Genomic DNA, 144,179 nt, shown 5'->3' with positions numbered 1-144,179 from the left:
TTTAAAAATGTAATATCCAAATATTTTGCGTGGAGGTACTTTTAACCTACCAATACCTTTAAAAAGATTCCTATTTGACCGAATTCGATAATTTTCCTCTTACATAAAAGCATAGGTAGACAGGGTCAGATGTAGGGAACTTTTACAAAACACAACTGTTTTCCTTTGTCCCCATCACAACCTTCATTAGTAATCTAGATCTGACCCCGTCTTTTTATCAGGAAAACGAGCCATAAACTCTTTACAAAGATAATCAGCGAGCAGATATTCAAAGTATAAACACTCACCGCCATTGCTAAACATTTTTAAGAAAATCACATTTTAATTTGAAATTACAAAAACGAAGCACATAAGTACAAATACTTGCTAATACAATGCGCATGATCAGAAACTCCTCATATGTACATATTTAAATGTGAAGCAGACTTTCCTATGCTGCTAGGAATGCTACCTGATTTCTTATTATTTTGCAGCCTATTGAAACTTAAAATATTGTCATCAATTTTGAATACTCTATACTTTTGCATCTAAGAGCCTTCATGGCAATTGATTCTGTACCGCTTAGATTTGAATTTTGTAATACAACTCTAACTTTTTTGATCTAAAACAAAAATTTTGAGTGGGTACCATTACTTATTGAACTGCTTTGCTCTGCTAATTGATGTCTAGGGAGGTGACAACGCACAAGCCAATCTTTAGGAGAACTTAGGGCCTCATTTACAATGAAGTGGCACAGTGCTAAATTTACCAGCATCACACTTTGTCACGGCATAAATGCAGAAATGCGCCATATTTACTGCAATATGGCACACCCCTGTGTTTTCCCTAGTGCTGGTGCTAAAAGGAGCTGCCTAGCGCCAACACAGGCACCCTTGCACCATAGTGCAAGGGTGCCTGCGTGTTAGCTCTGACAGCCTTAGGGTGGTCATCCCCCCAACTTTTTGCCTGCCTCCCTCCACTTTTCTGATACTGTTTTTGCTGGTTTTAGGACTCTGTACACTTTACCACTGCTAATCAGTGCTAAACTGCATATGCTCTCTCCCTTAAACATGGCAACATTGGCTCATACCCAACTGGCACACTTAAATACTTGTAAGTCCCCAGTAAAGTGCCCTACATGTGCTGAGGTCCTGTAAATTAAATGCTACTAGTGGGCCAGCAGCACTGGTTGTGCCACCCACATAAGTAGCCACTTCACTATGTCTCAGGCCTGCCATTGCAAGGCCTGTGTGTGCAGTTTCATTACCACTTCGACTTGGCATTTAAAAGTACTTGCCAAGCCTTAAACTCCCCTTTTTCTTCATATAAGTCACTCCTAAGGTAGGCCCTAGGTAACCCATAGGGCAGGGTACTATGTAGGTAAAAGGAAGGACATGTAGATGTGTGTTTTATATGTCCTGGTAGTGTAAAACTCCTAAACTAATTTTCCACTGCTGTGAGGCCAGCTCCTCTAATAGGCTAGCATTAGGGCTACCCTCATATATTGTTTGAGTGGTAGATTCTGATCAGAAAGGGGTAACCAGGTCATATTTAGTATGGCCTCAATGGTAATACAAAATCCTGATTATTGGTGAAGTTGGATTTTATATTACTATTTTAGAAATGGCACTTTAAGAAAGTGTCTCAGCCTGTCTCCAATCCATATCTGTCTGGGCTGGTTGACAGCTCCCTTGTGCATTTCACCCAGACAACCACAAACAGAAGATACCCAGTCACACCTGCACTCATCTGCATACTGAATGGGTCTTCCTGGGCTGGGAGGGTGGAGGGTCTGATACTTACATTTCAAAGGCTAGTGGCCTGCCCTCACACAATGGGCTGCTTAACCCCCTACTGGGACTCTGGCAGACAGACCTGTATTGAAAGGGGACATTGTGCACTTCAAAACCACTCTTTGAACTCTCCCCCACTTCAAAGTCATTTTTGGGTATATAAACTGGATCGTTGACCTCACCAAACTAGACACTTCTGTACTAGATCCTGCAACTGTCAAGAGGAACTGCCTGGCTGCCCAAAGGACTCACTTGGACTGCTTTGCTGTGAAGGACTGCTGCCTTGCTGTTGCCCTGCTGCCTTGCTGGCCTCTGACTTTGCTGAGAAGAGCTCTGCAAGGGCTTGGATTGAGCTTGCCTACTGTTTTCTGAAGTCTCAGGCCCAAAAAACGGCATCTCTTCGAAACTTCTTGTGTACTGAAAATCAACGCTCAGCCTGAAAGAAATGATGTACAGCCTGCCCTGAGGCGAGAAAATCGCTGCACAGCAGACCTGGAACAACGCAGCCTGCCTTCACAAGCAAAGATCAATGCAGCACCTGCATTGCGACCTGAAATGCAACGCATGTCTCTACCGGATCAATGCACAGCTGAGCCGGAATGACGCAGCCTGACTTCCTGAGTGAAGAATTGATGCAGTGCCTGCGTGCAACAGAAAATTCGACGTATGGCCTACTGGATTGACACAACACCTGTGACTTCTTCCCGCTTGCCCAGGATTTTTTTCTGCATCGTCCCTGGGCGTCCACAGATCCCCGTATCGCAGCGCAGCGCAACGCAATGCATCAGTTGCTGGCACGCAGTGAGACTGTGCGCCAGCAATCGATGCAAAGCCCCTTGCAGCGAAGGTAGAAACAACACATCGTCTGTGCCACGTCGGAAAATCCGATGCAAACCTTATTTTTTCGTGCATCTCCTCTGCGGTCTCCATGAGTGGTAATTTGGATGCAAACCAGGTACTTTGTGCAAACATGGAACAACTGTTGATTTTTATGATCTAAGACTATTTTTAATCTTACAAAAGTGATAGCTCAACTTGCGCTTACTGAATCGTTTTGACCATAATTTAATGAGATAAATATCTTATATTTTTATAAACCTGTGTGGTGTATTTTGTTGTGTTTTCACTGTGGTGTTGCATGGTTTATTGCACAAATACTTTACACATTGCCTTCTAAGTTAAGCCTGACTGCTTACTGCCAAGCTACCAGAGGGTGGGCACAGGATAATTTGGATTGTGTGTGACTTACCCTGACTAGGATTGTGGTCCCTATTTGGACAAGAGTGTATACCTCTGCCAACTAGAGACCCCATTTCTAATACTGCGTTGCAGGGAATGATTGTTTATGTACAGGAAGGTGTCCCTACCTGCACATAAACAATCATTAATGGTGATTTACTAGTCTTATGTGTGCTGCACAATGCAGCACACATAGAAGGATCAAATCATCATTATTTAATGATTGTTTATGTGCACGAAGGGAAAACTTCCTGCACATAAACAATCATTGGTGGCGTTTTGCTCTTTCAATGTGTGCTGCAGAATGCAGGACACATAGAGAAAGTGAAAACGAGCAGAAATAAAAATATTTCTCCTCATTGCGCCATGCTACCTCCACCCCTGGGTTAGTTTTTGGCGCTGCCTTAGGTTTACGATTTCTTGTAAATCTGGGGCAGCGTCAAAATGCAATGGATGTTGCGATGAAATGCCCACAGGAATACCTATTGCACACCCCTTTCATGTTAAGTGATGCGTGTAAAGCCACAAAAAGTGGCTTAACGCCGCTTTGTAAAGATGGAGCAAGGCACTGCACCACCAGAACGTCAGAAAAAGTGTTGTTTGGTGGTGCAGTACCCTTGTAAATGAGACCCTAAATGAGGTAAAATTCCAGGGTGTTCAATTTTTGAGGCGTCTAAATTTCGGTGTAAGATTTCACTCCCACAGGGACAAGGCTGTCTTTTCCAGTCCAGGGGCAATTCCCACATTCAACTTAGACAGCTTTATGTAGTAGCTGAGTAGGATGTTCCATTTCAGTTTTGCTTCCTTGTCTCTTATTCCCACGAAAGGAATGATAAAGAACTCAGATCAACCATGTGTGGGCATCAGAAGCCCTTGACAAGTGATACTGATGGCTGGTGCCCGCCACTAGGAAGCGTTCAGAGGTGCCCAAGAATAGGAGGGCACCTGTTCATGCCCTGTGGTCACTGAACGTGGCAGAGGTTATTAAGTTCAGAGGGTTTCTAAACAACTGAAGTGCTGTGCAGTGGGCTCATGTAGTGAATAATTGAGTCTGGCAGGAGTTTTGCTTATCTCCCAGATGAGGTCCTGTTGTTTATAGCAAAAAGAACAAGTGATGAAAGGAATGATGAACAATATCAAACATTCACCCCCAGTACAGAGATCTGGGCCTAAATACATTGTTGTTTTGCTACCCATGCCATTCCAGTTTGGGCCCAGCCATAGGCAAACAAGTCTTGACCCTGCTCCCCATTGGAATAGTCCAGCCTTAATTGCCATGCCAGATCCTCCCTGGAATGGACATAAGCATCCTGGAACTGGGTTCGGGGTATCACAAAACTGGGGTGGCGTGGTGGGCAAAAAAAAAATGGATTAAACCCAGATCTTCGTGATTGGAGTGAATATTTGCATTGTTCAGCATTCCATCCATCATCTGTTCTTTTTGCTTCTGTTGTTAATGGAAAGATGCATTTTCTCATGTCTTGCAATATGTATTGTACATATCTCCAGGTGGAGACCTCATGTATTTTAGTGAGCTCTCTAGGCACAGATCTGATGTTGATGACAAAGTCTTTATAGCAGATTTAGCAAATGCATTGTCAAAGGCTAGAGACCTTTCTTATTGACTGTAATTGCTTTTACAAAGTCTCTGTTGTGCGAATTTCAAAGAGTTTGGAATATGTCAAATATGAACTGACTGCACATCTGTCTATTTAAGCGACTTTTCCCCATAAAATATCATTATAGTCTTGCTACAGACAGCTTTAACTGTATTACATAGAACGTCTTTCTCTCTGTATCTCTCTTTCTCTCTTTCTGTCTCTACGCCATGCCTCTTTCTCTCCCTCCACCTCGTTATTCTCCAATCTGTGAAAAAGTCAACTTGTGTTCTCCCCGTCTGACATCAACTGCTCTCTCCCCCTCGTCGCAAACACTGACAAAGCCAATAGCAGAGGGGGCCATCTTGGAATATTATTTTCTATGTTTGCAAGGTGGTCGCCACATTACATCTAAGCACAATGTGGTGGTGGCACTCCTGGAAGTATAGAAATTAATGTTCTTAGTTGGCCACCACAGCTGCAATTGGTTTAGCCAATACTTGTAAAATGTCATGGCAAGCATAGGAAAATCCAGTAGTGGCAGGAAGCCTTCTATACTTACAATATGGCCACCACATCAAATATGGACTCGGTGTTGTGTCCATGCTGGGCGTATAGCAAATAATGCTCTACATTTTGTATACTGCCAAGATGGACACTACACTTTGTGTTCTGTACCACAATGTGGTGGGCATCTTGGAAGAATAGAAAATAATGTTTAGCTATTTTACACATCATTTTCCTTACTTTTGAAAGGTGCAAAATTGCACCGTCTCGCAATGTGGTAGCCATCTTGAAAGTACACATAATAACAAACCCAGGCTGCCTGCTTCTATTTGCAGTGGCAATATGTGTGTTGCAAGTCTACAAACACTAATAGGCATAGAGGGGACCTACTGGATTTGCTAATGCTTGTTTTTGTTTTCTAACTAACTGTTTTGCAAGGTAAAAGCCCATACAAAGATTTCAGCAGTTCTGAGACTTCGGTCTCAGATAAGTTAAAGACTAAGAACATAGCAGAAACATTTTTTGACACCCAGTATCTAGAATTCAGGCAAAGGGTACAAGCAAGACCTCTTGAGATTGTAAAACCTCTCCTACGTTGATTTAATTCATGCAACATCCAGGGCTGTGTCCTGCTTCAGCACATCTTCAAATATATTTTGTAATATAATTTTGGACAGGCCTGTCGGAATAATGAGCCAACAAGAGACTGATAATCCTAATGGAGACACACAAATGATATTTTCGAAGTATGCCAGAAAATTATTACAACAGTGATGACACTAGATTTTGAGCACGAAAGCCTTAGTAGTTTTCTTAAATTTTTTTCTTCCACTTCTAGAAAAGTGGGGTTTGATCACCACAAATGCTGTTTTACATAGGCAGTCTGTTCTTCACCATTTGATTTTTAAGCATTTCATATTCCCCTTTACTCCCCATAGTAACTGGATCCATCTGATATAAAAGGGCTACATCTATTATTAGCTTTAAATAGGACAGCCAGAATGTAATGTTTATGACTCAGAGGCCTACTGGTAACACTAAAGTGGTTGGCTTGGTAGTTTGATAGTCTGATTTGCTTAATTTTAGACTTCGTCAAATTTGGTGATAAGTGAATGAAGTACTTCAAAAAGACATATGTTTAATTGTGTTTGTCAGCTGTTAGCTGTGTTTTATATTAGGGCCTCATCATCAGCATAAAGGAGGAGTGGCAGAGGTTTCAGGTTAACCCATTTAATACAGAGGACATGATCTCTATGTTTTCATGGGTCATCCCTTCTTGAGGCAGTGCACAGCAGAGGACTTTCCTGATTCAGGCCCCTCCATCGTGAGGGGGTGCAGAATAACTTTTGTTTCTCCAACCTGGGGCATGATTTATTTTTATCAATGAAATGCTGCAAATAAATGTGTTGACCAGTAGCAACACATCTGTATAGGCTGGGGGGCACACACCCCTCCAGCCTTCACTTTTTCACAGGAAAGAAGAGTGTCTGCCAGGAGGAACATAGGTCAGACTGACAGACACTCTTCTTGTTTAGGTCAGGCAACCAGGAGCTAGACAGGAGCTAAATGGGCATGCTCCTGGCTGCCAGACCTGAACTTTGCCCAGCTGGGGACTTCACAGACCTGTGGGCATGACCTCCTCATTCAGGCAAAAGTGCCTTGAGACCTTCCCCCTTGTGATGAAGGGGCACGCCACTCATTGCATCCGACCTGGGAGCTTCAGTTTTAAGCCATGAAGTGAACAGGGCCAAGTGTCATAAAGTGAGGTGGGATCAGCAGTATTACTGATCCCATCCCACTCTGTGACGAGTGAGGGTCTGCTCCCTTCCCTCATTGGCAGTCGCATCCCTCCTGGGACCTCTGAGGCATTCCTCTCGGAGAGCTGTACTGAAGGTAAATTCTGTGTGTTTTTTCAGTTTGGTGCATGTATGTATGAATGTATGTGGATATGTGAGTGAGTGTGTGAATGGGTGTGTGTACATGTGTGAATGTATGGGTGTGAGTGAGTGCGTATGTGTGCATATGTGGCCCGTCCTGTCCCCTGCCTGGTAAAATTACCAGTCGCCACTGGTGTTGATATCATTGCCATTGTCTGTAGAAGCAGCTGGAGCCTTTAGTCTGATGGTGATTCTTCAACACCCACAAGCCTGGATAGTTCAGAGAGAGGAAACATTGGTAGCAGTGGTACCTCTCCGTACTAGATTCATGATCAGGGACACCCCAGCAGGGTGACCTGAGCAAGGATTCACACTACTAGACATCCAGGGAAACTGAAGAACTGAAGAAGCTCCACATGATGGCCAAATACACCTCCACCTCAAGGGAACAATTAAGACTTTCTGCTCACATGGGAGGGGTATAATGTAATGGGGGCCTTATCTCCAACGTATTTATCCCAGGGAGAGTAAAAAAGCTCACTAGAAACCAGGGACTATTTGACTTTTATTACTAAGGTGGAGACCTGCCAGTTCCTGGCATTAGACTGCACTGGTCTGCACCCTGTTAACCCAAGAACTCAGAGTTATTCTGCCACCCTGGTGGCATACTGTGGTTTTCTCTCCAATGTGCTGTCCTGTGTGGGAAAGAAGGTCTACTGGAGCACCTGAAAGATGTTTTTTTTTATTTTTTATTTGAAGAAGATGGATGCCAGCCCATCATGGCATTGCATTAAACCCACCCACCCTTGGAGATCACATGGTCAATGTTCCCGCCAGGGGCACGCTTTGGGGTTTTGCCAACATACAGTGAATCTGCATCAATATAATACAAAGTTGGTCCTGTTTTTAAATGTCCAGCAGATGATTGCAAAGTAATGAACCTGAATATTTTTTATTCCTCTGAGGCACGTGCTCATTGCTATGCTATGTTATGTTATAGTCACTTGCTATCATGCACGACTCACTCGCGAAGGAGTATCATGGCACAGCAGGTTAGTAAAGAAGTTACCAGAGATTGAAAAGAAAGCAGTAAACAGACAAGTTTTAAGCAGCTTTTTGAATTTTACATGATCCTCACATTGTTGAATGGGCGGGTGAAGCTTATTCCAATAAAATGGACCCAAGTAGGAGAAAGACCTACTACCAAATCTGGCCATACAAATGCAAGTAATTTTTAGGTAGGACATGTTGGAGGATCTCAAACATCAAGATGGCTGATACAGAGTGTAGATAGATGAGCAAAGCCCTAGTGAAAGCTCTCTGTGTCAGACAACATATCTTAAACAAAATGCAATTATTTGTGGGCATCCAGTGGAGATCCATTATAATGGGAGCCAGGAAGTATGATGGAGTGAGTTGCAAATTAGCCGGGCAGCAGTATTCTTTACCACTTGGAGTTTAGATACCAAGGTATTAACTGTTCCCAAAAGTGTGTTACAATAATCCAGGTGACTGGTGACAAGAGCCGGGACTAAAGACTTTCTATATCTGGGGAGGAGCCATGGAAAGGTGTTCCTTAGAAGTCACACCTAGGCTTTCATCAATAAAGATTGATCAGTTTGACCCCAAGATCTTCTATAACCTCTCTGGGGGAGAGAGCAGGGCCAAGCTCCGATGACCATCAGATGACAATATCTCAAATGCTTTGCAAAAGAGTAAAATCTCCATTTTATCTCTGTTTAACTGGAGACAATTATTAGTCACCCATGTCGCAACTTCACGTATACAAAGGGTGAGCTGCACCTGTATTTTCCTAGGATCAGATCCAAGAGAGATAAGCAATTACGTATCATCCACCTAGGATATGATCTCAAATCCATACGATCTCACTATGTGTGCAAGTTGCACTATGCAAACATTAAATAGCATCAGACTCAAACATGAAGCATGTTGGACTCCTTTATTGACTTTTAAGGTTTTAGATCTAAAGGAGACAAAACCAATATTGTGTGTTCAGTTGTTCAAAAAATCCCTGAGCCAGAGCAAAGCATTACTGTATATGCCAGCCTCATACAGTCAATGGATAAGAATGGAATGAGAGACTGTATCAAAGGCTCCAGAAAGGTCTAGTAGGATCAGATGATATCTGATATCTATCATATGATATCTGATACTGTCATCAGGTCTGCCTCTGTACTGTGGGATACTCTAAAACCGGACCTTGAGTTGTCTAGGATTTTGTGCTCTTCAAGAAAGGACAACAATTGGGAGCTTACATAGCCTTCTAAAAGTTTGGCAAATAATTGTAACAAAGAGATGTGGCAATAGTTGGAATGAACCTCTGGGCTGGCTGAAGGTTTCTTAAGGATGGGCCAAACTTGTGCCCATTTACAGCTTTCTGGGAGCTTAGCGGTGGTTAGCAAGAGATTAAATAGCTCCCTTACCATAGGGGCAGTCACTAATTTCAGAATAGCCATGATCCTGGGGGTACAAGAGTCTAGAGGAGACAAGGATTTGGCTACTGCTAGCATCCTTTGTACTTGCTACAATGAACAAAGGTCAAAGTTGCTTAAAGTATTGGTGACATTATGAAGAGCATGATTGATTCATAATCTATTGAGTGCAATTCCGGAGCCGTTGGAAAATTCTTATGGATAAGATACATTTTTTCCTCAAAGAAATCTGCAAGCGAATCACATAATTTTTGGGAAGCAGGAATGGCTTGGGCGCATGCACAGTGGATTATAAAATTGTCAACGTTTTATATAGTTCTTTGTGGTGAGCACCGGGCATTATCAACAGCAGCCATAGGGGCAGTCATTCATTTTAGACTAGCCATGCTCCTGGGGGGGCAAGAATCTAGAGGAGACCCGGATTTGGCTAGCGCTAGCATCCTTTGCACCTGCTCCAAGGAACAAAGGTCAAAGTTGCTTAAAGTATTGGTGACATTAGGAGGAGCATGATTGATGTCATAATCTGTTGAGTGCATTTTCGGATCCATTTGAAAATTCTTATAAATAAGATAAATTTTCTCCTCAAAGAAATCTGCCAGTGAATCACATAGGTGGTCATTCCAACCCTGGCGGACGGTGTTAAAGCGGCGGTAAGACCGCCAACAGGCCGGCGGAATTTTTTTTGCAATTACGACCGTGGCGGAAACCGCCAACAAAGACAGCCACTTTAACACTCTGACCGCCATGGCGGTACAAACAAACAGCGCGGCGGTAACCGCCAACAGACAGGCGGGAGACAATGCACCGCCCACACTATTATGACAGGCCAATCCGCCACCTTTTCCAGGGCGGATTCACCACGGATAAAAACACGGCAGAAACAGGAATTTCAAAGGGAAAACGCTCACCTCATCACACTCCACGAGGAACGAGGACACCATGGAACCGGAACTCCAAATCCTACCTGCGATAGTCTTCCTGCTCCTGTACCAGGAGCACGAACGCCTGCGGTGAAGAGCACAGTGAGTACTGCACCTACGACACAGGGGAGGGGGGAGGGAAAAAACAGGGACACGCAACACCCCCACCCCCATCCTCACCCACTACAACACACACACTAATATATATCTAAACATTATAGTTACACCCCCCCCCCGGAAGAATGAAAAGACAAAAGGAAATGAGTGTAACCATTGTAATATATTAAAATGCAGTACGCAAAAATATACATATTTACACTATTAACAAAATATACACCAAGAACAGTAGTCCAGGTATTGCACCATTTATAGTCCGTAGACCACTGGGCCCAAAATGCATGGGCGAGGCCCACACTCGATACCAGATCAAAACAGAGAGAACACTGCAGGGGCATCAGATAGAAAAACAACAGGCACCTCAGGGTGAAGAGAAGGGGGGCACCTCAGCCGGATGAGTGCACAACGCCAGATCCACGAGGGGGCTCAATGCCCACTGTTCAATCCTGGGGAGTGCAAAGCCACAGTCTCTCAAGTCTATACAGTGGGTGGGTTGCCCACTGCTGCATCCTGGGGAGTGCAAAGCCACAGTCTCTCAAGTCTCTGCAGTGGGTGGTTTGCCCCCTGCAGCATCCTGGGGAGTGCAAAGCCACAGTCTCTCAAGTCTCTACAGTGGGTGGTTTGCCCACTGCTGCATCCTGGGGAGTGCAAAGGCACAATCTGTCAAGTCTATACAGTGGGTGGTTTGCACACTGCATTATCCTGGGGAGTGCAAAGCCACAGTCTCTCAAGTCTCTACAGTGGGTGGTTTGCCCACTGTTCAATCCTGGGGAGTGCAAAGCCACAGGCTCACAAGTCTCTACAGTGGGTGGTTTGCCCACTGTTCAATCCTGGGGAGTGCAAAGCCACAGTCTCACAAGTCTCTACAGTGGGTGGGTTGCCCACTGTTCCATCCTGGGGAGTGCAAAGCCACAGTCTCTCAAGTGGATAACTGTCTCCACTGGTTCTGGAGGGGGACTGGTGCCCAGAGTGCTTCATCCTGTGAAGGACAGAGGTAGTGGATGCATGTCTCCACTGAATCTGGAGGGGGACTGGTGCCCAGAGTGCTTCATCCTGTGAAGGACAGAGGTAGTGGATGCATGTCTCCACTGGTTCTGGAGGGGGACTGGTGCCCAGAGTGCATCACTCACCCCGTGACGGCCCCAGTTGCGTCAGTGCCCCTGCCGCTCATGGGCTAGCGGTGCTTGAGTTGGCGGTGCCCTGTTCAGCGGTGCTTGAGTTGGTGCTGCCCTGTTCAGCGGTGCTTGATTTGGCGGTGCCCTGTTCAGCGGTGCTTGCCCTGTTCAGCGGTGCTTGAGTTGGCGGTGCCCTGTTCAGCGGTGCTTGCTTTGGGGGTGCCCTGTTCAGCGGTGCTTGATTTGGCGGTGCCCTGTTCAGCGGTGCTTGATTTGGCGGTGCCCTGTTCAGCAGTGCTTGAGTTGGCGGTGCCTTGTTCAGCGGTGCTTGATTTGGCGGTGCCCTGTTCAGCGGTGCTTGAGTTGGCGGTGCCCTGTTCAGCTGTGCTTGAGTTGGCGGTGCCCTGTTCAGCGGTGCTTGATTTGGCGGTTCCCTGTTTAGCGGTGCTTGCCCTGTTCAGAGGTGCTTGAGTTGGCGGTCTCCTGTTCAGCGGTGCTTGATTTGGCGGTGCCCTGTTCAGCGGTGCTTGAGTTGGCGGTGCACTTTTCAGCGGTGCTTGAGTTGGTGGTGCCCTGTTCAGCGGTGCTTGATTGGCGGTGCCCTGTTCAGCGGTGCTTGTCCTGTTCAGTGGTGCTTGCCCTGTTCAGCGGTGCTTGAGTTGGCGGCCCTTCATGGGCCAGCTGGTCTTGTGCTGGCAGTCCTTCATGGCCCAGCTGGGCTGGGGCTGGCGGTGGCAGGCGGTCCTTCATGGCCCAGCTGGGCTGGGGCTGGTGGGGCCCTCCTGGGCAGCTGGGCTGGGGCTGGCGGGACCCTCCTGGGCAGCTGGGATGGGGCTGGAAGGGCCCTCCTGGGCAGCTGGGATGGGGCTGGCGGGGCCCTCCTGAGCAGCTGGGATGGGGCTGGCGGGGCCCTCTTGGGCAGCGGGGATGGGGCTGGCGGGGCCCTCTTGGGCAGCGGGGATGATGGCGGTCTTCTCCGCCGTGCTGCTCTTCCCAGACTTGCCGGGTTTCTTGTGGCCTTTCCCCACCTTGGGAGGTGTCACAGCTGACTCCACACTCCCACCGGGACCTCTGGGAGCGGCTTGGGTGGCTGGAGTCTTCCCCCTCTCCCGCCGGGCACTGGCCAACCGCTGATGCTTCACAGGGGGGGGACTGGCTGTGCTGTGGCTCCGTGCCACACTGGCTGACCTGGTGGCCGGTGCACTCCACATACCTGTGACTACAGGCACCACTGGTCCTGGAGATGTTGTGGCTGAGGTGCTCCTTGGGGCCTATAAGATAGACGGGGTGGGGGAGGTGTGGGAAAAAGGTCAAGGCTGGACCGGAAAAGTTTTTTGGACACACTGGGACGGGTAGCTGGAGGGGGTTTGGGAGTGGAGGAAGAGGTGGTGGTTGTAGGAGGTGTAAGTTTGGTGACTTTGGGTGAAGGTGCATGCGCTGGAGGCTGTTGTGGGGTGGATGGCTGTTGAGTGGGTGTGTGCCTGCGTTTGTGTAACTTGGGAGGGGGCGTCACAGACACACTGGGAGAGTACACAGGGGACGTGTGAATGGTAGTGGGGGTGGTGACTGCATGTGAGCGGGGTGTGCTGGTGGGTGTGCTGGTGAGGGACGTAGTGGCTGTAGAGGTAGTGCATGCAGGTGTGTGTGTAGACGAGACTGGGAGGGAGGAGGGAGACAACGAGGAGAGGGACACAGTGGAGGCAGTGGATGTTGGTGTGTCTGCATGCGTGTGATGCTTGTGTGAGTACCTGTGGGATGTGTGGTGCTTATGTTTGCCTGAGCTTCCCTTGTATGGTGAGGTGTGTGCAGGCTGGTCTGATGGTATGCTTCGGATAGGCAGAGGTACAGGGGATTGGGTCTGGGTGGAGGAAGTTGGAGGGGGAGGCTAGACACAGGGACAATGGCTGCCATCAGTGCTGAGGCCAGAGTTTGACAGGCTCGGAGAAGGGTCGCCTCACCAGAATGAATGCCCTCCAGGAATGCATAAATTTGTTGCAACTGCCTTTCTACACCCTGGATGGCATTAAAAAATGGTAGACTGCCCAACAGTGAGGCACCTGAGGAGGTCTATGGCCTCCTCACTGAGGGCAGCAGGGGTGACTGGGGCAGGGCCTGAGGTGCCTGGGGCGAAGGTGATGCCTACCCTCCTGGGTGAGCGGGCACGGGGCGAAGGCTGAGGGGCTGCTGGGAGGGTGGTGCTGGTAGGGGGGGTGGCGGCTGTACCTGTAGATGTGGGAGGCACAGATGTTGCCGCCACCACAAGGGATCTCCCATCAGAGGACGAGTCCGTGTCGCTGGTGTCAGCTCCTGTCCCCGCCGTGGAGCTCCCTTCGCCCTCCGTCCCACTGGTGAATTCAGAGTCCGTAGTGTGGCCCTCTATGACCATGTGGGATGCAGCTCCCTCGTGCTCTGGTGCCACTGCTCCTCCGCCTGATGATGCTAATGCACACAAGAACAGGGAAACCACAAAAAGGGGGGGGAACAGAATAAAGACAGGTTGAGTGCATGGATTACCGCTACCGTTGGCGGACAACACAGACACAGAAGCCCCCTGCACTACGCCGCGCTCTTGGGCTCCACAGTGCAATTCCTGGGAAATGGCCTACAAGGCTATGGACGACATCTGCACACATAGATGACACAGGGGCATGAATAGCTGTACTTGGCACTCTACAGAGGTGGGGTGGGGGGCCACACGGCCATGCCTTACAGAGGGGCCTAGCCTACGGAACTCGCCCTGGCCTAGGGAAACCCACAGCCCTCCTCCCCCACCCAGACAAATCCACTGCTCGCAAAGTCAGCTGAATGAGAGTGTACTCACCCCCTTGTGTCTGCTGTGATGCCCTCAAGTGCCCATCCAACTCTGGGTAGGCCACGGCCAGGATCCTGCAAATCAGGGGGGTCATGGTTCGACGGGCACCCCTCCCACGTTGGGAGGCCATCCCCAGCTGAGCCTCCGCCGTCTTCTTGCTCCAGCGACGAATGTCCTCCCATCTTTTCCGGCAGTGGGTGCTCCGTCTGTGGTAGACCACCAGGGTTCGGACGTCCTTGGTGATGGCACGCCAAATATCTTTCTTCTGGTGGGCGCTGACCTACATGAAATGTACAGCGGAAGAAGAGAAGTCATTACCAACTGCACCGTCAAAGTGATTGGCCCCATCCGTACCCTTGCACCCACCGTCTTTCATGCACGCAGAACTCTGCCCCCTTCCTTCTTACATCCAGCCCTCTCCACACAGCATAGCCCATACGACATGCTCCCTGTGTACTTACCTGTTTGTTTCGAGGACCGTAGAGTAGCGTGTACTGGGGGAGGACCCATCAACGAGCTTCTCCAACTCCTCCGATGTGAAGGCAGGGGCCCTTTCCCCAGACGCACGAGCCATTGTCTCTTCCAGACCGAGGTCACAGCAACACTTGCAGTGTAGGTCCTCTCCTGTCGAAGATCAGGTATCGAATGATTGAACAGATAGAAAATGGCGGTCACATCTGCGGCGGTCACGTCCGCGGCGGTACGTACCATCATCGCCGGCGTACATCGTCATGGGCTTCTGGGACCAATAAGGTCAAATGTTAACCAATGCAGCATTGCGCCGCGGTCTTCGACCGCCTACCGCGACGGTGTACAACGCCAGCGCAGTTACCTCACATCCCATTGTCCCACTTTAGAGGTCAGACAGCCGCCATTTCAGGGGCCCACATGGCCTAATTTCCAACTGTGTCACACATACCTAGGGCTAGTCTCAACACACATACAGGCCACCTATTGTGCATGATTGGTGTTCTGGGTAAACTGTGGGTACGTACCTCTGAGTTGTTTGACTCTGTGATCGCTGTTGTCCTTCATAGGCACCGTCCGCTGGGACATGTAAGGAGATGGCGGAATCCTCTGGTGTACCGACCGCTGTTGGACCTGTCGACAGTGGAGGAGCGACATTTGATAATCACCTACAGGTTTGACTGTGCCACAATCCAGGAACTGTGTACCCAGTTGGAGCCAGACCTGATGTCAGCAATCCGCCATCCCACAGGAATCCCCCCTCAAGTGCAGGTCCTGTCAGTGCTCCATTTCCTTGCAAGTGGGTCTTTTCAAACAACTGTGGCCATGGCATCAGGGATGTCCCAGCCTATGTTTTCCAGTGTATTGTCCAGAGTGTTGTCTGCCCTGCTGAAACACATGCGGAGCTACATCGTTTTCAGTGAAAGGTGATGTGATGGGCTTTGTTACGAGCGGATCAATCAGAGTCAAAGCAATGGTGTATTTTACTGTTTTAATTTATTCTCTGTTTAGTCACAGGTTATTTCTTTAACGATAGCGTTAAGGGTCTGAGTCTCTGGGGTTCCGGGTTCCCTTAGGGTCCTTTGTTTCTCCTAGGCTTTCCCTGGTTCCCACGTCGCCTTTGTGGTCTTCGGGAGGATGGACGTCTTTCTCTCGGATCCCAGTCAACAAAATAAAAGAAACAAATAAAGAAGCGGTGAGTATTTCTGGGGTCCTGGGTGGGGTACGGTGCTCGTGAGGATTTAAGGCAACATGCGGGTAAGTTCGTGAAGGGGTGATCGGGGTTGGGCTCTTTCAGGGTTGTGGGGTTCCAAACTGTGCCTACTTCCCTTCTCGCCCCTCCCCTTGTTCCTTGTTCACCCTCCCCGTCCCTCCTCCTACTTCCCTGGTGCCTTTCCCCTTTACCGACTTTCCCCGTGACCCTCCCATCCCTAGAAGGGACCATACCTTGTCAAGCCACGACCCTCCTGGGTCGTGGCGGCTCTCTCGTTTCTCCGGAGCTCCTTCCGTTCCCAGCTCGCGCTCGTCGGGGTTTCCTCTCTCTCCGGTCGGGATTTCTTCTCCGCTCGTCTCCACCTCAGCTCGTACTCTCGTCGCTCTTCTCTCTCTTTGCGTTCCGCTGCTCTTCCTTGTTCCGGGTCCGCCTCCCCTTTTAGTGCCCGAAGCCGGAAGTCGTCGATGCTATGTCGACGCGGCGTCTCCCCGTTGCCAGGGGAACGCCGCGCCGTTTCCGAAAACCCGGCCGAAAGATGGCGGATGCGAGGTGAGTAAGACGGGCCCTCCGGGACCCGTCTACAATCCCCTACCCTAGATCGGGGCTGTTCGAGGTCCGATGACGGAGGGAACCTGGAGAGGTAGTCGGCGGGACCTTGTAAGGAACCAGGGATATGTCGAACCTGGAATGTAAAGGGTTGTAGTTCTAAGAACCATCTCAAGATTCTGGAGTTAGAGTCTTTGTGAGCGGCAAGCCAGGTGAGAGGGGCGTGGTCAGTGAACAAAACGAAGGACCTCCCTAAGAGATAATACTGTAAGGAGTCTATGGCCCATTTAATGGCAAGACATTCTTTTTCAATCGTTGGGTAATGGGTTTCTCGTGGAAATAATTTCCTACTTAGAAAAACCACTGGGTGGTCAAAACCTTCCTTATCGGGCTGTGTAAGCACGGCTCCGAGACCTACGTCTGATGCATCCGTATACAGGTGGAAAGTGTTTGAGAAATCTGGGCATTTTAGTATTGGGTCCGTGACCAGAGACTGCTTCAAGAGATCAAAGCTATTCTGTTGGAAGTCTGTAAACGGAGCTAATCTAGTAGGGTTTAGTTTGGTCAGTAGGTCTGTCAGAGGGGCAGCTATGGTGGAATAATTGGGGATAAACCGGCGGTAGTATCCTACTAAACCCAGGAACGACCGTAGGTCTTTCTTTGTTTTAGGTTCAGACGTTTGCAATATAGCCTCAACCTTGTTTTGTTGCGGTTGTAGGGTGCCATTTCCTATACGGTACGCTAAATAGGAGATTTCAGTGTTTCCCAGTAAACACTTCTTAGGGTTGGCAGTTAAACCGGCTTCCGTTAAGGCAGAAAAGATTGTATCTAGGTGGGCTAAGTGTTCTTGCCAGGTTTCGCTAAAAATGACTATGTCATCTAGGTAGGCAGCTGAGAAATTTTGGAATGGTTTTAAGATTCGATCCATCAGACGCTGGAAAGTCGCGGGAGCGCCGTGAAGACCAAAAGGTAAAACCGTAAATTGGTAAAGGCCGGAAGGGGATGAAAAGGCTGTCTTTTCCTTGGCCTCGGGGTGGAGGGGTATCTGCCAATAACCTTTGGTTAAGTCCAGGGTGGATAAATAACGAGCCTTTCCTAATTTCTCTAGGATGTCATCCACCCTGGGAATGGGGTATGTGTCAAAAAGGGAAATCTCATTAAGTTTGCGAAAATCAATGCAGAATCTTATCGATCCGTCTGGTTTAGGAACCAGCACTACGGGGGAATTCCAAGGACTATTAGAGGGTTCAATGACCCCTAAGGCTAACATTGCTTCGATTTCGGCTTCGATGATAGGCTTCCGGGCTTCGGGAATGCGATATGGACGAAGACGAATTACTTGTCCCGGGGGGGTGTTAATGTGATGGTATGTTAATGGGGTTCTTCCCGGTGTTTTGGAGAAAAATTGGGGATGTTGCTTGATTAGGGTGTCTAGTTGGGTTTTCTTAGTGTCAGTTAGCTCTCTATTAATATTGGGGTTTTCTTCCGGAGGGATTTTTCTTCCAGGGTATAACTCTAGTTCCCGTTCTTGGGGATAGGAGACCAGACACCCAATACCCGTTTGGTCGGTAGTCTCTTCTACCGATTTCCATTGTTTTAACAAATTTATGTGGTAGATTTGTGTTTTCTTTGGGTGGGTGCTTATCTCTAATAGATAAGTGACAGGGGAGACTGGTCTAATAACCCTATAGGGTCCTTGCCATTTGGCGATCAGTTTATGGTCAGATGTAGGTCGCATAATAAGGACCTGTTCATTAGGGAGGAAAGAACGAACTTTGCTTCCCTTATCATAGTAGGACTTTTGCTGTTTTTGAGCCGTGACTAGGTGACTATGAACGTCTTCCCAGAGGGTTTGCAACTGCCCTCTGAGTTGATGGACATAATCCATCAAGGGTTTCCCTTCCTCTTGTTCTTCCTCCCATGTCTCTGCAGCCATATCCAGAAGGCTGCGAGGTTGCCTTCCGAAAACCAATTCAAAGGGGCTATGCCCCGTAGAGGACTGTTCGTGAGTCCGTATCGCATATAGAACCAAAGGAAGTTTCTGATCCCAGTTGCGACCGGATTCATCTACTGTTTTTCTCCACAGTGTCTTTATTGTGCGATTATATCGTTCTACCAGTCCATCTGTCTGGGGGTGATAGACCGAGGTTCTTAGCTGGGTAATCCCTAACAACTGGCAAATCTGCTTCATGAGTTTTGACATAAAGGGCGTGCCTTGATCGGTCAGTATTTCCTGGGGGAAACCTATGCGGGAAAATACCGTTATCATGGCTTGGGCTATTGTTTTGGTAGTCATGCTGGCGAGGGGTATGGCTTCTGGGTATCTAGTTGCATAGTCCACTATGACTAATATGTAGGTATGACCTTTAGAAGAGGGAAGGAGGGGTCCCACCAAGTCCATGCCCACCCGTTTAAAAGGGATATCAATAATGGGTAAGGGGTATAATGGCGCTTTCCTGGGCATTCCTGGCTCAGTTAATTGGCATCTAGCACATTGGGAACAGTATCTGCGTATCTGAGCATATATTCCTGGCCAATAAAATTTCCTCATCAGGTATTCTTCCGTTTTCTCTCGACCAAAATGACCTCCCCCCGGTTGATTGTGAGCTAAAAACAGTACGTGATCTCTAAATGGGCCTGGAACAACTAATTGTTGCTTGGTTTCCCCTTTTCCTGTTCTAGTTATCCGGTATAGGAGGTGTTTTTTTATAAGAAAATAGGGACCCACCTCATTAGTTATCTCTGTTCTGGCCGAATTCCAAGCATGGACAAGGGTAGGGTCCTCTCTCTGGCTCCTTGGAAAGGAGACGGGCCTGCTACTAATCTCTGCTATTAATTTAGGGACCTCCTTAGTCTTTCGGTTTTCCTGATATTGTCTTTTCCCCCGTCTTTTCTCGTTTCGCGTGAGTTTCTTTCGGTATGGAGGTACTTCTAGGGGGACATTGGAAAAAGGGGCTTCGGTCCACCACTCGGGAGTCCCAGCGGGCCTACGAACTTGGTCCAATAGGTCATAGAACCGACTATAATCGGTCCCGATGATACAGTCCTCGATTAATTGCTCCATAACCCCTATCGTAAGTATATCCCGAAAGGGGCCCCATTCTATCTTGACCGTGGTGAGGGGATAAGTTCCTTTGTCTCCATGTATACAACATATGGACACCCAGCGATTGGTGGCCGAAGAACCCAAAGGGATTATATCCTTCCTGATGACCGATTGTCCACATCCTGAGTCAATTAGAGCCGAAATGACCTGTCCATTTATGGTGACCAGGTACCTAAATTTCTCATTCCCTTTTCCTGTACACAGAACTCTACGCCGGGTGACTCCGACTTCCATAGGCTCTGGTCCTTCGGATTTCCTGGGACATATCCTGGCAATATGGCCCCACTCACCACAGTGGAAACATTGCGGGGACTGCATAGGGTGGTGTTCTACGGGTGTGGGGAACCGTGTTTCCTCAGGAACATACCTGGGAGTTAGTTTTAGGGGAGGAATGGGGTTTTTTTGGAAAGGCCTCGGGGTCACGGGTTTACTTTCCGTGGACCGATGGAAAGCACAAGCCAAATCAATAGCCACCTCAGTGTTCATGTTTGGATGTTGTCGGATCCAGTTCTTAGTATTAAGAGGTAGTGAATCCAAATACTGTTCTAAGGTAATTGTCTTAATGACATCCTCCCGAGTTGTCCCTATGGGTCCCAACCACTTTTGAGCTAGGTCTTTCACCTTAAAATAGAAGGAGCGAGGGTCCTCGTTCGCACTCCATTTTATTTTTCTGAATCGTAAACGGTAATATTCTGTATCATGCCCAACCCTCCCCAGGATACTTTTTTTTATCTCCTGATAGGAGGTCGTACCATCAGGATTGGCGGATTGGTAGGCAGACTGTAGAAATCCCGTAAGCAAGGGAGCCACATACTGCCCCCAGCGGTCCTCTGGCCATTGAGCAGATGAGGCTACCCTCTCAAAATTCGTGAAAAATGAATCTGGGTCTTCTCCTTCCTGGTATTTTTGGAGGACCGAACTGGGTACGTTTGGGTGTACCTTACTGGCCGCGATTGTATTGGTTAGCTTTTGTAATGCAGTCTCATGTACTAACTGATTATTGGCTATTACTGTAGCCTGACTTTTTAAAGCCGACTGTAAGGCCTCCCGGTCCTCCTTGGCTTCTCGTTGGTGTGCTTCCCACACCAACTGCAGATGTCTCTGTCCTTCTGCAAGTTGCTTAATTATGTCCTCTAGGGACGGGGTCTCACTCATGATGAAACGCTCGTAAGCCCACCTGAGAAGTATCCCACTTCTGACACCACTGTGATGGGCTTTGTTACGAGCGGATCAATCAGAGTCAAAGCAATGGTGTATTTTACTGTTTTAATTTATTCTCTGTTTAGTCACAGGTTATTTCTTTAACGATAGCGTTAAGGGTCTGAGTCTCTGGGGTTCCGGGTTCCCTTAGGGTCCTTTGTTTCTCCTAGGCTTTCCCTGGTTCCCACGTCGCCTTTGTGGTCTTCGGGAGGATGGACGTCTTTCTCTCGGATCCCAGTCAACAAAATAAAAGAAACAAATAAAGAAGCGGTGAGTATTTCTGGGGTCCTGGGTGGGGTACGGTGCTCGTGAGGATTTAAGGCAACATGCGGGTAAGTTCGTGAAGGGGTGATCGGGGTTGGGCTCTTTCAGGGTTGTGGGGTTCCAAACTGTGCCTACTTCCCTTCTCGCCCCTCCCCTTGTTCCTTGTTCACCCTCCCCGTCCCTCCTCCTACTTCCCTGGTGCCTTTCCCCTTTACCGACTTTCCCCGTGATCCTCCCGTCCCTAGAAGGGACCGTACCTTGTCAAGCCACGACCCTCCTGGGTCGTGGCGTCTCTCTCGTTTCTCCGGAGCTCCTTCCGTTCCCAGCTCGCGCTCGTCGGGGTTTCCTCTCTCTCCGGTCGGGATTTCTTCTCCGCTCGTCTCCACCTCAGCTCGTACTCTCGTCGCTCTCCGCTCTTCTCTCTCTTTGCGTTCCGCTGCTCTTCCTTGTTCCGGGTCCGCCTCCCCTTTTAGTGCCCGAAGCCGGAAGTCGTCGATGCTATGTCGACGCGGCGTCTCCCTGTTGCCAGGGGAACGCCGCGCCGTTTCCGAAAACCCGGCCGAAAGATGGCGGATGCGAGGTAAGTAAGACGGGCCCTCCGGGACCCGTCTACAGGTGACTTCTATGCCCTTGGACATATCCCCAACATCATAGGTGCCATTGATGGGACCCATGTGGCTTTGCCCCCCCCCCACAGGAGTGAACAGGTGTACAGAAACCGGAAGAGTTATCATCCCATTAATGTACAGATGGTATGTTTGGCAGACCAGTACATCTCCCATGTGAATGCCATGTTCCCTGGCTCAGTGCATGACGCCTACATCCTGCGGAATAGCAGCATCCCTTATGTGATGGGTCAACTCCGGAGGCACTGTGTGTGGCTATTAGGTGAGCCCCTGGAAGCAAGACAGTGGGAATAGTTGTCTGGGGTTATCCCTACAGGTTAGTGTGTGTCTAACAGTTGTCCCTCGCCATTTGCAGGTGACTCTGGGTACCCCAACCTGTCATGGTTACTGACCCCAGTGAGGAATCCCAGGACCAGGGCAGAGGAACGCTACAATGAGGCCCATTGGCGAACTAGGAGGGTGATCGAGCGGACCTTCGGCCTCCTGAAGGCCAGGTTCAGGTGCCTGCATATGACAGGTGGATCCCTATTCTACTCACCAAAGAAGGTGTGCCAGATCATCGTGGCCTGCTGTATGCTTCACAACTTGGCTTTGCGACGACAGGTGCCTTTTCTGCAGGAGGATGGTCCAGATGGCGGTGTTGTGGCAGCTGTGGAGCCTGTGGACAGTGATGAAGATGAAGCAGAGGAAGAAGACATGCAGAACAGGGACTCAGTGATCCAGCAATATTTCCAGTGAAACACAGGTGAGAATACATTCCTGCCTACTACATGTACTTTTCAACTACTACCTCTCTACTGTCTGTCGTTTTCACCCAGTGTATGGTCACTGAGTTGTCACTTTCCCTTACGGTTTCACAGATGTGGGTCCCAACGTGTGTCATCTGCTTACATTCCTCATGGACTATGTTGGACTTTTTGCCTTACGCAGGGTCATCCCCAGTCTTTTTGCCTCCTTCCTCCTGGTTTTTCTGACCTCTCGCTGTTGGCTCTAGGACTCTGAGCACTTTATCACTGCTGACCAGTGCTAAAGTGCAGGTGCTCTCCCATCTAAAGTTGGTATGATTGTCTTATACCTAATTGGCATATTTAATTTACCTATAAGTCCCTTGTACAGTGGTATCTCTATACCCAGGGCCTGCAAATTAAATACTACTAGTGGGCCTGCAGCGCTGCTTGCGCCACCCACTGAAGTAGACTTTCAAACCTGTCTCAGGCCTGCTAGCGCAGGGCCTGTGTGCACAGTTTTCTGCCACAGGGACCTGGCATCTAAACTTACTTGCCAGGCCCAGAACTCCCCTTTTACTACATGTAAGTCACCCCTAAGGTACGCCCTAGCTAGCCCTATGGGCAGGGTGCCATGTATGTAGAAAGGCAGGACATGTGCCAAGTTGCGTGGCCTGTCCTGGTAGTGACAAACAGCCTAACTGGTGTCTCACTGCTGTGAGTGCTGCCTTCTCATAGGATTGCATTAGAAATGCCCTGCCTTATGTGTAAGGGGTATTGTCTGATTTATGAGGGGTAGCGTAGGCGTGTTTGGTATGGTTGTGATGGTGATATTAAATGCTGCTTACTGGTGTGGGTGTATTTTTTATTACTATCACAGAAATGCCACTTCTAGAAAGTGCGCATTTATCTGTGCTTATGACTCTGGTGTTTTGCAGCTTGACTCCAATCCACGTCTGGGCAGAGTGACAGTTGGGGCTTTGTGCATACTTTTCAGACAGCCTGTACACAGGGAGGGTGGAGGTGTCACAGAGGTGCATCTGCACACTGAATAGTCTTCCTGGGCTGAGAGAAGGGAGAGGCGGGGCACACCTGCATTTGTAAAGACTGTGCCCTGGCCTCACACAATAGGGTCGTTAACCCCCCACTGATGTTTGGAGCCTGTGCTGAAAGGAGAGAGGGGGCACTCCCAGAACCAGTTGTAACTGGCTGGAGCCTCCTCTCCCTACCATTGTAAAACACTGTAAGAACTGACTATAAGTACAGGGGAATTTTCCCCACAATTTGGAGACTCTTGGAATCATCTTGGAACTAGACACCAAAGGCTGAAATGACTCACCAGGAACCGCCATGGACTGCTGCTGCTGTGCTGACCTGTGACCTACCTGGTCGCTGTGAAGGACTTGCCACTTGCTGCCTTTCCCTTGTGCTGGCCTGTAGCTGGGCCCTCCACCTGAGGACCTTGTCTTAATATTCTGGCCCCTGACCCCTGCATCCATTTCTTCACGAGGGGTGCTTCTCCGTGGTTGTGGCTGCCATAGCGCTGATTACAGCGCGCTTATGGAGCCTTGGGAGCTCGTAGGCTCCTTGCTGCATTGTGCCCCTTTAAATAAGATCACCGCAGCGGCCCGGGAAGCTGGAAGAACACTCGTGCACCGCATCGGGTGCAGGCGAGTGTCTGCTCGGGCCCCAGGAGGGGTCTGATCTTCTTGTGGCTTCACGGCAGGACCAGGGGAAGGCGCAGGGAGTGCCACCTTCCCCCTGGCCTCTGCGTTAGGAGCAGGACGCTCCCTTTCTGCTGTTAGGTAAAACGGGCATTATTGTGGGCCCCCGCCCTTCGTGGAAGGGCCAGTGGAGGCCCGGGGGGCCCCTAGAGATCGCGGGTCCCAGGAGGGGCCTGTCATTAAACCGGAGGGGGTGCATGGTGCCCCCCTCCTGCCCTAAGTTGTTTTTGCTGGCTTTGGCCCCCCTCGTGAGGGCCGGTTGAAGCCCTGGGGGCCCCCAGTAATCACGGTCCCCAGAGGGGCCTGTCTATTAAAGAGAGGAGGTGCATGTCGCCCTCCTCTGACCCCAGATTATAAGGGAGGCCCCCGTTTTGCGCATAGGAGCACCGGGGGCCCCATTGTTCGCCTTCTAGGCACTGGAGGTGCCTTCATCCAACCAGGTACTGTTTGAAGGACCAATATAGTTGCAATCCAAAGTTCTTTCTACAGACTTTAGTGGATTGATATATTGCCTACCTGTTTTATGATGTGTGATGATGCTTTTACATATATGTGCAAATGTTCCTTTTATGGGCATGACTTGCTAATATGTTTCCCTAACTTGCCATATGTTTTCTAATGTTCCTACTATGGGCGTTTTATGATATTCTTATGACAAGTGTTCTAATGTGATAACGTGTTTCCTGACTACTGCTTACGTTGCAGAATACTAAGTAACCTGTGTGTTATGTGTGACTACTGCTAGTTTGCAGAGTAACTAATGTGTAACGTTCTGACAACTGCTAAGGTAGCAGGATAGTACTGATATGTGATGTTTGGTCTGGAAATTTCGTTGTGTACAAGACACTATATTTTCATATAATCTGGTGTTGTTTTTCCTTTGTGGTGGGGATATTGCGTCACATGTGTGTGTGTGTTGTGCAAACGCTTTACACATTGCTCCCGGCTTAAGCCTGACTGCCCGTGCCAAGCTACCAAGCGGGTGAGAAGGGGTTATCTTGGACGTGTAACTTCCTTGCCCTGACTAGAGTGGGTAAGTTCTGCCTGGCTGAGGTGCATACCCTAGCCAACCAGAAACCCCATTTCTAACATTGGTCGTCAGCGGTGAGGATAGGACTTGCGCTTGCACAATACCATTGTGACTCATTATTTCACTACAAGGATTGCGTTTAGACCATCACATGTTTGGCTTCTCTTAACTTTCTCTCTTTGGTAATTGTTCCTGTTTTCAGTTCTCACACTTGGGTATTGTGGTTTTCACATTTGAGTTATTTGTACCTTTTCAAGATGGGGCTTACCTTTGATTTAGAGGACCTGCCGTTTTACACGCAGGAGGAATTAGAGGGGTTCTGTAGAGAGAGAGAGCTGCCTGTAGATGGGGACCTCAGGAGATCTCTGAATTTCTTTGAAAGGTGTGTGACATATACCCAGGGAGGGAATGTGCTTAGGGGGTACCCAGAGGATCCTGAGTGCAGCAAGGGTTCCCAATGGGAGGGCTCCCATACCTCATCCCTAGAGAGTGGTAGAGAGACTGATCAGGAGGGTGAGAATGACCGGGTGGGGACGCCAGTTGACAGGGAAGGCCCCAGTGATAGGGAGTCCCTTGCTGGGTCCAGTGTAAGAAGCAGGGCTACCTCTTATTCCTTGACGCCTGATGAGCTAAAAGATAGGTGGGAAGAGAGGGACCTGAAGTTACAGTTAGCACGCCTAGCTGTTGAGGAGAGAAGGGCTGAGGTAGAGAAGGCCTTAGTACAGGAGAGGATGGCAGAGGCGGAGAGGGCCTTTGCCAGAGAAAGACTCGCTCTAGAGCGCAGTCTGAAGGTTCTGGACTCACCAGCGCTGCAGGTGAAGACCAGTGGTGGCAGCAATGTACAGTGCTGTAGCAAAGATGTTCCTCACATACCCATAGATCTGGTACCTAGGTTCCAAGAGGGGGGTGACATACGTCAGTGGTTAAAGGAATATGAGAGGGCTCTGGTACAGCGCAGGATCCCTGAGAAGGATTGGGGAACTGGCTTAGGAAGCTTTATTCCTGAGGAGGGGAGGGATGCCCTACTGACTGTAGAAGAGAGTGACAGGGAGGGGTACTCCGCTGTGAAGAATGGACTGATTGTGAAGTATGGTTTTTCCCCTGAGGAATACAGAAAAAGGTTTAGGGGTGGTAAGAAACTGTCCCACCAGTCTTGGGAGGAGTTTGTGGAGGATTGCTGCATTGCACTAGATGGACGGGTGAAGGGTAGCACAGTAATCAATTTTGAAGGGCTGTTTAATCTGATTGTCAGAGAGCACCTGCTTTGTTGTTGTTTTTCAGAGTTACGCCAACACTTGTCAGTGTGTGAGCTCTCTGACCCCAGGGAGCTTGCAAAGGAGGCAGACTTCTGGTTGCATACCAGAGGGTCTGGTGTGGCATTAGGGGGTGTTCCTAATGAGAGTGGTCTAGGTGTTTCCAAACCAGGTGTGGTGGGAAATGCTTGTGTCCCAGGTAGGTCCCAGTGTATTGGGGCGGGTAAGGCACCCCCTGTCCAGTCTCAGATGAGAGGGAATGGGGTTGGGCTGAGGCCCAGAGTACCCGAGCTCCAGTCCTAGGTCCTGGAGAGTTCCATGAGTGAACGCCAGGAGGTGAGCCTAGCCTGTGCCGTAGGGCCAGCTGTTCAGAAGGATCCCATTTTGTCATTAGGACTTGGGCGGGTGGCTGGTGATAGCGTTCTGCTGGTCCTGGTGTCTGGTAGTCTCGCTCTACAGCGGAGGAGGCGGAAATCCAGGCATAGGGTTGAGAAGGGGCTGCGGGCCCCAGTGGAGAACCTGGAGGGTCAGGGGTCAGCTCTGAGAGCAGAGCCCCCGAGGAATGACCTTGGTGAGACCATTTCTGGGCTGGGGGGAATCCAGACTCTGTCAGATGGGCAGAGGTCAGGAGACCTGCGCCAGCCAGACTCTTGTGTGGCCCTTGGAGAAGGTGTTTCCCTGGTGGGGGGTAGGTGTGCCCCCCAGGAAGTCCTGGTGCGCCAGGCAGTGGTTCAACTGCAGGGTAGTGACTCTGGGTTGGATTGCCAGATTCAGTAAGCTCTGATCTTGTAGGGGGTAGGTGTGCTCCCAAGGAAGTCCTGGTGCGCCAGGCAGTGGTTCAACCGCATGGTAGTGACTCTGGGTTGGATTGCCAGATTCAGGGGGTAAGCTCTGATCTGGTAGGGGGTAGGTGTGCTCCCAAGGAAGTCCTTGTTCGCTGGGCAATGGTCCAGTCTAAGGGTGTCGTCCCTGGACTAGATAGACAGGTTCAGGGGGTAAACTCTGACCTGGTTGGGGGGGCGGTTAGTGTGCTCACCCCCATGTGAAACTTCTGGTGGCTTCTCCCGAGGTGGGGAGATGCAGGACTCTGGAAGTGGGGTTCAGGGAGGGGGAAGCCCGCCCCGGACCCCGGTGCAACCCAAGGGTGTCGTCCCTAAGTTGGGTGGTCAGTCGCCAGGTAGTGATCCTGGGCTGGCGAGAGAGTTGTGCAGGGCTGCTGTACCCAGCACCCTGGCAAGTGTGGATTCTGGTGATACCCCTCCTAGAAGAGGAGGGCGGGAACCTAGACGGAGGGGTAGAGGGAGGAGAGCCTCGCCTCTAGCCCCTGTAGAACCTATCGGTGCGGACCCTAGGTTGGTGGATCAGTGGCAGGATAGAGCCCCTGAACTGATTGGAAGTGGAGTGGAGACAGGTTGCTTTGCACCTGGGGCTACCGCCCACCACTCGTTATGGTTTCAGAGACCAGAGGCTCCTAGATGGCCTGGTTCTGGCCATTGGCAGCTAGAGAACCCCCGTGGGTTGGTCTAGGCTGCCTGGGAAGCATTGACAGAGAGATCCAAGTGGAGTCAGGAAGGCGTAGAACTAAAACATGCCCCTGCTGTTGTGGGCCTGGGTCCTTGTTCTATCGCTCCAGTCAGGGAAGTACATCAAGGTATTGATTGTTCTCCACTGGCTTTTGGCTGGTAGGGGGTTGTGTTGGACTTTTTGCCTTATGCAGGGTCATCCCCAGTCTTTTTGCCTCCTTCCTCCTGGTTTTTCTGACCTCTCGCTGTTGGCTCTAGGACTCTGAGCACTTTATCACTGCTGACCAGTGCTAAAGTGCAGGTGCTATCCCATCTAAAGTTGGTATGATTGGCTTATACCTAATTGGCATATTTAATTTACCTATAAGTCCCTTGTACAGTGGTATCTCTATACCCAGGGCCTGTAAATTAAATACTACTAGTGGGCATGCAGCGCTGCTTGCGCCACCCACTGAAGTAGACTTTCAAACCTGTCTCAGGCCTGCTAGCGCAGGGCCTGTGTGCGCAGTTTTCTGCCACAGGGACCTGGCATCTAAACTTACTTGCCAGGCCCAGAACTCCCCTTTTACTACATGTAAGTCAGCCCTAAGGTACGCCCTAGCTAGCCCTATGGGCAGGGTGCCATGTATATAGAAAGGCAGGACATGTGCCAAGTTGCGTGGCCTGTCCTGGTAGTGACAAACAGCCTAACTGGTGTCTCACTGCTGTGAGTGCTGCCTTCTCATAGGATTGCATTAGAAATGCCCTGCCTTATGTGTAAGGGGTATTGTCTGATTTATGAGCGGTAGCGTAGGCGTGTTTGGTATGGTTGTGATGGTGATAATAAATGCTGCTTACTGGTGTGGGTGTATTTTTTATTACTATCACAGAAATGCCACTTCTAGAAAGTGCGCATTTATATGTGCTTATGACTCTGGTGTTTTGCAGCTTGACTCCAATCCACGTCTGGGCAGAGTGACAGTTGGGGCTTTGTGCATACTTTTCAGACAGCCTGTACACAGGGAGGGTGGAGGTGTCACAGAGGTGCATCTGCACACTGAACAATCTTCCTGGGCTGAGAGAAGGGAGAGGCGGGCATACCTGCATTTGTAAAGACTGTGCCCTGGCCTCACACAATAGGGTCGTTAACCCCCCACTGATGTTTGGAGCCTGTGCTGAAAGGAGAGAGGGGGCACTCCCAGAACCAGTTGTAACTGGCTGGAACCTCCTCTCTCTACCATTGTAAAACACTGTAAGAACTGACTATAAGTACAGGGGAATTTTCCCCACAATTTGGAGACTCTTGGAATCATCTTGGAACTGGACACCAAAGGCTGAAAGGACTCACCAGGAACCGCCATGGACTGCTGCTGCTGTGCTGAACTGTGACCTGCATGGTCACTGTGAAGAACTTGCCACTTGCTGCCTTTCCCTTGTGCTGGCCTGTAGCTGGGCCCTCCACCTGAGGACCTTGTCTTAAGATTCTGCTCCCAGGGGCAGGGTGCTGTGGCCCCTGACCCCTGCATCCATTTCTTCACGAGGGGTGCTTCTCCGTGGTTGCGGCTGCCATAGCACTGATTGCAGCGCGCTTATGGAGCCTTGGGAGCTCGTAGGCTCCTTGCTGCATTGTGCCCCTTTAAATAAGATCACTGCAGCGGCCCGGGAAGCTGGAAGAACACTCGCGCACTGCATCGGGTGCAGGCGAGTGTCTGCTCGGGCCCCAGGAGGGGTCTGATCTTCTTGTGGCTTCACGGCAGGACCTGGGGAAAGCGCGGGGAGTGCCCCCTTCCCCCTGGCCTCTGCGTTAGGAGCAGGACGCTCCTTTTCTGCTGTTAGGTAAAACGGGCATTATTGTGGGCCCCCCTTTGGTGGAAGGGCCAGTGGAGGCCTGGGGGGCCACCGGAGGTCACGGGTCCCGGGAGGGGCCTGTCATTAAACCAGAGGGGGTGCGTGGTGCCCCCCTCCTGCCCTAAGTTGTTTTTGCTGGCTTTGGCCCCCCTCGTGAGGGCCGGTTGAGGCCCTGGGGGGCCCCCAGTAATCACGGTCCCCGGAGGGGCCTGTCTATAAAAGAGAGGAGGTGCATGTCGCCCTCCTCTGACCCCAGATTATAAGGGAGGCCCCCGTTTTGCGCATAGGAGCGCCGGGGGCCCCATTGTTCGCCTTCTAGGCACTGGAGGTGCCTTCATCCAACCAGGTACTGTTTAAAGGACCAATATAGTTGCAATCCAAAGTTCTTTCTACAGACTTTAGTGGATTGATATATTGCCTACCTGTTTTATTATGTGTGATGATGCTTTTACATATGTGTGCAAATGTTCCTTTTATGGGCATGACTTGCTAATATGTTTCCCTAACTTGATATATGTTTTCTAATGTTTCTACTATGGGCGTTTTATGATATTCTTATGACAAGTGTTCTAATGTGATAATGTGTTTCCTGACTACTGCTTGTGTTGCAGAATACTAAGTAACCTGTGTGTTATGTGTGACTACTGCTAGTTTGCAGAGTAACTAATGTGTAACGTTCTGACAACTGCTAAGGTAGCAGGAGAGTACTGATATGTGATGTTTGGTCTGGAAATTGCGTTGTGTACAAGACACTATGGGGCATATTTATACTCCGTTTGCGCCGAATTAGCGTCGTTTTTTTCAACGCAAATTCGGCGCAAAACTAACGCCATATTTATACTTTGGCGTTAGACGCGTCTAGCGCCAAAGTATGAGTAAAGAGCGTCATTTTTTTGCGTGAACGCCTTCCTTGCGTTAATGAGATGCAAGGAAGGCGTTCCCGTCTAAAAAAATGACGGCGACGCAAATGCGTCGTATTTATACTCCCGGGCAAAAATCACGCCCGGGAGTGGTCGGGTCAAAAAACCCCGCATTTGCGCCACTTTTTAACGCCTGGGTCAGGGTAGGCGTTAGGGGCCTGTGGGCTCAAAATGAGCCCACAGGTGCCCTCCCATGCCCCCAGGGACCCCCCCTGCCACCCTTGCCCACCCCAGGAGGACACCCAAGGCTGGAGGGACCCACCCCAGGGACATTCAGGTAAGTTCAGGTAAGTATAAAAAAATAATTTTTTAATATTTTTTTTGGCATAGGGGGGCCTGATTTGTGCCCCCCTACATGCCACAATGCCCAATGACCATGCCCAGGGGACATAAGTCCCCTGGGCATGGCCATTGGGCAAGGGGGCATGACTCCTGTCTTTACTAAGACAGGAGTCATGTAAATGGCGTCTGGGCGTCGTTTAAAATGGCGCAAATCGGGTTAAGACGATTTTTTAGCGTCAACCTGACTTGCGCCATTTTAAGACGCCCTAACGCCATTTTTCCCAACGCCGGCGCTGCCTGGTGTACGTGGTTTTTTTCCACGCACACCAGGCAGCGCCGGTCTGCTTGCGCCGGCTAACGCCATTCAATAAATACGACGCCCGCACGGCGCTTCAGAATGGTGTTAGCCGGCGCAAATTTTTTTGACGCTAAACTGCGTTAGCGCAGTTTAGCGTCAAAAAGTATAAATACGGGCCTATATTTTCATATAATCTGGTGTTGTTTTTCCTTTGTGGTGGGGATATTGCGTCACATGTGTGTGTGTGTTGTGCAAACGTTTTACACATTGCCTCCGGGTTAAGCCTGACTGCCCGTGCCAAGCTACCAAGCGGGTGAGCAGGGGTTATCTTGGACGTGTAACTCCCTTGCCCTGACTAGAGTGGGTAAGTTCTGCCTGGCTGAGGTGCATACCCTAGCCAACCAGAAACCCCATTTCTAACATTGGTCGTCAGCGGTGAGGATAGGACTTGCGCTTGCACAATACCATTGTGACTCATTATTTCACTACAAGGATTGCGTTTAGACCATCACATGTTTGGCTTCTCTTAACTTTCTCTCTTTGGTAATTGTTCCTGTTTTCAGTTCTCACACTTGGGTATTGTGGTTTTCACATTTGAGTTATTTGTAACTTTTCAAGATGGGGCTTACCTTTGATTTAGAGGACCTGCCGTTTTACACGCAGGAGGAATTAGAGGGGTTCTGTAGAGAGAGAGGGCTGTCTGTAGATGGGGACCTCCGGAGATCTCTGAATTTCTTTGAAAGGTTTGTGACATATACCCAGGGAGGGAATGTGCTTAGGGGGTACCCAGAGGATCCTGAGTGTAGCGAGGGTTCCCAATGGGAGGGCTCCCATACCTCATCCCTAGAGAGTGGTAGAGAGACTGATCAGGAGGGTGAGAATGACCGGGTGGGGACGCCAGTTGACAGGGAAGGCCCCAGTGATAGGGAGTCCCTTGCTGGGTGCAGTGTAAGAAGCAGGGCTACCTCTTATTCCTTGACGCCTGATGAGCTAAAAGATAGGTGGGAAGAGAGGGACCTGAAGTTACAGTTAGCACGCCTAGCTGTTGAGGAGAGAAGGGCTGAGGTAGAGAAGGCCTTAGTACAGGAGAGAATGGCAGAGGCAGAGAGGGCCTTTGCCAGAGAAAGACTCGCTCTAGAGCGCAGTCTGAAGGTTCTGGACTCACCAGCGCTGCAGGTGAAGACCAGTGGTGGCAGCAATGTACAGTGCTGTAGCAAAGATGTTCCTCACATACCCATAGATCTGGTACCTAGGTTCCAAGAGGGGGGTGACATACGTCAGTGGTTAAAGGAATATGAGAGGGCTCTGGTACAGCGCAGGATCCCTGAGAAGGATTGGGGAACTGGCCTAGGAAGCTTTATTCCTGAGGAGGGAAGGGATGCCCTACTGACTGTAGAAGAGAGTGACAGGGAGGGGTACTCCGCTGTGAAGAATGGACTGATTGTGAAGTATGGCTTTTCCCCTGAGGAATACACAAAAAGGTTTAGGGGTGGTAAGAAACTGTCCCACCAGTCTTGGGAGGAGTTTGTGGAGGATTGCTGCATTGCACTAGATGGACGGGTGAAGGGTAGCACAGTAATCAATTTTGAAGGGCTGTTTAATCTGATTGTCAGAGAGCACCTGCTTTGTTGTTGTTTTTCAGAGTTACGCCAACACTTGTCAGTGTGTGAGCTCTCTGACCCCAGGGAGCTTGCAAAGGAGGCAGACTTCTGGTTGCATACCAGAGGGTCTGGTGTGGCATTAGGGGGTGTTCCTAATGAGAGTGGTCTAGGTGTTTCCCAACCAGGTGTGGTGGGAAAGGCTTGTGTCCCAATTAGGTCCCAGTGTATTGGAGCGGGTAAGGCACCCCATGTCCAGTCTCAGATGAGAGGGAATGGGGTTGGGCTGAGGCCCAGAGTACCCGAGCTCCAGTCCCAGGTCCTGGAGAGTTCCATGAGTGAACGCCAGGAGGTGAGCCTAGCCTGTGCCGTAGGGCCAGCTGTTCAGAAGGATCCCATTTTGTCATTAGGAATTATGCGGGTGGCTGGTGATAGCGTTCCGCCGGTCCTGGTGTCTGGTAGTCTCGCTCTACAGTGGAGGAGGTGGAAATCCAGGCATAAGGTTGAGAAGGGGCTGCGGCCCCCAGTGGAGAACCTGGAGGGTCAGGGGTCAGCTCTGAGAGCAGAGCCCCACAGGAATGACCTTGGTGAGACCATTTCTGGGCTGGGGGGAATCCAGACTCTGTCAGATGGGCAGAGGTCAGGAGACCTGCGCCAGCCAGACTCTTGTGTGGCCCTTGGGGAAGGTGTTTCCCTGGTGGGGGGTAGGTGTGCCCCCCAGGAAGTCCTGGTGCGCCAGGCAGTGGTTCAACCGCAGGGTAGTGCCTCTGGGTTGGATTGCCAGATTCAGTAAGCTCTGATCTTGTAGGGGGTAGGTGTGCTCCCAAGGAAGTCCTGGTGCGCCAGGCAGTGGTTCAACCGCAGGGTAGTGACTCTGGGTTGGATTGCCAGATTCAGGGGGTAAGCTCTGATCTGGTAGGGGGTAGGTGTGCTTCCAAGGAAGTCCTTGTTCGCTGGGCAATGGTCCAGTCTAAGGGTGTCGTCCCTGGACTAGATAGACAGGTTCAGGGGGTAAACTCTGACCTGGTTGGGGGGGCGGTTAGTGTGCTCACACCCGTGTGAAACTTCTGGTGGCTTCTCCCGAGGTGGGGAGACGCAGGACTCTGGAAGTGGGGTTCAGGGAGGGGGAAGCCCGCCCCGGACCCCGGTGCAACCCAAGGGTGTCGTCCCTAAGTTGGGTGGTCAGTCGCCAGGTAGTGATCCTGGGCTGGCGAGAGAGTTGTGCAGGGCTGCTGTACCCAGCACCCTGGCAAGTGTGGATTCTGGTGATACCCCTCCTAGGAGAGGAGGGCGGGATCCTAGACGGAGGGGTAGAGGGAGGAGAGCCTCGCCTCTAGCCCCTGTAGAACCTCTCGGTGCGGACCCTAGGTTGGTGGATCAGTGGCAGGGTAGAGCCCCTGAACTGATTGGAAGTGGAGTGGAGACAGGTTGCTTTGCATCTGGGGCTACCGCCCCCCACTCGTTATGGTTTCAGAGACCAGAGGCTCCTAGATGGCCTGGGGCCTGGTTCTGGCCATTGGCAGCTAGAGAACCCCCGTGGGTTGGTCTAGGCTGCCTGGGAAGAATTGACAGAGAGATCCAAGTGGAGTCAGGAAGGCGTAGAACTAGAACATGCCCCTGCTGTTGTGGGCCTGGGTCCTTGTTCTATCGCTCCAATCAGGGAAGTACATCAAGGTATTGATTGTTCTCCCCTGGCTTTTGGCTGGTAGGGGGTTGTGTTGGACTTTTTGCCTTATGCCGGGTCATCCCCAGTCTTTTTGCCTCCTTCCTCCTGGTTTTTCTGACCTCTCGCTGTTGGCTCTAGGACTCTGAGCACTTTATCACTGTTGACCAGTGCTAAAGTGCAGGTGCTATCCCATCTAAAGTTGGTATGATTGGCTTATACCTAATTGGCATATTTAATTTACCTATAAGTCCCTTGTATAGTGATAACTCTATACCCAGGGCCTGTAAATTAAATACTACTAGTGGGCATGCAGCGCTGCTTGCGCCACCCACTGAAGTAGACTTTCAAACCTGTCTCAGGCCTGCTAGCGCAGGGCCTGTGTGCGCAGTTTTCTGCCACAGGGACCTGGCATCTAAACTTACTTGCCAGGCCCAGAACTCCCCTTTTACTACATGTAAGTCACCCCTAAGGTACGCCCTAGCTAGCCCTATGGGCAGGGTGCCATGTATGTAGAAAGGCAGGACATGTGCCAAGTTGCGTGGCCTGTCCTGGTAGTGACAAACAGCCTAACTGGTGTCTCACTGCTGTGAGTGCTGCCTTCTCATAGGATTGCATTAGAAATGCCCTGCCTTATGTGTAAGGGGTATTGTCTGATTTATGAGGGGTAGCGTAGGCGTGTTTGGTATGGTTGTGATGGTGATAATAAATGCTGCTTACTGGTGTGGGTGTATTTTTTATTACTATCACAGAAATGCCACTTCTAGAAAGTGCGCATTTATATGTGCTTATGACTCTGGTGTTTTGCAGCTTGACTCCAATCCACGTCTGGGCAGAGTGACAGTTGGGGCTTTGTGCATACTTTTCAGACAGCCTGTACACAGGGAGGGTGGAGGTGTCACAGAGGTGCATCTGCACACTGAACAGTCTTCCTGGGCTGAGAGAAGGGAGAGGCGGGGCATACCTGCATTTGTAAAGACTGTGCCCTGGCCTCACACAATAGGGTCGTTAACCCCCCACTGATGTTTGGAGCCTGTGCTGAAAGGAGAGAGGGGGCACTCCCAGAACCAGTTGTAACTGGCTGGAACCTCCTCTCCCTACCATTGTAAAACACTGTAAGAACTGACTATAAGTACAGGGGAATTTTCCCCACAATTTGGAGACTCTTGGAATCATCTTGGAACTGGACACCAAAGGCTGAAAGGACTCACCAGGAACCGCCATGGACTGCTGCTGCTGTGCTGACTTGTGACCTGCCTGGTCACTGTGAAGAACTTGCCACTTGCTGCCTTTCCCTTGTGCTGGCCTGTAGCTGGGCCCTCCACCTGAGGACCTTGTCTTAAGATTCTGCTCCCAGGGGCAGGGTGCTGTGGCCCCTGACCCCTGCATCCATTTCTTCACTAGGGGTGCTTCTCCGTGGTTGCGGCTGCCATAGCACTGATTGCAGCGCGCTTATGGAGCCTTGGGAGCTCGTAGGCTCCTTGCTGCATTGGGCCCCTTTAAATAAGATCACCGCAGCGGCCCGGGAAGCTGGAAGAACACTCGCGCACCGCATCGGGTGCAGGCGAGTGTCTGCTCGGTCCCCAGGAGGGGTCTGATCTTCTTGTGGCTTCACGGCAGGACCTGGGGAAGGCGCGGGGAGTGCCCCCTGGCCTCTGCGTTAGGAGCAGGACGCTCCTTTTCTGCTGTTAGGTAAAACGGGCATTATTGTGGGCCCCCCCTTGGTGGAAGGGCCAGTGGAGGCCCAGGGGGCCACCGGAGATCGCGGGTCCCGGGAGGGGCCTGTCATTAAACCAGAGGGGGTGCGTGGTGCCCCCCTCCTGCCCTAAGTTGTTTTTGCTGGCTTTGGCCCCCCTCGTGAGGGCCGGTTGAGGCCCTGGGGGGCCCCCAGTAATCACGGTCCCCAGAGGGGCCTGTCTATAAAAGAGAGGAGGTGCATGTCACCCTCCTCTGACCCCAGATTATAAGGGAGGCCCCCGTTTTGCGCATAGGAGCGCTGGGGGCCCCATTGTTCGCCTTCTAGGCACTGGAGGTGCCTTCATCCAACCAGGTACTGTTTAAAGGACCAATATAGTTGCAATCCAAAGTTCTTTCTACAGACTTTAGTGGATTGATATATTGCCAGACTGATCAGGAGGGTGAGATTGACTGGGTGGGGACGCCAGTTGACAGGGAAGGCCCCAGTGATAGGGAGTCCCTTGCTGGATCCAGTGTAAGAAGCAGGGCTACCTCTCATTCCTTGACGCCTGAAGAGCTAAAAGACAGGTGTGAAGAGAGGGACATGAAGTTACAGTTAGCGCGCCTAGCTGTTGAGGAGAGAAGGGCTGAGGTAGAGAAGGCCTTAGTACAGGAGAGGGCCTTTGCCAGAGAAAGACTCGCTCTAGAGCGCAGTCTGAAGGTTCTGGACTCACCAGCGCTGCAGGTGAAGTCCAGTGGTGGCAGCAATGTACAGTGCTGTAGCAAAGATGTTCCTCACATATCCATAGATCTGGTACCTAGGTTCCAAGAGGGGGGTGACATACGTCAGTGGTTAAAGGAATATGAGAGGGCTCTGGTAGAGCGCAGGATCCCTGAGAAGGATTGGGGAACTGGCTTAGGAAGCTTTATTCCTGAGGAGGGGAGGGATGCCCTACTGACTGTAGAAGAGAGTGACAGGGAGGGGTACTCCGCTGTGAAGAATGGACTGATTGTGAAGTATGGTTTTTCCCCTGAGGAATACAGAAAAAGGTTTAGGGGTGGTAAGAAACTGTCCCACCAGTCTTGGGAGGAGTTTCTGGAGGATTGCTGCATTGCACTAGATGGATGGGTGAAGGGTAGCACAGTAAAAAAAATTGAAGGGCTGTTTAATCTGATTGTCAGAGAGCAGCTGCTTTGTTGTTGTTTTTCAGAGTTACGCCAACACTTGTCAGTGTGTGAGCTCTCTGACCCCAGGGAGCTTGCAAAGGAGGCAGACTTCTGGTTCCGTACCAGAGGGTCTGGTGTGGCATTAGGGGGTGTTCCTAATGAGAGTGGTCTAGGTGTTTCCCAACCAGGTGTGGTGGGAAAGGCTTGTGTCCCAGGTAGGTCCCAGTGTATTGGGGCGGGTAAGGCACCCCATGTCCAGTATCAGATGAGAGGGAATGGGGTTGGGCTGAGGCCCAGGGTACCCGAGCTCCAGTCCCAGGTCCTGGAGAGTTCCATGAGTGAACGCCAGGAGGTGAGCCTAGCCTTTGCCGTAGGGCCAGCTGTTCTGAAGGATCCCATTTTGTCATTAGGACTTGGGCGGGTGGCTGGTGATAGCGTTCCGCCGGTCCTGGTGTCTGGTAGTCTCGCTCTACAGCGGAGGAGGCGGAAATCCAGGCATAGGGTTGAGAGGGGGCTGCGGGCCCCAGTGGAGAACCTGGAGGGTCAGGGGTCAGCTCTGAGAGCAGAGCCCCACAGGAATGACCTTGGTGAGACCATTTCCGGGCTGGGGGGAATCCAGACTCTGTAAGATGGGCAGAGGTCAGGAGACCTGCGCCAGCCAGACTCTTGTGTGGCCCTTGGGGAAGGTGTTTCCCTGGTGGGGGGTAGGTGTGCCCCCCAGGAAGTCCTGGTGCGCCAGGCAGTGGTTCAACCGCAGGGTAGTGACTCTGGGTTGGATTGCCAGATTCAGGGGGTAAGCTCTGATCTGGTAGGGGGTAGGTGTCCTCCCAAGGAAGTCCTGGTGCGCCAGGCAGTGGTTCAACCGCAGGGTAGTGACTCTGGGTTGGATTGCCAGATTCAGGTGGTAAGCTCTGATCTGGTAGGGGGTAGGTGTGCTCCCAAGGAAGTCCTGGTTCGCTGGGCAATGGTCCAGTCTAAGGGTGTCGTCCCTGGACTAGGTAGACAGGTTCAGGGGGTAAACTCTGACCTGGTTGGGGGGGCGGTTAGTGTGCTCACCCCCGTGTGAAACTTCTGGTGGCTTCTCTTGAGATGGGGAGACGCAGGACTCTGGAAGTGGGGTTCAGGGAGGGGGAAGCCCGCCCCGGACCCCGGTGCAACCCAAGGGTGTCGTCCCTAGGTTGGGTGGTCAGTCGCCAGGTAGTGATCCTGGGCTGGCGAGAGAGTTGTGCAGGGCTGCTGTACCCAGCACCCTGGCAAGTGTGGATTCTGGTGATACCCCTCCTAGGAGAGGAGGGCGGGATCCTAGGCGGAGGGGTAGAGGAAGGAGAGCCTCGTCTCTAGCCCCTGTAGAACCTATCGGTGCAGACCCTAGGTTGGTGGATCAGTGGCAGGGTAGAGCCCCTGAACTGATTGGAAGTGGAGTGGAGATAGGTTGCTTTGCACCTGGGGCTACCGCCCCCCACTCGTTATGGTTTCAGAGACCAGAGGCTCCTAGATGGCCTGGGGCCTGGTTCTGGCCATTGGCAGCTAGAGAACCCCAGTGGGTTGGTCTAGGCTGCCTGGGAAGCATTGACAGAGAGATCCAAGTGGAGTCAGGAAGGCGTAGAACTAGAACACGCCCCTGCTGTTGTGGGCCTGGGTCCTTGTTCTATCGCTCCAATCAGGGAAGTACATCAAGGTATTGATTGTTCTCCCCTGGCTTTTGGCTGGTAGGGGGTTGTGTTGGACTTTTTGCCTTATGCAGGGTCATCCCCAGTCTTTTTGCCTCCTGGTTTTTCTGACCTCTCGCTGTTGGCTCTAGGACTCTGAGCACTTTATCACTGCTGACCAGTGCTAAAGTGCAGGTGCTCTTCCATCTAAAGTTGGTATGATTGGCTTATACCTAATTGGCATATTTAATTTACCTATAAGTCCCTTGTACAGTGGTATCTCTATACCCAGGGCCTGTAAATTAAATACCACTAGTGGACCTGCAGCGCTGCTTGCGCCACCCACTGAAGTAGACTTTCAAACCTGTCTCAGGCCTGCTAGCGCAGGGCCTGTGAGCACAATTTTCTGCCACAGGGACCTGGCATCTAAACTTACTTGCCAAGCCCAGAACTCCCCTTTTACTACATGTAAGTCACCCCTAAGGTACGCCCTAGCTAGCCCTATGGGCATGGTGCCATGTATGTATAAAGGCAGGACATGTGCCAAGTTGCGTGGCCTGTCCTGGTAGTGACAAACAGCCTAACTGGTGTCTCACTGCTGTGAGTGCTGCGTTCTCATAGGATTGCATTAGAAATGCCCTGCCTTATGTGTAAGGGGTATTGTCTAATTTATGAGGGGTAGCGTAGGCGTGTTTGGTATGGTTGTGATGGTGACTGCTGCTTACTGGTGTGGTTGTATTTTTTATTACTATCACTGAAATGCCACTTCTAGAAAGTGCGCATTTATCTGTGCTTATGACTCTGGTGTTTTGCAGCTTGACTCCAATCCACGTCTGGGCAGAGTGACAGTTGGGGCTTTGTGCATACTTTTCCAACAGCCTGTACACAGGGAGGGTGGAGGTGTCACAGAGGTGCATCTGCACACTGAATAGTCTTCCTGGGCTGAGAGAAGGGAGAGGCGGGCACACCTGCATATGTAAAGACTGTGCCCTGGCCTCACACAATAGGGTCGTTAACCCCCCACTGATTTTTGGAGCCTGTGCTGAAAGGAGAGAGGGGGCACTCCCAGAACCAGTTGTAACTGGCTGGAACCTCCTCTCCCTACCATTGTAAAACACTGTAAGAACTGACTATAAGTACAGGGGAATTTTCCCCACAATTTGGAGACTCTTGGAATCATCTTGGAACTGGACACCAAAGGCTGAAAGGACTCACCAGGAACCGCCATGGACTGCTGCTGCTGTGCTGACCTGTGACCTGCCTGGTCACTGTGAAGGACTTGCCACTTGCTGCCTTTCCCTTGTGCTGGCCTGTAGCTGGGCCCTCCACCTGAGGACCTTGTCTTAAGATTCTGCTCCCAGGGGCAGGGTGCTGTGGCCCCTGACCCCTGCATCCATTTCTTCATGAGGGGTGCTTCTCCGTGGTTGCGGCTGCCATAGCGCTGATTGCAGAACGCTTATGGAGCCTTGGGAGCTCGCAGGCTCCTTGCTGCATTGTGCCCCTTTAAATAAGATCACTGCAGCGGCCCGGGAAGCTGGAAGAACACTCGCGCACTGCATCGGGTGCAGGAGAGTGTCTGCTCGGGCCCCAGGAGGGGTCTGATCTTCTTGTGGCTTCACGGCAGGACCAGGGGAAGGCGCGGGGAGTGCCCCCTTCCCCCTGGCCTCTGTGTTAGGAGCAGGACGCTCCTTTTCTGCTGTTAGGTAAAACGGGCATTATTGTGGCCCCCCCCTTGGTGGAAGGGCCAGTGGAGGCCCGGGGGGGGCCCAGAGATCGCGGGTCCCGGGAGGGGCCTGTCATTAAACCAGAGGCGGTGCGTGGTGCCCCCCTCCTGCCCTAATTTGTTTTTGCTGGCTTTGGCCCCCCTCGTGAGGGCCGGTTGAGGCCCTGGGGGGTCCCCAGTAATCACGGTCCCCGAAGGGGCCTGTCAATAAAAGAGAGGAGGTGCATGTCGCCCTCCTCTGACCCCAGATTATAAGGGAGGCCCCCGTTTTGCGCATAGGAGCGCCGGGGGCCACATTGTTCGCCTTCTAGGCACTGGAGGTGCCTTCATCCAACCAGGTACTGTTTAAAGGACCAATATAGTTGCAATCCAAAGTTCTTTCTACAGACTTTAGTGGATTGATATATTGCCTACCTGTTTTATGATGTGTGATGATGCTTTTACATATATGTGCAAATGTTCCTTTTATGGGCATGACTTGCTAATATGTTTCCCCAACTTGCCATATGTTTTCTAATGTTCCTACTATGGGCTTTTTATGATATTCTTATGACAAGTGTTCTAATGTGATAACGTGTTTCCTGACTACTGCTTGTGTTGCAGAATACTAAGTAACCTGTGTGTTATGTGTGACTACTGCTAGTTTGCCGTGTAACTAATGTGTAACGTTCTGACAACTGCTAAGGTAGCAGGATAGTACTGATATGTGATGTTTGGTCTGATAATTGCGTTGTGTGCAAGACAGTATATTTTCATATAATCTGGTGTTGTTTTTCCTTTGTGGTGGCGATATTGCGTCACATGTGTGTGTGTGTTGTGCAAACGCTTTACACATTGCCTCCGGGTTAAGCCTGACTGCTCGTGCCAAGCTACCAAGGGGGTGAGCAGGGGTTATCTTGGACGTGTAACTCCCTTGCCCTGACTAGAGTGGGTAACTTCTGCCTGGCTGAGGTGCATACCCTAGCCAACCAGAAACCCCATTTCTAACAGACTAGAGCTGTGTGACATAGGTATGTTGACATTACTCTTTCAAGAACATTTTGTCACTGTAATTGCAAATACACTGTTTCGAAATCACAGACAGACTCCAGATCATTTTGTGCTTTAGCTGTGTTTATTTAAAAGCAAAATATTGGAGGGGGAAGTTAAATGGTGAGGGATGATGGCGGAGGAGTGTCCATGGCAGAGTCCAGTCTATTAGTCTCACAGGTGCATTGCCCATATAGGCATTGGAAGTGGAGCTGGGGCAGTTTAATTATGGACAGGGTGACAAAGTGGGACAGTGGGATGACAATCAGGGTGGTCTCATTTCTTGGCGGGGGTCTTGGCATTGTGCTCTGTCTTGTTCCTGGATCTCAGGGACCGTTTGCGGGGTGGTTCTCCGTCTGCAGGGGGTGGGGTCCTGGTGTGGTGGTCCTGTGGCGGGGCATCCTGTCCACTAGCGCCGGCGGAGGTGGTGGGCAGTTCATCGTCCATGCTAGTGTCAGGGGCCCCTTGGAGTGCCACAGTGTCCCTCCTGGTGTTAAGTAGCTCCTTCAGCACCCCTACGATGGTGCCCAGGGCGGAGCTGATGGTTCTGAGTTCCTCCCTGAAGCCCGTATACTGTTCCTCCTGCATGCGCTGGGTCTCCTGAAACTTGGCCAGTACCGTTGCCATCGTCTCCTGGGAGTGGTGGTGTGCTCCCATGATGGAGGAGAGGGCCTCGTGGAGAGTGGGTTCCCTTGGCCTGTCCGCCACCTGACGCACTGCAGCCCTCCCAGTTCCCCTGTGTTCCTGTGCCTCCGTCCCCTGGACTGTGTGCCCACTGCCCCAGGTCCCTGTTGTTGTTGGGGCAGTGGGTTATCCTGGATACCCTGTAGTGGTGGAAACACAGCTGATTGACGTGTCCTGGGGACGGAGGTATGGGCCCGCTGGGTGGGTGCTGTGCTGGTGTTTCCAGAGGGGGGAAGGTCTGTGGTGGCCTGTGCCTGTGTGAGGGGAACCAACTGTCCTGAGGTCCCCGATGGTCCGGGCTGGTCATCTAGATCCAGTTGGACAGAGCTGCTGTCATCACTGTGGGCCTCTTCTGTGGGTGGAGTGGACATGTCTGGACCCTCCTTTCTGGTGACGTTGGGTAGTGGTCCTGCAGGGGTGTAAAGGCATGATTATTGCATCTGTGTGTGTCATGGTGTGCAATGGGTGGGTGACCGTGTCCCCAGTGCTAGCATTCCTGTGTGGGACCTTCTGTGATGATGGTTTAGGGGGTTGTATGGGTATGTGCAGTGGGCATGCTTTAGTGATGGGTGTCCATGCTTTGTTGTTACATGCAGGGCTTGCTGTTGGGATGGGTGGTTTGTGATATTGGTACATTTGTGAGGAGTTGGAGTGATATGGGTGAGGGCGAGGGTGGGGGTATGTGATAGCATGCAGGTAGGGTGGGGGATGTAAAAGTTAAGATTTGACTTACCAGAGTCCATTCCTCCACCAACTCCTGCGAGGCCCTCAGGATGCAGAATCGCCAAGACCTGCTCCTCCCATGTTGTTAGTTGTGGGGGAGGAGGTGGGGGTCCGCCGCCAGTCCGCTGAACCGCCAGGTAGTGTCTTAGACCACGGAACGCACCTTCCCCCGTAAGTCGTTCCACCTTTTCCTGATGTCCTCCTGATTTCTTGGGTGTTGTCCCACTGCGTTGACCCCGTCGGCTATTCTTCGCCATAGCTCCATCTTCCTTGCAATTGAGGTGTGCTGAACCTGTGATCCAAATAGCTGTGGCTCTACCCGGACGATTTCCTCCACCATGACCCTGAGCTCCTCCTCCAAGAATCTGGGGTGTCTTTGCCGTGCCATGGGGTGGTGTGGGTGATGTGTGGGGTGGTGTGTGTGGTGATAGGTGTGGTGATATGTAGTGGTGTGTTGTGTGAGGTGCGTGGAAGTTGTGTGGTTGATGGTGTTATGTGCCTGTGGATGCTGTTGTACTTGCTGGTGGTGTCTCTCTCTGTGCTTCGTTCTCAATTTTTGGTAGTAGGGGTTTGTGTGTGATGTGGGTGTGTGTTTTATACAGTATTGGGTGTGTGGGAGTGGTGTGTGTATATGTATCAGGTGTGTGTATTTTGAATTGTCCAATGTGGCTGTGTTTTGTAAGAGTGTGTGTATTTTGAGCGCAGCGGTGTGTAACGCTAATGGAATACCGCGGTTGAAAGACCGCCGCATGGATTCGTGTGTCGTGATAGTGTGGGCGTATTTCTGTTGGCGTGACGGTGGAGGTTTTGTTTTCGCCAGTTTATCACTGACCTTTGGTGTGGCGGACTTGTGTGGGTGTCTGAATTTTGGCGGATTCCGAAATGTGGGTCATAATAGCTGTGGCGGAATTCCGCAGCCGCGGCGGTGTGTTGGCGGTCTTCTGCACGGCGGTAAGCGGCTTTTACCGCCAATGTTGTAATGACCGCCATAATGTTTGGGAGGCTGGAATGGATTGGGCGCATGCACATTGGTTAAAAAAACTATTTAAGGTTTTATATTGTTCTTTTGGGTGAGGAACATGCATTATCAATAGTAGCCATAAGGTAGTTACTAAGGGATAGGGGTAGGGGTAGTTACTTAAGCTGCTTTTTATAGTTTTTTAAATCCAGTTTGAAGGTTTCTTTGCCAACCGGGGACTTAGTGGTACACCATCTGCCCTCCAGGTGTTTACACTTAGCTTTCAAATCTTGTGACTGGTTAGTGTACAAAGGAGTATGCCGTTTTGCTCCAGTAGTAAGAACCTTTTTGGTCGCAGACCTTGGAGAGGGAGCTATGATATGTTTCAACAACTTCATCGATGTCTTTCCATGAAGCAATCCAGATCGATTAATAAAGTTCAACAATGGTGTCAGGGCTGAGTGCTTTCCAAGACTTAGAGGGCTTTACTCTTGACACAACTGAACAGGGTTTCTGAGGAATTTGAAATTGTATTAGGTGATGGTCGGACCATGTAATCAGGAGAGGAGGGTTACAGGGTACATCCTGTTATTCTCAAAGTGATTATTTATGAAACATGCGTAAAGATTATAAAACAGTGTTGCCTGTGCCCGCTTTTACACAGTGGCACTAACTGAAATCTAGTTCACAGAATTGTATGTGTGCTTTTACACACTGCTTGCTTTGGTACCTTTTTCCAAGTTCACTAAAACTTGAGCAACATTTCTGCATTAAGAAGCCTTTGACATTTCTGGTCCATGTTTTTTTCTATTTTTTTAATTTCAGATAAGAAGACCTGAAAATGTAGCTTATTCCAGACACAGAAAAGCAAAATGTATACATAATCAGCAATTTATCTACATCGATACACTCCCTACTTTTTAATTTCATTCCAGATTAAGTGCAGGAACCAGTGAATAAATAATAATTAATTACATTTGGGATACATAGTTTAAACTGTTTCAAGACTTAAAAACAGTAAAAATCTCATTTGTTCCTTCAATCTGCTTACTTATCACAAATCGTTTCTAAATATTTCCTGGTTAAGTACTGATGCCAGTACATAACTAGAAGTCAACTTAGATGTTAACATAATTATCTTATGCCCCTACCACCGCTGTCTTCATTTTGCCCTTGCACACAAGTTATCTCCATTTCCAGTTGACCCTATCCACTCTGGCAGAGGGGCCCATATCGCAGCTCTGCACTTTCTAGCTTTCCGGCCCTTGCATTCATATAAACTCACCTCTAAATTGTACATTGCTAGCAATCTCGCCCTCCATTCATGCACTCTCAGAGATTCAGGCCCATATTTATACTTTTTGACGCTAAACTGCGCTAACGCAGTTTAGCGTCAAAAGATTTTGCGCCGTCTAACGCCATTATGAAGCGCCATGCGGGCGCCGTATTTATGGAATGGCGTTAGCCGGCGCAAGCGGACCGGCGCTGCCTGGTGTGCGTGGAAAAAGACCACGTAGACCAGGCAGCGCCGGCGTAGGGGGAAAATGGCGTATGGGCGTCTTAAAATGGGGCAAGTCAGGTTACGCCGAAAAAATCGTCGTAACCCGACTTGCGCCATGTTTTTTCGACGCCCATCCCCCATCAACATTACTCCTATCATTGTAAAGATAGGAGTCATGCCCCCTTGCCCAATGGCCATGCCCAGGGGACTTCTGTCCCCTGGGCATGGTCATTGGGCATAGTGGCATGTAGGGGGGCACAAATCAGGCCCCCCTATGCCACAAAAAAAAAAAAAAAAAAATACTTACCTGAACTTACCTTAATGTCCATGGGATGGGTCCCTCCGTCCTTGGGTGTCCTCCTGGGGTGGGCAAGGGTGGCAGGGGGGGTCCCTGGGGGCAGGGGAGGGCACTCTGGGCTCATTTTGAGCCCACTTGTCCCATAACGCCATGCCTGACCCAGGCGTTAAAAAGCGGCGCAAAAGCGCCGTTTTTGGCCACGCCCACTCCCGGGCGTCATTTTTGCCCGGGAGTATAAATACCACGTAAAGGCCTGGGAGTCATTTTTTAAGACGGGAACGCCTCCCTTGCATATCATTAACGCAAGGAAGGGGTTCACGCTAAAAAATGACGCACTCTCCGGGCACTTTGGCGCCTGAAGCGTCTAACGCCATAGTATAAATATGGCGTTAGTTGGCGTTAGTTTAGCGTCGAATTTGCGTCGAAAAAAACGACGCAAATTCGGCGCAAACGGAGTATAAATATGCCCCTCAGCGCTCAGCCATGCTGTTGCTATGCACATACTTGAGACTGGTGTGGTAATAAAAATAAAATATGTTTGCCTATTTGTATGCCGTACCCCACCCTCTATTCAACAACATCAACTGGGGAGAGATCTCCACATGTACCACTAGGATCATGCTGGTAAAAGTCCCTACTCCTTCAATCAACTGTCTCAAGCTCAGACATGTTAAAAAATAACATATGGCTATGTCTGCAACGCCCCTCCACAGAGACAACAGCAAGTGTTGTGTTTACTGCCCCATTTATACAGCTATCATGGTTCTTATAGAGATTGATTAAAGATTTAAAATGTTGACTTCTAAGCCCTACAGTTAATATCTCCCCTCTACCTACAATGATTCCTTGAGGTTCAACCTCTAATTTCTCAGTCTTTTCTCCATCCTTTGCTACCTGATTCTCTAGATCCTTGGGCGTAGTATCCTCTAACAGTTTGTATATTTGGCCAATTATGTCCCCATTGAGAATGGCTACAATAGTTGGGATTATACAATCGAGAGCAGATTGATGTCTAACTTCCCAATGAAATCCCTTATCTGCAGATACTTGAAGAGGTTGTCCTCCTTCATGCCAACTTTTTCTTGTAGATCCCTGAATAAGAGCAACAGCCCCTGATCTAATAAATTTCCCAACCTGATGATTTGCTTCTGCTCCCGCTTTGTACAGACATTATCATGAAATATGGAAGGGAATATGGGGGACTTCCATAATGGTATGTATCTGTTATACCTCATAGCTCTGACTTTAGCCTTCACCTACCTCCATATCCTATATGACTCTTTCACTGTCTTGAACCTAAACTTCTTATAGCAACTATGTTCAATATTTTTCAAAAAAACCTCCCTCTGCTTTGGAGCCCAATGTTAGCTCGTATATAGATGATAAGGTCTCTTTATGACTCATGGAAATCGAGATACCCATGTCCTGCAACATACAGAAGCAATAATAAAATCTTAAACTGGGGACAGCCCATCCACCCCTGAGTCTAGGAAGGATCATATACCTGGTAACTATCCTTGCCTTTCTGTACTGCCCTGAAACAGTACAGTTTTCGGTGGGATCGGGAGGGACGTGGGGGAAGGAGATAGGATGGGGTGGGGTGAGAAGGAGGGAAGGTGCAGGGGGAGAGAGGGTAGAAAATGGAACATGGGAGCCAGATGAGTTAGGCAGGCAGATAAGTGTTTAGTGAAAGATTTCTCATGGTTAAGGAGGAATCATAGGGATGGTGCACAAACAGAAAACTTTCAACAATTTTTTATTTTAAAGTCTGAGTGAGTGTCAGATAACTGGGAGCAAAATAACAGACTCCGTGTTTGTTCAGTTAATGTCTATGGCTTAAATAATAAAAGCAGTAGAGAAACTGTAGCACTTGGCCTTAGAGTAATGAGGCTTGATATTATATGTATCCAAGAAACACATGTTGCATGGGAGAGGAGAATGCTGTTGAACGATCTGGGTTATATCCATCTCGGTAGCACATCACAGGGGTCAACCAATAAGGGGGTGGCAATATTATCCATAAGGAACTGATGCTCAGTTACATGGAGATCTGTGGATAAACTAGGAAGATGGGTAACACTGGAGTGTCAAACAGGAGGGGTGTTTTACCCTTTGTTCAATCGACGGATACAATATGAATGACTGACTATTATGCATTTTCTAGACTTAGAGGTAGCATTCTGGCCAATGTACCTTGCGATGTGTGGTGATTTTAATCTTCATATAGAGTTTCGGAAGAAGCTGCTGCAGAAGGCTCCATATATGGGTAGGAATCCTTTGGTATATTTTGTGGTTTACCGCCTGATGAAGGATCATGGTTTGGTAGATGTATGGGGCAGATTGAAGACACCTGTCTCTGGATATACATTTTTTCCTTATCCTCACAAGAAGCTAGTTCGATTAGACTATTTCCTAATTTCAGCAAGCCTGTCAGGGTCAGAAACAAGTGAAAGGTTTTCAAGGGTTTTCTTTAATTATAATCCTCTAGTTCTAGAGATCCAAGTGGGGGTGGGGCAGCCCAGGAGGGAGTTGCACTTTTGAATGGAAGCTGCTTCTGGACTTTGACTACATTAAGCACATGAGAATATGGATTAGAGACTTTTGGCAGTAAACAGGGGCACAGCTTCAGGTAATATAGTCTGGGCTTCATTAAAGGTAGAAACACAGTGTGAAACCCTGAGCTTTGTACTATGGCCCTCATTCCAACTGATCTGACCGCCAGGGCGGTGGGCAGCGGAAGCACCACCAACAGGCTGGCGGTGCTTCCTGGGCTATTCTGACCGCGGCGGTAAAGCCGCGGTCAGAAAAGGGGAACCGGCGGTTTCCTGACGGTTTTCCCCTGGCCCAGGGAATCCTCCATGCTTGCAGCACCGCCATGGGGATTCCGACCCCCTTCCCGCCAGCCTGTTTCTGGCAGTTTTCACCGCCAGAACCAGGCTGGCGGGAACGGGTGTCATGGGGCCCCTGGGGGCCCCTGCACTGCCCATGCCACTGGCATTGGCAGTGCAGGGGCCCCCTAACAGGGCCCCACAAAGATTTTCACTGTCTGCTTAGCAGACAGTGAAAATCACGACGGGTGCCACTGCACTCGTCGCACCCCTGCAACTCCACCGGCTCCATTCGGAGCCGGCTTCATTGTTGCAGGGGCTTTCCCGCTGGGCCGGCAGGCGCTCTTTTGGAGGGCGCCCGCCGGCCCAGCGGGAAAGTTGGAATGGCCGCCGCGGTCTTTCGGCGGTGACCGCATGGCGAGCGGCGACCGCCGCCCGCCGCGGTCAGAATGACCGCCTATATGCTCAGAACAAAAATGGAGGGAGGTCCAGGGTCTCTTCCAAGGGTTGTCAATTCTAGAGCTGCAACATATCAAAGAGATAGAAGTGCAGGGGAGCTGACGAGGAGGTATTACAAAAGATTGCAGTAACCAAGGCTAAGATTAATGTTTAATATATTAAGGAAATATCTAAGAAACATCAAACTCGTAGAACAGATAGCTATGTGTGTAGAGGAAAAATGGGAAAACTCTTGGGTTTGTGTATAAGGCAGGAGTCAAAAAAAGGAATAGAAGCCATACTGAATGCAGGTGAGTGCCAGGTAATTTTTAGAATCAATAGGTGAGATGGTTCTAGGGGAAGAAGAACACACCTTGTTGACCAGCCTATAACCCTAGAAGAGCCGAAAGAGGCATTCAAACATTAAAACCTTTACCTCTGAGTAAAATGGCAGGGCCAGATGGGATACACCTTGAGATATCTATCTTTCCCTGGGCTAAGGCATTGGATGCAGACTGTCAATACTTTAGTTGCAGGCATGGGTAGATTGAGTGAACTGCAGGCAATGGCGGGTGATACGAGTGGTGAGGCACTGAAACCCCCCAACTCCTGACCTGGAACATCAAAGGCCTAAACAATTGTAGGAAGATGTGCAAGGTAGCAGCAAGAAAGAAGATCCCTAACCTGGGTCTGGTAAGGCTCAGGTGTAAGGTTGCAAGAAGTATCAGCAGATAAGGGAGTTAGATATGTGGTGGCATGATGTGCTAAGGAGGATTTGACGGTACTATTAGTGGGGATGTACAGCCATAATTATGACAATCCACAATTCTATCATGAGCTAAGTGCCAATCTAATCAAATAGGGGGACTTACCACAAATCTGGGATGGAGATTTTAACTGCAATAAAAAAATCCTTAAATGTGACTGGCAATGCACTCCTTACAGATTCGCAAGATATCTTGATTGTAAGCTTAAACACTGACAATAGAACATCAGTACATCAGGAATCTCAGGTCATAGAAACACTAGGTGGTGTTCTTAATAACATTGACCGTAAAGATACAATCATCTTAAGGGGCGATTTCGCTGTATGTCTGAGTCAATAATGGCTTAGAATTAACAGTAGAGGAAAAGTACATGGGAGTGTTTTCCCCTATTAATGGCTGGCTCAGCGGTTCCATTCACAACAGCAGCTATGCAATTAGTACATCTCTCTTTAGAGTGGAGTTTGAGAGCATACAATGGAAGGATTGGACCTGATAATACTAGGGGCAGTGGCTGATAGAAGATATATTATATTCTACATAATGGAACAACATGGAACAGGAGAACGACTTTCCAGATAGATAATAGAGATTATAGTGACCACCCCCGCTTATGCCTAGAGATGCCAAAGTGTCTTCCTGATCTGTGGCCACTTCACAAGTACATATTAGCAATATAATCAACTACATAGAGCAATCCCAAGCCTGCAAAGTTGCCATCCATAGTGAGGAACCTGGAGACCATGACTAATATCTATAATGCATTCTCTGAAGTATTGAAGCCATTTGTCAGTTATACTCTGTTGGAAAGTGGATTATTGGTAAGGGCAGGTAAGTACCTACACTTAGCAATAGGCCACTACCCCTACTAGGTTCAGTTCGGTCTCAAAAAATTAACTGCAGCTCAACCCTTAGTAGCTTAGCAACGAGCGACAAGGCTTAACTTCGGAGACAAAGTGCAAAGCACTCAAGAATTACAAACCAGTAAAAAAAAAAAAAACACAGGAAACAGTTTAAAAATCCAAAACCAATTTAAAACAACAGCACCATGGTGGTAGCCGCCTACAGCCAGGCGGAAGACAAAGTTCCGCCCACCATATTAAGACCCTGCAAACCGCCACCTTTTCCGGGGCGGTAGCAACGCCAACAAAAGCCTAGTGGAAATAGAGCACAAAAGTGAAAGGACTCACCATTGGAGACAAAGGGAAGAACCACGCTGCCATGGAACCAGAACTGAAAGGTTTTCCAATACTCTTCTACGTTATGCTCCACCTGGAACACCAAAGCCGACGAAGACAACGACAGTGAGTACAGCCACCTAGCACACAAGGGAGGGGGAGAAGAAAAAGAGAGTGACACACACACACACACGCACAACACACACCCAATGCACACACACACCACACACACAACCAGCTGCACTACAAAAATAATTTGACCCCGAAAATCTGCAGAATAATGCAAGGACAACAGGAATTGACGAAAGTGATTGCAATCAGTTCAACATCAAAATTAATAAGTCAATTTGACCATGAAACAGATATGTAAACTTGGATAAAAAAGGGACACTGCTGAGTCCAAAGTTCAAAGGGCCCACATGGCCACAGGGCACAGTTGAAGGCCCAACTTGAATACTGAGCACATCTGGGTAGAACACTGCAGGGGCATTAGTTTTCAAATAGGCAGGCACCTCAGGGAGAGGGGGTGGGCGGGCACCTCAGCCAGATGTGGGAACAACCCCACTGGTTCTGGAGGGGGCAACATGCCCATATCTTTGTCCTGGGGAGTTCAAGGCCACAGTCTCGCGAGTAGTTGACTTGCCCACTGGTTCTGGAGGGGGCAACATGCCCATTGCTCTTTGTCCTGGGGAGTGCAAAGCCTCAGTCCATCGAGTGGGTGACTACCCCCTGGTTCTGGAGGGGGGAACATACCCCTTGCTCTTTGTCCTGGGGAGTGCAAGGCCACAGTCTCTCGAGTGGATGACTTGCCCACTGGTTCTGACGGAGGCAACATGCCCATTGCTTTGTCCTGGGGAGTGCAAGGCCACAGTCTCTGGAGTGGGTGACTTGCTCACTGGTTCTTGAGGGGGCAACATGCCCATTGCTCTTTGTCCTGGGGAGTGCAAAGCCACAGTCTCTTGAGTGGATGACTTGCCCACTGGTTCTGGAGGGGGCAACATGCCCATTGCTTTGTCCTGGGGAGTGCAAGGCCACAGTCTCTCAAGTGGGTGACTTGCCCACTGGCTCTAGAGGGGGCAACATGCCCATTGCTCTTTGTCCTGGGGAGTGCAAGGCCACAGTCTCTGGAGTGGATGACTTGCCCACTGGTTCGGGAGGGGGCAACATGCCCATTGCTCTTTGTCCTGGGGAGTGCAAGGCCACAGTCTCTCAAGTGGGTGACTTGCCCACTGGCTCTGGAGGGGGCAACATGCCCATTGCTCTTTGTCCTGGGGAGTGCAAGGCCACAGTCTCTTCAGTGGGCAGCCCACACAGTTTCCCCTGGAGGGTGGACTACATGGCGTCCGGCGGTGGAGATGACTACATGCTGGTGGTGGTTGTGTGAGGCTCCTGGACAGCCCCTGCATTCTGTTATTGCTGCATGCTGGTGGTGGTTGTGGGAGGCTCCTGGACAGCCCCTGCACTCTGTGATGGCTGCATGCTGGTGGTGGTTGGGGGAGGCTCCTGGACAGCCCGTCCACTCTGTGATGGCAGCACATCCACGGCTGACGGTGGGGGCCCTGTGACAGCTGCTGGTGGTGACGGTTTTTGTCTGTCAGCGTCCGCTGGCGTAGGGTGCCTCTTGTCCTCCTGATCATGGGTTTGGTTATCCCTTACCCTTCCTGGCAGGGGTGGATGGACTCTTCCCCTTTGTGCCTGGTGGTGCAGGATCCTTTCCCTTCCTCACAGCTTATGCAGGCTCCTTCCCCTTCTTAACAGCTGGTACAGACTACTTCCCCTTCTTCACAGCTGGTGCAGGCTCCTTCCCCTTCCTTTAAGTTGGTGTCGGACTTTTTCCTTTCATCCCAGGTTGTGCTGCCTCCTTCCCCTTCAGTGTTGTTGATCTGGTATCCCTACCACCACGAGTAGGTGATGCTACCACTGTCCCCGTGGACTATTTGGCTGAGGAGCTGGGCTGTGTCCTTGCTACCCTGCCCAAACATACAGGACGGGGGAGGGGTAGGGAAGAGGTCAATCTGGGAAAGGAAAAGCTTTTTAGGGGCGTTGGGGTGGGAGGAGGGAGGAGTGATTGGAGTGGAGGATGAGGGAGTGGTCATCGGAGGTGTATGTCTGCTGGATTTGGGTGCAGCTCATGGGCTGTATGCTGTAGTGAGGTGGATGGCTGTTGGGTGTCTGAGTGCTTGCATTTGTGTCCTTTGGGGTGGGACAGACACGGTAGGGGAGGAAACAGGGGATGCGTGCATGGATGTTGTGGAGGTGTCTGCCAGTGAGGTGTGTGTTCTGCGTGGTGATGATGCTGGTAGTGGATATTGATGTAGTGCACGCAGCTGTGAGTGTGGACATAACTGGGTGGGAAGTGAAGGAGGAGGGGGTAGACAGTGGAGGCAGTGGATGTTGTTGTGTCTGCAACTGTATGGTGTTTGTGTGAGTGCCTGCGGGATGAAGTGTGGTTCTTGTGTTTGTCTATGCCACTCTTGTGTGTTGTCTTGTGTGCATGCTCATCTGCCTGTGTGCTTGGGATGGGTTGGGGTTGAGGAGAATGTGATTGGGAAGTGGTAGTTGGAGGGCGGACGGTAGAAACAGGGACAATGGCTGCCATCAGAGAGGAGGCCAGAACCTGAATCGATCTCTGTTGGGCCACCAATCCACTGTGAATGCCCTCCAGGAATGCATTGCATTGTCTCATCTGGGATGCCAGCCCATGGATGGGATTCACAATGGTTGATTGCCCTACAGATATGGATCTCAGGAGGTCAATAGCCTCCTCAATCAGGGCAGCAGGGCCCACTGGGGCATGGCCTGAGCTGGCGAAGGAGATGCCCACCCTCCAGGGTGAGCGGGCACGGGCAACTCGCTGAGGTGCTGCTGGGAGGGTGGTACTGGTACTGGGGTGGTGGCTGTAGCTACAACTGGGGTGGTCACAGTGGTGTCCGCCACCACCAGGGAGCTCCCATTGGAGGAGGTATCAGAGTCTGTGTTGTCCCCTCTCCCTCCATCCTACTGGTGCCCTCAGCGTCGGTGGACTCCTGGGTCCTCTGGGATGCAGCTCCATCTGTCGCCGTTGCCTCTGCTCCTCCACCAGATGATGCTAATGCACATAAGGACAGGATGACAAAACAAGAAATGGGGGAGAGAGACGAAGGATTCACTGGGTCAGAGACTGCACCAACACCACTGTTGGTGTACACAGCACCCACACACACAGGGAACAGGCTTACGCACTATGCATTGCACTACCAGGCAAATGGCTAGACACCAAGGCATGAGGAGGGACACACACCGCCAACTGCAGCACACCTGGGATCCACGCAGCCCTGCCCAGAAGTTGATACTAACAAGGTAGGTAAGCAGTATTTTCCATTCAAACCCTTAGCCTCCAGATGACCTACGCTGCTATGTCTGGCCTGGCATAGGGGCACCCAAGGGCACACAACCACCACCTGGACACCACCCCACCAGCCGTAAGTTGTAAAGATAACCAATGTACTCACCCCTTTGTGGCTGCTCTGATGCCCTCAAGCACAATCCAGTTCAGGGTAGACCACTATCAGTATGCGGCCCATCAGGAGGGTCACGGTCCGACGGGCACCCCTTCCTCGTTGGGAGGCCATCCCAAGCTGGGCCTCCGCGGTCTTCAGTGCCCAGCGTCTTCAGTGCTCAGGTCCTCCGACTGTTTCTGACAGTGGGTGCTCCACCTGCCAGAGACCCCCAGGGTCCACACTTCCTTGGTGATGGCACGCCATATTCCCTTCTTTTGATGGGCGCTGACCTGCAGAGGCAATACAGACAGGAGAACACCATTAGACAAACAGTCCAGCCTGTCACACAAATGGCCCATCATACCTGTTTGCATCACCATTGGTACACACATAGCCCAGCGCACATGTACACTGCCAGGAGGACATCCACCCACTCCCCTTACACTATGCCTCCACACACAACTCCATGCATTCATGCCACATGCATCGCGCCCACAGTGTACTCACCTGTTGGTCTGTAGGCCCATACAGCAGTCTGTGGATGGGGTAGGACCCCATCCACCAGGTGCTCCAACTCCTCCGAAGTAAAAGCTGGGGCCCTCTCCCCAGTCACACGGCCATGGTAGATTCCAGACACAGGTCACAGCAGCTCATGCAGTGTAGGTCCTCTCCTATGGAAGGTCAGATAACAAATGAGGAATGTGAAATAAAATGGCGGTCATGTCCGTGGCAGTGCATACCGTCACCGCTGGCATAGATCCCCATTGACCACTCTACCCTATAGGGCTCAATATAAACCAATGAGGAATTGCACGGTCGTTCGCGACCGCCTAACCCCACGACGGACAACGTTGCTGGCATTACCTCACTTCCACCTGTCCCTCCACACAGGACAGGCAGTCGCCATTTCAGGGGAGTGGAGACAGGCCTATCAATTATTCCTACGTCACAGGATATATAGGCACATACTTTTCATTAACAATCACTCAAAACATGATTGCACAATGTGGATTGCTGTTGTGGTATAGTTGTTCACAATGTGACAGCCTACTCACTCTTGTGTCCCTAAGATACCTACTACTGCAGATGAATAGGAGAAGGAGACATACCCCTGTGTGCAGACCCCTGGTGGACTTGGATACACTGGACGACAGGCACATTATAGTCACCTATAGAGTGGATGGGGCCACAATCACAGAGCTGTGTGACCAGTTGGAACCTGAACAGATCTCAGCTATGCATCATCCCACTGGGATCCTCCCTCTTGCGCAAGTTCTATCAGTGCTCCATTTCCTGGCAACAGGTTATTTCCAAGTGACAGTGGGCTTGGCAGCAGGAATGTCACATCCAATGTTCTCAATAGTGCTGGCATGAGTATTGTCTGCTCTGCTAAAACACATGTGCAGCTACAATGTTTTCCCCCAGATGCAGGATTTGGCCACTATGAAGGCAGGGATTTATGCAATGGAACATAAACCCAATATAATTGGGGTGATTGACGGAACACATATTACATTTGTTCCTCCCCCCCCAGCAAAATGAACAGATGTTCAGGAATCGTGCCTTGCGGACCAGTACATCTCCCACGTCAATGCTAAGTATCCTGGTCAGTGCATGATGCCTTTGTCCTTAGGAATAGTAGCATCCCAAATGTGATGTCCCAACTACAGAGGCACAGGGTGTGGCTAATAAGTGAGCCTTGGTTCCCACCCAGTATATGTTCGTGTATGGCTATGCTGCTGGCCATATAGGATAGTGTGTGGCTAAATGTTGTCCCTCAATATTTGCAGGTGACTCTGGTTACCCAAACCTATCATGGCTGCTGACCCCTCTGAGGAATGCCAGGACAAGGGCAGAAGAACGTTATAATGAGGCACATGGGCGAACCAGAAGGATCATTGAAAGGACCTTTGGCCTCCTGAAGGCCAGGTTCAGGTGCCTCCATCTGACAGGTAGATCCCTGTGTTACTCACCCAAGAAGGTCTGCCAGATAATAGTGGCAATGTACCTTTTCTGTAGAAGGATGAGACTGGAGATGACCCTGTGGCAGCAGTGGACACTGAGGACAGTGAGGATGAGGAGTCAGAGGATGAGGATATGGACAACAGAACACTGGTGACACGTCAGTAGTTTCAATGACAAACAGGTGAGACAGTGCAACTTCACATTTCTATGACTATTGGTGTATTCTATGTGGCATTGGCATGCTGGCATTACCCACTTATTTCCTCTACTTACAGTTATCTATGGATATTTATTTTACAGATGTTGGTGATATGATCACAATGTCTTGATGTGATCACACCAGCCAGCAACAGGTCATTAATTCTATGCTCACACTATGTACAGTTCATTTGCAATGGCTGTAGCTGTTTCAATCAATACAAATTAGCAAAACATGAAATACTAGTAGTCGAGTTTTATCCAAGGGTGTTTATTGTCGTGCTAGAGGGTAAAGTGCAATGGAATGGGGTGATGATGGAGGAAAGTCCAGGGTATTGTTCCAGTCTGTTTGTAGCACAGGTACAGTGTCCGTGGGGACATAGTAAGGGGAGCAATGGCAGTTCAAGGTGGACAAGGTGACAGAGTGGGGCCCAAGGGGGACAATCAGGAGAGTCTCATTTCTTGGCGGTGGTCTTGGCAAGTATCTCTGGCTTCTGTCTGGTTCGCAGGGAACATTTGCGGGGTGGTTCACCTTCTGCAGGGGGAGAGGTGCTGGTGGCCTGTGGGTCCTGTGGTGGGGCGTCCTTGCCACTAGAGGCAGCGGAAGTGGAGGGCTGTTCAGATGACTGGCTAGTGGTAGGGGCGCACTGATGTTCTGTTGCCTCCCTCATGATGTTGGCCATGTCTGCCAGCACCCGTGATATGGAGATCAAGGTGGTGTTAATGGGCTGCAAGTCCTCCCTGATCCCCTGATACTGTCTTTCCTGCAGCCGCCTGTTCTCCTGCACGTTGTCTAGGATCTGGCCCATCGTGTTATGGGAATTTTGGTAGGCTCCCAGGATCTCGGGGAGTGGCACCTGGAGAGTCGGTTCCCTGCTCCTGTCCTCCCCCTGGTGCACAACAGTCCTCCCATTGTCCCTGTTGGCCTGTGCCTCTGTCCCCTGAACGGTGCGCACACTGCCACTGACCCCAGGGCCTTGATTGTCTTGTAGACAAGGTGTAGCCTGAGGTCCCTGTATAGGTAGGAACACTGCTGATTGACGTGTCCTGGGGACAGAGGTGTGGGTACGCTAAGTGGGTGCTGTGGTGTTGGTTCCTGATGAGGGAGGCTCTGTGGTGGTCTGTGAGTGGCCTTGGGTGACTGGCTGTCCAGTGGTCCCTGATGGGCCAGGTAGGTCATCCAGATCCAGAAGCCCACAGTTACTGTCATCAATGGGGGCCTCTTCTGTTGGGGGACTGGATAGTGGTAGCACCTCCTCTCCAGTGACATTGGCTGGGGTACCTGGTGGGATGTAGATGATGTATTATACTTCAAATGTATGACATTTGTACTTCTGTAGCTTCCCCTCTTTGGTTCTTGTTACCCTGCCAGCGTTTGCTTGTGTATGTTGGTATATTGTGGGATTGTTAGTTTCCCTATGCAGTTCATGCCTTAGTGATGAGTGTCCATGCTGGGCTGGGAGGATTGTCCATGCATAGGTACAGCCTGCAGGGCCTGGCATTGGGATTAGTGAGATGTGTTGGTGGAGTGTGTGGGATATGGTGGAGTGATGGGAGTGAGGGTGAGGGGGCCTGATGGCATGCAGGTATGGGGGTGATAATTGTTAAAAGTTGACTTACCAATGTCCAGTGCTTCGCCAACTCTGGTGAGTCCCTCAGGATGCAGTATTGCCAGTACCTGCTCTTCCCATGTGTGAGCTATGGGGGAGGAGATGGGGGTCCACCACCAGCCCTCTGTATGGCGAGCTGGTGTCTTGCTGCTGTGGAACGTACCTTACCCCATACGTCGTTCCACCTCTTCCTGATGTCGTCCCTGGTTCATGAGTGCTGTCCCATGGCTTTGATCCTGTCCACAATTCTCCGCCATAACTCCATCTTCTTTGCTATAGATATTTGCTGCACCTGTGCTCCAAAGAGCTGTTGCTCTACCCTGACAATTTCCTCCATTATGACCCTTAACTCCTCAGTGAAACAGGGGTGTCTTTGTTGTGGCATGGGTGTTGTGTGATGTGTGTTGGTGAGGGTGTGTTAGGTAATGTAGCGGGGTGTGTGATGTGGAGTGCATGAGCGGTGCATGGGTGTATGTGGTGTGTGTGTGTCTAGTTGTCGCGGTGCTCTCCTTCTCAGTCTCCTGGTGGCAATGTACATAAGGGGTTGTTGGTAATGTGGGAGTGTGTTTTATAGTGATGTGGGTGTTTGGGTGTGGTGTGTGTCAGGTGTGTGTTTTTGGTATTGTCTAATGTAGTGTTGTTTTGTATGTGGGTGTCCATTCTGAGCGCGGCGGTGTGTACTGCCAATGGTTTACCACAGTCGAATGTCTGCCGTGGTGATTCGTGGGTCATAATGTGATGGGCGTTTTTCTGTTGGTGTAATGGTGTGGGTTTTGGGACCGGCAGTTTATCACTGACCTTTATTCTGTCGGATTTGTGTATGTGGTAGTATTCTGTTGGATTGGTGTGTGTGTGTCATAATATGGTGAAGGGATATTCGCCAGCGTGGCGGTAAGTTGGCGGCCGTCAGCGCGGCGGTAAGCAGGATTTACCGCCAATGACATAGGCCCTCATTACAACCCTGCCGGTTGGTGATAAAGCGGTGGTAATACCGCCAACAGGCTGGCAGTAAAAGAAATGGGATCACGACCACGGCGGAAACCTCCAACATGGACAGCCACTTTAACACTCTGACCGCCACAACGGTAGCAACAAACACTGCAGCGGTCACCGCCAACAGACAGGCAGAAGACAATGTACCGCCCACGCTACTACAAGGCACCAATCTGCCAGCTTTTCTGGGGCGGTACCAATGACATCAAAAGCATGGTGGAAGGAGGACACAGAAGGGGAACCACTCACCTTTCAACACTCAACGAAGAACCAGGACGCCATGGAGCCCGAACTACAGATCCTGCCGATGCTGGTGTATCTGCTAATACACCAGGAGTATCAAAGAAGGCGGCGGCGATGACCACGGTGAGTACTGCACCTAGCACACGGGGGGTGAAAAAGAGAGTGACACACACACGCAACACCCCCACCCTCACCAACAACACCATACACACAAAAATATGCAGCAACATTACATTTACACCCCGTTACCCCCTGGAAGAACGCAAGAACAAAAGGAATTGAGTTAAATCAGGGATATTTAGAAAATGCAGATAGAGTTAATGATTGTAAACAACTGTATATACAAATATTTACAATATGTACAGAGGGCCGTACACTGTCCTTTGTAAATGTCCGTGGACCTAAAAAACATGGGCGAAGCCCACACCTGACTCCTGCCTCAAAACGGAGAGAACACTGCAGGGGCATCAGGTCGAAAACACACAAGCACCTCAGGGGGAAGGGGAGGGGCGGCACCTCAGCCGGAAGATGGTACTATGCCAATGCTCCTCGAGGGGGCAACATGCCCATAGCGATGTCCTGGGGAGTGCAAAGCCACAGTCTCTCAGGTCTCTCAAGTGGGTGGTTTGCCCACTGCTTGATCCTGGGGAGTGCAAAGCCACAGTCTCTCAAGTGGGTGGTTTGCCCACTGCTTGGTCCTGGGGAGTGCAAAGTCACTGTCTCTCAAGTGGGTGGTTTGCTCACTGCTTGGTCCTGGGGAGTGCAAAGTCACTGTCTCTCAAGTGGGTGGTTTGCCCACTGCTTGGTCCTGGGGAGTGCAAAGCCACAGTCTCTCAAGTGGGTGTTTTGCCCACTGCTTGGTCCTGGGGAGTGCAAAGTCACTGTCTCTCAAATGGGTGGTTTGCCCAGTGCTTGGTCCTCGGGAGTGCCAGGCCACAGTCTCTCAAGTGGGTGGTTTGCCCACTGCTTGGTCCTGGGGAGTGCAAAGCCACAGTCTCTCAAGTCTCTCAAGTGGGTGGTGTGCCCACTGCTTGGTCCTGGGGAGTGCAAAGCCACAGTCTCTCAAGTCTCTCAAGTCTCTCAAGTGGGTGGTTTGCCCACTGCCTGGTCCTGGGGAGTGTAAAGCCACAGTATCTCAAGTGGGTGCCAGTTTTCCACTGGTTCTGGAGGGGGCTTTGTGCCCAGTCTGCTTCATCCTGCCAAGGGTTGGTTGAGTGGATGCATAGCTCCACTGGTTCTGGAGGGGGCCTTGTGCCCAGTCTGCTTCATCCTGCCAAGGATTGGGTGAGTGGATGCATATCTCCACTGGTTCTGGAGGGGGCCTTGTGCCCAATCTGCTTCATCCTGCAAAGGATTGGGTGAGTGGATGGATATCTCTACTGGTCCTGGAGGAGGCTTTGTGCCCAGTGACGCTGCACCTGGGGTGTGGCAGTACACATTCTCTCACCTGAGTGTCTGAGGCACGAGATGTCCAGGTAGCATGATACTCCATGAAGGCAGAGCCAGACTCCATCCTGCCTGCGGCAACTTAGGCTACAAACTGCTGGTAGTGCCAGTGCTGGTGGTGGTGCTTCAAGTGGTGGGTGCAGGGTCCAGGCCATCTCCTGCAGCCTCAGACGGCTGCCCACCGGGGATGCTGCTGATGTCTGATGTAGTGGCACCGACTGGGCATGTGGCGGTGCAGGTGGCGGTGCTTACGGCGGTGTCTGCGGCAGACATGCTGCTGGTGCTGGCTGTGGTGCAGATACTGGTAGTAGTGGAGGGAGACACCAGGCCGTCTCCAGCAGCCTTGGACGGCTGCCCACTGGGGATGATGCTGCTGACTGTTGTTGAAGCAGCGGCGGTGCAGGTAGCGGTGCAGATGGCGGTGCAGGTGGCGGTGCTTACGGCGGTGGTTTCCGCGGTACAGGTTGCTGGCCTGTCCGGACTAATGGTGGTCACCAGTCTCTCACCTGGAGGCTCCGAGCCCTGAAGTGCCTTGCCTTTGTTTTTTTTCCCATCCCCACCTTGGCAGACGCTGCTGGGCCCTTCACACTGTCCTCTTCTATTTTGGATGAGGCCTTGCTGGGTGGGTCGTGCTTCTTGTCCGTGCTGCATGCTGGCCCCTTCTTCACCTTGGCAGGTGGAGGATTCGGTTGGTCCTTTGCATTGTTTGGTGGACACTGCCAGCCCTGACGGGTGCCCCTTTTAATCCCCTGGGATTTGCAGGTACCACAGCGGATGCCGAGTTAGTGGCTGAGGTGCTGGCCTGGGATCTTGACACCCTGGCCAAAGGGGAAAGACGGGGGGAGGTGTAGGGAAGAGGTCAATGTTAGCCAGGAAAAGTTTTTTAGACACACTGGGATGGAAGATGGAAGGGGTTTGGGATTGGAGGAAGAGGTAGTGGTTGTTGGAGGTGTACGTCCGCTGAGTTTGGGTGAAGGTGCATGGGCTGGATGCTGTTGTGAGGTGGATGGCTATTGATTGGGTGCGTGCCTGCGTTTGTGTACTTTGGGAGGAGGGCTCACAGACACACTGGGAGAGGACACAGCGGACATGTGCATGGTTCTGGGGTGGTGAATGCTCCTGAGGGGTGTGTTGTGATGGGTGTGCTGGTGATGGAGGCAGTGGTTGATGATGTAGTGCATGCAGGTGTGAGTGGAGATGCTACTGGGAGGGAGGTGGACGAAGAGGAGGAGGGGGACACAGTGAAGGAAGTGGATGTTGGTATGTTTGCAGGGGTATGGTGCTTGTGTGAGTGCCTGTGTGATGATGTGTGATGCTTATGTTGTCCTGAGCCACTTTTGTGTGTTGATTTGTGCGCATGCTGGTCTGAAGATGTGCTTGGGATAGGGTGAGGTAGAGGGGATTGGGTCGGGTTAGTGGAAGTTGGAGGGGGGAGGCTGGACACAGGGACAATGGCTGCCATCAGTGCTGAGGCCAGAGCCTGAAATGCTCTCTGTTCGCCCCCCCACGCCAGAATGAATGCCCTCCAGGTATGCATTTGTTTGTTGCAAGTGCCTCTCGACACCCTGGATGGCATTCAGAATGGTTGACTGCCCAACAGAGAGGGATCTCAGGAGGTCAATAGCCTCCTCACTGTGGGCAGCAGGGCTGACTGGGGCAGGGCTGACTGAGGCAGGACTTGAGGTGCCTGGAGCAAAGGAGATCCCCTCCTGGGTGAGCAGGCATTGGAAACACGCTGAGGGGATGCTGGGAGGACAGTGCTGGTAGGGGGGGTGGCGGCTGTACCTGTTGTTGGTCTGGGCACAGAGGTGTCTGCCACCACCAGGAGGTTCCATCGGAGGAGGAATCGCTGTCATTGGTCTCCCCTCCTGTGGCCGTTGTGGAGCTCCTCTCGCCCTACGTCCAACTGGTGCCTTCACCCTCGGTGGATTCGGCCTCCAGGCCCATGTGGGATGCAGCTCCCTCCGTCGCCGGTGCCTCTGCTCCTCCGCCAGATGAAGCTAATGCACACAAGGACAGGATGACAAAACTAAAATGGGGGGAGACAGAGGATACACTTGGTCAATGCCAGCAACACCACTACCGTTGGCGGTCACAACGCACAGGGAGCCGCCCTATGCACTGAGACATGCCCAATCAGTCACTAAGGGAGTCACCAGCCCATGGGGTACAATGTCTAACGCCAGCATCTGCACACCTGACACCCACAGGACCCTGCCCAGTAGTATTTGGCCACTAGTACCATTGGAGTAGGAGTGCTTCAGAGCCTGCACACAAGGGACCTATCCTGCCATGATCACCCTGGCCTAGGGGCACCCACCGCCCCCATCCCACACCCTGCTAGCTCTTAATGCACTCAAAGTCAGCTTTTTGAGTCTGTACTCACCCCCTTGTCGCTGCTGTGATGCCCTCCAGCGCCCATCCAACTCCGGATAGGCCACCGCCATGATGCGGAACATCAGGGGGGTCATGGTGCAATGGGCACCCCTTCCACGTTGGGAGGCCAGCCCCAGCTGGGCCGTCACCATTTTCTTCATCCAGTGGGGCAGGCTCTCCCATCTCTTGCGGCAGTGGGTGCTCCGCCTGTGATAGACCCCCAGGGTCCGCACCTCCTTGGCGATGGCACGCCAAATACCCCTTTTCTGGAGGGCGCTGACCTAGAGGGAAAAGACAGCGGAAAATGTAATTACTCACCCGTCCAACCTATCATACTCATTGGTGACCAGATCCCATTCATGCCCTGATGCACATACACTGACCACCTCTTATGCAGCACTCAGGCCAGGACGCCTTAGCACCCCCCAACATGTGGCTTACATCCACACCACTCCAAACAGGCATTGCCCACACATCATGCTCACAGTGTACTCACCTGTTTGTCTGCAGGACCGTAGAATAACGTGTATTGGGGGAGGACCCCATCCACCAGTTTCTCCAACTCCTCCGCAGTGAAGGCAGGGACCCTTTCCCCAGACACTCTAGCCATTGTCGCTTCCAGACTCAGGTCACAGCAGCACTTGCAATGTAGGTCCTCTCCTGTTGATTGTCCGGTAGCAAGTGAGTGAATAGCTAGAAAATGGCAGTAACGTCCATGGCGGTGCGTACTGTCACCGCCGGCGTACATCGCCATGGCTCCTAGGACCCATAGGGCCCAATGATAACCAATGCAGAGTTGCGTGGCGGTCATCGACTGCTACCGCGACGCTGCACAACACCAGCACAGTTACCTCATTTCCCCTTGTCCCTCCTCACAGGTCAGGCAGCCGCCATTCCAGGGGGGTACATGGCATGGCACCTAGCTGCATCACAGCACATATTGGCACATCTACTGACTCTCGAATTCACACACTGCTTCTGTGACATTAATTCAAAAACAGTTGTACCATCTATGTGGAAAATTACCTTCTGCTCACTGTTCTCCTCCATAGGCTACAAATGCTGAGGTACATGAGATGGCGGCATCCTCCGGTGTACAGACCCCTGGTGGACCTGTCGACAATGGAGGACAGACACATTATCATCACATACAGACTTGATCTTGCCACAATCCAAGAACAGTGTGCAAAATTGGAGCCAGACCTGATGTCAGCTATCCGTCAGCCCACAGGAATACCCCCTCTAGTGCACGTTCTGTCAGTGCTCCATTTTCTGGCAAATGGTTCCTTTCAAATTACAGTGGCAATGGCATCAGGGATGTCTCAGCCAATGTTCTCCAATGTGTTGACCAGAGTGTCTGCCCGCCCTACTGAAGCACATGTACAGCTACATAGTTTTCCCCCAGGTGGATGATTTGGCCACTGTGAAAGCTGACTTCTATGCCCTGGGACATATCTCCAATATCATAGGTGCCACTGGAGGTACACATGTGGCATTTGTACCCCCCGCAGAAATGAACAGGTCTACAGGAATAGATGAATGTGCAAATGGTGTGCTTGGTGGACCAGTACATCTCCCATGTGAATGTCAAATATCCTATATTTTGAGGAATAGCAGCATCCCTTTTGTGATGGGGCAACTCCAGAGGCACCGGGTGTGGCTAATAGGTGAGTCCAAGGTCCCCACACAGTATAAGTTGGGGTCTGAGTATGGGGTTGTCCCTAAGGGTTAGTGTGTGTCTAACAGTTGTCCCTCAATATTTGCAGATGACTCTGGTTACCCCAACCTCTCATGGCTACTGACCCCAGTGAGGAATCCCAGGACAAGGGCAGAGGAACGTTACAATGAGGCACATGGGCGAACGAGGAGGATAATTGAGAGAACCTTCGGCCTCCTGAATGCCAGGTTCTGGTGCCTCCATCTGACTGGTGGATCCCTGTACTACTCACCCAAGAAGGTGTACCAGATCATCGTGGCATGCTGTGTGTTGCACAACCTGGGCTTGAGACGCCAGGTGCCTTTTCTGCAGGAGGATGAGCCTGGAGATGGTCTTGTGGCAGCGGTGGAGCCTGTGGACAGTGAGGAAGAGGAGGCAGATGAAGAAGATGTGGACAACAGAACAAACATTATATAGCAGTACTTCCAGTGACACTCAGGTAAGAGACTGTAACTCTAAGTTACATTACAGTAAACTTTTGGACATTGTACATGGCAGCCTCTTACCCTCTGTCTATGGACACTGACTGTTCCCTTTTGGATTATCTATTTTCAGATCTGTGTACCCCATTCTGCCTACTGCTATATGTACTGCTGCCTAGCAATGGTCATCCTGTGGTATATTTCACAGAACATAGACGTTGCAATGCTTTGATAATGTTGTAATAGTACATCTTTCTAATCATTACACTGACTCTAGTATGGTTTCTGTTTCAAGGGTGACATAGTGGGACACAAGGGTGACAATCAGGAGAGTCTTATTTCCTGGCGGGGGTCCTGGCAATGTTCTCTGGCTTCTGCCTGGATCGCAGGGACTGTTTGCGGGGTGGGGTACTGGGGGCCTGTTGGTCCTGTGGCGGTGCCTCCTGTCCACTAGCGCCGGTGGAGATGGAAGGCTGTTCCTTGGTTTGGCTAGTGTCACGGGCCCTTTGTTGTGCCACTGCCTCCCTCATGGTCTTGCCCATGTCAGCCAGCACCCCTGCAACGGTGACCAGGATGGTGTATATTTTAGTTAGGTCCTCCATGATCCCCAGTTACTGTCACTCCTGCAACTGCTGGGTCTCCTGTATCTTGCCTAGTACCTGGCCCATGGTCTCCTGGGAATGGTGGTATGCTCCCATGATGTTTGAGAGTTCCTCGTTGAGGGTCGGTTCCCTGGGCCTGTCCTCCCCCTGTCGCATAGCAGTCCTCCCAGCTTCCCTTTTGTCCTGTTCCTCTGTCCCCTGAACCGTGTGCCCACTGCCACTGACCCAGGTCCCTGATCGTGCTGTGTTTGTGGGGTTGCCTGGGGACCCTGTAGTGGTGGACACACTGTTGATTGACGTCTCCTGGGAATAGAGGTATAGGCCCACTGGGTGGGTGCTGTGCTGGTGTTTCCTGAGGGGGGAGGCTCTGTGGTTGTCTGGGCCTGTGGCAGGGGAACCGACTGTCCAGAGGTCCCTGATGGGCTAAGTTGGCCATCCAGATCCAGGCTTGCAGAGCTGCTGTCATCACTGTGGGCCTCTTCGGGGGGGGGGCTGGATGTAGCTGGCACCTCCTCTCAGGTGACATTGAGTAGGGGTCCTGTTGGGATGCAAATGAATTGTTAATGTATCTGTGTGTGCCATCTTGTGCAATGGGTGTGTTTCCCTGTATGATTGTTCTTTCCCTGTTGGCTTGGCCTTGTGATTTTGTGGGCTGGGTGAGTCTCTCTGTTGGGCATGCTGGGGTGATGGGTGTCCATGCAGGTCCGTGATGGGGGTCCATGGATTGTGTGGCATGGAGGGCTTGGTATTGGGATGGGTGGGTTGTGATAGTGGGGTATATTTGAGGTGATGGAGTGATGGGTGTGAGGGTAGGGGTAGGAGTTTGTGATAGCATGCAGGTAGGGTGGGGGATATGATAGTATAGATTTGACTTACCAGAGTTCAGTCCTCCTGCTACTCCTGCGAGGCTCTCAGGATGCATTACTGCCAAGACTTGCTCCTCCCATGTTGTAGCTGTGGGGGAGGAGGTGGGGGTCCACCGCCTGTCCTCTCTACAGCAATCCGGTGTCTTGAAACCACAGAACGTACCTTCCCCAGTAGGTCGTTCCACCTCTTCCTGATGTCATCCCTTGTTCTGTGGTGCTGTCCCACAGCGTTTACCCTGTGAGCGATTCTCCGCCATAGCTCCATGTTCCTTGCAATGGACGTCTGCTGCACCTGTGATCTGAATAGCTGTGGCTCTACCTGGATGATTTCCTCCACCATGACCTTTAGCTCATCCTCTGAAAACCTGGGGTGTCTTTGGGGTGCCATGGATGTGGTGTGAGTGATACGTGTGAGGTGATGTGTGGGGTGATGTGTTGGGGTGTATACTGTGATGTGCGTGGATGGTGTACGGCTGATGGTGTACCTCTGATTGAGTGGGTGCTCTTTGCTTGTCTCTCTGTGCTTGGTCTTTTTTTTATTCGTTGTAAGGGGTTGTGGGTAATGTGAGTGTGTGTTTTATAGTGGTATGGGTGTGAGGGTGTGGTGTATGTATGTGTGTCAGGTGTGTGTATTTTGAATTGTTCAATGTGGTGTGGTTTTGTAAGTGTGTGTGTATTTTGAGCGTGGCGGTGTGTACCGCCAATGGATTACCATGGTTGAATGACTGCTGCGTTGATTCGTGGGTCGTGATACTGTGGGTGTATTCCTGTTGGCTTAACGTTGTGGGTTTTGCTATCGCCAGTTTATCACTGACCTTTGGGCAGGCGGACTTGTGTGGGTGTCTGTCTTGTGGCGGGATTCTCTTTGTGGGTCATAATACCCGTGGCGGATTACCGCCGCGGTCACTGTATGTTGGTGGCCATCAGCACAGCAGTAGGCGGCATTTACCACCAGGGTTGTAATGAGAGCCATAATGTTTTTTAGCACTTGGAAATAAATAGCGCCAATCTGTTCATCCGGTCACACCTCGACTGGGGAAAAGTAAAACTTTAAGGCCGACCGCGATGGAGCCCTGCTTGGCTACAGTGACTGGGAGGCCTTGGTCAAAAGTTTACCTTCGGGCTTAGTTGTTTTCTTAAAGACTTTCTTCAGCGGGACGAAGTTGCCAGTCCGATCCGACCTCCCTGGAGCCCTTCCTCGGATACACGTCGCGGGGCACCTCGGTGAACATGTCTACATTTGGACTTAGACGATTTTTCAACATGAAAATCCTTTGACCGGGGCAAACCTGAATCTTGATCTGACATCCCTGGAGCTCTCTCCAGGTACACTGTGCGGGAGCTCCCGGTCAACTTTCTACGTTCGGATTTAGTCACTTTTTCTAAGATTTTCTTCAGCAGGATGAACCTGAAAGTCAGGCCGGGTCTTGGTTGGGGTAAGCCAGCTAGAGTTGCTGCGGAGGGTCGGTCCATCAATGGAGCTTTTTCAAAAAGTTCTTCGAACTTCTAGATCTTCTTCCATAAGTTTTTTTAAGGTATTTTAGGAGTCCACTACTCACCCCAAGATTGCAGTGGAGAAAGGCATCCACTACCTCAGTCCTTGGCAGGATGAAGCACTCTGGGCACCAAGCACCCTCCATAACCAGTGGAGATTGACATCCACTACCTCAGTCCTTGGCAGGATAAAGCACTCTGGGCACCAAACCCCCTCCAGAACCAGTGGAGACTGTTATCCACTTGAGAGACTGTGGCTTTGCACTCCCCATGATAAAGCAGTGGGCAACCGACCCACTGGAGAGACTTGAGAGACTGTAGCTTTGCACTCTCCAGGATAAAACAGTGGGCAAACCACCCACTGGAGAGACTTGAGAGACTGTGGCTTTGCACTCCCCAGGATAAAGCAGTGGGCAACCCACCCACTGGAGAGACTTGAGAGACTGTGGCTTTGCACTCCCCAGGATACATCAATGGGCATGGAGCCCCCTCGTGGAGCTGGCGTCGTGCACTCATCCGGCTGAGATGCCCCCCTTCCCTTCCCCATGAGGTGCCTGTTTCATTTCGATCTGATGCCCCAGCAGTGTTCTCTCGGTTTCGAGTCTGGTATCGAGTGTGGGCCTAGCCCATGCATTTTGGGCCCAGTGGTCCACGTACTATGAATGGTGCACTACCCAGACTTGATTGGTTGGTGTACATAGTTGTTTATACTGTATATAAAGTTTTGACTACTGGATTTTTCATGATTACAGTTGTTCAACTCATTACCTTTTGTCCTTGCGTTCTTGAAAGTGGGGCAGGGGGTGTAAATGTAACGTTGCAGCATGTATTGGTGTGTATGTTGTTGTGGGTGAGAGTGGGGGTGGGGGTGTTGCGTGTTGCGTGTGTGTGTCACTCTCTTTTCCCTTCCCCACTCCCCTGTGTTGTAGGTGCAGTACTCACCGTGGTCGTCGCCACTGTCTTTCGTGCTTCTGGTAGAGGAGCAGGAATACTAACGCAGGGAGTATTTGGAGTTCAGGGTCCATGGCATCCTGGTTCCTCGTGGGTTGTGTAGAAGTGAGTGTTTTCTCTTCCAAGTCCTGTTTCCGCCATGTTTTTATTCGCGTATAATCTGCCCCAGAAAAGGTGGCGGATTGGCCTGTCATATCAGTGTGGGCGGTACTTTGTGTTCCGCCTGTCTGTTGACGGTGTCCGCCGCTGTGTTTGTTTGTACCGCCGTGGCGGTCAGGGTGTTAAAGTGGCTGTCTATGTTGGCGGTTTCCGCCATGGTCTGTTGGTGGTCTTACCGCCGCTTTAACACCGACCGCCAGGGTTGTAATGATGTCGTTTTCTTGAAGATTTTGTTCAGTGTGACGTAGTCGCCAGTCCGATCTGACCTCTGTGGAGCCCTTTCGCAAATACGTGTTGTGGGAGCCGTCAGTGAAGAATTCTACATTTGGACTTAGATGATTTTTTTAGATGAAAATCCTTCGACCGGGGCAAACCTGACTCTTGATCCAACGTTACTGGAGCCCTCTTCGGATACACTGTGCAGGAGATTCCTGTCAACTTTCTACGTTCGGACTTAGTCACTTTTTCAGAGATTTTCTTCAGCGAGGCAAACCTGCAAGTCAGGCTGGGTCACGGTTGAGGCAAGCTGGCTCGAGTTGCCGTAGCGGGTCGGTCCCTCTCTGGAGCTTTTTCTGAAAAGTTCTCCAAACTTCTGGATCTTCTTCCAGAAGGTCTTTTAAGGTATTTTAAGAGACCACAGATCACCTCAAGATTCCGGAAGCTTTGAGTTGCTCCTTGAGGGTGCGGACTACAACTCCTAGAATGCACCTGGCTCATACTCCAAATTGGCCACTGGATAGTGGCCAGCTGGTTAGTTTCTTCAGAGTTCGATGCAAGGGACTCTGGTTCGCAGTTTTCCACCTGTAGCAAACGGGGAGTCACTACTTGAATCAGTTGAAGCCAGGCAAAGTCCTTCTTGTGGTGAAGCCCAAGTGTGCAGCTTGTGCAGTCCTTCAGAGTGCACTGTCCAGGTGCAGGTAAGGGGTTCAGCAGGGAAGGCCTTCTTCTTCTGAGGTTCTTCCTTGTAGGGATCCAATCGTTCTTCTCCAGGGTTTACTGCCAGGCTGTCAGCGCCCAGTTGGGCGGGGTCTGGTGCTTCTATTGGGTGCTTGAGCCTGGGAGGTTCCTTATCAAGTAATGGTCAATCTGTGTCTTCCAGGCTGAGCCCCTAAAATCTATTCATAGTAGGGATCGTATATTGCAACTCAGGCCTGATTCTTTAATCCTCAAGACGAAGGCCAGGACCGTTCTTCCTTGTAGGGATCTGAGGTGTGGGGGCAGCTCTGCCATATTTATACTTGCTCATGGGTGAAAAACAAGGGGGTCCTGGTTCTCTAATCAGATGCAGGGTCCTTCCCCCTGTGATGACCACTTCCTGGGAAGTGTGGCAAATGTCAATCCCAGGAAGCAACATTCTTCAAAAATCCATTATGGCTGAAACTGATTTTTGGAAGTTACATCTGGCTGAGCCCACCCACTGGTGTGGCAAAAAATCATAAACACATCCCTCTTCTGCCCTCTCCTAATCTAATCAAGAGGGCACCTAACTGCCTGAGGTTGTAGGATGTGAGGGAGGTGCTAGGTTGCTCCAATTGTCCTTCCCTGCCTTTGAAGACCAGTTTGGCAACCCTCCCCTTCCTGCTTCCCCATCTGCTGAGGTAGTTCTCCCACCCCAGGCACATTCTTTGTGTTCAGCCCAGGCCACTTCACGCCTCATAAGAGGCGGGCCATTCAGAGAATGGCACTACAGAGCTTAAGTTGCCAACTTTTTAGATAGAGTTTAAAACTCACTCTTTACCTGAACTAGTTATATTTAATCCCACAATCCTAAATTGTGGGATTTATTATAACAATTATTTTGATACCAAACCTGAGGTATCTGACACTTAGGGGGACTTTGTTAAGTAGAACAAAGTCTCCCACTTTTAGCTTATGGAGGCCATTCACTACAAAGAGGGAAAAACACATTTTGTTATTTTAGTCCACCAGGGCTTGTAAAAAAATGTTTATAAGGTCCCTCCTTATAGTTACATGGCCCCCAACCCTAGGAGCACATAGAGCACACCTTAGGGGTGACTTATATGTAACAATAAGGTAGTTTAAGACTCTGGAAGTACTTTTAATTCCAAAGTCGAATTTGCATATAACTTTAGTTCAAAAGCAGCCAGCAAGGCAGGCCTGCCTTTAAAATGACACTGGGCACCTCAGCAGTGTACCTACGGGTGCACCACCTATCCTGGGGTCCTTAAACCTACATGCCCTACCATATAGGAGGGACCTATAGGTAGGTTAAAACTGCCAATTATAATTAGCCTAATTTGTATATCCACTTTACACAGAGTACTGGCTCTGGGACTGGTAAGCAGTACTCATGGCACAGCCAAGCGTCAGTAACCACCAGTATCTGTCCAAAAAGTTTGGGGGTGACCAGGGCAAAAAGAAGGACTTTACTACATACTCTTAATTATATGTATCCATAATTTCATGGGTGCAAATTTAAAGCCATGTTTAACAAAGCTGCTAGTCCAAAAGGGAAAATAAGGAACCAAAAGAGACATCCAGTGTAATCCATGGTAAAGGAGATTTGCAAGAATTACAATGGCCATCGATTAGTAACATAGATCGTGACAAAGGATATACATCTCACTTTAGTATAGAAGAAACGTTGGAAGCAATTGATACCATGAGGTTAGAACAAAATTCCGGGGGACTTAGACAAGCATGACCAAGATGGTGGGCACCCTATATAAAACTACTCTCCAATGCAATGGATTCGGGAGCAGCAGTTCCCTCTACATTGGGGGGGGGGGAGGGTAAAATATTCCTGATTTATAAAAAAGACAATGAACAGGAATCCGTCAATTAAAGGCCTATCGGTCTCATAGGTACACTGCAGAAAATGCATGCCAGCCAGATCTTGAATAAACTGAGTGACTGGATAGAAGGATACAACAAGTTGACAGCCTACCAAGAAGGGTTTAGAACCCGCATAAGTACAATTGCTAAAGTCTTTAGGCTTTTGTGCATTTTGTAGAAATATATTAAAGTGAAGGGAGGGCACAGGTGTGTTGCAGCTGTAGACTGAAAGGCAGCCTTTGACCTTGTCCTGAGAAGCCTCTTATGGGCCACATAGAAGACTCAATCTGGCATTCTTTTCGCCCAGATGGTTAGACTGCACCAAGATAACAACACTAAGGTCTGATGGGGACCACGTGACAAACTTACTGAACCAATCCCAATTAAAAGGGGAGTGAGACAGGGATGTGTTCTAGCACCCACCCTGTTCTCACTCTATAAAAATGATGTTGTTAATCATCTCAAGAAGTGCAGCCGTGACTTCCCTAAGCTCTGTAAGACTCTTATCCGAACACCAATTTTTGAAGGTAGCATCATTTCACAAACAGAAAAAGGTCTTCAATTGCTACTTGTTAGTTTTAATTAATATTGTGCTACAATGTGCTTACAAATTAACTTTAATAAGATCAACTATATGATTTTTAAACCCTATAAGTCCTTCAAGAAAATTGTCACAGTCTGGAAGCAAAGTTTAGAGTTCATAACAAACTTAAGCTATCTGGGCGTAACACTTGACTCTAGGCTATATTGGCTTCTCCACATAAATAAAACAAAAGCAAAGTTGTCCATAGTTCGATGGCCATCATTAAAAAGCAACATGCTTCTACACCCAAAAGGATCACACCGGACCTATGCAAGCACAAGGGACAGACAGCAACCCTATTTGGGGCTCAGCTGTGGGTATGGACAGCTCCAACCAGCTGATATTCAGTGTGTGAGAAGAGGCCTCTTTTTGACATGGTTAGTCCCCACTTTTTACCTGATGTATGATGTAGCCTAGGAATTGTAGTGCCCAGGGCCCCTGCTAACCAGGTTCTCTGGGCCAGAGCTCTTTCCCTAAAACTGTTGTGATGCACTGGCACAATAGAAGACACATTTAGCTGCTACCATAGGTAAGTCCACAGTAAATGTAATTTAGGTGCCCAGGGCAGGAGATACTAAGGGTAGGTCTCCAATTGCAGCAGTACTGATTGTGCCATCCTCGAGGGCCATGATTTCAAGTGCACCCAGAACTGCCATTGCAGGCTGAGTGCCCTGATGCAAACCTAAAATGTAAACTTAACATGGCATACTGCCTGTGTGCCCTGTCCACTACATATTGCAAACAATATGGGTAAGTCACCCCTCTGCAGGCCTTCCAGCCATAAGGCAGGGTGCACAATACTGTATGTGAGGGCATAGATGCATGAGCAATACGCTCCAACTGTGTCCCTGCCAAACCTCGGGCTAGTGAGCAGACAGAGCAGCCATTTTAATACATGTGCTGGACACTGGTCAACATGAGTTTCACAGCTACATGAGGACCACTCTGAACCCTGTGTTGTTTGGTTTCAAACAATTCTGAATGTTGAATCCAAACTGATGCCAGTATTGGATTTATTTTTAAATGTACCCTGGGGTCAACTTAGAGGTGCCCCGGCAAAAGCGTACTACCCGGAAATGGTAGCTGACTGGTTCTAACCAGCTTCCCAATGCCAGACAGCCAATCTACTACCTTTGTGGTGAGAAATCCTTATCTCAGGGTTGCAGACAAAGCCCTTCCTAGGTAGAGGTGCTAACACCCCGTCCCTCAGAAATGTGCACTGCCCTGCCAGTGAGCTTCAGAGACTTAGCACCTTTGAAACTCGACCCCCCGGCTTGCTGCTAGCAGCAGATGTCGGCCCCCATTGCAAACCCTCACTTTTGGTGAAAGCAACGGCAGGAAAATATACAAAGGTTGGGGGGAGTTGCTTCACCTGGCATGCACCAACCCTAAGGTGTTGTCTGCAAGGCGGACACTCCATTTCATTTACCTCCACCTTGGATGGAAGGAAAATAGCCAATCAGGTATAGGGAAGTGACCCCTCCCCACAGGAAGTCATCACTTATTGCTTGTAGCCATCCTAAGCTAGATGATCTGTTGGTCACCTCCAAGGGGACGCCAAGGTTCTAACTTTAATCATACTTGTGCAGTGCTTTTCCAAGTGGTTCCCCACAGTGGCCCTGCACTCGATAAAGATACCTTCTCCTGCTGCGCCCGCCAGAATTGGGAGCTGCCTGAACCTTTCCAGCTGGCACAGTGTGCCCACCGATGACCTTAACCAACCTGCAAAAGAAGATCTTGGTAAAACAACTGTGCATCTTTTAAAGGTGATCCTCCATTGATTTCTATGGTGGGTAATTATGTGTAGAAAGGCCATTTTTATTAAACTTCAAAACTCATATCTCAAAAAGTACTTACCCAATTCCGGCAATTTTGGTCTTAAATTTTTTAATTTCTTGAGGAATATTTGGTCTCAAGTTTTTGTATGAGTGTGTGAGTTGCAAGATTGATACTATGAGTGCAAAAAATGCCTTGCAGTTCTCAAAGAGTGGTCTAACTGCTCAACCAAGCTACCATAAAAGTTAGAGCATTAGGTGGTCTAATTTTTACCCCTGTAAACCAATGTGTGGTTGCCTGGACTCCCTGCACAGTGTGCCTTGCTTTGCACACTACATAGAGAGCCAACCTCCTACACATTGAAAAAAAATTCATAAGAGGGCTACTGGGCTTCCCTATATCCACACCACTTATACCTATGTACCAGGACCTGCAAAGTAAACAAATACAGCATATAACAGGACTGAGACCTAAGCTCTATTAGATAAGATTATGGACAGCACTAGAACTAGTCCATTATAGAGAGAGACAAAGGGAATTATTGGAACTTGATAAATCCATGCCCTTTCCATGGCTGCAACACGTCCAGGTTTGGTTTGCTAAACTTAGCCTATCTTCATATTGGAACGATGCCCAAACATTAACATCAAGTTTAAAAAAAAAAACTGAAACAGACATTTTGGGAGTACGCTTTGAATACCCTCTACGAAAATCGTAGATTAGGCAGGTTAACCATGAAATTTCTCGTTCCTAAGCCAATCCCAAGTTCTGCAAAATACCTAGCTATTTTCCAACCCCTTCTGCCGAAAATATTATATGTGAAGTTTTACTTTGGAACTCTCCAAATTAAAACCTATACAGAAGGATGTAAGCTGCCCCGCAAAGACGACAAAGATTCCATCTGCACATTATGCACTTTAGGTTCTTCGGAAAATCTTGTACATGTCCTATTCTAGAAGCACGAAGAATCCTAATATATGCATATATCAAGTCTGAGTAGATATTTATTACCAGTAGGATTTGCATGGAAAAGGCTGGGTTTAAAATTCTAAGTTGGCATGATTATGATAATTTAGGGCCTTAATTTAATTAACAAAGAGTGGCAGTTTATGTGTGTATTGTATTGTCCTTAGTTTGAATTATATAAAACTGCATTTTTGTTAGATCTTAACTGAAACTAAAGTAATTGTAGCATATATTTTTTTATCTTTATTTTTTTAGGAATTTGGGGTCACCAAATTTCAGCAAAAAATGCTTTGCTGCCCCTTTCACTCACACTACCATAGTACCATAGCCTTAAACATACACCTGACAGATGTGTCAGGGGAGGAATAAAGCATCCTTGCATTTTTCAGTTGGAAAGCCAAGCGTCATGTTGTAGATCTTACAGGGCAAGGCCCCCCTTCTCCCTCCTTCTACACAACTTCTTCCAGGATATTCTGGTCCTTATACATACCCATGTGAACAAATTAATGACTTGTTGAAACTTTCCTACACACACCTTCTTTATTTGCAAGGGGGATTGTATTAAACAGAAAACTGACCTTGGCCGGAATCACCATCTTTACCAAGCTTACTCTCCCGAATATCGTCAAAGGAAGGTTTACCCACTCCTTCATCAATTTAATATATTCTGTCAGAACTTTTTTTAAATTAACCACTGGTATCTGCTCGATGTCCTGCACAATCATGAGGCACAAATATCTCTTTTTTTTTTTATTTGTATATTATCCCTCCTCTGTTTCCACACCATTACCTTTGTCATCCACGCATTAACATGGTAACCTGACACTTTAGGGCTGTGTGTAGGTCCTATGATTATAGCAACAATAAAAAGGGAAGATCCTTTAATCCTGTACGATCCTCCTGGCCAAAGATTCAATATACATATTAAAGAGGATTGAAGATAGTGGACAATCTTGCCTTGTACCTCTAGTTATTTTGAAGGAGAAAGTTAAATTCCTGTTGACCAATGCCCTTGCTGATGGAGCTTGATAGATTTGGCCAATCATCCCACAGAATTTATCACCAAGTCCATAATACTTTAAAATTGTGCCTAAATAAGCCCAATTAACTTTATTGAAAGCCTTCATGTCATCCAATGTGATAACTGCAAGAGGGGAATCATAAGTTGTAGACAGATTGATAGACCCAATTAAATTGAAAGTTAGTTCATAAATTAATCTACTCTTTGTAAACCCCTTCTTATCTTTCTGCAGGAGTCCTACCACCACCCCACTCAATCTATCTACTCTGAAAAGAACCCTTGAAAAGCCTTCCTTTTATCAACACTGCTTGTCCACTTTTCTACAGTTTGCCCACAATTACTATCTCTATTAGTATTTCAGACTTGCTCTGGTTTAGCTTTCCATGCTAACAATTTTCCTGAACTTTCACCATATTCAAAGTGATCTGATTTACTTGCTTCTCATCTCTTTCTTAATCTTACTTGCAATACTTCATCAAGCTGTATCCTCAATTTTCTCACCCTTCCCTCAGGCTTGCCTGCCGGATGTATCTCATCTTTTATTAGCCTCTCATGTTCAACCATTTCTGCTTCTAAAGGGCTTATTTCCATCCTATATTTCTTGGTTCTGAAACTATTTTATCTCTTATAAATGCTTCATACGTATCCCACACCACATGTATGGGGGCTGATCCCAAATTTAATTTAAATAATTCTTCTGCCTCTGTACGTATTTGTGCTACCACATCACTATCCAGCTGCTGAATAAACCACCTCATCAATTGTCTCCACCAATGCTTGATCAACAAGCATGACCGTACTTTTTGTTATCAAATGAGAAAACCTGCTGCACCCATACTCTCTGTCTCCAGAGATCACACAATCCAAATTCATTCATCATCATCTAGATGGTGATGGTAGCATGCCTATTGACCTAGCTCTTGCCGACCTATCCAGGTAATTATCCAAAATCACATTGAAATCCCCTGCCATTATAACTGGATCTGAAAACTCTAATAGGTGGGAAAAAACATTCTCAAAGGGTCAGTATCATTGCAGTTTGGGCCACATAAACAACGAACATTAATACGGTGTCATATATTTGGAGCTTAGCTATAATCCACCTTCCTAATTTATCAGAAATTGCTCCCAGCAACGCCGCTCTAATCTGATGTTTAATCACGATAACAACCCCTTAGTGTTGAAATTGTGGTCCGTCCATATAAAGATTTGGATCCACTTTTGTGACTTAAATAATTCTATACATTCAACTCTGGTCAAATGGGTTTCCTGCAAGATTATTATGTGGGCTGGAGAATCCTTCAAGTACTACAAAATTCTTCCTCTTCGTCCCTTAGTATGCAGCCCATTCACATTCCACATCGTGATTTGAATTAAACTACAATCTCCCCACTGATCTTTATCAACTTTACCCATTTATCCCACAACAACTAAACCAACCATCATCCGTAAGGTGAATGAGGACTTTTATATTTTTCTCCCATATGCTATCCACCCTGTGCTTCCCAACCACTACCCCTCATCACCCCACCACCTCCCACCCTTGGAGAACCCTTCCCTGCATCCACATGTGCTAGATGATGTGGCCAATTTTAAAGTGCCTCTGGGAGAACCTGGCCTAAAAGGAGTGAGCAGACCCTTTAAACCTCTGAATTTCTACCCTTAATAATGTCTAACATCTCATCTGATGCTTTTTGGTCTGTCACATTATACATTTTATTGTTATACATCACTCGCAGGGAGGCTGGGAATTTGAGTTGAGCTGAGATGCCTAAGCTTTCAAACTCCTCTAAATTCCTCCCTAATCCCACTGCTTGTTTAAGGTAGTTCTAGAGAGATCTGACCTTATTTGAAAAGAAAAATCCTTCCATCTTAATGATTTTAACTTTAAAGCCTTTAACAGAATCTTCTCCTTCAGGGTGTAGGTCTGGAAGTTTACCATAATCTTGCATGGTTTATTTTAACTTGGATCACTCCTAAAAGGGTCTCTATGAATCCTCTGGATGTCTATTGCAATACCATCCTCACTTTCCTCTATCTGTACTATACCCTTAATAAAGGAAACTACATATGCTTTTAAATCATCTCTCTCCACCCACCCAGGTATGTTTAGAAATCTCAAATTGTTCCTTCTTGAAGAATTTTCCAATTGTTCCAACTTATCCGGCATTTCCTGCTCGCTGTCCTTCAACAGCCAAATTTCCTGATTGTTCTTCCTTAATTCCTCTTTCATAGCACCCCTGATTCTTCTTATAGCCAACAAATCAAACTTTTTTCTCCAGTACTTCACAGGCCACCCTAATATTTCCTTGATTTACTTCGGAGACCGTTAAACTAATTTTAATCTCCTCTGACAGTTCTAGAATCATTGTCTCTAGAGAAGTGCTAGAATGTGCAACACCAGTTTTAGGCTCCAACAGGTCCTGCACAGGCTCCTGTACCACAGCATGGCTTGGAATTGTCCCTCTAGGGACAGCTGCCTCAGGACTCTTAGGCTGTCTATTTAATGATACTCCAATGGTACTTTCAGCGACATCCTTCACATTTTTCAAAACCTCACATTTACTCCTTCCTCCACCTCACTCCACCATTTCCTTTCCAGACTCCATTTTGGGTGAGAGAAAAGCCTCCTTCTTCACTTCTCCCTCCATTATATTATGAGTCCATGAGGGTCCAGTAGTATATCCTACAGATAGGAGGACTCCAAAGTAGAACCTTAACAAGGGGGTTATTTTCAACTTGCAAGTGGGAGAGGACCTTTTATTTAGTTGTCCTATTTTTCCCAACTTGTTTTTAAGCAACTGATGACTAGTTTCGTTAGACCCAAAATATTGTCATGGCAATCATGCTTTTTATGACCCCTGCCCTGACAAAATACCCTCTGCTGCGCTTGGTTCCAAGGGGTTTTAGCCGCCTCTCCCTTCTGGGCCCATCAAATTAAGGCTCTCACCCTTCGTGACACCTTCACTTGAAGAAGGTTTCTCAGAGCCATTAAGCCAGGAGTCTACCTCTCCTCACCGCCCCTTTCCCCTTCCAAGTATTGTCTGTGGTGTTCCACACTGGAAGCTGCAGCAAAGTGCTTGGTTTTTCAAATCAGAGAACATGGCGGCCGTTGTAACGGCAGGTCACTAGAGCACGGAATGTCTGGGGATCCTGGCTAGTGTTAGAGAAAACACAAATGTGTCGGCTCACCTGCTGCGACCCTGTGAAGAGTGAGAGTTGGTCCGAGGTGGCCGTAAGGTGATCCCGAGCCACCCTGGAGCTGCGGAGGAGCCGCAGAGCTGTTGCACGCATTCTTCTCCAGGGGATCAAAAGCAGACTGAGCACAGGCAGCATGTTGGCCATTTCTGAGGTGGATAGTGCCGGTGTGATGGCAGTGAGAAGAGAATTTACTGCCAAATCTTCTGCATGACAGTAGGATCAACAGCAGGAGGTAGGAGCACAAAATACATTAATTGTAGCATATTGCAAGAAAACATTTTAGATGCAAGCGACTTTGGTCTGCAACTGTTATTGGTAATTACTCCAATGTTAAAATGATTAAATTGTGCATGCAGTGGTTTATGGTTTCCGGGGAGTTGGAGTAGTTTTACAAAGGCTACTATTTCCGTTGCTTTGAATTTGCACTAATGCACTGACTACATAACACCCTTCCTGTGGCATTTTAGCACTGAAGCACTGAAGCCTTAGCACTGTACGCATTTGCTTTTTTTTTACTTAGTGATTGAAGTAAGTGGGAAGTCAGGAATGATCTCTATGTACTTCAATTTAATAGTATTTCATTTCTAACAGCACCGACTGAATGAACATGAACATGATTTGCGAGCTCCTATTTACTTAATTATTATCTATGGATTATCAATGGATTAATGATTAGATGAATCTGGGCAAAGGGGACCGCACAAGTGTAGCCATAGGTCATAGGAGACCGTTTTAGATTGACTATGGTCCTTCATTTGCCATGAAGTCAGATGTAATATGTGCAAATTTGTATCGTACGTAAGAAAGATGCTTTGCATAGTGAGATGATAAGAAATAAACCTAACTTTTAACCACCTATTTGGCGTTGCTGGGTTATGATTGAGATGTTCCGGCTCACATAGGTTGATGGACAGCTAATGGCTCACTGATTGGGAGGTGTAGAATAGCCTTAGGGTGGGCATGAGGGCCACGCCAGACATTGAAAAACTGACACACAGACATGTCATAGTGCAATACACAATCAGATGCGTATCCGCAAATTAATACCAATGTTAAGTCACCCGAAGGATATCTGGGGGCCCTATCAGAACTACTTGGCCTGAACTCGGAAGGAAAGGGTGACAAGTGGAGGAAACAGTGACCACAAAGCCAGTTAAATGCTGGAGGAATGGTATGGTACTCCTAGACGTGAGAATTCAAGCCACTTAGGGGATGGAGGAGCAATTAGAGGAGGTATGGAGTGGAAGTGTTAGTTTTACTGACAGCTTGGAATAAAGGAGGGAACTGAGATGTCAAATTCCGGGGATGGTCTGTTGTCCCTGTTGCTGACGTAAATAACAAGGTTCGAACTACATATATATCTATGTGTGCTGTTGTCTCGCGGATGGTCCTGTCAGTTTGTAATTTGCACTTTATTATTTGCATCACCTGCCAATGCCTTGTCTGTAACATGCCAATCGATCGTTTTTCATAATGTTGTGTATGGTTGTTGTTTAAAAAATTAAACCAATATATAAAAAAGGATGCTTCTTTGGTTCTATCTAGAATCTTTTTCTGAACTGGGAAGGACAAGACTGCACCTTTCTTTGCGAGTTCAGGGGGATGGGTAAGCACCAGTCTCTTGGGAGGCTAAGAACTTAGATATATTTAGGAGAAAAGAGAAAGCCCCATCTGAACCTGGGGTCATAAAGGTAAATGTAATCGATAAACTGCAGCGCTAAGGTATACAAAAAAATTATAGCGATGAGCATGGGTAAGGTAATCGGAGGCCTGGTAGCACTTCAACAGCATGGTTTCATCCCCAGCCGTGGTGCTCCACACCACATCAGGAGGGTTATCACCTTGTTTGATATAGCTGGGGCCAAAAATACACCTCTGGGCATGATTTTACTTGATGCAAGAAAAGAAAAAAAAGACACCAGACCATTAGTGTTACAATGCGCTCAACCTGCGCTATTTGCAACCCTCTAGATACCCTTTATTGAGTTGAGGGCCTGCACATTTCTGTATAAGTCTGGTGAACATTTCCAAATCTGTCTAGTGAACATTTATGTTTTGTTTATTCTCTATAAAATCCAATTTCATGCATATTGTAACCCAGAAGGAGTGTATAATGTCATTTCTTCGATGTGTGTTTTTGCACGTCTTCAAAATGTGCTATCTATGACTCATCTCCTTACACATTGCCTGCTCTCAACACCTGAGGGAGAATGATGACTTGTTCCCCTGCTCCCAGCACCTGAGGCAGAATGATGATTCATTCTCCCAGCTCCCCATGTCATGCCATGTGGGAGGCTTCCTATGTAAACTGCACCCATGCTACCTCTCATTGTTCTGCTTTAAAAATCCTTACCTGTGTGATTCCAGCTCCTTATCAGTCAGCTGTCTTCTGAATCCACTCATGTTTCCTTGTTCATGGCAGCCTTCCTTTGGACCAAGTACTCCTGCAGCAGAATTCCTGAAAAAGAGAAAAGAATCATGTCACAGTAAGAACATTACCAGCCCCCCCGCACCTTTGGGATTTAAAGGTTAGTGACTATTGCATTACTAAGAAGTACGAGTGAAGGTCTGGCTAGACTCAACACAAGCTTTCTTGTTTCATTAAAGAAAGGCTCAACAGAGATACAAACTTTATTAGTTTTGTAGGGGCAATTCTAAAAATATCAACAACACCAACTTTGGGAACTAATTTAGTAAAGTGATGTGGTGAAAACTGATAACAGCGCTCTTCTTGCTGAAGGACTTCGTTTACCTAAAATTGATAGAAATCCAGAATATTATCTTGTTAGAAACACTGTGACATTTTTACTCCCATTCTGAAATAGGTGTTTAAGAATGTTTCTAAATACTGATTCTTAACCTGGTAAGGAAGTTTGACTCCATTCAGTTTTTTGCATATCGTGGTATAGGAACATTGGGATATTGTGCAACAAAATCATTGTGTGAGAAGTTTTGTGTGACTTGAACACTGTTGCTTTGTCTGCTGAAAGATTCAGAGCAAGCTATTTATTGATGTTTATTTTGTCAATGGTTAATTGCCTAAACATATACTAAGAATGGTAGTAAGGTGAATTAATGCTCAAGGTTAACACTATTTCAGTCTTTTGCCCAGAGTCCTTGTTAGAAATCGGATCTTTGGTTAGCAGTCAGGTTACCTCCTGTCCAAGCAAGGACCCTCACTCCAGTAAGGATAAAGGAGAATTACAAGCAGTTAACCACCGCTCACCCCCTTGGTAGCTTGGCACGAGTATGCAGGCTTAACTTCAGAAGCAACGAGAGAGGTATTTGTATGGACACATACATGAAAACAGTGGAAACACTACAAAAGGACACAACACAGGTTTAGAAAATATGTAATATTTATCTAAACAAAGCAAAACCAAAACAAAAAAATCCAACATACACAAGTCAAGATATGAATTTTCAAAAGAGTCTTACTCCTTAGAAAACAATGAGAATGCTGTTGTTACACAAAGTACCTGGTTAGAGTAAAAAAAAAAAAGCTGCACAGGTGAGTGTGCGTCAGAAAGTCAGCTATGCGTAGATTCCTTACTTGCAAGCGAGGCTGTGCGTCGTTTACTTCCCTAGTCGGGACGGCGATCTGTTGTTTTTTTCCCTCGAAAAAGAGCAATGCATCAATTTCCAGACGGGGCCCCTAGGATCTGCACTGAGTTGGGTTGATTTGGACGCCCAGGGATAATGCATGGAAAATCCAGTTGCACGGTGTTAAAAACCACGCTGCATGGGGTTTGCATCATTATCAGCCTCCATAAGCGGGTGTTGCGTGCCGTTTCTCCAGTCGCCTTGCGTCGATCTCCCAGCCGCGAAGCAGTTGGTGCATTGATTTCAGCCACAAAGCCAGCGGCGCGTTATCACCCGAGTTGCGGAAGGTGCATTGTAAATTTCCCTGTATGCTGTTCTGTGCATGTATTTTCAGTTCTTGTCTGCCAGCTTCACCTCTCAAGGGCCCAGGGACTGGATAGGGCACCACTTGGCAGGGCATGAGTCTCAGAAGAGAGTCCAGGTTCTGGCAGGGGAAGTCTTTGATGGCCCTGAGACTTCACAACAGGAGGCAAGCTCAATTCAATCCCTTGGAGATTATTCTAAAGCATGAATGCACAACAAAGTCCAGTCTTTGTCCCCTTTCATAGGCAGAAGTAGCAACTGCAGGATAGCCCAACAAAGCAAGGTCACAGACAGGGGCGGCACTTCCCCTTGGCAGATGCTCCTCTTGATTCCAGAAGTGATCTAATTTTCAGGGGTTTTGGGTCTACTACTTATGCTCCTCTCTGCTTCTGAAGTAGGCATACTTCAAAGGAAAGTATCTTTGTTTGTAAGATCCTGCCTTGCCCAGGCCAGGCCGCAGACACACACTAGGGGGTTGAAGGCTGTATTGTGGGAGGGCAGACACAGCCCATTCAGGTGTAAGTAACCACTCCTCCCCTCTCACCCAGCACAGATGGCTCATCAGGATATGGAGGCTACACCCCAGCTCCCTTTGTGCCACTGTCTAGAGGAGAGGTACAAACAGCCAAACTGTCAAACTGACCCAGAAAGGGAATCCACAAACAGGCAGAGTCACGGAATGATTTAAGCAAGAAAATGCCTACTTTCTAAAAGTGACATTTTCAAACTAGCAATCTAAAAACAACCTTTACTAAACAATGCATTTTAAAATTGTGAGGTCAGAGATCCTAAACTCCACATTTCTATCTGAACCCAAAGGAAATCGGAACTTTAATAATATTTAAAGACAGCCCCCATGTTAACGTATGAGAGAAATATGCCTTGCACAGTGAAGACTGAATTTGGCATTATTTCACTGTCAGGACAAATAAAACACAACATTATGGGGGTTATTCTAACTTTGGAGGAGTGTTAATCCGTCCCAAAAGTGACGGTAAAGTGACGGATATACCACCAGCCGTATTACGAGTTCCATAGGATATAATGGACTCGTAATACGGCTGGTGGTAAATCCGTCACTTTTCCGTCACTTTTGGGACGGATTAACACCTCCTCCAAAGTTAGAATAACCCCCTATATGTCCTACCTTAAACATACACTGCACCCTGCCCATGGGGCTACCTAGGGCCTACCGCAGGGTGCGTTAAATGTAAGAAAAGGAAAGGTTTAGGCCTGGCAAGTGGGTACACTTGCCAAGTCGAATTAGCAGTGTAAAACTGCACACACAGACACTGCAGTGGCAGGTACGAGCCATGTTTATAGGGCAACTAATGTGGATGGCACAACCAGTGCTACCGGCCCACTAGTAGCATTTGATTTACAGGCCCTGGGTGCCTCTAGTGCACTGTACTAGGGACTTACTAGTAAATTAAATATGCCAATCATGGAAAAACAATGACACATACATTTTACATAGGAGCACTTCCACTTTAGCACTGGATAGCATTTGTAAGGTGCCCAGAGTATTAAAAACAGCAAAAACAGAGTCCAGCACACATCAACACTGGGGAAACAGAGGCAAAAATTAAGAGGAGATCATGCCAAGGATGCCAAGTCTAACAGTCCTTTACTCACAATACAGAAACCATCCCACTAGCAAGCACAGCAGAATCGAGGCATCCCTGGCCCTGTTGTCTCAGACCCTCTCTTCCCACCTCCCTGTTCCTTATCCCTCCAACCTAGGGACTCTTCACTCACTGCTTGTAACTTCCTCAGTAAAGGTCTAGTCCACAAGGGTGTGGGTCTTACTCTTCATTCCTGCAAAAACCTGGATTTCAGGTGAGTGGTCCAGGCTTGTCATTTAGTCCTAAATATGGTGGGCAATGTGATGCCCTTACTTTGACAACCAACACTCTATCAGGCTTTCAGAGTAAGCTTTCTGTCGACTAAGCCAGTGAGGAAAGTAGATGGATTAATAGGGAAATCTTATTTTCTGCTCGGCTCCAAATATGGTGGGTCAGCCAAACGTTTTGTGGATAGAGTAGCCTGTTTGCTAAATACTAAATAACCCCTTTAGTTTTTTTTTCACCTCCTGAGAATTGATATGAGAAACCTAGGTATCTGTCTGCAGGGATGCAGCATACTCATCAGGCATGAAACACAGGGCCACACTGCTTTGAAATACATACCGCCTTAGAAAATTTGAGGTTTTGGTTGAGAGGGGTGAGCAGCAACCACAATTATTGTCAGAGTGAATCTCAAAATCACAAAATTAACCTGAACTTAACTGTCTGGTAGCTTAGTTCAAAAACTATCAGGCTTAACGTAGAGGCAATGTGTAAAGTATTTATGCAGCTCACAAACAGTAATAAGCTGAAAACCCAACACAAGCAAAATCCCAAACCAGTTTTGGCAAATAGAGTAAATACTAATAAATAAAATTATACCAGAATGTCCAATCCAATCAGTAGAACCGGGGATATGCGATTTCAATTTATAGTTTAGTATAGGACCTAAAAGCACAAAGTGACATTCGTAGTCACCTGGTCGTGCTAGACTGGAGAAAAGTAACAAGTTCAGGATGACTGCGAGGGAGCATGGGCTGGCTACAGGTACCAAGTAAGCCCTGCTGAAAAAGTTCCCTTCTCAAAGGCTGGCGAAAAGGGCCCAGTTCATTGTGGAGGGGGCCACCAGGAGCAGGAAGACCGTCTTGCATGGTCGTTGCTGTATTGAGAAGTAGGCCTGGTGTCGCAATCGCTCATCACTGTAGCAGGAAGATCCTGTCAGGTAGCACATATGGTCATTGCTGGAGCTTTGCGTTGGTGGTTACCATGGGCTGTTGTTACTGTAGCGTGAAGAGTCAGGTTCACCAAAACGTGGCGTTGTCAGTTGTAGTGGCTGCCGAAAGAGTCTTGGCATGAATGGACTCATTCATGGTTGTGTTGTGAAGAGTCCAAAACTTCAGAATTTCTGGAAAATGCACTCTAATGCCAGTCAAGGGTCCAGGACCTGACGAGGCACCTCTTAGAGATCAGGGACTCAACCTAGCAGAGGCCAGCAAGGCCTAGGCAGCTACAGTTGTAGCAGGGCAGCTTGGCAGGTACAGGGAGTCCTCTGGAGCTTGTTGTATCCCTGTAGCTTAGACCAGGAATGCCACCTAACTATCCCTTAAAGTCACTCTGATGGTCATGGGTTCAAGAAGCATGTCCTGGCTTCCTTCCTCAGGTGGCGGGGTAGTCTTTCCAGCAGCAGGGCAGCAGGACAGTCCTTCTTCTGAGTCTTTCACAGGACCAGAAGTGATCTGATGAGTAGTTCAAGAAGTCCAATACCTTTACCTGGTGCAAGCCCTTGAAGGGGGAGAACTCCCTAAACTAACTCCACATCTGGTTCTGAAATGATTCTTCCTTCCCCTGCCCAAACTCCAGGTGATCTAGTATGACAATAGGAAGGTATGAATGTGCTGAAGGCATTCCTTTGAAATGTGAGTGGGACAGGGAACCGCTCTACCATAACCATGCTGGCAGGATGGCCTGTCCTGCCAGTGCCTTGCCTCTCTTTGTCTCACTGCGTGGGAGGCACACACAAAGGCCAACTGTCAAGCTAGTCACAGGCATGTGACCCAGAATGCAGACAGCAGGCCCAACTGGTTAGGACAAGCATTTGACACATTTCTAACAGTGGCATTTTCAGACTTGTGTCTTAAAATCTGATTGTACCTTTAAAGCAGGTTATAAATTACAATTAATTTGAGTGGAAACATACTTTTCATATATGCTGTCGACCTGTCAGTTAATGGGTGTAATAAGGTAGCCCAATGTTAACATAGGAATTCAACAGTGAAAAACAACTTGAAGTGTTTTTCATTACCAGAATGTGTAAAACTTATATCCACCTACCCTACTTTTTAAATACAATGCACCCTGCCCTACAAGCCTTCAGAACCTAACTTAGGGGTGACCTATATATGTGTTAAGAAAAAGGTTTAGTAATCCTGACAAAAGGATTATTTTTGCAGGTTGCATTGGCAGTTTAAATCCGTTCTACAGGTTGCAGTGATAGGTCTGAGACATGTTTTAAGAGGTTTCTTTAGTGAGTGGGCAATGAGTGCTGCAGTCCCACTAGTAGCACTGCATGTACAGGCCATGGGTACATGTGGGTCCAGTTTGCTAGGGATGTATAAGTAAATTAAGGGCCATATTTATACTTTTTGACGCAAAACTGCGCTAACGCAGTTTTGCGCCCAAAAAATTAGCGGCGGCTAACGCCATTCTGAAGCGCCATGCGGGCGCCGTATTTATTGAATGGCGTTAGCCGGCGGTAGCCGACCGGCGCTGCCTGGTGTGCGTGAAAAAAAAACACGTACACCAGGCAGCACCAGCGTAGGGAAAAATGGCGTTTGGGCGTCCAAAAATGGGGCAAGTCAGGCTGAGGCAAAAAAATCGTCTTAACCCGATTTGCGCCATTTTTTTTGGGCGCCCAGACGCCATTAACATGACTCCTGTCTTAGCAAAGACAGGAGTCATGCCCCCTTGCCCAATGGCCATGCCCAGGGGACTTCTGTCCCCTGGGCATGGTCATTGGGCATAGTGGCATGTAGGGGGGCACAAATCAGGCCCCCCTATGCCACAAAAAAAAAATTACAAAAATACTTACCACAACTTACCTTTTCTTCCCTGGGATGGGTCCCTCCATCCTTGGGTGTCCTCCTGGGGTGGGCAAGGGTGGCAGGGGGTGTCCCTGAGGGCAGGGGAGGGAACCTCTGGGCTCATTCTGAGCCCACAGGTCCCTTAACGCCTGCCCTGACCCAGGCGTTAAAAAGAGGCGCAAATGCGGGTTTTTTTGCCCCGCCCACTCCCGGGCGTCATTTTTGCCCGGGAGTATAAATACCACGCACATGCCTGGGAGTCATTTTTTAAGACGGGAACGCCTACCTTGCATCTCATTAACGCAAGGAAGGTGTTCACGCCAAAAAATGACGCTAACTCCATGAACTTTGGCGCTAGACGCGTCTAACGCCAAAGTATAAATATGGAGTTCGTTTTGCGTCGAATTTGCGTCGAAAAAAAACACGCAAATTCGGCACATAAATGTGTCAACTGGGTGCAAACCAATTTCACCATGTTTAAATGAGAGAGCACAAGCACTGTAGTACTAATGGATTTTGAGAACCAAAAAAGTGACAAAGGGCCTCATTATGAATTTGGCAGTCGGTCGATTATGAGTCATGCTGGCCTATAGAGCAAAGACTTCTGTGGTCCCTGCAGCACTCCCATGCAGCACAGACTGCCACGGTCACTAGGCAGCACAAATAGGCCATAGAAGACAATGTTTCTGCCGGAAACAATATGAGGTCACACAACACTGATGAGACGGTGGTGGTCCAACCATTACGTCTCAGCAGGGGGAAACGGACAGTATCAAAGGAGATACTCACCCGTAGGCAGCCGTACATGCCTGATGCCATAATGGAGCCCATCACACATGTCCTACGGCTGTTGTTTATCATCGATTGCACAGGAAATGGCCCTAAATGTGTCTCAGGGACAAACGGTACTAAAGCCAAATGACATGCCTTTCGGCACAATGTGGAAGTGCAGATAAATAAAGCAAATACAGCTCCAACTGCATGGGACATACCCCTACAGCAACTAGCTGTAAGGTGCACACCACTAATTGGACACATGCACAGTCAAATGCAAACAAAGGTAGCAAACTGAACATCCTCCATATACTTTCCAGCAAAACTCAAGCTGACACACATTAGATGAATCCATAATCCTTATCAAGGGGGCAAGTCTAACACAATACCTGCTCACATTGGACAACTCACGATGAAATATTTACCATAACAAACAGTACACAATGCCATTGCAACACCATTGCTTTTACACCCACATATCCATACACTGAGAATCTTGCTTTGTTTTGGGTGACACCAGCACTGCCAAAGTCAGATACTGCAAACAACTGCAAATGGATCAGCAAGCAGGCTGAAGCACACACAACTGTAGGCACACAACACAAGTGACTCAATAACAATATTAAGGTAGAAAAGGAATTGCCGGACAAATGTGTACCCAAAAAACAACTCTTTGTGTTTATTAATTAGTGAAGATGAAAAGTCCAAAGCCATGGGCCAGTCAATTAAATTGTCCACAATAGCACAGTATTATACCAACACTTGACTCCTAACTGCCAGGAAATCTCCACAGGAAGGGACATCAAGGGGGCAGGCAGGCACCTCAAGGATCATACTTGGGGGGGGTCAGATTCGGGAGGGGGTTTGGTCTTGAGCTAGGGAGGGGTAGTCTGCTTTTTGGGAAGGATGGGCTTCTTCTTGGGGGTATAGGTATAGGTCCTTGCAGGGGGGCAGAGGAGGCCTTGGAGGTAGAAGGGAGGAGCTGGGAGCCGGGTGGGGGCCTCCTTGGTTTGGGACTGGGTGGAGGGAACAGGGAAAGGGAAAGGTCAAACAAAAAAACTTTCTTAGGGAGACAGGGACGTCATCAGAAGTGGTTCAGGATTTGGCAGTCAAGGGAGTCAATGTCTCCTGTGTTTGTGTGGATGTCATGAGTGTGTTCTTCTGGGAGTTATGCTTGTGTTTGTGTGGTGACTGTTGGGTGTTTGAGTGAGTGCATTTGGGTGTTAAGGGGTCTGGGAGGTGGAGGTGCAGGAGGTTGGAGTGGTGGATGTGTGTGTGTGCCTGTTGAGGTTTTGACTGCACGTATGCTGGATGTGGTGGATGTCAGTGTCTGTGTAGTTGTGATATCTGTGGGTATGGTGCTTGTGGTAGATATCTAGGGTCTCCTGGTGTCTCCTGGGGTGGTACCTGTGGGTATGATGGTTGTGATGGATGTGTCACTGACAGTTGGTGTAGGGCCTGATGTTGTGTGTTTAATGCTGGGATTAGTGGGGGTGTCTAGGGAAGTTGAATCCGTTGTTGTGTCTGTGGTGAGTGACTGTTGTCTGCTTGTGTGTCTGTGTGTTTTGTGGTGCTTGTGTTTGTGCATGCTGCTCTTATGTGCATGCAGATCTGTATCTTTGCTTTGGATAGGTAGAGGAAAGGGGTTTTGGATTGGGAAGAGGGAGGTGGAGGGGGGATGGAAGGTGGGGGTGACTAGCTATCGTCAGTGTGAAGGCCAGCACCTGAAAATATCTCTGTAGGCCAGCCACTGCACCATGAATGCCTTCCAGGATTGCATTGGTCTGTTGTAACTGATTTGCTAATTCCTGGATGGCATTCACAATGGCTGACTGACCCACAGAGATACTTCTCAGGTGGTCAATAGCCTCCTTGTTAAGAGCAGCAGAGGTAACAGGGGCTGGGTAGAGGTACTGTGGCAATGAGACACCCACCCTCTTGGAGGAGCAGGCACGGTCTACTGGTTGGGGACCTACATGGAGGGTTGCAATAAAATGAGGGGGTGGTAGATAAGGATGGTACAACGGTATGCCCCGATGGGTCAGGCACCACGAGGAACTGGCCACTGGAGGAAGAATCCAATGAGGATGTCCTGGTCTCCCCCATAGCACTCTCCTCACCTTCCAGGCCACTGCATCCCTCTGTCTCAGTGATGTCTTGATATGGGCTCCCATTGCCAGATGCTTCACCCTCAGCTTTGTCCCTTTACTTTCACCTGCCAGTGCAGATGCTGCAAATACCAAGAGAAATAGGGCCATCACATGTCCATGGTCACACTTTAACTACAGCTCTGATTAGCACACACTACCATGATGTCAGGTAGACCCCATCAACAAACTCCAACTAGGTGGCCTATATATGCCATACCATATGCATGCCTGCTATTTTAACTGTCTACAGTTGCCCACAGGAAAATCAGGATCTCAAACAACTACAATTGCTTGGCTAAATGTGTGCAATCAAAATATCTATTCAACAAGTTGGAGATACCGTCACCCTCAAACCTTTGCCCCATCGATAGACCTAAGTCACCTGTTGGCATACAATAGTAGGCCAATGCCAAGTGCATTTACACAGATCCCACACAAGGTCATGCACACACCTATTTGTCACATACATGATAACCCAACAATAAGAATTGATGCTACTAAATCATGCCATGTTGATGATAAAAGTTCAATATCCTAGATGAGGTGACATGAAATACTCATGTCACACTGGAAACATATCAACAATGTACACTTCACCAACTGATATTTGGCCCAATATCGTCATGGAGATAGTACTAATGTTGATCAGATAGGCCACACATATGGCATTGAAATGGACACTGTAGACATCATATGAAACATGTCAGGGAGAGATTTGACCAACATCCACAACAGAATGAAACAGCAAGCCCCAGGGAAATCACAACTAATGTCTAGCACCCCTTACAATGACATACTCAGAGTGCATCAGTAGAAGCCATTAGTCTTTTGGATGTTGGAGAGGCCCTGAGATTTGCAAGTACTTGTAAAAGGCGCTTAACATGTTGTCCAGTGGGAAGCTGCATCACTGTTTCTATTTTGTTCCTACAAACCCAGATGTCTGTGGATGAATGGATGCACTCAAACATAGGTGATTCAAACATGTCCGCAAGTCACCCCATCATGCTGGCTAACAGAGCATAAACCTTAACTATTACACTTGTGTAGTGCACTTTTCCACATGATGCTCCATCAAGGGCATACATATTCACAATGTGGCTCTAAACACTAAGCCTACCTGTCATGTCCCTCATTGCTAATGCAGTTGTACATGAAAAATGGCTTGCTATGATGGGTGAGGGTATGTGTGAGCCAATAAACAATAGTGACACACTTCTGTCTGTGGCACATGTAATGTGTCCTCATTAATAATGTACCATTCCACAACCAAATGCTGTGCACATATAGATGAGGGAATACAGACTTCATCAAATCAACGCAGGTAGACCATGCTTGAAACTGTAGCTTACAAAGGTTCATCAAAAGAGAGAGGGACACATGCTGACATGTAGGCACAAGGAATGTTGGTAACAGTGATGGCACATAAATCATGTCATTAGACAGTCCCCACTTACCAAGGGAAAGTATTGACCTATAACTGCATCCAAAGAAAAATGTAAGCCTTGTCACATCTGTGTTGAACATCTTCACATCCCACATCCACCACCAGCAGGCACCCGCCTGCACCTCATCCCTGGTGCCTAGTGGTAGGCATATCTAGTGTGCTTTACACTTTGTATTTCATTTAATTTTTCGTTTTATGTAAATCGTTTTTTGTTTCATGCACTGTTTCTGACTGTACCTGTGCCCTTTTTACATTCCTGCGGCCCGCCCCCCTTAAACCCCCATAGGTCATTCCCCTCCGGCCTCCCAGCTGCTACTCCCTCCCACCTCCCCTTCTTAACGGCAGCCGCTGTGTGGCCGTGCCCCATTGCCGCGCCGGAGGCGCACCAGAGGCAAGCCTGTCTGTGCTTGAACCACGCCCAGGGCCCTTCCCCCTGGTCTACGCTTCTCCGACCCCCGAAGCAGCACTACTCCTCCACAGAACTCCATGCCCTCAACCCAGGCCAGCACCCCGCTTGCACCCAGGCCAACCCCAAACACACACATGGACAATTCACATGCCACTCATTTTTCCTGCACTCACACTAACACCAGCAACACCAGCATGCACCGCAATAACACCAAACCCTGCAACCACCTTAACTGCATCCTCCTTAACACCCGCTCCGTCCACAAGCACGCCATCGAGCTTTGGGACCTGCTCACAACATACTCTCCTGACATCGCCTTCCTCACAGAAACATGGATGAACCACCCATAAGACCCCGACATAGCCATAGCCATCCCAGAAGGTTACAAAATCACCCGTAGAGACCGCATAAACAAACCAGGATGAGGTATCACCATAATACACAAAAACATCTAAATCTCCAACACCAACGATACCCTAGACAACACAGAACACCTACACTTTCTAATACACATCAACGCCAACACCACCCTTAGAGGAACCCTCATTTACAGACAACCAGGACCCGCCCCCCCCATTCTGCGATGCCATCGCAGATACTATCAGCTCCACGCCCTCACCTCCACAGACTACATACTCCTTGGTGACCTCAACTTTCACCTGGAAAGCACCCATGACTGCAACTCCACAGCCCTGCTGGACAACCTCCCAAACCTCGGCCTCAAGCAACTGGTCACCTCACCCACTCACTCAGCAGGACACACGCTTGATGCCATCTTCACCTCCAGCAGCCACATCACCTTCCTCACACCACCGAGCTCCACTGGAATAACCACCACTGCGTCCACTTCTCCTTCATGAAACCCCCCACCCACCACCAACAACACACTAAACCCTACCGCAAGTGAAACAAGATCTCCAAAGAACACCTGATCGCCAACCTCACACAAGCTCCACCTCCCATCAGCAATGACTCCAACACCGCCGCCCACAACCTCACACAATGGCTAACAACCTGCGCAGACTTCCTCGTCCCATTGAAAACAAACAACAGCACCCGCACCGTCAAGACCGCCCCCTGGTTCACCACAGAACTCCAGGCTTCCAAACGAGAATGTCGCAAAATTGAGAAAGCCTGGCGCCAACAACCCTCAATGAGCAACTTCTCTGCCCTCAAAACAGCCATGTGCAAACACCACAACTCATCCGGACCACCAAACAGTCCTTCTACAAAGAACACGTAGGCAACAACACACACAACAGCAAGGAACTCTTTGCCATCGTCAAAGAACTCACCAAACCCAAATCCAGCATCATCGACCCTCCACACTCCAAAAAACCTCTGCAACTCCCTCTCCAACTACTTTGACCGCAAAATCACAGACATACACAACAGCTTCACAGCATCAGCATCCACCATCACCACCACCGACACAACCAACAACACAACACCTTCCCACACCAACCAACTACACACCTGGACCCCTACCAATGACAAAATAATCGGCAAAACCATGAACTCAGTCCACTCAGGCTCCTCTACAGACCCTTGCCCCCACTACATTTTCAACAAGGCCAGCCAAATCATCGCTCCCTAACTCCACGCCGTCATCAACAGTTCCTGCGACACCGCAACCTTCCCAGACGTTTGGAAGCATGCCGAAGTCAACGCTCTCCTCAAAAAACCCAAAGCAGTCCCAGAAGAGCTCAAAAACTACCGTCCCATCTCTCTTCTCCCCTTCCCCGCAAAGGTCGCTGAGAAGATAGTCAACACCCAACTGTCTCACTTCTTAGAAGAAAACAACATACTCAACGCCTCCCAGTCTGGATTCCGCAAGAACCACAGCACTGAGACCGCTCTCATCGTCTGCACAGATGACATCAGGACCAGAGTGTACAAGGGTAAGACCGTCGCCCTCATCCTCCAAGACCTCTCTGCAGCATTCGACACTGTATGCCACCAAACCCTCCGCGCACTCCTTTTTGACGCCGGACTTCGACACAAGGCCCTGGACTGGCTCACCTCCTTCCTCACCAAAAGATCCCAAAGAGTTCGCCTCCCTCCTTTCGGTCTCCAGCCACCAAGATCATCTGCGGCTTCCCCCAAGGATCCTCCCTCAGCCCCACCCTCTTCAACATCTACATGGCCCCTTTTGCCAACATCCTCTGCCCCCACGGAATCACCATCATCTCATACACAGACGCCACCCAGCACATCATCTCCCTCACCAGGAACCCAGCCACCACCAAGATAAACCTGCACGCCGGACTCCTCGACATTGCCAAATGGATGACAGCAAGCCACCTTAAACTAAACTCGAACAAAACAGAAATCATCATCTTCGGCCCCAACAAGATGGCATGGAACGACTCCTGGTGGCCCACCACCCTCGGACTACCCCCAACACCCACCGCACATGCACACAACCTTGGCATCGTTCTAGACTCATCTCTCTCCATGACCCAGCAAATCAACGCCATATCATCCTCCTGCTTCAACATCCTTCGCATGCTACGCAAGACTTTCAAATAGATTCCTTTAGAAACAAGAAGAACGGTCAACCACGCCCTCATCAGCAGCAGACTGGACTACGGCAACGCCCTCTCCGCAGGGACCACAGCCAAGCTTCAAAGACAACTCCAGGGAATTCAAAACGCAGCTGCACGTCTCATCCTCAACCTCCCTCGCCACAAACACACATCCACCCACCTCAGATTCCTACACTGGCTGCCCATCAACAAAAGGATCATCTTCAAAGTCCTCATCCACGCTCATGAAGCCCTCCACAACACTGCACCAGCCTACCTCAACGAACGAGTAAACTTCCACATACCAACTCGACAGTTCCGCTCCGCCGACCTCGCCCTCGCTACAGTCCCCCGCATCCAACGCACCACCTCCGGCGGCAGATCCTTCTCCCACCTCGCTGCCAAGACCTGGAACTCCCTCCCAACCAACCTACGCAAGACCCAGGACCTCCTAACCTTCAGAAAGCACCTTAAACATGGCTTTTTGAGCAGTAACTGGCAACCCCACCTACTCCCACCCCCCACAGTGCCTTGAGACCCTAATGGGTGAGTAGTGCGCTTAAGAAATTATTTGATTGATTGATTGATTCACATTACAGACTACAGTGAGGCACCAACACTCATCATATGCTGGAGACAACTAGCTTCTGGGTGGCAGATGCTTATATACACATGTACCCAGACACATGGCAGAGGACAGTGATCTATCACCTACTTACTGACCACAGTCACATTTCCTCTCATTACGCGGCACAAATTTCTGTGGCTTATCATGGCCATGTCTGCATGGAACACTTTTCAACCCTTCAGTATCTGGCAAGACAGCCTACCATAGACCATCATCTGGCTAGCATGAATTTTGCCTTATTTTGGGGATATTGCTCTTACGATCTTGTGCCTTGAGAAAGTCTTGATGATGTAACACGTGTTGGCTTTTGTTTGTTGGATTCCCCATGCCTTGAATCAATAAATTCCAACTAATCACAGATATGTGTTCAGAACTTTGATTGATGTACTTCACTACAATATGGCCTATATGTATTATTCTGGTGTGCCTTGGTAATTCAGTAATAAACCTTCTTACCTTTGACCTGGAACATTTAGGAGTAGTGATCTGTTGCATAGAAATTACACTCACTACAACAATAAACAGTACTTGATTGATCAATGTATCCAGCCATATGTTGTCCCTGCAGAGCAAGTGGTTGTTGATTTCCACTAAGGTCTGTCCTAGGTTCCTGGTCCACTATAAAAGGCACATCACTATGCACCACATGACACGTCTACACAAACAATCACTCATCTACTGTGTGACACATGGCTCATCGCTAATAGTCAGAGGGAACCGTCAGAACCTAACTCTTTCACTTGGCAATGGGACATGGAGGAATATGCCCTGTACTCAACCCCCTGTGGCTGCTGTTCTGCCCTCAAACACCCATAAAGCTCTGGATAGGCCACTGTAAGAATGCGGCCATTAGGGGGGTCAATGGTCTGATGAGCACCCCACCAACATTAGGAGGACATCCCCAGCAGGGCCGCAGTAAACTTCCAGGCCCAGCGTCTCGGGTCCTTCCACCTTTTTCTGCAGTGTGCACTCTGCCAGCTGTGGACCCGCAGGGTCTGCACCTTCTTGGCAATGGCTCTCCGCAGTCCCTTCTTTTGATGGGCGTTGGCCTGCAATGATGCAAATTACAAATCAAGTGATCATGATCACAAGTCTTATCACAAATGTTTGAGTCACATACATGTCAGTAAAAACAAGCTAGAACTTTCCTATTTGTCAATACTCCCCAAGTGTTAAACATACATGCCAAAAGTACAGGGCCAAAACTACAGACATACAGGTCCGTCAATGACTAAGGCCCTCATTATGACCCATGTGGTGAGTGATAAAGTGGCGGTAATACCGCCAACAGGCTGGCAGTAATTACTGCGCAAATTATTACCATGGCAGTGAGAACTCCCGTAGACAGCCAATGTACCACACCAATTGCCAGGGTGGAAACAACATTCACCACAGCGGTAGCCTCCTACAGTCAGGCGGAAGACAAAGTACTGTTCACCATATTTTGACCCTTCAATCTGCCACGTTTTCTGGGGCGGTACCAAGGGCATCAACAGCTTGGCAGAAACGAATCATAGAAGAGCAAAGACTCAATATCGGAGACACAGGGAAGAACAACACCGCCATGGAACCGGAACTGCAACACTTCTCAATGCTCATCTACGTCATGCTCCACCTGGAACACCAATGCTGATGAAAATGACGATGGTGAGCACAGCTGGCTAGCACACATGGGAGGCAGGGAGGGAGAAAAGGAGAGTGACACATACATGCTCAACACGCACCCGACACACACACACACACACCGTACACACAAACAGCTGCGGATGAAAAACAATGCTACACAATACACAGCAGAATAATGCAAGGACAACAAGAATGCAGTAATGATAATTTATTGATATAAACAGCTACTAAATGAACCAATTGTACAAAAATAGTTATGTCCAAATGTACACAAAGGGCCACTGCCCAGTTCAATGTACTAAGGGCCCACATGGTCACAGGCCACACTCCAAGGCCCAACTCGAATCCTGACTTCATCCAGATAGAAATCTGCAGGGGCATCAGTTTGCAAATGGGCAGGCACTTCAGGGGGAGGTTAGGCAGGGGGCACCTCAGCCGAAGTCGGAACCAAGCCCACTGGTTCTGGAGGGGGCTCCATTCCCATATCCCTGTGCTAGGGAGTGCAAGGCCACAGACTCTGTAGTCGGTGTCTTTCCCACTGGTTCTGGAGGGGGCACTATGCCCATTACTCTGTGCTGAGGAGTGCAAGGCCACAGTCTCTGGAGTGGGTGTCTTTCCCACTGGTTCTGGAGGGGGCTCCATGTACATTACTTTGTGCTGGGGAGTGCAAGGCCACAATCTCTCAGGTGGGGAACATGCCCACTGCTCCTAGAGGGGATTCTCTTGTACAGCAGTCCCTGGAGGGTGGCCTATATGGCTTCCGCTAGTGGTGACTGTTTCATCTGGAGGCGAGGGCTGCACTGTGTCATCAGGTGGAGGTGCCTCATGGGCAGCCTCTGCTGGTGGTGGTGTCACCCTGACAGCCGCCGCTGGAGTCAAGGGGTTCTTCCCCTTCATGGCATGATGTGTGGGATCCTTACCCTTTCTGGCAGGGGTTGAGGGCTTCTTCCCCTTCATGCCAAGAGGTGTAGGCTCCTTCCCCTTCATGGCAGGAGGTGTGGGATCCTTAACCTTCCTGGCTGGTGGAGTGGAATCCTTCACTGACTTGCCACCACGACTAGGTGGTGCCACCACTGTCCGCATGGACTGTTTGGCTGAGGTTCTGGGCTGAGTCGTTGGGACCCTGCTCTTACGGGCAGGATGGAGAAGGGGAAGGGAACAGGGCAAGTTGGGCAAGGGAAAGCTTCTTAGGGAGGGTGGGGCAGGAGGAGCTATGGGAGTGGAGGTTAAGGAAGTGGCTATAGGAGGTGTATGTCTGCTGGATTTGGGTGTGGGTGCATGGGCAGTGTGCTGATGTCAGGTGGATGACTATTGGGTGTGTGAGTGCTTGTGTTTGTGTCCTTTAGGGGGGACAGACAGGGTGGGAGGGGACACAGGGGACGCATGCATGGATGTTGTTGGGGTGTCTGCTAGTGAAGTGTGGGTGCTCCTTGGTGTGGTGATGCTGGTGGTGGTTGTTGATGCAGTGCATGCAGGTGTGAGTGTGGATGAGATTGTGAGGGAGGTGGAGGAGGAGAGGGAGGGGGAGGCAGTGGAGGCAGTGGATGTGGTTGTGTCTGCAACTGTCTGATGTTTGTGTGAGTGCTTGTGGGATGAATTGTGGTGCCTGTGTTTGACTGTGCCCCTCTTGGGTGTTGTCTTATGTGCATGCTCATCTGTATGTGTGAATGGGATGGGTTGGGGTTGAGGAGACTGGGACTGGGAAGTGGTAGTTGGAGGGGGACAGTAGGAACAGGGACAATGGCTGCCATCAGAGAGGAGGCCACAACCTGAATCGATCTGTGTTGGGCCACCAATCCACTGTGGATGCCCTCAAGGAATGCATTGTGTTGCTGCATCTGTGATCCCAGCCCCTGGATGACATTCACAATGGTTGACTGCTGTACAGAGATGGACCTCAGGAAGTCAATAGCCTTCTCACTCAAGGCAGCAGGGCTCTCTGGGGAAGGACCTGTGGTGCCTGAGGCCAAGGCGATGCCCACCCTCCTAGGTGAGCGGGCACGGGAAACTCGCTGTACTGGGAGGGCAGTGATGGTACGGCGGTGGCGGCTGTACCTCCAGCTGGGGAGGGCACAGAGGTGTCTGCCACCACCAGGGAGCCTCCATCGGAGGAGGTATCTGAGTCAGTGTTGCTACCTCGTGTCTCTGCTGTGATACTTCTCTTGCTCTCTGTCCCACTGGTTCCCTCGGCATCAGTGGACTCTGCCTCCAGCGTCCTGTGGGATGCAGCTCCCTCTGTTGCTGGTGTCCCTGCTCCTCCGCCAGATGATGGTAATGCACATATGGACAGGATGACAGAAGAAAAAAGGGGGTAAAGAGGAAAAGGAAACACTGGGTCAGAACTGCATCAACACCACAGTTGGCATTCACAGCACCATCACACACAGGGATCAGGCTTGAGAACTATGCATTGCACTGCCAGTGATTTGGCTAGATGCCACAGCAAGATGAGGGCCACACATCACCAACTGCACCCCTCCTGGGACTCACAAAGCCCTGACTGACATGGAATGCTAACAAGCTAGGTTAGGCCAAACATATTACACTAGAGTTGAATCGCACTTCAATGTCTGGCCTGGCCTTAGGGGCACCCACTAACTCACATCCACCACCCGGATCCCAAGCTACCTGCCAATTATTTTAATAATGCCCACTGTACTCACCCTCTTGTGGCTGCTGTGATTCTCTCAAGCACCCATCCAGCTCTAGGTAGGCCACCGCCAGTAGGGCCTCTGCTGTCTTCCGTGCCCAGCGTCTCAGGTCCCCCCACCGTTTCCAACAGTGGGTGCTCCACCTGCGATACACCTCAAGGTCCGCACGTCCTTGGCGATGGCACGCCATAATCCTTTCTTCTGTTGGGCGCTGACCTGCAGAGGTAATACAGACAGGAGAACACCATTAACCATACAATCCAGCCTGTCACACATTTGGCCCACCAATCCCGTTCCGCCATCATTGGCACACACATTGGCCGGTGCTCACCATGTACACCACCACAAGACATTCCCCCTGATGACACGATGCTTGCACACACATTTCCATGCATCCTTCACTCATGCATCCTGGCCAAGGTGTACTCACCTGTTGGTCTGGAGGCCCATACAGCAGTCCGTATTGGGTAGGACCCCATCCACGAATCGCTCCAACACCTCCGAAGTGAAGGCAGGGGCCCTTTCCCCTGTCAGACGGGCCATGGTAGGTTCCAGACACAGGTCACAGCAGCACCACAGTGTAGGTGTTCTCCTGTTGAAGGTCAGGAAACAAGTGATGAATTAGATAGAAAATGGCGGTCACGTCTGTGGAGGCGTACACCTTCACCACCGGCGCAGATCCCCATTGGCCACTGTACTCCATAGAGCCCCATATTATCCAATGAGGAATTGCACAGCGGTGCAAGACCACCTTCTGCCACGATGCCCAGTGCTGGCGGAGTTACCTCACTTCCTCCTGTCCCTATATACAGGACAACGGTCATATCAACCTTAACTGCATCACAGCCTAGATTAGCACATACCTCGCCCTTCCCACTGTCCCATCACATAAATGCACTATGTACAGTGAAGTTGTAGTTCTATTGTTCAAATTGTGATGGCCTACTCACTTTTGTGTCCCTTAGATACCTACCGCTGTGGATAAATAGGAGGAGGAGATGTACCCCGCGTACAGACCCCTTGCAGACTTGGCTACACTGGAGGACAGGCACATTATACTCACCTATAGACTGGACAGGGCCACAGTCACTGAGCTCTATGCCCAATTGGACCCACACCTGATATCAGTAATCCGTCATTTCACTGGGATACCCTGTCTTGTGCAAGTGTTATCAGTACTCCATTTCCAGGCAACTGGTTCTTTCCAAGTGACAGTGGGCTTGGCAGCAGGAATGCCACAACCAATATTCTCAATTGTCTGCCCTGGTGAAACACGTGTGCAGCTACATAGCTTTCCCCTAAGTGGAAGTTTTGGCCACAGTGAAGGCTGGATTCTATGTAATGGGACATATACCCAATATTATTGGGGCGATTGATGCAACCCATATTGCGTTTATCCCCCCCCCCACCAGAATGAACAGGTGTTCAGGAATCGGAAGAGTTTCCACACACTGAATGTGCAAATGTGTGCCTGGCAGACTAGTATATCTCCCACATCAATGCTAAGTATCCTGGGTTGGTGCATGGTGCCTTTGTTCTGAGGAATAGCAGCTTTCCAGATGTGATGGCCCAACCTCAGAGACACAGGTTGTGGCTAATAGGTGAGACACGGTCCCCACCCACTCTATGTTAGTATATGCCTTCAGGTGTCATCCCTATAGCATTGTGTGAGGCTAAATGTTGTCCCTCAATGCTTGCAGTTGACTCTGGCTACCCAAACCTATCATGGCTGCTAACCTCTGTGAGGAATGCCAGGACAGGGGCTGAGGAACGTTATAATGAGGCACATGGGCGAACCAGAAGGCTCATCGTGAGGACCTCCTGAAGGCCACGTTCAGACAGTGAGGATGAAGAGGCTGAGGATGAGGACAACAGAACACCAGTTATCTGTCAATACTTCCAATGACACACAGGTGAGACAGTGCAACTGACCATTCCTGTGACTATTGATGTATTCTGTGTGGCTCTAGCATGATGGCATTAACTTCCTTTGCATCTCAACTTATTGTCACGCTTGGCTTGTCATTTTACAGATGTTGGTGATATAACAGCTGTGTACTGATGTGCTGACTGTCGACAGCTATGGGTCATTATTTCTGTGCTCTCACAGTGTTCAAATCATTTGCACTAGATGTGACTGTTTCCATAAATGCACATATTCAAAATATAAAATGGTGTTTATTGTAGTGCTATGACATTGAGGGAAAAGTGCAATGGAATGGGGTGATGATGGAGGAAAGTCCAGGGTAGTGTTCCAGTCTGTTTGTAGCACAGGGCCATAGGAAGGGGAGCAAAGGCAGTTCAAAGTGGACAAGGTGACTGTGTGGGACATAAGGGGGACAATCAGGAGAGTCTCATTTACTGGAGGTCATCTTGGCAGGTGTCTCTGGCTTCTGTTGGGGTCGCAGGGAATGTTTGGTATGTGGTTCACTTTCTGCAGGGGGAGGGGTGCTGGTGGCCTGTGGGTCCTGTGGAGGGGCCTCCTGCCCACTAGCTGTAGCAGAGGTGGAGGGTTGGTCAATGGACTGGCTAGTAGTAGGGGCCCGCTGATGTGCTGTTGCCTCCCTCATGATGTTGGTCAGGTCTGCCAGCACCCATGATATGGAGATCAAGGTGGTGTTAATGGCCTGCAAGTCCTCCCTGATCCCCCTGATACTGTCCCTATCTGCAGCCACCTGTTCTCCAGCACGTTGTCAAGGGTCTGGCCCATTGTGTCCTGGGAATGTTGGTATGCTCCCAAGGTCTCAGTGAGTGACTCCTGGAGAGTCTGTCCCCTGGGCCTGTCCTCCCCCTGGCGCACAGCGGTTTTCCTAGTGTCCCTATTGGCCTGTGCCTCTATCCCGTGAACAGTGTGCCCACTGCCACTGACCCAGGTCCCTGATTGTCTTGGTTATGAGGTGTGGCCTGGGGTCCCTGTAAAGCTGGGCACACTGCTGATTGACAATTCCTGGGGACAGAGGTGTGGGGATGCTGGGTAGATGCTGTGGTGTTGTATGCTGATTGGGTAGCTCTGTGGTTGACTGGGAGTGGGCTTGGGTGACTAACTGTCCAGTGGTCCCTGATGGGTAAGGTTGTTGGTCCAGACCCAGAAGTCCAGAGTTACTGTTATCACTGGGGGCCTCTTCTGTTGAAGGACTAGTTTGTCGTGGCACCGCCTCTCCACTGACATTGGCTGGGGTACCTGTGGGGATGTAAGTGATGTATTATGCTTCATGTCTGTGACATATTGTACATCCCTGACTTCCCCTCTATCGTTTTTGTTGCCCTTCCACCTATTGCTTGTGTATGGTGATGTATTTTGTGTTTCGCTGTGCATGCTTTGATGATGGATGTCCGTGCAGGGTTGGGAGGGATGTCCATGCATTGGTATGGCATATAGGATTTGGAATCTGCGTTGGTGCAATGTGTAGGGTGGAGTGGAGTTATATGAGTGAGGGTGAGGAGGTGTGATGGTATGTAGGTAATAAGTGGTAAATGTTGACTTACCAGTGTTCAGTCCTTCGGCTACTCCAGCGAGTTCCTCAGGATGCAGTATTGCCAAGACTTGCTCCCCCCATGCTGTGAGCTGGAGGTCCACTGCCAGTCCTCTGTATGGCGAGTTGGTGCCTTGCTGCCACGTAACATACCTTCCACCTCTTCCTGATGTTGTTCCTTGTGTTTGGGTGTTGTCCCAAGGCATTCACCCTGTCCACGATGCTCTTCGCCATAGTTCCATCTTTCTTGCAATGGATATCTGCTCTTTTTGTGCTCTAAACAGCTGTGGCTCTACCCTGACAATTTCCTCTAGCATGACCCTTAACTCCTCATCATTGAAACAGGGGTGCCTTTGTGAGGACATGGGTGTTGTGTGGGGTGTGTTGATGAGAGTGTATTGAGTAATGTGGTAGGGTGTGTGATGGGTGCTTGAGGGATGTATGGATGTATGTGGTGTGTGTGTCTAGTTGTCTCTGTGCTGTTCGTGTCAATCTCCTGGCAGTAAATGTTCTTTCTAAAGGGTTGTGGGTGTGTGTTTTATAGTGCTGTGGGTGGGTGTGGTGTGTGTATGAATGTCAGGTGTATGTTTTTAGTATTGGCCAATGTAGTGTTGTTTTGTATGTGGGTGTCCATTCGAGCACAGCGGTATGTGCCGCAATGGTGTACTGCCATTGAATGTCTGCCGTGGTGATTCTTGGGTCATAATGTGGTGGGTGTTGTTTTGCTGGCATAACGGTATGGATGTTGGTCCCGGCACTTTAGCACTGACCTTTGGACTGGTGGATTTGTGTATGTGGCAGTATTCTGTCGGACTGGTGTGTGTATGTCATAATATGGTGAACGAATATTCGCCATTGTGGCGGTATGTTGGCAGATGTCACTGCAACGGTAAGCAGGATTTATCACCAATGTCATATTGAGGGCCTAAGTGTTAAACCTGACAGCCTTAGGGCAGTCATACCCCAACTTTTTGCCTGTCTGCCTCAATTTTTCTGACTCTGTTTTTGCTGGCTTTAGGACTCTGTACACTTTACCACTGCTGTTCAGTGCTAAAGTGCACACGCTCTCTCCCCTAAACATAGTAACATTGGTTCCTACACAATTGGCATATTTAATTTACCTGTCCCTAGTAAAGTGTATGACCTGTTCCCAGGGCCTGTAAATTAAATGCTACTAGTGGGCCTGCAGCACTGATTGTGCCACCCACATAAGTAGCCCCTTAACCAGGTTTCAGGCCTGTCATTGCAAGGCCCGTGTGTGCAGTTCTCTGCCACTTCGACTTGCCATTTAAAACTACTTTCCAAGCCATAAACTCCGCTTTTTCTACATATACGTCACCCCTAAGGTAGACGCTAGGTAATCCATAGGGCAGGGTGCTGTGTAGGTAAAAGGCAGGACATGTAGTTATGTGTTTTACATGCCTTGGTAGTGAAAAACTCCTAAATTTGTTTTCCACTACTGTGAGGCCTGCTCTTTTCATAGACTAGCATAAGAGTTGCCCTCTTATACTCTTAAGTGGCAGATTCTGATCTGGAAGGAGTAGCCATGTCTTGCTTGGTATTACCAGACTGGTAATAGAAAATCCTGCTTACTGGTGAAGTTGGATTTAATATTACTATTTTAGAAATGACACTTTCCGACAGTTGGCATTTCTCTGCACTTACTGCCATCTGTGCCTTACAGCCTTTCTCCAATCCACATCTGGTCTGTGCTGGTTGACAGCTCCACTTGTGCCTTCCACCCACACAACCATAAACATAGGACACTCAGTCACATCTGCATTCATTTGCATACTGAATGGGTCTTCCTGGGCTGGAAGGGTGGAGGGGCTAACACTTATATTTCAAAGGCCAGTGGCCTGCTCTCACACAAAGGACTGATAACCCCCCACATGGATCCTGGCAGACACGATTGTGCTGAGAGGGGAATGTGCACTTCAGAACCACTCTTTGAAGTTTCCCCCACTTCAGAGGTATTTCCGGGTATATAACCTGGGTCTCTGACCCCACCAAATCAGACTCTTCTGGATATGCACCTGAGCTCTGTCAGAGAAGCTGCCTGGCTGCCCAATGGACTCATCTGGAATGCTTTGCTGAGAAGGACTGCCTGTCTGCTGCTCCACTGCTGCCTTGCTGGCCTCTGACTTTGCTGGAAGGACTCTGCCTTCCACAAAAGTGCTCTTCAATGGCTTGGGTTGAGCTTTCCTCCTGTTTTGAAGTCTCAGGGACAGCAAAGACTTCACTAACTAGTTTTAAGCTAGTTTTACGACTTCAGCGATGCCAGGAACAACTTCTGCAATGCCAGCACCAACTCATGTTCCCGCTCCATGGACATCACTGCACTCAACGACCGTGGCCTGCAACACAAGTCAAATATTGTCATGACACTGCTGGCGTCATCACAACACTGCGAAGTTGACACATCACGTCTTGACTGACTGTATCCGCCGGGTCACAAGGGGCAGATGCATCGCCACAGACACTGCACCAGCTCTGGCATGGTTGGTACAGTAAGTGTCTTCCTTGTCCATACATGGACATGTGGACTAACAAATGCATACTCATGCCACTTCAGGGGGTGAGGTTCGTTGGTATGTCCCTGTAGCATAGAACACTCCTTTGGAAGTATGTGTCCATCCTACAGATGTGGCATCCAACAAACAAAGGCATGGGTTGTATAATTTCTGCTATGTGACCAAGCTACTGAGTCACATATCATGGCCTTGAAGGAATCAGCAAACATTTGACTTCTCTGAAGATGACAACAGGGCTGTGGGAGTAAGGGCCCTATCATGAGTCAAAGACCCACATTGACAATGACGCTAAGTGCACATATTGAATAGTTTACTAACTTACCTCTATCCCCTTACTTATCTAAGAAAATAAATGAGGCTTTCAGGTCAGAAGTTTACACCAGAGCCTCATATTGTCCACATGATGGGATATGCTGGAGTACAGGGAGTGGTCACCTTGCCACAGCGCATAGCCACAGTGACACCACCCCAGCCTAGACTAGAACCCATACTGGGAGATGCATTTGCCAGGTCCTTGTCTCTGTAGACTGAGCACAGAACCTACATGACACTCCATTCCCATCACTTCAATGCATGACAGTACTTCATGTAACCAACAGCAATTTAGAATGTGGTGTGTGTGGCAAACTGAAGGGCACAGTGATTCATGATATGCCTTCCAATCAACAGTTTTGCAAGGGTAAATGTGTTTAGAAATCTCTGTGGCACCATACACATTGCTCACATTACTCTCAACAGACTCATTCAACATGCTTACTCAGCTCATGTTGTCATGCACCTGCATGTTGATTAACATTTACAACAATCATGAGGAAGGAGATGTCAATGGACGGCAGTTAAATCTCCTCACCTACGTATTTGCATCCAACACAAGGAGAATCTAGGATCTCAAAAACCTCACACAACACAATATGACTGAACGTTACATATGCCACTGGCCACCAATACCTGTATGTTTTACACCTCATTTATGCCACACATACTGCAACAACAGGCACATGAAAAGTCAACCTGGCACACGTGGCCACATTCTAGCCTATGAGGAGGGAATGGATGGTAAAGGGCAGAGAAAACTGTGCACATGAAGTACTTACCTGTGCCTCTGGTGCACCATAGAGCTGTCCATACAGGGTAGACCCTTGTCTACTAGCCTTTTCAGCTCCTATGGAGAGAAGGTTGAGGCCCTATCACCTGCTGGACATGACAAGACTTCTCTCAGGGGCAGGACACAGCAGCTCAGTTTGTGAAGGTGTTACTGGCAGCAGTGTCAGAAAGCAAGTGAGTGAATCTGCAGAACATGGTGGTCACGTCTGTTATGTATGCTGTCATCACTGCTGTCAGACACAGCCATTGACCTACAACCCCCAATGGCAACATCGTTAGCCTATAGCTGTGTCCACTGTGGTTGCAGGCGATCGTGGGCTCTTCCTAATGTCAAATGAGGTAGGTCAGGTAGCCGCCATCTAAGAGGCCTGAAATGTGGTATTGGGCTCACACACATGCTGATCCTGTCTTGTCATGTACGGCCTACTACTCAAACACCATTGTAGTATGTTGCAGGGCACAGATGGCATTTAACTGTGGGGCACAGTCCACCCCAGCCGAAGGTCATTTTTGTGGTTGGGATATCCATTCACGTTTTGAGGGGCCATTGTGACGCAAATTTTTGAGTTTGGTCCAGATAATTGTCATGGACGTGTGTGGAAAGCCATGAGAGTCACATGTGACCCTTGTGTTATTAGTAGCTGTGTCGTATAGTGGTTACTATGTCTATCTCTTCTAAAATGCCTTGTCACATGATATCATTGATGTGCATCATGTATGTTGCTGGGGACACAATGTCTAATGATAGAACTAATTTCTTGTCCTAAATAGGTATCCAGGGAGAGGGATGTTGCAACAACCACCTATCTACCGTTGACGGCTAGCCATTTTAGTAATGTCTCTAGGTATGTTATTTTAACAATTAGGCATGCCGCTTGTGCCTTTTAGCCTAGTTACATTTTATTCTGCTTCATTTTTATTATTTCAGAATTAGCCACATTTGTGGTGCTGTTTTATTTTCTTTATCTAGTTGTTCATTCACCTAGGAAAGCATTGTGTTTCCAGCAAGACATTTTTTCACTTTGTGCTTTCCTCAAGGCTGCAGCTAGATAGGGTTGCCGGCAAAGTGTTACACTGAGTTACCAACATGCACAGAAACATGCACATCCTTACGTGGGGAAATTTTCTCTGAACATCAGTTGTTTTATTATAAGAACAATTCTATGTCCCATGCAGGTTAGAGGGAGATTTCAGCCAGATGACCACAACTCCATGCTGATTGACTTTGCTACAGCTGCTTGCTGAGACTGCTCGTTCCCTTGTCTACATGGGGATGGTTTCTCTCTATACAACATGCTTCCCTGCTTAGGCATGGGAAAGAGGTCTTCCCAGGGGGAATCATGAAGGACGGATTAGGGCACATCATGCTGTGCTCTAATATAGCTTAGGTAGGAACCGCATATCTTACATGCATAATGACAATATGGTAGGACTTTTCCTGTGTTTCACTTTTCTCATCACCATTTTGCTTTTAGCATGTTTCATCATTCTAATTATTTCAATACATGCCATTTTATCTAAGACAGACCTGATTCAATAAGTCCTATTGAACCATTTTCTGCCTCTGTCTTTGCATGTGTGAGACTAATATAACTGAGAGAAAAGGTTGAGATATGATAAACCACGATTTCCTGAGAAGTCATTGTTGTCATGTGCCTGGTAGCCACAGATCATCCCTGCTCTTGGGCAGAGATGAGGCACTGCTAGTTGTCTGGAAACAGATAAGGCCGACAGTTGTCATATGATGTGGGATTGGACCCAGTTCCCTCACAATTCATGTTATGCTGCCGCCTGAATCCAGCAGCCTCATTAGGATAATGAGAGCCCAAGGATACCGTCCACTGCCAGACCTTCAGACCATGGAAGAACAACACGTCATCCTCCTGTATCGTCTGAATTGGCAAACAATAGTGGTCATAATTCGAAGCCAGATCTGATGCCAGCTATTAGTTATCCAACTAGCATGCCCTATCAGCTGGCATGTCCCAACCTATGTTCAGCCTGGTAATGAAGGATGTCCTCTCAGCAGTGTTGAAAGACCTGGACAGCTACATTTAGTTGCCCCAACATCAGAATTAAGTCAATGTGAAGGAAGACTTTTATGGTTTTGCATGTATCACACATGCCATTAATGGCACACTTGTTGGCTTGATCCCACTGCATACCAATTAACAAGTATACCACAACAGAAAGAACTTCCATTCCATCAACGTGCAAGTTGTCTGTTTAGAAGATCTCTACATTTCACAGGTCTTTGCCCGTTATCGAGGTTCAGCCCATGATTCCTTCATAATGCGGAACAGCACTATACCCCAGCTGATGTGGCAGCTCTACCCAGAGAGGGCCTGGCTGGTTGGTAAGTCATATCTTTCCTGTTTGTGTGTGGGCAATGTCAAGTGCAACAGTCCTGAAAAGAGGGACTTCTTGCACAAATGTCTGATTCCCAAACAGGAGACTCTGCATATCCAAACTGTCTTTGGTTGTTGATGCCAATGAGAAATACAACTACTCCATGGGAAGTCTGCTTCAGTGAGGCCCATGGAAGAACACAGCGCATTGTGGAGCAGGCTTTTGGGCTCCTGATGGTCGGATTTAGGTGTCTCGACAGGAAAGATGGAGTACTCCTCTACTCACCCAGAAAAGTGTGCCAGATCACTGTGGCATGCTTCACAAACTTGCCGTGTGCAGGAATGTCTCGTACATCCCAGAGGAGGGGGAGCATGCAGTGCCACTGGGTGAGACTCATGAAATGCCAAGGGAAGATGATAGTGGTGAAGACAAAGGACCTGACTTGTGGCAAGATCTCATCAAAAGTTGCTTTTCATGAGTTTAAATATGTCATGTAATGTAATGAATGTGACTGTACGAAGAACTGCATTTGTTAGAATGTGTAGGGTAGAGTGTTTGGCAACAACTAGGGAGCTAATACTCTGCAATATTCAGCTAAACAACACTTGAAGGGTTAGCCTTTGACATATCTCCACCTTGATGTAGCTACTTTGTTTGTGTCAGTCTCATTGCAATGCAATTTCCTTTCCAGATGCTTTCCATATGATTTGTGTAAGAGGTATTTTTTTCAAGTCTATACTCCTTGTTTTGTCTTTGTACAGGTACCTTCACCATGACATCCTCATTTGGCCATTTTAGAGTTGTGACATTGGCAGGTATCTGATGCAGTTCCAACATACAAAGTGGACTTGGATTGTTCCAGGTAATGTAGGCCACATATTTGGGGTGTATGAGACTTGTTCCAAGGCAACTTGAACAGTGTTTGGGTGGAAGGTCAGAAGTGCACATTGTACTTGTTTAGTATATTGTGTTGGGCTGAGTGTATCATGTGTGAGATCATGTGGCCATAGAATATGTTGTCATCAAGTGCAAGCAAGGGATTCACCTTTCACATAGGCTAAACACTCTTCTTGTATGACCTAAATGTAGCTGTAGATGTGTTTAATCATTGCAGGCCACAGTGCCTGTGCCACAGCCGTGACATATGTATGTGTCATACCATCAGATGCATGCTCATTGGATTATGATGGACCTGCGATCAGGAACTGTTGTACTGACCTGTGTCTGTTCTTTGGTTTATGTGATGTTGAATTAGTTTGGTTTGGTATGTGATAAGGCTAAAGCTGGTGACACTATTCAACTTTTCTGTTTGTCAATTCTACAGGACATTGGTCTGACAAGGCACTTCCTTCCATGGTCTAGTGGGGCTGTACCTTGGAATGTGTACCTCATCACAATATGTGTAGCTTGTTACAATATGAGTCTTGACTATGACAGTCCAGACATATGGACAGCCTATGTGCTGTACACTGGAATAAAATGTTTGGTGTGACAAGACATTTGTAGCACTATGTTTGTGTGTGTTGGTAGTGATCCTTAGCAGGACACTGTACCTGTAACATATCCCTCCTTGCATGGTCTTACTTCACTACATTGCAAAATGTGTAACAGAAACAAGTAGACACTGACTCTGTGATAGGTGATTTTGTTTTTAAATGTGTGCATAAAATAATATTGGGGCATGGTTGAAAAAAACAGTGAAGGGTTCGGTCAAGGTGAATGAAATCATTGGAGTAGATGCCACACCACTGGATGTCCAAAGTCCAGTGTACCCCACCCATTATAAATGGATGGTGGTTGATGAACAGTCAACAGAGTGAATATGTGCCACACAAAGGAGGTTCTTTAGGAAGAGGTCAGTTGCTGGCAGTGGTGGGTGTCTTGCCACCCACATCTGCTGGCGTCTTTGTTGGACGTCCACGCTTGCAGGGGGTTCTGCTGCTACAGAGGCAGATGTGTCTGGGTCAGGTTCTTCCTCTGACAGGGCCTTCCTTTTGATGGCTGGCAGCGATGAAGGGCCATTTCTTACTGTGCCAGAGGAAGTGGTAGACTGTTGTTTACAGTCCCTGATCAGGGTACTGTTAATGTCCCTCAACATCCTTGTTAGGGAGGCCACGTTGATATTGTGGGCCTCCCACTTCTCATGCATATCCCTGTGGATGTCCCTCTACAGCTGCTTAATCGCCTTGAGTACAACAAGTACCCAGCCCATCACGCGTTGGGTCTCCTGACACACCCCCAAGACATGGCTGATGATGTCCTGGCCTGTAGCAGCCCTAGTGTTCTCACCCTGCTGGCCCACAACAACTCTCCCATGCACCCTACCCCAGGGGCCTGTGCTTGAAATTGGGGGCACAAGATGGCAGACACTGTCCTAGGGACACAGGTTGGGGGGTGAATGCCTGCCTGTGATATTGAGGCAACCGGGCTGGGAGGTATTGATGTGGGCAAAGTGAGACTCACTGTTGGGGTTTGACCAGGTAGTCCAGATGGGTGAGGATCGTCCTCCACATCAAGACAATCAGGAGTGTCTTCTTCACTGAGAGCTTCATCCGCGGGAGGTAGTGGCAGTCTCTTCTGTACCCTATATGTGCCCAATGGCAGGTCGATCTGTTGATGTGAAACAGACAATGCTGCTGGTTGTACTGTGACATCTACCTCCAACAGTTTGCAGTGACATTTTGCAAATCCCTTGTTCATAGTTGATTTGCAGGTTATCCTATTGTGACTGGTACCCATGGTATTGGTAGTATTGTCTTGACATTTGTGAAGCATACCAACTCCATTTAGGCCAAGCAGCTGCTGAAATGTGCAGGCGTTTAGCACTTGGGAGGATAGGCTGGGAATTACATGTTGACAACAGTGCAGGCCAAACAGTAGTTAGGCAAGATGTTGCTTTTACCATTTTGAGGTCTAGTTGATTGTCATGCAGGCAGACGCAGGACTTTGTTGTATATGTGATTGGAGTCATCATGTGGTCAGTGCTTTGTGAATGTGTCTGCTGCCAATACCATTCTGGTAATGTACCTTGAGGCCTTTCCGATGCTTAATTTGCACACAGGGTAAGGTGTCCTGCCTGCCTCAATAGTTTAATCTTGGGTCAGCGTGTCAAGATGGAGCTAGGTAGCAAGACACGTCTCTGAGTTGAGCATGATCTGTATCTTGGTCTCTCCCAGGTGAGTTAACTTCATTTGAGAGTTCCCTCACAGATGTTTTGGGGCAAGTGCACACTGGTTTGGTGGATGGGGTTTCAGGAACAGTCCCATCTGGGAGCTACAGCCAGGTCACTTTCACTACTTCCCAAAACATGACAATTGGCATCCTCCCAGGTGAGTAAACTTCATTTAGGAGTTCACTTACCGATGTATTGTGGTAAATGTACACAGGGCTGGTGATTGGAATTACAGAAACAGGGCCTATAGGGTTGTGCAGTTAGATAACTCCCCATACTTCCGAACACTTGACAATTGGTATCCTCCCAGGCTAGAAGCTTCATTTTAGAGTATGCTAAACCAGTGGCGGACGGTAATTTTAGGAGGGAGGGGGGCAGGCAGCACACTCACACTCATTCATTCACACACACACTCACACACATCCATTCACAACACTCATCAACATTCAATCATACACGCAAGCACCCAACATTCATTTAAAACACATACACACTTACCTTCACACACCCACACACTCACTTACCTTCAGCCTCAGAGCTCATGGAGGGCTGGGATGCTGCCTTCCCAGGTCAGCCAATGAGGGAAGGCAGCAGTCCCAACTTTGTCACAGAGTGGGATAGGGTCAGTGAGACTGCTAATCCCTCCCCACTCTGTGACAAGGTGTCAGTGATTATCCATCGCCCTGGGCACTTCAGGGCTTAAACTTGAGGCACCCAGGTCGAAGTCAATGGGTGACACTTCCCCTTATCACCGAGGGAAGGGCCTTGAGGTACCTTTGCTGAGCTGAGGAGGTCACGCCCATAGGAGCTGTGACCTCTTTAGCCCAAAAGATTTCAGCTCAGACAGCCAGGAGTCTGCGCAAATCGTGCATGACTCACTCCTGGCTGCCTGATCTGAACATGAAGAGTGTCTGTCAGGTTGACCTTTGCTCAGCCTGACAGGCACTCTTCATGAGGGGCAAAAGGTGGGGGGTTGGCCCCTCTGCCCTAAAGGACAGGCCTCAGCTGCACTAAATGAAGCATTATGGCAAGTGCACACTGGGCTGGTGATTGGAGTCAGAGAAACAGGGCCTATTGGGTTTTTCGATCAGGTCACTCCCTCTACTTCCCAACACTTGACAATTGGTATCCTCACAGGTGAGGAAACTTAATTTGAGAGTTCATTAGCAGATGCATTGTAGCAAGTACACACTGGGGTGGTGATTGGAGTTAGAGAAACAGAGCTTTTGGGGCTTTGCAGTCAGGTCACTCCCTCTACTTACCAACACTTGACAAATGGTATCACCCAGGTGAGGAAAATTCATTAGAGATTTCACTAACAGATGCACTGGGACAAGTGCACACTGGGTGGGTAATTGGAGTTAAAGAAACAGGGCCTATTGGGCTTTGCAGTCAGGTCACTCCCTCTACTTCCCAACACTTGACAATCGGTATCATCCCAGGTGAGTAAACCTCATTTGAGAGTTCATTAACAGATGCATTATTGCAAGTGCACACTGGGCTGGTGGTTTGAGTTACGGGAACTGGCCATCCTGGGAGCTGCAGTCAGGTCACACCCATTACTTCTCAACACTTGACAATTGCCATCCTACCAGGTGAGTAAACTTCTCTTGAGAGTTCACTAACAGATGCATTGTGGCAAGTGCACACTGGGCTGGTGGATGGAGGTAGAGAAAAAAGCCTATTGGGCCTTGCAGTAATGTCACTCCCTCTACTTCCCAACACTTGACAAATAGTATCCTCCCTGGTGAGTAAACTTCATTTGAGAGTTCACTAAAAAAATGCATTGAGGCAAGTGCACACTAGCCTGGTGTTTAGAGTTAAAGGAATAGGTCCTCCTAGGAGTTACAGTCATGTTACTCCTTGTACTACACACACTATACAAATGATATCCTCCCAGGTGAGTACACTTCAATCGAGAGCTAACCAACAAGGGTATTTAGACAACTAAACAGTGGGCTGTTGTATAGAGTTGGAGAGACAGAACATCCTGGCCTTGGCAGTCATGTCACTCCCTCTATTTCATACACTTGAGAAATGTCATGCCCATAGATGAGTACATTTCATGTGTGAGTTCCCAAACAATTATTTTGAAGAGGAGGACACTGGACTTGTGTTTGAAGTGAAGTGACAGTAAGAGAGACTCATGTGAGCTGATGTTATGTAACTCCATGTACTACATACACTATACAAATGTATTTGAACTGGGAGTTCACAAACATGGGTCTTCGGCAAGAGGACACTGGGCTTGCTGAGTGGAGTAACAGTAACAGTGCCTCCTGGCCCTAGCAGTAATGTTAGTCCCTGTACTATACACACACTATTCAGATGTTATCCTCCCAGATGAGTGCACTACAATTGGGAGTTCACAAACAAGGGTATTTGGAGAAGGAAACACTGTTTTGGTCAGTTGAGTAATAGTAACAGTGCCTTCTGTGAGTTGTAGTCATGTCACCCCCTGTACGACACACTTGACAAATGTTATCCTCCCAGGTGGGTACACTTCACTTGGGAGTTTACAGCAAGGGCATTTGGAGAAGAAAACACTGATCTGGTGTTTGGAGTCATAGAACAGTGCCTGCTGGGAGTTGCAGTCATGTAACTCTCTGCAGTATACACACTGTATACAAATGTTACCCTCCATGCGAGTACACTTAAATTGTGAGATTCCAAACAGGGGTCTTTGGACTGGTGGACACTGGGCTGGTGAATGGAGTGACAGTAAAGGTGGCCAAAGGTGAGCAGTTAGAATGAATGATATGGTATTTTGGTGACATATTTTTGTGTGATGACTTACCAGACTCCACTCCCACGGTTATTCCTGTAAAGCCCTCAAGATGCAGAATGGCCAAGATCTTCTCCTCCCAGGGAAAGATATGTAATAGGGTATTGGGAGGGCCACCACCAGTCTTCTTGGCATGCAGCTGGTGCCTGGAGACCAGGGAACTTCCCTTGCCCCTGAGGTTGTTCCACCTCTTCCTGATGTACTCCTTTGTGTGCTGGGTGGTGGCTACAGCATTTACTATGTTGACTATCCTGTCCCACATTTCCCTTTTCCTACTGAGAAGAGTGTGCTGGACTTGGGCACCAAGCAATTGTGGCTCTACTCCTATGATTCCATCCACCATGACTTAATTTATCTTCTGAAAAACTGAGATTTTTGGAAAGTGAAATGGTAAAAAAAAAGAAGAGTGACATTTGCTTACTAAAGAGGGGGGGGGTGCAAAAGGGTGAGACTGGACAAAAGTGTGTGCCGGGTGTTGTATGGGATGGTGAAAAGAAATAGTGCCTAGTATCTGCAGTGTGGGAAAACATTGCTCTGTCTTGCTGGGTCTTACTGGGTGTGTGAAGGGATTTGTTTTATAGGGGGTTATTCCAACTTTGGAGGAGTGTTAATCCGTTCAAAAAGTGATGGTAAAGTAACGGATATACCACCAGCCGTATTACGAGTTCCATAGGATATAATGGACTCGTAATACGGCTGGTGGTAAATCCGTCACTTTTCCGTCGCTTTTGGGACGGATTAACACCTCCTCCAAAGTTGGAATAACCCCCATAGTCTCCTTTGCAGCTGTGTCCAGTGTGGCAATGTATGTCAGCTGTGTTGTTGTCACATCCATCCAATGTGGCATTGAATATTACTTTGGTGACTGCAAACTGCCACGGTTCGGACTGCCATTGGCTGAAAGCCAATGGTGCCCGCCACTGGGACTTTGGACTTGTAATACGGTCAGTGGTTGGTCGCTGTGCTGTTGTGGCTGGAGGTCATAGTGCCTATTTCTGGGCCGCAGCGCCACTGTCAGTCTGCATTTTTTGGTTGCCATGCGATGGACCAGCCTGTCTGACTTGCAATAGGGTGGTCTGTAAGACCACCAGCATAGTGGTCTTTTTAGCACTGCCAACATGTCGGTCTGGTGATCTGACTTCTAAACTTGTAATGGGGCCCTAAACCTGCTAATGAATACTAGGAGCGGGGCAAGCTGCAAATCTACCTCATTGGCAATGTGACCTCAATGGCTCTGTAATTCTACTTCGCCCTACTAGAGCTTTCGTGGCAAAACCAGCAACTTCGGTGGGTGTTTGACCATGTGTCCTGCCTATTGGCTTAATTTTGTTTGACCAATGACTTTGTGTTTCAACACTGCGCATATTAGTTGCTCAATGTTCACCAGTGGCACATGGTATGTTTTGTTCAGTTGAGCCGCCTATTGGCTTTGACATGGCATTAGCCATTACTTTCTGTATCCAGTTTCGCCGCCTATTGGCTTTGACATTGCATTAGCCATTACATTCTGTATTCTGCCTATTGGCTTTGACATGATGTATTCAGTTTAGCCGCCTATTGGCTTTGACATTGCATTAGCCATTACATTCTGTATTCTGCCTGTTGGCTTTGACATGATGTATTCAGTTTAGCTGCCTATTGGCTTTGACATGCTATTAGATATTCTGCCTATTGGCTTTGACATGATATTAGACATTGCATTTTGTATTCAGCTTAGCTGCCTATTGGCTTTGACATGATATTAGACATTGCATTTTGTATCCAGCTCAGCTGCCTATTGGCTTTGACATGATATTATACATTGCATTTTGTATTCAGCTCAGCTGCCTATTGGCTTTGACATGACACTAGACATTGCATTTGATATTTAGGTTAGCTGCCTATTGCCATTAACGTGGAGTTAGACATTGCAGTTGAGAATCCAAGCTGTATTTTTCCAAGCTGTGTTTTTGCACAAGATGAACCAAGATGTTTTTCTCACAGTAGACTAGACCTGATAAGAGAGGGTGCATTGGTTGTTTTTCTCCGCTTGAGCCTGGGAAGAGGAGTAGTCTCGGAGACCTGGCCAGTCTCCAAAGGCTTGCTCAGTTTTCCCGAGTCTGAGAGGAGGGGGCACACCTTTGTAACGAATGTCACAGGCTGCAGAGATTCAGATTCGGATCTACCGGACTTCGTGCTGGAGCTTGGCGCCAGTTGCCAGCATCCCGTGTGGGTAGATGAATCTCTTTCTCGCAGCTGACAGGGAGTCATCAGCTTGCAGACCCTAGAAAGATGAAGCTGTAAATAGTTTCCCACACGGTGAAGTATTTGTTTTGCTTTGCATTCAATATCTTATAAATATAACCTGCTGTGTATATTGCAAACTGATATATTTTGTTTGATTAACGTGTGTTTGAAATCTAATAATTCGTCATTCATAAAAATTGCAGTTGGGGAAGAATTAACAACAATAAAAGTCTTCTTTGAACTCAGAAGTGCATTTCTGGTGTATTATGTAAGTGCTAAAAACTAGATAAGAGCAAAAGCACTACACCATGGTACCTTGAAATTCAATGAACCCTAGCTGTTTCATTTTCTTGCCTCGTATTTCTGATGAAGTTTGAGCAAAATTAAACAAGTCAGAGTGAAAGAAAACTTTGATCATTGTGACTTGCTTGCCCGTATGAGACCCCTACTCTTTCGCAGTCGACCTAAAATAGTGGCTAAGTTCCAGTCAACTGCAAACTGTAACTTTTGATTGGTGTTTTTTGTGTTCTGCTTCAAATGTCTAAAATAATATTTATATTTTGCTAAATTTGATTAGTCCCCTTTGTAGGATGCTGGCCTTGTTTGTGGTGGGTACCTTGGGTACTTACACTTTACACCAGGCCCAGTTATCCCTTGTTAGTGAATGTAGTAGTGTTCTAGCAGCTTAGGCCGATAGAGGTAGCTATAGCAGAGCAGCTTAGGCTGAACTAGGAGACATGCAAAGCTCATGCAATACCACTTATAGTTACACCGTGCTTATACACAAGTAAAGACAATACTCACTGTTACCAAAAATAAAAGTATTTATTTGGGTGACACAGTACCAGAAATATCTTAGAGACAATACTCCTTCTGGAGGTAAGTATTATACACAATACACTAGACACCAAAATTAGACAAGTAAATAGAAATCCTAAAGAATGCAATGGGAGAAAATAGGTCTAGGGGCAACACAAACTATATACTAAAAAAGTGGAATGTGAATCACAAATTCCTCCCTAGACAAGTGTAGTGGGTACAGAACTGCTGGGAGAGTAGGAATACAGTAAAGGTAGGTAAATTACCCCACCCCATTACCCAGAAAAGCAGAAGTAAAGTACTGCAAGTTTCCTTAGGACACACTACACCTCGTTTTTGGAAATTTGCAGCAGCCAACCAAGTCTGCAAAGAACAACTGCTGGATTATTGGACCTGGAGACCTGCAAAGGAAGGGGACCAAGTCCAGAAGTCGAAAGAAGTTCCAGGAAGGACAGGAGCCCCTGCCAACCCACAAGAGGGTGCAAAAAAATAGTCCCTGGTTAGTTGAAGACTGCAGAAATGCATCCTAGGAAGATGCCAGTGGGTTCCAGCATAATGCAAAAGATGGCCCAAGGCGTGAAGATTGTTGCAGATGAGATTTCGCGTTTAAAGGCACCAACAAGCCTTGGCTACGGCAAAAGTGCAATTTTCATCAAAAGGATGTTGGATGGACCCAGGAGGGACCTGGGGGCCTCATCTCTCTGTGAGGAGAAAGAGGGAGCTCTCAGCACTTTAGAGAGCCCTAAGGATGCCAACCAGCACCACCGGAAGCTGCAGAATCTGGGTTCAAAGGAGGTGTAAAACGCAGTTGATGCAGCACAACAAAAGAAGGTCCCACGCTGCTGGAGAACAACTCAGCAAGTTGAGCATCACAGGGTAGAGTGCTGGGGACCTAGGCCAGGCTGTGCAGAAAGGAATTTGGCAAACAATGCACAGAGGCCTCAGTAGGCATAAAAGACACAAAACACAGGGGTACTGTTGTTCTCAGGGAAGACAAGATCTCACCTCCTCCAAATGGTGTCAGCAGGACCTCAGGACAGTCTATGTCAATGATGTCCACCATCTGTGCCCTTAGGAGCGCGCTCATCACCGTGAGAGGAGTCCCAGGGTACAAGTCGTCACCTTGGAAGGTTCCTGCTTGGAGCAGGGGAGTGACTCTGTCACTCCACAGGAGATTTCTTCAGTCCTTCTGGTGCAGGATGAAGACAGGGAGTCCCCAGAACATGCACACCATGGAAACTGTTGCAGTTGCTGACATGGAGCTGAGGTTGCTGAAGAAAAGTGTCTCTTGTAAACACTTTGTTGCAGTGACAGCATTTCTTGAAGCAGGCTGCGGTTGATCCGAGTCAGAGAATGCTGAAGTTGTTGCAGAGCATTCATGAAGGAAACTTGCAAGCAGAATTTGAAGAGAACCAACAGGAGAGACCCTAAATAGCCCTGAGAGGGGGTCTGGCTACCTTATCTGGTATTGACCTATCAAGAGGGGTCTCTGAGGTCACCTGCTGGCACTGGCCACTCAGAGCCCTCCAGAGTGCCCCCACATCTTGCAAAGCAAGATGGCTGGAGTCTGAGACACACTGGAGGAACTCTGGGCACTACCCCTGGGGTGGTGATGGACAGGGGAGTGGTCACTCCCCTTTCCTTTGTCCAGTTTCCCACCAGAGCAGGGGAGAAAGGGTCCCTGAACAGGTGTAGACTAGTTTATGTAAGGAGGGCACCATCTGTGCCCTTCAAAGCATTTCCAGAGTTTGGGGGATGCTACCTCTCCCCAGCCTGTAACACCTATTTCCAAAGGGAGAGGGAGTAATACCCTGCTCTCAGAGGAAATGCTTTGTTCTGCCTTCCTCCTACTGGGCTGCCCAGACCCCAGGAGGGCACAAACCTGTCTGTGAGATGGCAGCAGCTGTAGCTGCAGTGCAAGCCTCAGAGAGCTGGTTTGGCAGTACTGAGGGTCCATGGTGGAGCCCCCAGGATGCATGGAATTGGCTCCCCAATACCAGATTTGGAATGGGGGGACAATTCCATGATCTTAGACATGTTACATGGCCATATTTGGAGTTACCATTGTGAAGCTATATATAGGTATTGACCTATATGTAGTCCACGCTTGTAATGGCGTCCCTGCACTCACAAAGTCCTGGGAAATGGCCCTGAACTATGTGGAGGCACCTCTGCTAATGCAAGGATGCCCTCGCACTTAGTAACTTTGCACCCAACCTTCAGCAAGTGAAGGTTAGACATAAAGGTGACTTATAAGTTACTTAAGTGCAGTGAAAATGGCTGTGAAATAGTGTGTGCACTATTTCACGCAGGCTGCAAGGGCAGTCCTGTGTTATGGTTTGTCTGAGCTCCCTATGTGTGGCAAAAGAAATGCTGCAGCCAGTGTGGATCTCCTGGAACCCCAATGCCCTGGGTATCTAGGTACCATATACTAGGTACTTATAAGGGGGGTCCAGTATGCCAATTGAAATTGGTAATTGAAGTCACTGGCCTACAGTGACAAATCTAAAAGCAGAGAAGCATAAGCACTGAGGTTCTGGTTAGCAGAGCCTAAGTGACACAGTTAGGCACTACACAGGCATACACATTAGGCCACAAACTATGAGCACTGTGGTCCTGACCAGCAGGATCCCAGTGAGACAGGCAAAAACATACTGACATACATGTGAAAAATGGAGGTAACATGCCAAGGAAGATGCTACTTTCCTACACCTTTTGAGGTGTTTTTGCTCATTAACATTTTCTGTTTTCCATTATAATGGCTTGGAAATGTTTATTGTGCTATTTACTTGACTTTAAATTCGATTGGTATTAACACACATTTCTCTGAGGAATTGTTTGCACTTGAGCCACAGCTACCAGAGATGCTTTAGGAATGTATTGCCTACCTAACTAGATTTGTTTCTAGGTTGGTAGGAAAGCCTTCTCCCGAAGTATTAATCCAATTTCTGTCAGGAATGTACTTTTTCCCTTGTTCCTTCTTTGCCCTGTTTTAGTTTAAGGCTTGAATTTATTATATGACTCAAACTGTAGCACAATCTCTATGTTGATCAGTTAAACCTAATTATGATTGGATGCAGTAATATTATTTTGGAAGTTCCCAAGAGGGAGGCTTGGTATTGAAGAGGGAAGAGATATACTTTGATAATCCCATTAAGATTTTCAAAATGCTTGCTATTGTTCCTACAGATGAACTGTTACCCTTCTTAAATATCAATTGACAATGGGGTTTACCCTCTATTTTTGTAGGCTGAACAAAGCTAATTCTTCATTTGTACAAGATTACATGGTATAAAAGGCAACCTAAGTTTTCTCAGTTATCTCTATTATTTACACCCCTGAGAGATTTTCTCCCTCATTATGAGGCTGGCGGTCCTAGGATCACCAGCCATGCACTGGAGGTTGGACCACCGCGGCTGTGGTGGGCCGACCACCACATTACAAGATAGGCGGGCAGACCCACCTACCGACCACCGCCGTCTCCAGGATCAAAGATCCCGATGTGCTGATGGAAAGTCTTGGTTGTAGGAAGCCACAGTGGTGCTGAACTCAGCCCGCCATGCTGATTACAACCTTGTTCTCCACTAGTCTTTTCATGGTGGTTTTCTCACCATGAAAAGGCTGGTGGAGAATAAGTGAAGGCCACAGCACTGCCCAGCACCCTTGAAATGTACACTGTCTTTAACATGAGCTGCATCTTTCCAACTGGGCTGACAGGCAGAAAGCTTGGTTCCCACCCGTCAGCCTAGTGGGATAGTCGTAATAGGCCTGGGGAGAAGACCTCCATGTCTGCCGTGGGCTTCTCACCACGGGGCTGGCGGGCTGGCAGTCGGCCCACCAGCCTCGTAATGAGACCCTTAATGCCTAGTGAGGAAATATTACAAAAAGTTGACATTTTATCACAGTTTACCTGAAACTGACCTCTACTAATTGGACATGGCTTTAACCCTTGGGCACTCAAGGACGCCAGGCAATTGATGGTCCTGAGAAAATCAGTTACTGCAATTGTAAATGTGTGAGTATTTCATAAGTGATTCAAGCTGTTGTCATTAATTATATTAATAATGATCCATAGACAGGGCTGGCTTTAGTGCTGGTGTTGCCAGGTGCAACAATCATTTTCACCCCCTCCTCCAGTTACCTCCTTCTTATCGAATTCCCTTGCTACCACTCTCCAACAGTGCCTCTCATCTCTATAGTCTCTCTCTAACATACACTTAATTTTTTTATAGCGCCATTGTTACCTGAAAACTGCTAGACAAACAAGTAACACTGAAGCAAATGCTTTAAAACCGAGTTATTTTATACATAGTGTCCCCTCCCCCATATCAGTGCTAGGTGCATCTGCACTGGTTGCGCCACCCTAAAGCCGGCCCTGTGCATAGACAAAGGTTGTGTTATTATTAGTTGAAAAAGAATTCTCCACATTTCTATGCTTGTTCCATCTGGCAATTTATTCTTGCAAGGTCCTTTTTTCATCATCCAATTTTAAAGCCTCTTTTTCTTTGACTGAAGAAGATTGCTCTAATAAAGCTTTTTATAGAGCTGTTATTTTTTTATTTCACTTCATAGTCCATTGCTTTCTGCTTTCCTCTCCTTTTCCTTTAGATTCATCCCCGACTAGCTGTTTACATGCACAACCATTTAGTTGGGAGAGGGCTAAAATAGAAAAGGATTGTCTTTTGTCATTCTACATGTTTGATCATTTTCCCCTTAATAATATCAGTTTCTATATTTTCCCTCGACTCTCCGATATGGAATCCTCAAAATGTACTCAAGATGAACATAGGGTGATATGGAGAGTAGGGGAACTACGTTATGTTCTAATTATGTTCTGTATTAGTTATGTTCTAGGCTTCACACCAGGCTAACCACAACTCAGTTTGTTTCTTTACCTAATTTGTACTTTAAGTGAAGAGATTAGTGATTCTAATATTCCTTGCACTGTTGTATATAACATGGGTAACATCTTTATTAACCTGTCCTACGGTTTCATCATACACATCCTTATGATTAACCTAACAGGGGTGGCTGATGTTAAATGTCATGAGGGGCATCTCTACCACCCTGCGGTGGTCAAATAAGAAGACTAAAATCACCGAGCAGCTGGAAACAAATTGTAGTAGCTGCTCGGTGACAAAGGGGTCTGAATCTGTGGGTTTTAGGAGCGGTTTGGGGATCCCAGCCTCCTGCATGTGCACTGGCTGAAGGAGATCTCCAACAGCCTGGAATCATAAGTAACAGTCCTGACGTAACAGTGATGGATGTGCTGGGTTTTATCGTTAGTTATAGGGTTTCATTTGGCGTTTTAACAACAATAGCCCAGAGCGGAATTACAAAAGTGCATTAAACAAAAAGGATGGGCATAGAACTGTTGAGGGGTAGAATGTTAGAGTGGGTGTGGTGTTAGTGACCTCTGCACCCGACCTCCATCATGCAAAACAGCAACTGTTTTTGTCACATCTTACTTGTTATAGGTAGGCCGACTGGGGGAGAAAGGGTGTGGGAGCCCAGCAACCTCCTCCCTGTCTTACTAAAGCGTATGCTGTAATGGTTCAAAGTTACCGCTTTTTTTTTTTTGTCACACAATTCAGAAGTTAAGTGGCTTCCCTATGATTCCTAAGCTCCCTTGTTTAGTTTGTTGGAGCTCTGAAATTTTCACACTGCAGTGTGTCAAACTGTCCATGTAGTGTCACCATTAAGCAGTCCTGCCCTTGTCCACGCATGGGGCAAAAGAGCAGGATCTGGTTTAATCTGCACAGGCTACTTACCCTTTGCGTTTCTGCACCAGGCTGCCCCACTGACCATTAGCTCCATGCGTGTCAACCTGTAGGGGCCTACGGAGGGACACCACCTGTTAGAAATGGGGTTTTTGGTTGGCAGTCAGGTTACCCCCTGTCCAAGCAAAAGCCCTCACTCTAGTCAGGGTAAGTCACACACAATCCAAGATTATCCTGTGCCCACCCTCTGGTAGCTTGGCACGAGCAGTCAGGCTTAACTTAGAAGGCAATGTGTAAAGTATTTGTGCAATAAATCATACAATACCACCATATAGCACCACAAAAATACACCACACAGTGTTTAAAAAAATATAGAATATTTATCAGGATATTTGTAGGTCATAAGAGAATAAAGTTGCAATATGAATTTGTAAAGATATCACTGAAAAGTGATATAAAGGCCCTCATTCTGACCCTGGCGGTCGGCGGAGAGACGGCGGTCGGACCGCGAACAGACCGGCGGTATTAAAAATGGCATTCTGACCGCGGCGGTCCGACCGCTACTTCTCCACTCCGACCGCCACGGCGGTCATGACCGCGGGGCTGGAGTTTGCGCACTCCGGCCCGGCGGTCGTCCCAAGACCGCCAAGGGTATTATGACCCTGCCTACAGCCGCGGTTTCTTGCGGGCGGGAACCGCCGTGCGAACCATGGCGGTAAGCACTATCGGGGCCAGGGAATTCCTTCCCTGGCACTGATAGGGGTCTCCCCCACCCCCCACTACCCACCCGAGTCCTCCCCCCACACCCTCCACCCCCCTGCCACCCCCCAGAGGTGGTACGAACCCCCTCCCCACCCCCACCCTGACATGCACATACATGTACCCCGACATGCACACACCCCCAACATGCACATATACACACCCCCAACACACACATACACAACGGGGACACATACCCGCACACATACATGCCGACATGCGCACCTGCCGAACAGCACACATTACCCATAGACACAGCAGCACCCCCCGCCCGCATACACGCACTCACACACCCCCTCTACACACTCACACTCACACGCACTCACACGCACACCCCTATGCACGCCCACATCACACAACACCCCCCCACCCCCTCCCCTCACGGACGATCAACTTACCTTGTGCGTTGGTCCTCCGGGAGGCGATGGGAGCCATAGGGACGTGACCGCCAACAGAAGACCGCCAACAGAAGACCGCCACACAGAAATGTGGGTCGTAATTCTGTGGGCGGTGTTCTGCTGGCGTGGCGGTGGAGGTTGACCAGTCTCCACTTTCCCGCCGACCGCCAGTGTGGCTGCTGGCGGTTTTCCGGCGGAACGCTCCCAGCGGTCAGAATGCGCACAGCGGCACACCGCCGCGGTCGGCGGTCTTCACCGCGGCGGTAACTCAGCGGTCTTGCGAAAAGACCGCCAAGGTCAGAATGAGGGCCAAAGTGTCTTAAGTCTTTAGAATATAAACAAAGTCTCTTTCAAGCACAAGTACCTGGTTTCTCGTGGAAAAATCTCCTCAGAGGGCCACAAAAGAAGAGGTGCGTGGAAAAAGGGTGTGCGCGTCGATTTCTCCTCAGCACACACGGACTCGCGTCGTTATTTTCCACGCGGGGAAGTCGTGCGTCGTTTTCCCGGCGCGCGAAGAGTCTCTCTTTGTGGATCGCGGGGATTACCAGATGTCCCGGGCCTGTGCGTGGATTTTCCTGCTTGTTCTCCGGCTGCGCGTCGATCTGTGGGGCTGGGCGTCGGAATTACGATCTCGCGGCAGGCGTCGCGTCGATTTCTCCTCTGGATGTCGATCTGCGGGGCTGCACGTCGGAATTACGATCTCGCGGCAGGCGTCGCGTCGATTTCTCCTCTGGATGTCGATCTGCGGGGCTGCGCGTCGGAATTACGATCTCGCGGCAGGCGTCGCGTCGATTTCTCCTCTGGATGTCGATCTGCGGGGCTGCGCGTCGGAAATACGATCTCGCGGCAGGCGTCGCGTCGATTTCTCCTCGGGATGTCGATCTGCGGGGCTGCGCGTCGAAGTTACGATCTCCCCAGAGCGTCGCGTTGATCAGCGTCGGTGTGCGGCGTTTTTCTTGCCGCCGAACAAGCTGTGTGTCGAAATTTTCAACGCACGGAGCGTCCAAAGGAAAGAGGGAAGTCTTTTTGGTCCTGAGACTTCAGGGAACAGGAGGCAAGCTCTATCCAAGCCCTTGGAGAGCACTTTCACAGCCAGAGAGGAGTTCAGCAAGGCAGCAGGGCAACAGCAAGGCAGCAGTCCTTTGTAGAAAGCAGACAGGTGAGTCCTTTGAGCAGCCAGGCAGTTCTTCTTGGCAGGGTGTAGTTCTGGTTCAGGTTTCTTCTCCAGCAAGTGTCTGATGAGGTAGGGCAGAGGCCCTGTTTTATACCCAAATGTGCCTTTGAAGTGGGGGAGACTTCAAAGAGTGGCTAAGAAGTGCACCAGGTCCCCTTTCAGTTCAATCCTGTCTGCCAGGGTCCCAGTAGGGGGTGTGGCAGTCCTTTGTGTGAGGGTAGGCCCTCCACCCTCCCAGCCCAGGAAGACCCATTCAAAATGCAGATGTATGCAAGTGAGGCTGAGTACCCTGTGTTTGGGGTGTGTCTGAGTGAATGCACAAGGAGCTGTCAACTAAACCTAGCCAGACGTGGATTGTAAGGCACAGAAGGATTTAAGTGCAAAGAAATGCTCACTTTCTAAAAGTGGCATTTCTAGAATAGTAATATTAAATCCGACTTCACCAGTCAGTAGGATTTTGTATTACCATTCTGGCCATACTAAATATGACCTCCCTGCTCCTTTCAGATCAGCAGCTGCCACTTCAACAGTGTATGAGGGCAGCCCCAATGTTAGCCTATGAAGGGAGCAGGTCTCACAGCAGTGCAAAAACGAATTGAGGGTTTTTTACACTACCAGGACATATAACTACACAGGTACATGTCCTGCCTTTTACCTACACAGCACCCTGCTCTAGGGGATACCCAGGGCACACATTAAGGGTGACTTATATGTAGAAAAAGGGGAGCTCTATGCTTGGCAGGTACTTTTAAATGCCAAGTCGAGGTGGCAGTGAAACTGCCCACACAGGCCTAGCAATGGTAGGCCTGAGACAAGGAAAAGGGGCTACTTAAGTGGGTGGCACAATCCGTGCTGCAGGTCCACTAGTAGCATTTAATCTATAGGCCCTAGGCACCTGGAGTGCACATTACTGGGGACTTATAAGTAGATTAAATAGTTCAATCAGGTATGATCCAAAGTTACCATGTTTACAGAGAGAGAGCATATGCACTTTAGCACTGGTTAGCAGTGGTAAAGTGCGCAGAGTCTAAAAACCAGCAAAAACAGTATCCACAAAGTGGAGGGAGGCAGGCAAAAAGTTAGGGGTGACTACCCTAAGGCTGTCAGGTCTAACATGTGTCCCCCCCAGCTGAAAGTGGGGAAAGCTACCCGACCTCTTGGGAGCTCTCATCGCTAAGGCGGAAGTACCTGGAGAGACCATCAGCATTGGCGTGGTCAACCCCTGGGCGATGTTCCACCGTAAAGTCCATCCCCTGTAGGGAAATGGACCACCTCAAGAGTTTTGGATTCTCACCCCTCATCTGCATGAGCCATCTGAGGGGCCTGTGGTCTGTCTGAACTAGGAAGTGAGTCCCAAACAGGTAGGGTCTCAGCTTCTTCAGTGCCCAGACCACAGCAAAAGCTTCTCTTTCAATAGCACTCCACCTCTGTTCCCGTGGTAATAGTCTTCTGCTAATAAAGACTACCGGTTGATCTCTGCCCTCCTCATTTAGCTGTGCTAGAACTGCCCCTATGCCATGCTCTGATGCGTCTGTCTGCACGATAAATTCCTGGGAGTAGTCAGGGGCCTTGAGCACGGGGGCCGTGCACATGGCTTCCTTCAGGGCGTCAAAGGCTTTCTGACAAGCCTCTGTCCAATTCACCAACCTAGGTTGCTTCTTGGACGTGAGTTCTGTCAAGGGGGACACAATGGTACCATAGCCCTTGACAAACCTGCGGTAGTATCCGGTGAGGCCTAAAAAGGCTCTCACCTCAGTCTGGGTTCGAGGTGGTTGCCAGGCCTTGATAGTTTCGATCTTGGCCTGGAGTGGCTGCACCTTGCCACCACCTACTAGGTGTCCCAAGTACACCACGGAACCCTGCCCAATCTGGCACTTACTAGCCTTGATGGTCAGGCCTGCCTGTTGCAGGGCCTGAAGCACCTCCTTGAGGTGGAGCAGGTGTTCCTCCCAGCTGGAACTGTAGACAGCTATGTCATCCAGGTAGGCTGCACAGAAGGCATCCTTGCCAGCCAGGACCCCGTTAACCAACCGTTGGAAGGTAGCGGGGGCATTTTTCAATCCAAACGGCATCACCCGGAACTGGTAATGGCCGTCAGGGGTGGAAAAGGCGGACCTTTCCTTAGCCCCCTCAGTCAGGGCGATCTGCCAGTACCCTGAAGTAAGATCAAACGTACTCAGGAACTTGGCAGCGCCTAGCCTGTCCACGAGCTCATCAGCTCGGGGGATGGGGTGAGCATCAGTCCGTGTGACTGAGTTGAGACCCCGGTAGTCCACGCAGAACCGGAGTTCTGGCTTCGCGCCTGGGGCAGTAGCCTTAGGGACCAACACCACTGGGCTGGCCCAGGGACTACTGGACTTCTCAATAACCCCTAGCGTCAACATCTTGGAGACCTCCTCCTTGATGCTGGCCTTCACCTTATCTGACAACCTGTAAATTTTGTTCTTCACAGGGAGACTGTCACCGGTGTCAATATCATGAACACAGAGGTGGGTCAGTCCAGGAGTAAGGGAGAAGAGGGGGGAGAACTGCTCCAACAGCTCATAGCAGTCTCCTTTCTGGTTTAGAGTCAGGGAGTCAGACAGAATGACCCCGCTTACGGACCCATCACCTTCTTGGGCAGAGAGGAGGTCAGGGAGAGGTTCACTCTCCTCTTCCATTCCTTCATCTGTGACCAGAAGCATGTTGATCTCCGACCTCTCAAAATGAGCTTTTAGTCGGTTCACGTGGAGCACCCTTAGGGGGTTCCTAGGGGTTTGGAGGTCCACTAGGTAAGTGGCCTCCCCTTTCCGCTCCTTTATTTCAAATGGGCCAGACCAGCGGTCCTGGAGAGCTCTGGGCTCTACTGGCTCCATTACCCACACTTTGTCTCCAGGTTGAAACTCTACCAGAGTGGCCTTCTGGTCATACCATTGTTTCATCACCTCTTGACTGGCCTCCAGGTTACTTTGGGCCTCTTTCCAGAAGCGGGTCATCTGATTGCGGAGGGCCAACATGTAGCTGACCACGTCCTGAGGGGGTGTCTTTGGAGCGTTCTCCAATCCCTCCTTGACAATGCTTAAGGGTCCCCTGACGGGGTACCCATAGAGAAGCTCAAAGGGACTGAACCCTACCCCCCTCTGGGGGACCTCTCTGTAAGCAAAGAGAAGGCATGGTAAGAGGACGTCCCATTTACGCCTCATGGCCTTAGGGAGGCCACCAATCATGCCTTTCAGGGTCTTGTTGAATCTCTCCACAAGCCCATTAGACTGGGGGTGATAGGGTGTGGTGAACTTGTAGGTTACACCACACGCATCCCACAGATGCTTCATGTACGCGGACATGAAGTTAGTGCCTCTGTCAGACACTATCTCCTTGGGGAATCCCACACGGGTAAATATCCCCATCAGGGTTCTGGCTACCACCGATGCAGTTACGGTCCTCAGAGGGATTGCCTCTGGGTACCGGGTGGCATGGTCCACCAAAACCAGGATAAACCTGTTGCCTAAGGCAGTTTTGGGGTCCAAGGGGCCAACAATGTCGACGCCCACCCTTTCAAAGGGGGTGCCAATGACAGGAAGTGGAATCAGGGGGGTTTTAACCCTCTTTCCTGCTTTACCACTAGCCTGGCAGGTAGGACAAGCCCTGCAGAATTTGTCTGAGTGTGTCCTCATTTTGGGCCAGTGAAAGTGGGTGACAAGCCTGTTGAAGGTCTTGTCTTGTCCCAAATGTCCTGCCAGGGGAATGTCGTGAGCCAGACCCAGTAGGAAGGTTCGGTAACATTGGGGGACCACCAGCACACGTGCTGCCCCAAAGACCGGAACCCTAGGCTCACTGTAGAGGAGATCATTCTCCCAATATAGGTGGTGATTGCCAGAGGCGTCACCTGCTGCCTGGTTTAAGGCTTGTTTCCTCAACCCTTCTAGAGTGGGACACTCTTTCTGCGCCTTGCAGAATTCCTCCCTGGTGGGTCCACCCTCAACTTGCCAGCCAGCAAGCTCCGGTAAGTCACCTAGGGTGGCAATGTCTTCCCCAGTTGGCTCGGGCGTCTCCTCCTCAGGAGCCCCGTCAGCCACTGTGGGAACTTCTGGGGCCGGTTTCCCGCGCCCCTCGTCCCTCCTCTTGGCAGCTCTCTGGGCCATCGTTCCAGGCTCCAGATGCCCTTGACTTCCCTCTCGGTCAGCCATGGACCGGGTGGTCATGCAGACCCACTCAGGTAACCCTAACATCTCCAGGTGAGATCTGAGCTCTACTTCTTTCCAAGCAGTATGCTCTAGATCATTGCCTAACAGACAATCTACAGGCATGGCAGGACTCACAGCTACTTTCAGAGTACCAGAGACCCCCCCCCACTCAAAGGGAACCCGAGCCACCGGTAGGTGACTCTCGCGATTGTCAGCGACTATGACCTGGTGGAATGTATTAGGGATTATCTGCTCTGTGGACACCAGCTGACTCTTGATAGTAGTCATACTGGCTCCTGTGTCACGCAGAGCCTCCACCTTCTGCCCATCAATGAGGACCCACTGCCGGTACTTGGAAGTATTTTTAGGCATGTGGACCTTGGACATCATTTCTCCTTCTCCCAGGGACACTAGGGAAATCTCTACCTGTCCCCCACAGCTATCTGGGTCCATCTCCCCCCTGAGCGCTACACTAGTCAACCCAGGGACCTGTCCAGTAGTGGACGGTGCCCTCTTGGGGCACTGGGGATCGCCTTTATAGTGACCATACTGGTAACACTCCATGCATTTGGGGCTAGATCTCCCTGACCTGTCATATGTCCCTGGTTTTCTCCCAAATTTGGAAAAGGAAGGGTTGCCACCCCCTCCCTGGGAATTCTTTTGGGGGCCTTTGGAGAGTTCCTTATCTACAAGTTTATCTCCCCCTTCTTTCTTTTGTTGGGAACCCTGACCACCTTTGTGGGAGTCCCCCCCAGGTACCTTCTTGGACACTCTGGTGCTAACCCAGAGGTCCGCCTCCTCAGCAAGCTTTCTGGGGTCAGTCAGCTTGCTATCCACTAAGTGCTGGCGCAACTCTGTATAAGTAGTATTAAGCATATGCTCTCTTAGAATCAAGTCATATAAACTTTTATAATCAGCTACTTTGTTGCCCCGCACCCATCCATTCAGTGCCTTACTGGAAAAGTCAAAGAAATCTACCCATGTTTGTGTGGTTTGTTTGGTGCTGTCCCTGAACCTCTGACGGTATCCCTCAGGGGTCAGCCCAAACTTGGCAAGCAAAGTGGCTTTCTGAAGTGGGTATGTGTTTTGATCAGGTTGATCCAATGTGAGGAGTGTATCCCTCCCCAATGGCGGTACATAACCCCACATAGCTACCCCCCATTGCCCTTCAGGAACCTCATGAGCCCTTAGTGCAACTTCATAAGCAGCTAACCATTTATCTATGTCATCTCCCACCACAAAACTGGGCACCACATTTTTGGGTATACGAACCTTCTTTTCTCCAGCAGGTCCTGTAAGTATGCTGCCACCATTATTGCTGGATTCAGACTGTCTTGCCTTGATCTCCAGCTCCTTGAGACTCAGTTCATGAGCCAACAACAGTTTCTTTTCAGCCAAAGCCCTTTCTGCTTCTGCCTGTTTGGCTGCCCTTTCAGCTTCTGCTTGTTTGGCTGCTCTTTCAGCTTCTGCTTGTTTGGCTGTTCTTTCAGCCTCAGCTTGTTTGGTTTCTCTTTCTGCCCTCCTCTCCTCCTGTTGAGCCTCAATTTTCAATTTTGCCATTTGCAATTGGAACTCCCTTTCTTCTCTCCTTTCCTCTGCGGTCAGGCTTTGCATGGAGACACTGCTCCCTGGTCCGGAAGGGTGCACAATTGCAGTGGTAACACCATCCACAGATAGTGAAAATTCCTCTGAGGGGCCATTTTCTGGCTCCTCTTCCTCTTCATCCTCTAAATGGGCTTCTGCCCAGGCCCTCAGCGCCACTTGAAAGTCCTCCTTTCTGGAGGCCCCTTGGGTGGGTACCCTCAATGCCCTGCAGAATCCTCTTAGTTGTTTGACCGTATATGTATCCAACTGGACTAGGTCAAAGTCCCCTGTCTGAGACCCAGTCAGAGACATGTTGAGTGAGGATTTAAGTTTTTGAAAATTGTCAGAAAAAAACGGATTTGCAAAAAGAGATAAAAACCAAGTTGACCTTCAACTGTGGGTAGGTAGTGAAATACTTAGCTACTGTATGTCACTGCACAAATACAAGTCCTATCCTCACCGCTGATCACCAATGTTAGAAATGGGGTTTTTGGTTGGCAGTCAGGTTACCCCCTGTCCAAGCAAAAGCCCTCACTCTAGTCAGGGTAAGTCACACACAATCCAAGATTATCCTGTGCCCACCCTCTGGTAGCTTGGCACGAGCAGTCAGGCTTAACTTAGAAGGCAATGTGTAAAGTATTTGTGCAATAAATCATACAATACCACCATATAGCACCACAAAAATACACCACACAGTGTTTAAAAAAATATAGAATATTTATCAGGATATTTGTAGGTCATAAGAGAATAAAGTTGCAATATGAATTTGTAAAGATATCACTGAAAAGTGATATAAAGTGTCTTAAGTCTTTAGAATATAAACAAAGTCTCTTTCAAGCACAAGTACCTGGTTTCTCGTGGAAAAATCTCCTCAGAGGGCCACAAAAGAAGAGGTGCGTGGAAAAAGGGTGTGCGTGTCGATTTCTCCTCAGCACACACAGATTCGCGTCGTTATTTTCCACGCGGGGAAGTCGTGCGTCGTTTTCCCGGCGCGCGAAGAGTCTCTCTTTGTGGATCGCGGGGATTACCAGATGTCCCGGGCCTGTGCGTGGATTTTCCTGCTTGTTCTCCGGCTGCGCGTCGATCTGTGGGGCTGGGCGTCGGAATTACGATCTCGCGGCAGGCGTCGCGTCGATTTCTCCTCTGGATGTCGATCTGCGGGGCTGCGCGTCGGAATTACGATCTCGCGGCAGGCGTCGCGTCGATTTCTCCTCTGGATGTCGATCTGCGGGGCTGCGCGTCGGAATTACGATCTCGCGGCAGGCGTCGCGTCGATTTCTACTCTGGATGTCGATCTGCGGGGCTGCGCGTCGGAAATACGATCTCGCGGCAGGCGTCGCGTCGATTTCTCCTCGGGATGTCGATCTGCGGGGCTGCGCGTCGAAGTTACGATCTCCCCAGAGCGTCGCGTTGATCAGCGTCGGTGTGCGGCGTTTTTCTTGCCGCCGAACAAGCTGTGTGTCGAAATTTTCAACGCACGGAGCGTCCAAAGGAAAGAGGGAAGTCTTTTTGGTCCTGAGACTTCAGGGAACAGGAGGCAAGCTCTATCCAAGCCCTTGGAGAGCACTTTCACAGCCAGAGAGGAGTTCAGCAAAACAGCAGGGCAACAGCAAGGCAGCAGTCCTTTGTAGAAAGCAGACAGGTGAGTCCTTTGAGCAGCCAGGCAGTTCTTCTTGGCAGGGTGTAGTTCTGGTTCAGGTTTCTTCTCCAGCAAGTGTCTGATGAGGTAGGGCAGAGGCCCTGTTTTATACCCAAATGTGCCTTTGAAGTGGGGGAGACTTCAAAGAGTGGCTAAGAAGTGCACCAGGTCCCCTTTCAGTTCAATCCTGTCTGCCAGGGTCCCAGTAGGGGGTGTGGCAGTCCTTTGTGTGAGGGTAGGCCCTCCACCCTCCCAGCCCAGGAAGACCCATTCAAAATGCAGATGTATGCAAGTGAGGCTGAGTACCCTGTGTTTGGGGTGTGTCTGAGTGAATGCACAAGGAGCTGTCAACTAAACCTAGCCAGACGTGGATTGTAAGGCACAGAAGGATTTAAGTGCAAAGAAATGCTCACTTTCTAAAAGTGGCATTTCTAGAATAGTAATATTAAATCCGACTTCACCAGTCAGTAGGATTTTGTATTACCATTCTGGCCATACTAAATATGACCTCCCTGCTCCTTTCAGATCAGCAGCTGCCACTTCAACAGTGTATGAGGGCAGCCCCAATGTTAGCCTATGAAGGGAGCAGGTCTCACAGCAGTGCAAAAACGAATTGAGGGTTTTTTACACTACCAGGACATATAACTACACAGGTACATGTCCTGCCTTTTACCTACACAGCACCCTGCTCTAGGGGATACCCAGGGCACACATTAAGGGTGACTTATATGTAGAAAAAGGGGAGCTCTATGCTTGGCAGGTACTTTTAAATGCCAAGTCGAGGTGGCAGTGAAACTGCCCACACAGGCCTAGCAATGGTAGGCCTGAGACAAGGAAAAGGGGCTACTTAAGTGGGTGGCACAATCCGTGCTGCAGGTCCACTAGTAGCATTTAATCTATAGGCCCTAGGCACCTGGAGTGCACATTACTGGGGACTTATAAGTAGATTAAATAGTTCAATCAGGTATGATCCAAAGTTACCATGTTTACAGAGAGAGAGCATATGCACTTTAGCACTGGTTAGCAGTGGTAAAGTGCGCAGAGTCTAAAAACCAGCAAAAACAGTATCCACAAAGTGGAGGGAGGCAGGCAAAAAGTTAGGGGTGACTACCCTAAGGCTGTCAGGTCTAACACCACCTATCTCACCTCATGGAGTTCTTGCACTTCTAGAGCCACAAAGGGTACGTTCTGAGGCAGGATTAGGTGTGAGCATAGACTGCTCCATCAAGCAGCCTCGTGCTGTGCCGGGTTTGAGAAGGCCACAAAAGGATCGTGTGAGGCATTTTGCAGCACTGTCAAGTACCATGCAATTTGTGTTAACGAACTAAGACAAAAAACAACCACGTAAGTTAAGTGGCTGGTGGGGGAACGCAGCCATCCTGTGGTGGGGTGGGGGCTGAGGAGGGTAGAGTTATTGGGATGGAGCTGTTAAAGTGCCTGGTTCTAGCACCATGGCCTCTTTGTGTGATTCAAACTAGGACGTAATTTGCCGAAGCGCACATTGAGCATCCATTACCGCTCAGCAAGCTACTTTTCTTTGCAGACAGAGCTGTTGGTGACAAAGTTTCCCCAAATGAACCTGTGGGGCATGCAAAATGTTACTTCCCTGGTAATAATGGTATTTCCATGCTTTCAGAGGCGTGACAAATAACCCTTATCTAAATTTGCTATGTCACACAACATTACTAGCAACCGCACCTGCAGCTCATGTTTAAATGAGACAAGTAATACTACATTATCCGAGAAGACAGAAAGGAGTTTACAAAAAACGTCCACACACACGATCTGGCATCACATGGGAGCTGTGTTTTGACAGCAGCCCAGACAACTCAATTCGTTTTGCACAACGTTTTGTACAGATCAAGTGTTGGTGCTGGTTTCATGGGAAGCTGTATGATTTCCTAAATTACATCATATATTAACCCTCCATGCATTTGTCTTTCAAAGTCTGACCCTCTATTTCAAGACGTAGTGTAATTCCAGTTTCTTAAATAAGATTTGCTGTGATAGAAGTGTGCTTGAGATGTAATGTTATCATATTCATTTATGATAAGGTAGTTCTGTAGTTTGAACCCATACATTTAACATAAGACCACCCAAGAATCACATAGTCACAGGTTAAATCCGAGAAGGACTTATTCTGCCTTTCATACATTTTACATGAAAACACTGAGGGTTATTAATAAATTGTCTGATAGTGTCACTGTAAAATGCATAGCCTAAGCTGGAGCAGTCATTTAACCATAAAGTGGCATTCTGGGAACTGTAGTTTTGGTTTACTTCATTTGCGCAAATACAATCTTCTGTGTTTTTGCTGAGAATAAAATTGATGTTTGTGGCTTTTACACGCACCACAAAACTAAACACGGTTGCGGTATTTGAAATTCTATGTATGCATGTGTTTGTATGTTGGCATGTTTGTGAATGTGTAATGTGGTGATGTGGACGTGGCAAGCCTATGACATAGCTGGAAAGTAGTTGCATGTCTTTGGTGACTACCGCTTGGGTCTGCCAAGGTGTTTTAGTCAATATCACTTTGAATTAAAGACTGTTCGAAGACTACTCCTAAAGCAATATATTGTAAAAAGTAGTTAGTGCCTGTTATTTACTTTTTTGCTTAGTTTTTTTCAGTGAATTTCTAGAGTTTTTTTAATTGCATTTCAGAACCATAAAGTCCCTGTAGCCTTCGATTTTTGGCTATTCTCTAAGGTGTTTTTAGTTCTATTTCCTAAATATAAGATCCCTGTAACCTTTGATTTTTTTAAGGCTTTTTAATACTATTTCCTAACTTTAACATCCCTATAACATTCCTTTTTTCAGTAGGTTTCCATGTTTTTCTTAATGCACAGAGAGGGTTGACCACAGGACATGGCCTGCAGCCAGGCCCGGCATCCAATCCCCCAGCGTGAATCCAACCCCTGTGCGTGCATCCAACCGCATGCTGTGCAGAGCCTTTGAGGGAATAGCAAGGAGAAGGTGATGAAGCAGAAAAAGAAAGACTAACAAACATTCATATATCATGTAACAAAGCCGTATAAGACAATGTGATTTTAGCAAAGAAAAATAATGGATGTAGAAGAATGTACCCACGAAGTAGTTCGCCATTATTATTATAAAAAAGCTTAATTAATCATGAAAACCAACCAATGTATCAATGTGTCATAATTGCAGTTATATTCTATGATTTTCTCGTTAAAACTGTTATATGCTTATCCTAAATTTAGCAGAGGCTTTGGCCTAGTTGCCTGGTCTCAATTTTAACTGCATAGTTTTCACTTGTATAACAAAGACGTGTTTTAAACCTTTAAAAGCTGTATTTTTCCAGTAGAATGACTAATACACTTATCTCAAAAATTGCGTGCTAGGCAAGTTTCATCCCCTTTGAAGCAAGGTCAGCTTCTGCAGGTGCAGACAATAAAGACACTGATGTAGAATTAATTGGCAACTTTGTTGCTACTTGTGTTCCAAAACTCCAAGCACACCTTATGCATAGGTGAACATTCAGAGAAGGACACTGTTCATTGATTAAAGAGAAACCACCCCATGGACCCTCCAATGGAAGAACCTGAAGAATTTGGAACGTTTCTTATTTAATCCCACCGGACGAAGAGAAGTCAGCCATTTTCTTTGATGCCATCTTGAAGCCAGTTTCGAGAAGCCATTTTGATGACACTTTGATGCTTTTTCTCTATCCCAGAGAGAGAGAGACGTTAAAGAATTCTCACCCTAGAGACTTTAACTTTAACTTTATTTTGCCTTGCCCATATAATAACTTTTGCCCCCCCCCCACTTTCCTTGCTGCTGCAAGGAGAACTTGACTGAAACTTTGCCCCTTGAAGTCTGCCCCATGCTGATCGAACTGGTACCTGAAGGACGAAGACTTTCCTTGAATGCTGATTGTAATTGGTAATTATAAAAGGATAAAATGTACTGTTCATTGTATTTTCCTTCTTAGGTACCAACTGCTTATTTGACAGAGCCTAAGCTAGAAGTTTCCTAAATTTGTGTTGATTAAATTCATTTTGCATAATGCCCCAGATTGCGTTTCTTCCGTCGCTATGGACAGCTAGTAATGTTCATATATGTGTATCATTTGATTTTGAGACTTACTTACATTGTGTTAGCTTTGTTAATATAGGGAAATAAACTCATTAACTTTTAATAAACAGGTATTGTTATTCATGTCTGAAAGGTAATGGTGTGTCAAATTACTGATTACTATTGATTGCTAATTTGTTGTTTGATTACTAATTGAGTATTGGTTATTGATTATAAATGATTATTGATTATTGATTTAAGGGATCCGACAATTCTTTGGATGAGGAGAACTCAACCAGGTCAAAAGGTTCACCGACCTCCGGCGTTTCCAAGCATAAGTAATTTATAGGGACTGGACGCGCTATCAAAGGCACACAAAAAAGCAGGTGTGAGTGCCTGCTGCTTGCCATTCGCTAGTTCTCCCTGCTTTCTCCTTGCTTCCCCCACCATTTTTTTGTGTACTTGCTCCTTCCCTTTCCTTCCTCCTCATTGTTTTCTCCTTGCTCTCGGCCCCAATATGTGCTGCCCGCTGCCTGTCTTCCCTAATTCTTACTACTTTCTCCTTGCCTTCAGCCCTGTTTTGTGCATGCCTGCTGCTTGCTTGCCTTTCCCCCCTTCTCATTGCTTTCGCCTTGCTCTCAGTTCCATTTTCATTATGCCTGTGGCTTGCATTTCCTTCCTTTTCACTGCTTTCTCCTTGGTCTTAACCCAATTTTGTGCACACCTGCTGCCTGCCTTTCCCACTTTCTCACTGCTTTCTCATCACTCTCAGGCCTGTTTTGTGCATGGCTGCTGCCTGCCTTTCCCTCCTTCTCAATGCTTTACCCTTGCTCTCAGCCCCATTCTGTGAGTGCCTGCTGCCTGCCTTGCCTCACTGCTTTCTCACAGCTCACATCCCCTTTGTGTTTGTGCCCTGCTGTCTGTCTTTCCCTTCTCCTCACTGCTTTCCCTGGGCTCTCAGTCGAGTTGTGTGCATACTTGTTGCTTGCCTTCCCCTCCTCCTCACTGCTTTTGCATCACTCTCAGCCACATTGTGTGTGTGCCTGGTGCTTATCATTCCATTCTTCTCACTTCTTTCTCCAAGCTCTCAGCTCCGTTGTGTGTATGCCTGCTGCCTGGTTTTCCCTCCTCCTCACTGCTTTCTCTGGCCTCTCAGGCCCGTTATGTGTGCACCCTCTACTTGCTTTTCCTTTTCCTCACTGCTTTTCCCCAGTTCTCAGCCCCGTTTTGTGCGTGCTTGCTCCTTACCTTTCGCTCCTTCTTACTGCTTTCTCTTCACTCTCAGCCCCATTGTGTGGGTATCTGCTGCTTGCTTTTCCCTCCTTCTCACAGCTTTATCCTTGTTCTCAGCCCTGTTTTGAGCATGCCTGCTGCTTGCATTAAGCTGAGTCCCAAAATGGCTACCAACACTTCCTGGTTGAAGTGTTGTCAGCTAATCAGATTTTAGCACAAGATGTCTGGGATCCGCAAATCTCGAAATCCATATATTTTTTTCTCTTTAATATCATTGAAAACCACTGAACGAATTTATACTAAATAATAAAGAGGGCACCTTCTAGACCAATAGCTACCTTTATGCCAAATTTGGTGTAATTAAGTCCAGCAATTTGGGCTGTAGCCATGTCTAGAATCTCTGCGGGAATTACCATGCGAAACATACATGTTTTGACCACCCCCCTTTTTTCTCCTCCACCACTTGATGAATCGCCCCAAATCTTTGTGTGCACAACAAGACCCAACTTGACACTTGTTTTGTAAAATTTCATGAAGATTCAGCAAACTGTGCTAAAGATATAGCCAAGTCAAAAAACACATTTCATTTGGAAACTGTGTCCTAACTATACAATCCTACTCGTGACCATCAATAGGTGATACATATATAAAGATGATTCATGAAATCCCAGCAGAAGGCGTTTTCACAGGGTAAAACCACCTTAGTATTAAATGATTTATATTGTAACTAAAATCTGTAATCACACTTATCTGTTCTCCTTTTTCTAACCCTCAAAACCTGCCATTCACTACAATGCATTTCAATGGGTGCTATCATGTATGCTGGTCTTAAGATGGCTGGCATCACTTTGGAAGGTGCTCCAGAAGCTAAAATGAAAGCATATTTTATGTATATTCACATTATCTTTCTCAGCTATATGAGAATGAAGTCTGACAGTCTCCCAGAGCTTTCTAAAGAACAACTGGAGCACTAACAGTCTTTCTTATGTCAAAAGTGTGGTGTACATGAAGCCATCTTGATTGAATTAAACTGGTAAAAGTTAAAACATTTAGGGGCATATTTAAAAGCTCCTAGCGCCACCTTGGAGCCACCATAGCGTAATTTATTTTTACGCTAAGACATCACTAAAGACTTTTTGTGCCATATTTACAAAGTGGTGCAATGCATGCATCATGCAACTTGGTAAACCCTTGCCCCACATTATGCCTGTGCCGGGTCATTCCTCCATTAGTGGGGGTGAAAAAATGGTGCAAGGAAATCCAACAGATTTCTTTGCATTATGTTTTCGGCACTGTTATCGCCTACCCAGAGCAGGCCATTAAAAGGGGACATAACATTATCTATAAAATGGGCCCCTATGTACTCTGCAGGAATAGCACCAAAATCAATAGCATGCTATTTTCCCCTACCCTGCACCTTGAAGTGCCGTATTTAAAATACGGCTCACACATGGTGGAGGTAGGGGGGCGCTAAGGGGCGCAAGAGAAATCCCTCTGTACTAGGTGCCGGACCACTTTTCCTAAATCCACCCCAATGTATGCAAGGGGGGTGTTCCCCCATTAGGGGGGGTGATAAAATGGTACAAAATAAGGGTCTTCATTTTGTCATAGAAATTATGGGAAGTGCTGTAGAAAGATAAATTAGGACATGTTTAAAGTGAGTTCTGTAGTAAAGATCCATAGTCCAGTAATTATACAATATATCCCTTTATTCTCATCTCTGTGACAGGGGAGATGAAACAGCAAAAAAGAAAGTTGCAGCACCTACTCCACCTCCACTTCCAACCATCCTCCCACAGAATCTTTATCCTACCCACATTCTATATTACCTTACAACTTCACCTTTCCCATTCCATTCAAGCAACACCACATATCCTTTCCCTGTATGAACAAATATATATTTTTCTTTGCCAGTTGTATATATGACAGCTAGTTGTAAACAAAATAACCCTTTGAAAATATAACTACAACACAATCTGATTTCATCAAGTGATGAATTGATTCATGAATTTATACACAAAATAAATACAACAACAAATCAATTATATGAATAAATACCAAACATTGTATAGCTTATACAACACCATTATAATATCCTATGGCAAAATAGAGCGTAGAGCACTAATAAGTATTTCCTTAACTCATATGTGGTTTCAAAACAACCACTCCTCACTCTAATAAAAGTCTTTGAATTTGGCTAGTGTGTGAATAATCCTTCCTAATCTCCCTATTCTTCCTCAACACACACCATCCTCCTCTAGCGGCAACTCTTCCTTTTTCTCATTTACTCCTTCTGCTTCCTTCTGATCCACTCTCACTTCTGTCTCCCACAACCAATCATCCTCAATCCAATCCTCCAATTTTTGATATGTTTCCCTTATCTCTTTTTCTCCACAGCTTGTTATATGGCTCATATGCATCACACCATTATCGCTGAGTCTAGCTGCATTTTTTAAACATTCAGCAACTTTCATAGGTTCAGAATACACACTCTCACCTTTATGCACTTTTTCTGCCTTCCTGACCTTCACCCACCCTCCTACCTCCAACTGCTCTTTCTTACCTCCTTTATTAGCATCAAAATACTTTTCATACACACTTCTTTACTGTTTCTGGTGACTGTTCTACTTTCCAAGCACTATAGATCCATCCAAGATTATCCTTAGTATAGGGTTCTCTTCAGCGTATCAACACTAAAGGACTAAAACCTGTAAGCAAAGGCATTAACCTACATGTACGTAGCATTTCCTTTGCCTCCACTTCCCTTTTATTGTTACAACTAGAGCAATTTGAATTGTACCCTTAATCACACAATTAAAGTGCTTGACTGCACCATTTTCAGCTAGGAGATACATTAAATTCACGACATGTTTCACACCATTCCTTTGAAGGAACTCTTCAACTACCATGGACTTAAATTGTGTACCATTGGCACTGACTAATTTTTTCGATAATCCATCTCTCCTAAATACTACATCTAAAAATTCACCACTGTTTCTCAATCTGCCTTACATACCATCTCCAGTTCCACCCATTTACTGAAGAAATCAATCAGCACAATGATGTACTTATTGTCTCCAATTTCATCATGAACAGGACCTACAAAGTTAATTCCTCAAATTTCTCAAACATTTCTCAAACCATTTTAGGACATAATGTTGGTCTCAAAGGTTAGCACCGTCTTTGCATCATTTTTTTCTATGCAAAAGTGGAGCTTACCCAGCATCATATTTAGATATTGTTGCTAGAGCAGTCTAGGGACAAAGTTACGGACTTTACATGATTTTTTAAAAGCACCACCTCACCTTACATCGTTTAATGACAATGATATGCAAGGTAGGCTTTTCCTCCTAAAAAATGATGGTAGCCCGCTAGTGCTACATCTACAAGCGATGGTAAAATGACGCCCGCATAGGACTTTGTCCAAAAAATGACACTAATTCCAATTGACATCAAAGTTTTAACGCCTGCTCAGACTATGCGTTAAACTCTGCCCCAGCCACAAGTATGTAAGGAAAACACATAGAAGGAGTCCTGGCAAGCAACTGGACAACATGGAGCTGTTACTGCTACAGCTAAGCACCCGGAGAAGATGACAGCGATGACAGCAAGTGCCACCATCTTCACTGCAGCAACCTTAAACACAATCACTGCAGCCACAAAGGCAATGTAGAAAGAGGGAGAGGATATTTCACCAGCGCATATCTGTCCTTGGCCTCAAAGAAGAAGAGGTCATCGGACTCTACTGTCTGAAGTGGTAGTCCATTTACGGTTGCACCACCACATTGCTCCCAACATCACATCAAGAGTGAAAAGCCACACAACCATACCACCTGTGACCAGACTCCTGGCTGTCCTCTGGATGATTGCAGAACACTGCAGCACAAGTGGGTAGGATATCACAACTGTCCCTTTCTGCCTTCCTTTCTATGGTTCTGGATGCCATCATCCGCCTCACACCCCACCACAACTGGTTCCCCAACAACCAGCAACTGCAGCAGGAGACCAAGCTAGGATTCTATCAAACTGCTGAGTGCAATGGACTGCACCTATGTCCAACTTGTCCCTCCTGCTGCAATTGAACCACAAAC

Source organism: Pleurodeles waltl, chromosome 2_2 (assembly GCF_031143425.1).
Source record: "Pleurodeles waltl isolate 20211129_DDA chromosome 2_2, aPleWal1.hap1.20221129, whole genome shotgun sequence".
Taxonomy (NCBI): domain Eukaryota; kingdom Metazoa; phylum Chordata; class Amphibia; order Caudata; family Salamandridae; genus Pleurodeles; species Pleurodeles waltl.
This window is presented reverse-complemented; position numbering follows the sequence as displayed.